Consider the following 137,663-nt stretch of genomic DNA (forward strand, 5'->3'; position numbering starts at 1 on the left):
GAGTAGGAGAAAGAGGAGAAAGGAAAGCTGCCTCAAGGGAAAAATAAAACCACCAAGATTTCCACGCACCTCAGGATTTGCTAGGTTATAATCGACAGACTGCAGAGCTACTGGGCTACAAAGGGATTTTCTGCACATGCCCCAGGACAGTCCCCAACCATACAGGACCCCCAGCATGACTGCTCTCAAGTTTGACCTCCTGCACTCCTCCACGGTGCGGGGCGAGCAGCCCGGGCGGAGGGCTGGGCTCTGCACTGCAGCGCGCCCGCGGCCTCGGCCTCCCCAGCACGTCTGATCCCGGTGTTCCCCCCAACACATTTGATCCCAGTTTTATAAAATCCTTATAAAAGCATTTCGGTGTTTGTAGGTGCTCTGCTTCGCTCGTCTCTGTACCACCACTCCCCTCCTCGTGAAGACCTCCAGGATCTCCACGTGCTGCCTGGCAGCCGCAGCCCGGCTCTCCACGCCCGACGTGGTTACAGGTGATGCTCCACGATCATTTCCCTTAAAAAACAACAACAAAAAAAACCTCCACTTTTTTTTTAAACCCTAAACAGATAAAGGATTTATGCACCACTCAGACAGGTGAGTTCAACTTGGATTTGTTCATTGATCACTGCCTGCCTCAGGACGGTGTTTCTTGCAGCTTGTCTCCTTCCAGTTCCAGTTTGTACATCCGCTGTGGTTCCAAATAGCCTGTAGGTGACACGAGCTTGGCTTACTTAACACACACTTTCCAAAAGCTGGACGTATTCACAGTTTGGTGCTTCTGATGTATTCAGAGGAAAATAGCCCCCAACTTCAGTTAGTCTGATAACTCAATATCAGAGTCTTCTGATTTGACTTTGGCAAGTTCTTCGTGTACCTCCCTCACCATAAGAATGCGAGTTAACATGATGTCCAAAGTTGCTGGGTCTATGGGCAATGTGGAGTACCACATGGGGCTGTTGGGGACACAGGAACGCTCGGGCTGAAGGTAAAACACATCACTCCTCTGCTTCACGCTCTCAGAACTGGCAATGTAAAAGGAAAAGATCACATCACAGAAGGCAGCTCTCAACTCAGACAAAGCAGCCATGGAGAGACAAGAAAGGGAAGGTACACTGAGGTACCAACACTGTCATTTAAACAGCGTAATTAAAATCTTTTTATTTTAGTGAATCTAGTCCCCTTCTTCAGCTTAGTGAATGTTTCATTGCAGGTCACTCAGGTTGCTCACAAAGAAACAAAATCTGTGGCTTCTTTTTTACAGCTACAGCCCTTCATCTGTAGCATCATCCATCCCATCTCCATTACTGCAGGCTTTGTATGACTGACAGATGCATCTGACATTCAGTCTCTGAACTGCACACTGCACAATCCACAACTGCTGTGAGCTCTGGGCCAATGAATGTTCAAGGACCAACGAAACTAAACCCCAGCTTGCTTCTCCTGCTGCAGGTCCCTCTGCTTGTCAGACTGACCATCACTCTGTGAAGATTTCTACTCTGGAAGGAAGGGACAAAATCCTCCAGAGCAAAAATCCCTCCTGCTCAGCCTTGGTATATTCCCATTAAAACAGCAAAATGAATTCTTACTGCAGCTTGTACTGCTGCAGGGGCTCTGCAGGAGCTAGTATACCTTGAGGAGCATTTCTCAGCCCAAGGACAGCTAACATCTCCTGGTGATATGCATGTGAATACAAGGAAGATAAGGAGACAAAAGAATGAGGGCAGCTGCAAGGCACGCCTTTGCTTAAGTACTGGGACTGTTTGTGGGAAGATCACTAGGTGCATTTCTGAGGGTGATTTATTTGAGTTTTAGCCGACACTAATGAGATCCTGCTTCATTCTGTTGTGTATTTTCTCTGAAGAACATCATGCCCCACCTGCTCACAGACCTACCCAAAGTTGACATCAAACAAAGGGAAAGACAAAGTGATTTGTATCTGTGTCCTTGCTATACAGTCTCTAACTCCTAAATAAAAATTAATCTCACATCTCAGCAAGCAAAATCCATCATCGCTTTTGCCTAAAAATCACACTTTTCTTCCCCTCTTTCACAAAGAACACGATGTCTGAGGAGAGCCCCTGCCTGAAATCCTGTTCTAATTTTTAATCTATCACTTACCATTTTGACAAGTAAAATTCATAGAGTCGGACTGGACACCTCAGGGGATTATCTGCATTCTCAGCCATTTCCACTGCTGTTGAAATCTCATCTTCACCACGTTTCCTTTTGCCTACAGACAGTTTATCTGGATACACAAAAAAGGTATCACTCGACTTCAGCAAAGAGCAGCACATGAAGAGTCACACTGAGTCCTGCAGCCTAGCACCAGCCTGGCTGGGCTCTGCAACCCCTCGAAACATGCTACTTGTAGTGATAATCTTTTTCTTCAAATCATCCCAGAGTGAAAGAACTTGAAAACATGCAGGATGACAGCAGAAACCACGCTACCCATTGCTCTGCTTACTCTATTTTTCTCCCCTGCCCTTTTCAAATAAGGAGTAGATAATAGAAGACACGATGGCAGAAATTCAAGTGATCCTAAAGCACTCACTTACCTGATTCTACCTCTTGTTTTTGAAAGGGTGGGAAAAAACGTAAATATGTGGTCTTAGTATTGTACTTCAGAGTTCGGGTCCTCCTCATAACGTGGGCAAAGGACAGTTTCAGGTGCTCACTGACATTCTTTAGTTGAAAGTATTTGGTGTTGAAGAATAGCAGTGTGTTCAATAAAACTATGGGGGAATATGCACCCAGCTGTTTACATTCCCACAAGTGCTCCTCTTCTATTCTTGAGAACATATAACCTAGAAACAAGGCGCAGAGAAAGACAAAGCATTACCTATGCAATTTTAGGATACTTCCTCATACTCAGTTACAAAGGAATCTAACAGCTTTTACAGGCTGCTGGCAATCTAGGAGACTTCCCCCATCTTCCCAGAGCAATGAAACCCTCATACATGAGCAGAGTGGGACCCAGGCATGAGTAAAATTATGTTGGCAGAGTCTGTCAGAGATGCACGTAAGTCCTCTTTCAGCTAACCTTGTATGTGATATGAGAACAATGCATATGAGAACAAAGTCAGACCTATGGAGGCAACTGAAGTATAAAACCAAGAGCACTGCATGCAAGAACACAGAGGGAGTGTGGAAAACCAAGCTGTGGAACAGCACCATCTTCCAACACCTGAAGAATGGACAAGAGTATTTAAAGGAAGATTACAGACATCAGCAGAATCTCACTAAGTTTCAACTGCACTGCATTAAACCAGAGTCAGGCAACTGCAAAAACATCCAGCTCCTGAGACATGGAGTGTGAGCTTAGAATACCCCATCTCCACAAACAAATAGCCCATTTTTACCATCCTAAGTTAGGAAGGAGAAACTGAGGCTGATGAGAGATTTGTTCTGAAAGAAAACTTCCCTGTACACTTATTACTGTTATTACACTGTTATTTCTGTGCTAACAGAAGGTTCAGTTTCTAAAGAAAAGGACTGTTTCAGGTCCATGTATGGAATTGTCAACATACATCACTCAAGTTTTGGTGGTAATCTGAAAAAGGATCTTACATATTAACATTGCTGGTGAGCACCATTATAAACTTAGCAAGAACACCACCTAAGAACTATTAAAAATATCTGCAGAACTTGGGAACTCTCAATGTGGAAGTGACTGAGGTGAAAAGAACTGGGAGTCGAGTTGAGACAAGACTCCAGTGATTTCCTTATATGACCCCCTGATAAATCAGAAGTATTTCCAGTACTGACACAGGATACTTTTCCAACTCTACACTGAGTAACTCAAATTCTACACACAGTTCTGGCTGCTTGTATTCAAAAAGATCAGCTACAGCTCGAGGGAAGAGAACTAGCACACTGACTATGGGAATGGGAAGCCCCTCTTTAAAGGAGCTGAGAAACTGATCATATGAGGGAAAGGTATCTCTAAGTGTAACATAACTGGTAGAGATAGACACACAATCCATGATTCTAGTCTACCACAAACAACTGCATGGTGGAGAGAGAGGAGACTCATGTGAATGGCTCAGATCACATCCCTCTTCGTGACACTGAGAAAAAAATATTCATAATAAGGCTTTGTCATGCAGCTACACAAAATAAAATAATTGTCCTACCATTTGGAAGAATTGTAGGTTCCCAGATTTTCAAAAGTTTTGTAAGTTCAATCATAAACCTGGAATAGGGCTCGGTAAAAATGTTATCTATTCTACCATTCTCAAACAGGTACTACGAGAGAAAAAAAGGAAGACATAATTTATGAATACATAACATTGCAGAGATACAGGACATCAGATTCTTTACTCTTCCTATGTCTGAGTGCTTTATGGTCCAAAATGCTTTGTTGAAATCTTCAGTAAGATATCAAATCAGATTTTCTGCATGGATTGGGACTTCCTTGGCACGAAATGAGAGATCTAGGCCAGAATTATTTTTATTATTCCGAGCTCTAGAGCTCTTATCTGAAAAAAAAAATCACTGTCCTCTAGGCATGAAAATATTCTTGAAAAAACAGCCTAACAGATTAGGCTGCTGAAATAGAGCTACTGAATGAGCATAGCCTTCACCAGGTAATCTCTTCCATGTGAACTCGTGTACTGGAAGAGTACTGTGCAGCTATTTTAGACCTACAACATTCAATCGTAAATCAAATTCTTCTGAGGAGCTTCAGGTTTCTACAATTCTTTCCCATATGTGAAAAGGGTAAATACAGTACCAAACCTAAAGAACTGTGTCTAGATAGAAACACCAAGCCCTCCACAAGACATTCCTCCCAAGTACAGAAGAGGTTTGTTTACTCTGATCAAAAAACAAATCAGCAGAATAAGAGATGAAGACACACTAAGAACGAAGCACAACAAGATAGTCTCACCTCTGCAAAAAACAAGCAGCTACTTGAGACTATGGATGTAAAGCCTAAAAGGCTGCTAGAAGTTTGTGTGGTCTCAGCAATATCCTACTTCTGGCTTACCTGCTGAATTCCAAGGCACAAGTATAAGATGCTGTCAGGATCATATTTTTCTCCATTGGGTCTCCGCACCTCTTGGATAAACTGGCACAAGCCAAAACTCAGCTCAGCAAAAGTGCACGAGAGAATGTCCTCCTTGAGTTTCACAGGACGAACTGTGGTGAAGGGCAATATTAAAGAAATGACTTTATTCAACAGGTTAAGTCTTTACATTCAAATATTAGGGAGTTTGCTGAATCCGAGGTGTGGTGGGGCAGTGGTAACATGTACTTGGGCTGGCAAATCCTGCATGGCTGGACTCAGGGGAACCTGAGTGAGAAGAAGATCCTGAATATTTCCTGGTAATTTTGGGCATGAGCTGAGCACAGAGTACTCAACTCCTTAAAGGGAAAAGGAATGAGGAGTTTATAGGGCTGTGAGATTCAGAAAGGAAAGCAGGGCAGAGAATCGATCAAAGAATCTGCAGTGAAATTACTGCTCAGCTACACCACACTGCTGAGCAACTGCCAGGGACAGAACAGGGAATCTTTCTGTGGGGATTGATTTTGTTTCCTGGAGCTGACAGTAACCTTTGTTTCCTTAGCTACGAGAAAAGACCACTCATGTGATTACTCTTCTGCTAGGAACAAAAAACAGCTGTTCTTGTGTAATGACAGAGGAAAAAGCAGAGCTCATTCTAAGCAGTATTTTCCCTTTTGGGATCTTTCTTATATGAGCCCTGCCACATCTACATCTTTACAATGCAGAAGCATTTAATACTGTTTGTTCTCTTCTCCACCATCCCCAAAAAGCTCAGTTACAAAACTGAATCGAATTCTCTGCTGCACTCTGAAAACTTGCCCACAAAACACTCAGTGTGAGCATGTAAGACAGACATGATACCAGGGAAACAGGGAGTTAGACACTGCCAAGCTCGAGGAGTGCTGTGCTTTTGTACAAAACTAAAACTCCCCAAAACATCCATAATTAGAAAAACAAACAAAAGTGACATTTATATTGTCATTATTATCTATCTCCCTACTAAGACCGAGGAACGATTCATGCCTTATAAAGGTAGTCTGAGGCAGAGTGCAGCACAGAACGGGTACACTTCTGCAAGGTTTGTTTCCAGCAGTGACACTAAGGAAGAACACTGTGGCACACAGCTTTTTACAGCCAACATTGATGCTGATAAACACTTTGTGAATGCATTAGTTAGGGATGAAAAGACAGGGCCAAGTCCATGTAGTCAGCTTGTAACTACAGTTCACTAATAGCCTAGTAAGGACTCTGAAGCTGCATAAAACATCTACTCTAGAAGTGAAGAATTACTGCGTGCCAAGAAACGCACAGGTGAGGTTAAAGGGCTTGCATTTAGTACTGATAAGCAATCTGGTATTTTAGAGCCTGCTTTAAAAGATAATGGATCAATTAAGAATGCAATGGTTGAGATTTTTAAATGCAAGATGCTCTAAAATCTTTTCTCTACTCCTGGATATTTTAAAACCTAATTTTGTCTCAAAAAACATACTGACAGCATTTAATTCAACAAATTATTTCTGCTTACCTGAAAACTTTAGGTCCCCTTGTTCCTCCTGTGCATTTTTCCATTGGACCCAGTTCTTCCAGGCATTTACCCCATACATATATTTTAGGGTCATCCCAGAAACAGAGCATCCTGGGTAGGAGCCCTGCATCAGATTGCGGGGCTCTACAGCAACTACAGACTTCTTTCGTCCCTAGAGGAAAACAAAGCAAAGCTTAATAAGTGCTTCATCTACAGATGCTTCATTTCACCTCGTATAAAGAGAGCAGGAAACTGACAAAATGCTACTGCCACAACAGGAGCTGAAGGTATACATGTGTAGTTTTTAGTGTGCAGAGGAGAGAAGAGAACATTTATTATGAAGATGATCAGGAAAAAAAAATGCAGTGTAGATAAATCAAATTCTCATTTTCCACCCTGGATCAATACATATTTTTTCCCACTGCCAAGGATGCACCTAACATTATTACTTCAAGTGAAAGGAAATAACACTCCAGAGGACTTCCTTACCCGTCTCTTTGGCTGTGGGAAGCCATCTCTGTGCCTCCGTCTTGCTCGTGAACGCGAATGCAAACCCAGTCCCTTACTGAGAGGGTCAAATGAGTCTGAAGTCAAACCAACATCATTAAGAATTTAAATTAGATGACTTAACAAGCCCAAGAAGTATAACTTAAAAATCCTAAGTACCCTAAAGATGCCAATTACGTCCGTATATTTAAATAATGCTTTACGTCTGAACAATTGGGCAATAAATGTGTTCAGAAGAGGAAAAAACCCCACCCCCAAACAGTGAATGCATTCATTCAGACAAACTGATATTTCTTTTGCACCACTAACATGGATTATACCTAAGAAGACAAAAATGATACGTTCAAATGAGTCAGGCAAGACTACCTGCTACTCTTGACAGTGGCTCTTTAAAACACTGTCTGTAAGGACACCAGTAATATTTAAAAACACAGTAATTTTTAGTAGAACTGATATAGTGCTGCTGGCTTCAATATCTGGTTTAACTAAATGAGAACATATAACCCTCTTAAGCATGCTGTGGCTACAACATTGACTCCAAGTTGTGTGTATTTTTATACAACAATGCATTTTTCTTAGCACTATACAGACCTGATGGAAAATCTGCCTCCAGGTCCTGCTCCACTTCACCTTTGGAGATCTGCTTTGGTTCTGGATCTGGTTCTGGCAGGGCATTTGATCGTAAGGCATAGTGATTTAACTCTTCTTCCCAGCTGTGTGGAGTGGACACTGCTTCTGATTCTAGATCTCCACTGTAAGTACTACCTTGGTCTGTAATGAGAGCAATCAGATATACCAAGTGCCATGAAAGGACAGACAAAAAGATCAGTTTGAAGAAGAGACAGATCAGGAGCAAAGTCCATTTGCTAAAGAAGTCAAACTGACCTTTCTCAAACATCTTCGGGTCCAGGAAGAGCTCGTGCTCAGATGTTTGAGACCCTTCAGAAAAAGAAGGAAACTTTATCTACAAATGATTTACAGCTCACACAACTAAAAAAATTGTGAATGCAAAAAAAAAAAAAACATACATGAGGTCATTGTGCTTTCACATGATACATCTTATTCTCCACTACAGTTTTACTCACAGCTCTCTATCTAGCTCACACTGTTATGGGAGAAACAGAAACACAGAATTAACCCACATTTCCTTTTCTAACTATTTTCATCCCTCTATGTTTGTCACTGGGAGTAATCTGTATGCAAATGCAGTACCTTGTTCATTTCTTTTCAGCTTGCTCCACTTTTATTACTTAGTATGATCACTATCCAGCACATTCTAACCTGCATTACCCCCCAGGAATCCACTATAAAAAGCTTGGCAGGAAAATATTCTTGCAAAACAGCTGCTCTGGCTTCTTGATCTTTGTCTCCTTCTACTACTGCATGATATACTGGTCTGGAGATTACTACCACTAGCAACTTGTTACTGCCAACGTAAGTTAAATCAGCACCAAGAATCAGGGAAAAGGAATGCAAAGACATTCAAAGCACTGCAGACAACACAGACTATATATCCACTTCTCTACCTATGAAGAGAAGACCTCTGTCTCACTGCATTAGTTTCCTTTTAAAAGCACCACATACCACCATGAGAGTGTGTTTTATCTTTTTCCTCATCTTCTGCAATCATTTCTGCCATCTGAAGGAGATCTGCTTCAAATGGACTTATGGGAATCTTTTCTTTGATATCCTGAATAGTTTCAAGGATCTTATCAGCATTATCCAAAGTAGTTGGGAAAAGCATGGGAACAGGTACCTACAAAGACATGAAGAAATTATAAGAGATGGTGTGTTTTGCTGCTTCCCTTCACCTCCAAACAATTCCACTTATTTAATAACTAACTTACATTTTAGGACTACACATAATTGTAAATAACTCCAGGACAGACAGCCCTTCTCATTTCTGCGATAACCCTACAAATTGGCATTTTTAGGTAATGAAACTTAACTTGCATCATGTGATAAGGAAAGAAATGGCTTCACAGACTCCAAATACCACTCACATGACTGATCAGAAAACCCAGTGACGTGGCTTTTGATCAGAACCAAGACTGCAAACCAGTTCTTCAGTGAACCGGAGTATAACTTACAGGTACTGGCATCCCAAGTGGAACTGGTGTGTACTGAGTGTAGAGGTGAAGGGGTACTGGCACAAACACTGGTACAGGAACAGGTACCACAATGATTTTGGGTTGAACTTCCTCTTCTTCTTCTGTTACATTAAAAACAAAACAAAAATGGTTTGACTGCATGATCATCATACACTTCAGAGCGTCCATCACAATTGTTTGCTGTTTCACTACTAGAGACTTCTGCCTATAATTCAATGGGTACTGTACATCTTCGCTCACAGTCATCCTGCACTTCAGCACCACTGGAACATGCAGTAATAGTACAGTTTGGAAATAGACAGCACTGTGACCAAATACATGAATGGTGGAGGGGAAGGCAGAGGAAATAAATGCTAAGGTCTGCATCCAAGTAAATGCTATTGCAGTCACCTCACAGCTAACTAGAAGACCATGAGAAGGGACTATTAAAAAGTAACAGTCAGTTGCATAAATCATGCACTCTCAACTGCACTACAAGCTTCTATAGAACAGGTTGGAGATAAATACATACCTGTCTGGCATTCTTTATTTTGAGTATGAGGTTTGCATGAGGTGGCCTTAGTCTGTGTGATCGGCTTGCACAACAATGCTTTGTTTTTTAGAAGCCTAGGTGGCTGTGAAGATGGTAGTTTTAGTGCATCTGTCTGAGTACTAGCCTGTTTGGAAAAATATAAGTGAGGGCACAGTCAGCATTGGTTGCAGTATGATACCTTAAAATTCATATTTGTCCTCTATTATGAAATGTTGAATTATTTTCAACTGTCTTTGTTAATTAAACAATCATTTAGCTATCATAAAACAGCTTGCTATCCAGTGTTTTTCGGTGTAATCCATTTGGTAGACTTCAACTTATTTTACTACAAAACAAAAAATGAGATATGTGAGAATATTTGGTTTCTGTGGTCAAATAAGCTCCAGAAACTTCTGATCTCAGAATTCTACTGCTGATAAAGAAGGACTTGTAATGCCTCTGACGACAGAAATACTGGCTGATAATATACACTCAAAAAAAAAACCCTTGAAAAAAATCAATGTGAAATCACTGAAAAGGAGTAGGAAAAAAAACAAATGCCAGCAGTATCAATTTAACTTCTTAGTTATACACAGAGTGACTTACTTTCTATGCTTGCACTGATTTCAGGTTCTGCTAACTGCAATCTTCAGTCATGCATTCATATAACAAAATCAGTTTCATTAAGAAAAAAAAATCATACTCCAACCCATGTTACCCTTTAGATAAATGGGTGACAATTCCCAGAACCAACAAGCTACATAGTAAAATCTTCCTATTTTTAGGAGTTCCAAGATGTATACTACATACCTCAAGGAGCCCAAAAACAGGAACTCTAAGAGTCGTTCCCCATAGCTTCACTACCACATTACAAAGGAGTGGGGAAGAACAGCTTCTTCCCACAGCAGCCCTTTTGACATCACATCCCACCTCTGGCCACAAAAACTAGCCTCCAGTATCAAAGCCATACACATTATTTGGGAGCTACTGCCATCCCAAGAGCCACAACTTGATGAACCTTGGCACACCATCAAATTGATCCATTAACAGACATGAGATGATTTTGATATCATACATTTAAAAATTGGATTAGGTGTGTAAACGCAAGCTGGATGAATTTTAAATGTCATTCACAACCAGGAAAAATAGGTACAAAATTAAGGTGCTAAATATTGGATACTTTACTTGTTATTGATACAATCTGGACGAAAGTGAGAAAAATAGTCTCTTGTAAAACTTACATCTCCTATTATTTTTGCTGTCACGGTAGGGACTGCACCTATGGTAGAAAAAAAAAAGCAACATACAAGATCAGTCTGTGTACTTATCATCAAAGATCACAACCCATGCTCTGCCAAGGTCAGGAAAAAATTCCCTTTAAACCTTATTCCCCACTACAAGTAAACTGATGCAAGTCATTATTTATACTTAGGTAAAGGAAAGACAAGACAGCAACCCTCAGCAATGATGTGAAACATAATGAAGAAGCAGCTGTTGTCCTCAGTGGAAAAGACTCCTGAACAAACACAAGTGTCCAGGAATAGATATTTAAAAACAGAGAAATCATCTTCAACAGTCCTACCCTGTAAAACATTGTTGGAGTTAACCGTAGGCTGGGCAGCAGGGGTGCTTGCAAGGGACACCACATTTGCTATGACAGGGGTTGAGTCTTTCCTCAAAGAAGGTGGCCCTGATGAGGAAGCTGGTGCTGTAGAAGGGTTTGCTGGATGGAATGGACAGAAGAAAACTGAAGTAAGCAATGAGATAATAGACAACGGTATTTCTGAAACAACATCCACCCTCCAGATTTATCACCAGGTGAAAAAGTCTGCTTGTATGAGGAGAGAGTGTCAAACTGGAGGTTTTCAGTTTAAATAGAAGTTGGATCCATCAGCAAACTTCAGCTGTTTTCAATTCACTGAAACCTTTCAGGACTTTATCACAGTATGAAAGCAGTTTTCTGTCACTAACAGTACGTGTGTTAGAGGAGCCCTCAGGAGACAACAGAAGGGGACGTCCCACTGTGCTCAGTACCACCTATCTGCAGTACAGGTGACAATCCAGATGCTAACAAGTCATGAATGAGGTGAACTTTATGACTCTTGCAGATGAATTCTTAGGTTCTTACTACTTGAAAACATCACGATTGCATTTTGTTAGAAATAGTGTTCTGAGGCACCACTAACAGACAAACAGTGACAAAAGTCAGGAATGCCACAGTGTAATTATGTTCTGAAGGCATGAAGTTACTCATATATTACTTTTAATCAAAGAAAACAACCCCCACCAAGGTAAGCAGGAGATGTGCACAGAGTTCAATATAGTATGGCCTGGTGCATACTATAAACTACCAGTTAATATTCTTTATTGCTTGATGGGTACCTTACTGTTGCAGTCACCATCACTCTCTGGGAGAACATGCCCCTCTTTAGGATCAGGGCTATTTCTGCCCTTTGATTCGCTTCCTCTTCCTGTCTTTGTGCGCCTTTCTTCCTTTCTTCCCTTTGCATTTCATTCCCTACAGAAACTCACAGTTCCTATTCCTGTGGGCTTCACTCCCACCCTCCTTCCCATCCCACCTGCTAAGATAATGAGCAATGTAACAGCTCCAGCATACATTAAGTTCATATGAACTTATGAACTTATGAACTTAAGGTTGGAAAGGACCTATAAGATCATCTAGTCCAACCATCCTCCTATCACTATCTCTACCCAACTACTAAATTTAAAAAAATTTAAATAAATTAATCTTAAATTTAAATTAATTAATCTTAAATTTAAATAAATTAATCTTAGAATTGATACTCAAACAATCAACAATGACACAGAAAATGTACATCTTCAAAAGCCTATCAACAACACAGAACCAGCAACTTAAAGTGCAAACATGGAAGTCTGTATTTAGAATCACTAGATCTACATGTTTCTCTACTTGATAAGACAAAGGAGGATGTCAAGCACAGGAAGCTCAGTATTTATCATATCTTCAATAGACATCAGTACATTTTAGCCTGTTAAAATGAGCTTTCTTTTTTAGATGAAAAGTAAGGGCTTACGTTCAATATTTAAAATCAGAATATAGGTTTGCTTTATAAACAACATCATTTCATACCCACAGAAGTTTGAAACTGCCTGAAATAAAAGAGATCTTATACTAAGCCCATTTAATTACAATGGGCAAGCACCCCAATACAGGGTCTTAAACATTTCCCTAAGTTGAGTTTCCAAATAAACACTCCTACCATTATCACACACATTAAGAGATAACACTAGTCACATCTTGTTTTACCTGTGTTGTTTGAGGCTGGGGGGTCAGAAGTACGTTGCTGCTTACAGAACATCAGAATACAAAGCAGGTTGCAAAAATGCTTCACCTCTCCTTGCCATTTTAGGGACTCGCTGAGTTTACCTTGCCTCTTACAACCATCACACTTTGCCATCTGGGAAAACAGTGAGGGAGAAATTAAACACGTGTTAAAAGCAACATAGAGAATATTCATACAAACCTCTTTACAACATGCTCAGCAAACACAGCATAAACTAGAGTGTATCATTCTACAGTGTGACACAAAGCAGCAGAACACTCCATTTTTTCCCCCTCCCTCCAGAGCCATTACTTTATACAAGAAATTGCTACTCTGAAGTTAGGAATTTACTCACCTCCCATACGTACACATAAAAGCCTCCACAGACACAGAGTCAAAGACAGGCAGTTAAAATAGCTCCTAATTTTCAAAGGTTCTGCTAACACATCTGTATTTCAGAGAATGCGAGGATATTATTTACCTGGTAAAACAAAACTGTGAATTTAGACATGCACTCTTCTGAGCAGAACTCCTCCGTTCTCCCCCCAAAAAGACTCTGGACCAGTTTGGGGGAAGTCTGCAAACAGTAACTGCACATTTTACAGTGGCTTCCCCAGCGCTTAGCCAAGTCGTGTTTATAGAGCAGTTTACAACCTAAAAGAAGAAAAAACAGTAAAGTAACAAAAGCATCCTTCAATATCAAACGACACGTGTTTGGCATTTCTGCTTCTGGAATAATTTATTGGAATACAGCATTAAAATGAGAAGTGTGAATGAAGTTCCAGGTTCCTAAACCTAAAATCCGTTTTTCTCACCTCGTTGATTAGGTTTCCCTTAGTATCACAAATAATTTTAAGGCAAGACCCTTCTGACTTCATTTCTCTGAGGGAAAGCCTTGCTCTTTCTTACCTTCACTACAGAATGGCTTATCTATGCCTGTGATTCGCACTGTCTCCTTGATAATTTTCTCAGTTCTGCAATATTCACACAATGCTGTTACACTCCTCCTCTTCTTATATTCATCACAGCAGGTCTTCCCACAAAAGTGGAACATTTTACCCTGCGACACAGAATGTTTTGGTTTCAATATTTCACATTCAGTTACTACATTTAAATAGTAAAAACTCAAAAGCATATTTATGCCCTTGAAAAATCAACAACAGATAGTGCTAGCAAGTAAGTCCAAAAAGATTTTCAGCAAAGGCAGCAGAATTTTCTACAGCAAGCTCTCACCCATGTGCTTTGTCCAGGAACTAAAAAGATCATCTCTAGGATGAAAAATCAGGAATGTGCTTATCTCAACAAGTAATAGTTTGGGTGTTTTTTTTTTTGTTTTGTTCTGTAAGATGCCTCTTTGTTTTCTGTTTTTCAGATGAAGTATCAGCATTAATTTTGGTAATCAATAAATTATAACAAAAAACAGTTCCAAATTCCTCTATAGCAGATCACAGCATACAGGTTATGATTTCTGAGCTTTCTGATTGGGAAAGATAAGCTGGGGAAGTCCTAGTCTTTATTACCTTGAAGTCAAGCAGCTCTGGTTTGGTTGTAAATAATCTGTTACAGTGCTGACACCAGAGTTTTACAACATTCCGGGCAAAAGTGACTTGCTGGGACTGGGCAGCCAGCCTCTGTAGACCAGCTGCAGCAGAACTGCTCCCGGAGCTGGGAGATGCAGTGGAGGTGGTGCCACCTGCTGACACCGTTGTCCCCGAGGGAATGCTTACAATGACTTGACCTTGCGACAGGGGTACAACCGAGGAGTTCACTCCTGCAGGCTTGTTGAACAAATTCTGCAGAAAAGCAAAGAGAGGAAGAGGCTTTATTTTACAGTTGTGTGCTATACCCGATGCCCCAGTTGTATATACCACCGACTATAACTGAGCTAAGAACAAATCCTAGATATCACACCTGAAAAGCTACGACACAATTGTAGCTGCAGAAATTGCGTACGCTCCCATCTGACATAGCCAAGTGATACTGAGGGTTTGCTGATGTTTTACAGCTGTTGCACTGAACTTGAACACCTGAGAGTAAAACAGAGAAGAAAAAGTGATTTATGCAACACTGAGTCCCAGTGCAGATAATTCTGCACTGCGCATACAAAACCAGAGATTCTGAATGACAAGACAAAATGCACACTAAAGCACAAGACAAAGTTGCTTCAGATTCAGAAGCAGACACTACAGCTGCAGTGCCCATGGCTTGCCAGATCCTTTAATTAATCTCCCAGTATCCCTAGGACGCTAGAACCTCCCCTGCCCCCACTCCTTGGTCTTCACTTATACCAGCAGAAAATACATTATGGTTTGTTATCTTTAGGATCTCAACAAACAAAGCTGAAATGCACTGTCACTTGTTAGGTTGATTTATGCTACAAAATCCTTAGTTCCCCTACTAGCACCTTCCCTTAAAATAAACACCACTTTCTACATCCCACTCCACAGAAAAGAATATCAGCCTTAACTTTCAAGACTAATTAAGTTTGGATACAAGCTATGTGAAATTATGCTTTTAATAGAGTAAAGGAATAAAGTTACCTGAAGAAGTAACCACTTTTACTCTATATGCTGACAAGCAGTTAACAGAGCAAAACAGTTCAGTTTTTCCCGAGTTACTTGTGCTCTCTATCATCTCAGCTGAAGATCTCAAGGATTTACACAGTGCACAAGGTGTAATTTTAGCTGACTTCTGTGGAAACAGTAAAATTGGTCATGCATCTGGAGCTTAGTAAATTACTCAGCACCAATACAAAAGAACAGAAATTTCAGAAATAATCTCTTTTTCAGTGTCAGGAAGGATGTGCCATAGTGTGAGACACCCTACAGTTAAACTGCTCTTGATTTTTAAGGATTCTCAGACAGCTCGTGGGAGACTGCACTGCTGTTGCCACAGCTCAGAGTGCAAGCCCAAGGGCTGACAGAAGGGCTTTGCTCATGAGGTTTGTGTGCTTTGTCAGATGATGGTTATTCCTCAAACAATGGCCCAAATGTGTCACAGAGGACTGCTGCCCAGTGGTCCCACTGTGTCTTCTCTCACACTGGAATACTCTGCTTGCCTTTCCAGTGGTGAGGGAAACAGTGCAACATTTCTAACAAAAAGTAAGCAGCAAATGGCAAAGGAAGCATTTCAGAGCACAAAAGCAACAGAAACAATCAGCTAATAAACCAAAATCTACCAAATCTACTGTTCTTTTAATGTTGTGTCAAACTATACCTGCTTGTACAGTGTCACGCACGTTGAACTGCAGAACTTTTTTGACTGCCCCTCTATCTGCAGCATGCGACACTGCCCAGATCCACTGTAGCAGTAACCACCACAATTCTCACAGCAGTTCATGGTCAAGTTATTGGCAGAGCGGAACTTGGAGAAGCAAGCATCACTGCAGAGCTTGTGTACAACATTCTGGTAATTCACTTCATGTCTGATCTGGAAGAGAAGAAAGGATACTAACAAGAACAGAAAGAAAATGCAAGCTTATTCCTAAGATAGCAAGTTTCCTGATGTAAAGGAAACTGAAATGGAAAAGAAGTTTGCCATTACCACTGCATTCTTCTGGCACATGCTGCACTTGGTTGAAATGCTGTTAGTGTGAATAGTAATAATAGGTTTCCTTTTCATTTCATATGTAGAGAGACATGACTGGCTGCAGAAATCCTTACTGGCGTTTGTGTTGTCAAACTGGGCAGTGATTACATCCTTTGGATTTAGAATTTCTCTACAGGAGGAAAGAAAAACAAGCAAAGATAAACACTGGTTTCATGGCAACTTGCTCTCTTTTGTTTTTGCAAACTAAACATTCCCTGGAAGATGTTGGATTTATTTAATTCAAAGATTTTCTTTTTGCTGATTTAAGTACCTGTCTCCATTCCTCTTCTCCTATTAGTAAAACAGTTGGGTGCAATTCTCAAGTAGATATACTGTGAAACATTTTGTACCCTGTCTTAGGAGTGACCTACAAAGACATCAGGTTGTATAATTAATCTTTTCAAATGGAAAAGAGAAAAGGTTTTGCACAGTACTGACTAAAAAACTGTAAAAAGCAGAATATGTGGGTTAATTCCTTTTAACAATGAAAATATTAATGATAATGGGATAAGGAGAAAAAGAGGGAAAAACAAAAAGGTGAGGACTTCTAATTCCCACTTAGTTACACCCTAAATGGTCTGACTAGTATTGTATTTTCCTCCTTTAATCTCCAGTCTACTGTTCTCTTTGCTGCTGGATTTATTAAACTGAACTTCCTACTTAATCTCTTTTGTAACTGTCATTCATAGAACATTCAAAGACTGCACATCCATAAATTGGAAGAAAATCTTTATATTCCTTCCTCGGATGAAGGGATACCTCCTCCTTCTTGTCTTTTTAGATGTAAACCAATTTCCAACTTTAATAAATACAAATTACAGCCAAAGACTGCTACACTTTGTTACAAGGTCTATTCACACCAAGACAGCAAGAAAGAGGAATAATTAACTGAAGTCTCAAGTTGAAGTTCAGTTGACCTTGTAAAACAGGAAGCAATAAATCTATTGTTGAAGAAATGATGCATGAACAAAGCAGCACTCACTTTACAAAGTAACTTTCATAACTGAAAATAATTCGTATGAATCACTGTCCTCTGTACAGAGACCCCAGAGTGAGCAGTCTGTGAGGTTGTTTACTTGCCTCAAGCTCCTGAATAGAAATATGACAGCTCAGAGAGCTGGCCACAGACATGTCTTTATACTAATTTGGAGATAATACAAATTAAAATAGAATATGAAGAATTGAAATGTTTCTTAGAGCTGAAGATTCATGCTGGTGTTTCCAACAGGACAGTGGAAAATGCAGATCTTCTATTCTAAAGACTTTTTTTTGAAGTAGTCTCTAGGCCTAGACAGAAAGCAAATGACTGAATACTGAAGCCCCAACCATTTGAAACACTCAATTCTTGACATACATAAACCTTCCTAAGATGTACATAGATTAACCATGATCAGGTAATAGCTGCAGTAACAAATTCTGAAGAACTGAAACGTACGTAAATCTAAGCTCACAGAATGGAGCCAGACTGGAAAGCTTTCTCTTTTTTTTTTTTTAAACAGAATCTAAGGATCTATCTTGCCTAGAATATATTAATTTACCCATGTTTTACTTCATTAGAGGGCATCAGTAAATCTTTTTTCACCAAGAAGAAACAATGCAAAGTGTTTTTTTGAAAATGTCTGGCTGTTTTAAGAGTGCAGTGACATTTTAGAACAGAGGAAAGTGGAGAACCTTTTCAAATACAGATAGCACGTGGCTCTTTTAAACTGGAAAAATACAAAAGGTACACTTCACAATAGATGCTTTAAAAAGCATCTGTATGCAAAATACAATTAACTAAATAGAACTGCAAGTAGACAGACCAATTAACAAATAACACCATCAGGCATGATTTATGGAAGGGCAGCGTACAGCGGGCAATACAGAACAGCACGTTGTACAAGAGAACTGAAACCTTCTCATTATCTGCTTGAGTAACAATTATTCTCAAACAATTTAAAACGCTGTCCTACTTCGAGCAGCTTGAGCAGGTTTTCTTGGTAGAAGCTGGTGGGCGACAAGCTGGAACAGTGTATCCAGTGAGGCACAGTGTGGAGCAGAAGAGCTGGGTAGAGCCTTTCCTCTGGTATGCTGTCTGCCCCTTCTGGAGGAATTTTTTACAGCCAGAACAGGAAACCCGAACAGCTGTGCCTGGAACTGAAGGAAGCATTTTACTCATGCCAGAGGATGCCACAGCAGGCTGGAAACCTGATGACAGCTGTGGAGCTGAAATAAAAAACAGAGAAAACAGAGTAGCTGTTAAGATATGTATTACACACAATTTACTTTTGCATAGGGAGCAAGCTTATGGCTTCATTGGGACTGTCAGGGTCTAAGTGAGAACTAACAGCAGATGAACTCTCTGTTATATGTGTCCTGTGCTGGTTTTCTGCAGAGTACACTGTTTCAACTGCTCTTGAGAATGAGAATGCACTTTTAACATGGCTTTCACATTCAGTTCTCCTTTGCCTCAAAAATACAAATATTTCTCAGTCTGTGATTTTCATAATCTCTAAAACAAAACAAGTTTTGTTTGCTCTTTTTTCTACTGGGGTTAGACATAGTAAATAAATTTTATTTTCACAGAATACACTGCAAGACTATTTGCAGAGGTAATGCGTTTTGTAGATTTAAATGAAGTCAAGTCTTGCCTGTTCCTTACCAAGAGGACTGCCACTGACTGAAAACACAGCACTGATTTTCAGCTCCCCTTCCTGAGTTTTTGGCTGTTGGCCGTACTCCTAAAACAAAAGAAAAGGAAAAGGAGAACAAATACACACATGTAATAACAGGTTGTATGATTTCCATTCTCTTATAATGTTGCATTGAATCTTAAGATCCAGGAAGGCAAGAAAGAACCTCTTCAGCCTGTCCCAAAGGCCAGGCTCACAGCTGCTGCCATCCAAGTACCACACAAAGAACCCACCCAGAGCTTCACAGTGAAGTGTACAACTGAGAGCATCACGCAGAACTCAGAAGTGTGATGCCTGCTGCCTTTCCTTTTCCACCTACATCCCCAAGACATTCAGCATCAATGTGTTAAGACAAATATTCACATTCCAGCCTCACAAACTTCCCAACTAGAAACATTCTGCAGTCCTTACATCTTTACTCTTGGAAACAAGCTCTATTTTCAAATTCATAGATGACAGTAACAGAGCAGAAACTGAGATCTAGCTGGTGAGAAGTGTTCTGTGCTTAACTCAGGTTAAGGACCTGGGAGGAGCCCACGGTAAAGCTTTACAGCAGGTTAAGAAACTTTAAGCTGGGACAACAACGTTCTGCCCCATTCTGAACTAGGATCTGATTGAGGGATGCTGAATAAAAAACCCTCCCTTCATTTTAATCTTTTTACCATTCTTGGTCAGCTTAGCTCCACAAAGCAGTGGTGTGAAGCTGGCAGCAGGCAGACCATTGCAATCCCTACCCAGACCTACTTCAGTGGAAGGGGAACAACCGTGCTCTTCCTACAGGATGAGAAAATCCCTGCAGACAGCTGCTTGTGGAATAGCTGGCATCCTACAAATTACTAGCTCACCTCACAGCAGCTATTCAGACTTTGACACCATGCCTCCTGCCCATGCTTTTCCTAGAAACTCGAACCGTAAAGCAGCTTGTAACACTCGACATGTGAATCTTAATAGGCTGAAAAGAATAATCTCTTGGAGCCACACGGATGATAAGATTTAACCTACTTACAGTCATTTGAGAACAGAGAGGCCATGATGTCATATTATGACTGAGCTAAATTAACAGTTGCTATCTGACTGCAAGGTAAGCCAATCTGCAATCACTGGGCAAAAATAAGCTCTCACTTTTCAGCAGCAGCAAACTGCTCCCTCAGCTTAATCCACCTCCAAAAAATCACACCCTGACATCCACACAACGTAAGTCAACGCTCCCATAGCAAAATCACAAGTTTCTGCACAAAGACAACCAAACTATTTCTCAGCAGGTTTCCCAGGAGAACACCCAGCAGCATTAGCTCCTCACATGAACAAGCAGACAAGCATACAAGTGCAAGGAAGGGAGGTTTTGGGCTGTGTACAAGCATGCCATGATGATGGGTTTCAAAGTACCGTGGTTGCTTTTATTTTCATATCACAATTTAAAAACCAGTTATTTCCAGGAATGCATATTTTTAAGCATTTTAAATCAATACTAGTAATAGGAATTGAAGTAAACCCCAACATCAGCTCTGCAAGGTGAAGCACAGTTTCACAGCAGTGTAACTGTTGGAAGCAGAGAACTTTCAGCTCCGACTACTGATTACAGCAAGGAACACTTTCGTCTTTCAGAGTGCACAGGGAAAAAAGGCTGTAAAACATTTTTGATTCAAAGCAAACCAAAATGAACCATCATCAATTCTCATGCTTTTCCAGTATCAAAGTAGATCATTATAGAATTTTACTCCAGGAAATCAGTATTTTTTTTTTTTTTACCAATAAGATACTTCAGATTGTTCACATCTTCAAACTTCCTCATTAATATAATCCTTGATAAGCACCTTGCACTACATTCCATACAGATTCATTCAGCAGGTATATAATATATTGCACATTATATATATATATATATAAAATATATAATACAGCATTTGGGGATGACAAATGAAGAAACATTTAACTAATCTACACATGGTTAGATATTAACCTCAAAGAACAGAACAAATCAGAAGGGCAGTGGAATCTAAAGAGTTTCAAATACTCAGTTAACTTCTTTATTTTATCTACCCATCAGTATCATGGGAAGAGAAGAAAAAACGTTGGAAAGATGGGCCCAGAAATAAGATGAAGTATAGCAAAAGTATACAGAATGAGACTAGAAAAACTAATGCCTGAATAAGAACAACAAAACTACTGCCAGCGCAAGTGGGAGTCACCTTGGGAAGTTTTGAGCACCTTTAATGTGTGCAAAGTTTGGCACACAACCAAAATATCAGCACTGAACAGACAAGAATTGCAATGTGGATCATCTCCTTGGTGCAACACTGCAAACCAGTGGCAAAGAGTGAGAGCTCAGCAATGCTTGCCCTGGCACCGTGCAATCCAATAGCTCTGACTTTCTCCATTTTGCAATTACTGAACTCTTATCCTATACCACCATAAAAGATGTCAGCCTCAAATGACAAAGTCACTTGACTTCACTGACCTGTATGCATTCAAATACTTTTTGTAAGGGAAGACCTCTCAGTATAAATGTTTATAAAAATAAAGCAAAGTACCACTGTGCTCAAAACACCAACCTTAAACAGGGAAGCAGCAGGAACTGCTTAAGCTACACAGCACTAATTGTGACAATTCACAAAATATTCAGTAAGACATGACTAATTTTCTAGTGGGATCTAGTAGAGATGAAGTGCCTATATTGCCACAGATTTAATAATGCAAGTTTTATAGCAGTTTGCTTTGTCGCTAGCTGAAATGCATAAAAACTCAGTGACACGGTAACATGACATCAAAAAGTTGGGGGTTTGGGTTTCATGGTAGAATAAGAGGGAGAAATCCTTCTACTAAACTACATTCTTCAAGTTAAATTTCGGTCAACAAACCAAATAAAATGCTGAACTTATGTCCAGCCTATGCGGTCAGTTGTCAGACCAAAATGAGAAATGCAATGGGAAACTTACCTCAGAATTATCAGGATCATCTTTAATTTTGTCTAATAGTCCCTGCTGTGGGGCCATAGCTTTATCATATTCGTCATCCAAAGGCTCCTCCTTAATTCTAATATTTGGTGCAAAGGAATTCCCCAGCTCTTGTCCAATAGATTCCTTACTAGAAAATAGGTAGCTAGACTCCTGAAACAATAATATGAAAAAGAATTCACCCTCCTGCATCTGCCATGAGGAGTTGGGCTGATGCCAAGGGGAGTTTCTGTTGCAGACCAAGAGAAATGGGTCCTACCACTGGAAGGTGGGAGAAACGAAGGGCAGCAGCCGCTGCCTCTACCTCCCTGCAGCACCCTCTGTCATCCCACCCCCAATCCTTTTCACTCCTCTGGACAAAGCAGAAGCCACCCAGCTCTCTAAGTTGGTTGTCAGTAAGGGCACTCAGTTGGTTGGGCAGTGTCTCCTGATGATAGAGCTGTTCCCTGCTTCATTTGGAAAAAAGGCAACAGGTCAAATGGATGCATCCAGGTCTAGAATCAACTCACCCGTCACAGTCTGACCATGCTGGACATGAAAGTGGCTATCAAGAGAATCTTCAATTCAAAGAGAGGGTCAGCAAAATTTTACAAAGTTATATGCAGATTGTTTAAGTAGTAAAGACATCTATAAGTCAGAAGACCAGTTTTCTTGATACTCAAATTTACACTCAAATATAACATAAGTATTTTGAATTATTCCAGTATATTGCTGCACTTGCAAAAGTGTTTGAAAGATCTATAGCTTACCCTGAAGTTAGTTTCTGGAGTTTGTGGCGCTAACTGCGTCCGTAATGTTTCTTCTACTTGACTATGAACTGAGGAAAACATATACATTAAATATAAATGAATACAGATTCCAATGCATTTCCTTAAAAACTATCTAGTCTCATACTGATACCCAGCCCCACAGCCTGACAGCACCTCAGAAGCATTAAAACACTCCCTTGTTCTTCCCTGGTAACCCTTAATACCTTCCCTGGTATATAAGATGGTAACCCTTAAAGAGAAGTGATATTTTAATGTCTACTGAGCCACTATTTTCTTAGACCAGCAAAATAATGATGTAATCCTGAGGCAGAATTGTTCATTCAGGATTTTCTATACCCCGTTGAGTTCAGAATTCTGCCATGTTTCAACTTTTAAATCAGAAAACAATTTTCAGAGCACCAACTTCCATCTTTCTTTTGTTTGCTTTTTGTCTTTTCCCCATTTCTCAGGAAACAGCATTTTTTTTTAACAAATATCTTTTTAAAAATACTGGGTTTAGATACCAGAAATATAAGCTGTGAGTCTCAACAAGCAGTCAGAGGCTCTCACTTGTTGGCCAGCCCTCACTCTGTACAGTCTTCTGAATGAAATTAAATTGCACATTCCATCCTGGTTATTCTTAACTCCCTCATTCACTGTTCTACTGCAATTTTCAGAGCGTGGGAAATCAAAACCAGGTGTGTGGGTGGCAAGACTACTGGTGAATTTCAGGCTCCCTCACACAAGAAATGCATTACAGGCATCCTTGGTTCTCTCCGTGTTGCTGGACAAAGTCCAAGACACAAGTATCAGAAGAAAAAGGAGAGCAGCCTCCCAGGAAAAGCAGATCTCAAGTTACTCCCTGGCTGACTTCCTGCAGGCACTAATATTTCTAGCAAGCCTTCCTGCAATGTTACTATGAAAAGCATGCCGCTTTAAGCATGTGCAGTAATGAAGAATTGGCACTTTGCTCAAAAAAGGCTTTTCTGGACAAAAGTTTAACCTAAATGTCATCAACTATTCCTTAAAGGAGCTCCAGGGGCTAGATGACAGAAAACCAAAAGGAAGCTCAAGATGTCACCCAGTTTGGTTTAGTAAACCACAACAACAAAGGATATGAGGCAGCTTCAAAACAAGCTGTGTTTGATGAGACACCCCCTAACACTGCCAGGCCCTTCTGACATCCCAGTTAGCTGTATTTTATGGTTCTGTATCAAGTCTTTCCCTCCATATAGCAACACATCTTCATCGAGACGATGTCTTTAACTATTGCTATTGCTAATTTCCATCTAGCTCTTCTTCCTTCCTCCTTGCTGGGTAGCCAGGTCTACGATGTCAAGTTACCTGCTTTGTCAAGAAAACTGCTTTTCAATCTAGAATCCGTATCTTTAGGGATTTTTTCCAACCGCTTTTCATGTTCTTGAAGATTTCCTTCTCTACTCTTGTCCTTTGTTGAAAAAGTCTCTTTGCCATTATCTCTTGCTATGCTAAAATCTTTTCGAATTGATTTAAATACAGGACCCTGCTCAAAAGGTGAAGTCAGATCCTTCTGGATTGCATTTTCCATCTGACTATCTTTTTCACTGTCCAGCTCATGTTCTGTAACCCTCTTGCTCTCTTCCAGATGGTCTTCAGAAGGGAGAGTGTCTTTCGGAGTGAAATTCTGATCATCTTCGTTGTCACTCCCAACAACAGGTATGCTTGCCAAATCCCCAGAGTTCAGAAAGTAATCATCATCATCGTCATCATCCAGCAGTGAGTTTTCAGATCCTGCTCGATTCTGTATTTCATAAGAGACGCTGTCGAGGGCAGTTGGTAAGGTGTGGACAGCATCCTCAGACATTTCTGCATCCAGGATTTCACTACCTAGGGAAGAGAAAATGATAGAACAGTCAGAACATTTCCCAGCTCTGTGTGTAACAAAGGTGAATAAAAGGGTCCTTTGGTAATCTGGGCAATGCTGCAATTCCTCGAACCCTTTAACCTTCTTGGACCAGCACTATGGGACAAACACCGCTGACAAAGAGACCTCTCTGTCCCACTCAACACACAGTGAAACAGAGGCTGATCTGAGAAAAAACAATCAAAGAAAGAAAAAACATTAATTCCTATCACTAGTAGCATTTGTGCAGAAGGTATCGTGGGGACAGAGCAAGCAGCAGGGGTTAGGAGAAGGGCAAGACAATTTTTTTTTGTCAGCAGTGGTACTTCTAAGAATGTTTTGTGGAACTATGTCTTATGTAAATAAATAAAAATACTTACATTTCTCTGTAATATCAAATACTGCATCAGATTTATCTTCAAACTGTAAAAAGGAAAGCACTACATCATTATCTCGGTCAACCTGGAAGTATTTTTCTAAAACGAAACCAATCAAAAGCCAAACCAAAATGAAGAACCACAGCTCCTCCTCCATCCTTTCTTCCCCCAGGCAGAGTTCTATTTAAAACTGCTACATTGCTGAGAAGTCACAATTAGCACAAGTTCAGAAGCACATAGAAAAGAATTACACAACAAACTCAGAATTAGCTGCTAGCTTGAGAAGGTGGAGAAGGAATGTCAACATTCCTAACAACTCACTTCCTAACAATGAGATAATGAGAGTCAGAAGGAGCACAATCAACAAAGAACCAGACAACCATTCTGAGCGCTGCACAGAACATCTGTTCTCACTGAATGCTTTCTGACAGATGTTGAAGTTGACAGTATGTCTGAAGAAATGTGTGCACTCCAGATAGTTTCCTTTCCAATGTCCAGCTCTCAGCAGCACTCCTCATTTCTGTCTAAAAGATAGCAGTGATTCATTTAAGTCATCGCTCCTTCCTCAGCATCTCCATTGCTACACATTCATTTCTGGTAGGCCGTACTCACACTTTGGTCCTTAAGCCATCTTAAGGAAAGTAATGGGATTTGATAGCAAAGGGATGATCTCTAACTTTGCTGAACTCCAGTCATTCAGTTGAGATGAAGCACCTGAAGCAGATTTCAACCCAAGTAGCTTCTGGACTCTTTTGAGATCCTCTGCACATGTGGGAAAGTATCACAGGTTCCAGACACCTCTAATTCACTCTTCCACTCAAAGAAATGACAAGGCACAACTTAGCACGAGGGGGACATCTACAAGTGCACGTTAGGCACTACCAGGAGTATTTCTGACAAGCTCAAAAACATACATATCTACATATGAATACATAAATATTTACACACATGTTATGTATATACATATGTATTCCATATGAAGCTATGCCCTGAAATGGGCTCATACACTTCCTTGAACTAGTGCAGGGTGTTCTCCCAGCTTCTGTTTGCTGTAATACCTTTTATTTCTTCTGCTAACACATTTGAAGATTCAGTGGTTGAAAGGCAACAGGAGAACTCCAAAGGCAAACATGCAACTCATTACCAGAAGGCATTTCTTGGGGTCATTCCAGACAGACCCCACGAAGAGGAATCTCAATATCCCAGCATCAGTCCCAGGTGAGTGCAGAACGGGAAGGATCCACAATGGAAACACAAAACGTTCAGCTCCAAGCTCCCAGCAGAGCCCTCAAAACTTACTTCCAGTTTTAAAGCACAGCTCAGGACTATCATTTGAAACACCTTCATTTAAGCACTTCAACGAGTGTTTTGCCAGGGAGTAACTTAATGATACTCACAGTGCTTTTAAGGTAGTGAGTGTTCCCTAAGAGCCTGTGACAGAAGTGTTCAGGCATGATGGAAGTAAAATTAAATGTTTTAAAATATACCCTCCTTAGTGACTCTGCCTCATTAGCTAGCATTGTACACAAAGCAATGCTCTGCCCAGTGAGGCTGCAATAAATAATACAAGAAATAATGACAAAACAATTAGGTATTCCTGGAAGCAGTATGTTTTAACTGTTCTTTACACCCAGATAAAGTACTGCTGTTATAAATATATAAAAAACACAACTCACTACTTATGTCACTGCACCTTTTTAATGGCATACTGTTCTGAGGATTAGCTCCTTTGCTTTGAGCAGGTGGCAGGACACTGCTTACCATTCCATACAAGCTGCTCATTTGAAATAACTAAAAACCCATCCCATACTTTAAGAGCATCTCAGGTTGGCACAGCATCCACAGATGAAAGAATCAGCGGATTTGGTTGTGTGAGATAAAAAAAGAGAGAAGCAGCCTATGGATGCACCCTTGTTTTGCATGCAAAATTATGTCTTTAAACAGAACAACCCCAAACCCCAGAACAACTTAACATACGCAGGCACGCATCCTTCCAGCGAGCCTTCCCAAGTCTGATCCGAGGTTTTACTGCATCGCTAAGCAGCAAACTGCGAGAAGGAAGCAGATGTTGAGAAAACACCAACTAAAAATAGGCAGAGATCCCTGAATGCACCTACACACCACAGCACACCCTCCTGCTTCAGCATTCTGCTAAGGAAGATGGGAGGTTTTTTTTTTTTTCCCCAAGCAACTCCAGTCCTCGCCGCCATTCAGGAACCAGGTGCGGGCAGCCCAGGCAGCATCCCCCGACCTTTCCCAGGGAACAGCAGCAGGGATGCCGAGCTGCCAGCAAACCGCACCGCGTGTGCCCAACTCAGCGGCAGGAGTCCCGCGGAGCAGCCGGAGCCCAGCCACCCTACCTTCGAGCACCTGAGCAGGGAAGAGCAGAGGGTAACAAAGAGCCAGCCTGCTGCGGGTACCTGCTACAGGAACAGATCGGCGGCGGCAGGAAGAGAACCCGGCGGGGTCAGGCGAGCCGTGGAGCCGGGAGCTGCAGAGCCCCCTAGCCGCCCCCGGGCAGCAGCCCAAGGGGGGAGCGATCAGCCCCGGCAGAGCCCTGGGGGGGAGGGAGATGCGGGGTGGGGGGGGTGAGCTAGGTGGGCTTCGCGAGGCTTGTCCTTGCACACGCTCAGGTTGTTTTTAATTGCTTCTGCTGGTTTTAGTCTTAAAGTAATGAGACGCACGCTAGGATGCATTAAAAGCCATCCGAACCTACACGTATGAAAGGACAAAGGGAGACACTGTTACGGTTCTTGCGGACCCCATCTTCCCGTTCCAGAAATACAGTTTCACTTTGTATCCCCCTTAAGCACCTCAAACGAGGATGCTCCCTACAAGCGGAGCAAGGCACGCTCTGCTGGCATTTCATCTCTCCCTTCTCAGGACGGAACGGTCCAGCAGGACGCGCTGCGAGCAGCGCAGCTCAGACGCGGATCGCCCCCTTCTGCCCCCAGACTGCTCTGAGATTTCTGAATATTCATGGCCCGCTTCCAGACAAAGCCTCCGCCGACCTACGGCTCCCATACCCCCACGCCGGTGGGGCCGAACTTCAGGGAGTCACGGAGTGTTTTCCCTGAAGGATCACTGCTCTGAATCCGTGCAGAGCATCGGGAGACGTGAACCCCCCCGGCAGTGCCCACCCACAGGCACCAGGTACCGTGCACTGCCCCGAACACACGAAAAGCAAACAAATCGAGGCATCCACAACAAAGGCTTTGCTTTTAAAAGCAAAGAAATACTCCCCTTGAACCCTCGCTGAACTTTCCCACTGTAGTTAGTGTCACTCGTTGGTTGTAGTGACTTGATTTTGGCTAAACTCCATCTCCACCGGAGATGTGAAGAACTCTCATTTCTTGTAGCACATGGCAAAGAAAACTGAAGCTCGTAAGTTACACAGATATGAAAAGCTCCCAAACAAGACCTGTCCACACGACAACAACGCCCATTTCTGTGCTGTGTGCATCAAGCAGTTGTCCCAAACCAAATGTCATGCTCCAGATAGATACTTCAGCGTTTCCCAGATTACAAGTGTATACCTGAACATTTTGGCCACATCTTTCAGAAGTGTGACTCATGTGGATGAGGACATTCTGCAGTGCACACGATTCCTGCAACTCTGTTGAACTTGGAAGAAATCTCATTAACTGAGTGCAACCACCATGTCTTCAAGGGAAAGCCAGTCCTTATGGCACAGCTGGGAAACAAGGAGGAAAACGATCCTGGCTGGGCTGATCCATCCAGGGATGATCCCTCTGCTCAGGTTTCCTTCAAGAGCATCACTAACCATGTCACAAATTCCTTATACTGTTTGTATTATTAATAATAATAAAAAAGCCCCTAAGGAAAGCAACACGCCTTTAAAACCTAAGTTACCTGCTTTTCACTGCTTTTACAAAGCCTGCAGGATAGCACTGCATGCACATCAGAAGGCACGCATGTGGCACCTCCTGCTTGTTGATAAACACAGCAGGGATTATCAGCCCTCCTTCACAGGATGGTTTATATGTTCATTAACATATAAATCATCTCAACTACCACGAGGTACTGTGAGTCTTTTCCTTCTCCTAACAGTTCAGTGCCAACAACAATGGGGATGAGAGTCAGAGAGCTTGCACGTGTATGCAATGCTCTCTACTGCCTTATCTTAGTCCTTAAGATGAGCAGTCATGCAATCTGCTTTACTCCTCAAAGTTTCTTCCTAACTCACTCTGTTCTGCTTCTCTTCCACGTTCCTCTACAGTACTCTCCTCCCCTGCTCTTATAAAAATCACTGATTCTTTACTCCCATCTCATTTGCCACTGTCATTCTGGCTGCCTTCTGATTTTCTCCTTTCCTATGAAGAAGTGGTTGTTAAAATACATAGCTTATCAGGGTGCTCCACCTTCTTGGCAGGTATTATTTATAGATATTCAAGCTCTTCAGAATGACATGCCTGAAAACAGGTCAAAACAGGCAGAAAGAACAGCAACACCATGTGAGCAGAGCTCTCAGCAAAGCTACAGGACTGCCCTGCTCCATGGCTCCATACAACTGTCTGCACACAACTCCTACAAAAACCAACTATTGGTACTAAAAACCAGAGCTATATCTACTTGACTCTTCTGCCTCCCAGCGAGAAGACAAAGTCTGCCTATTTAATCCCACACATGTACCACAAGATTTTCCTTAAGCATCTCTATCCAATCCACCTGGTATGTCTCTGGGCAGATATTTTGCCAAACAAGTACCAAAGTGTCATTTTGTTCATGGAAAACAACGTCAACTGCAACACCTCCAATCAGGCAGCACTCAACTTACTGAGCACACGTGATGTTCTACACTAACTACACTGCATTTCATAAAAGCCCTCTTGAGCACGTAACACCGTTTGGAATAAAGCTGAAATAATTCCTCTGACTTTTAAGATGGATTGAATAAATAGCAAGATACAAAAAAGAAAACAGCAGGAAGGAGTCAGTAAAAAGAAAGAGGAAGAAGGAAGAACTCCAAAACGACTCCTGTAGGAACAGTTATGTTCAGATGCACTAATTCTGCCTCAGGTTCTTCTCACTTAAACACAGACAACCAGACATTAGTTTATCAGGTGAGTGACTCCACTTTTCTCTTTTGTCAATGGAGATGCTTCTCCAGAACTCTATCACATCCTCCCATCCTGTGCTTAGTATGTTACCATACAGGCTACAAAGACACAGGCTGCACAGCATGCTGCTACACCTTTGCATTTTTTGTGCCCAGAATGCCTGCATCTTGCTCCAGCTCTCCAGTGTGACCTTCTGGGCAGTGCTGGAGCTTTCTGACCACAGGCAGCAGAAGCCCAAGACCTAAGAACCAGGCTGTAAGCAATTGCTAGCTTAAACCTGAGATTCTAAAGACGTTGTTCAATGGAAGCATTACTGTTAACGATGATTTGTATGTTAACCCTTTTAAAATTGCACACTACTCTCAAAAGTCAACACAGATATCCGAGGGAGATACCAATCTACATTACCATTGTGCTTCTTTACAGAAAGGACAGAATACAGCATGCCACTGGTGGATCAGAAACACATTTTTCTACTGAAGAGTGAAAGGCGAAGATGACAGATGCCAAGAGCACACACAGCTCTCCTAACATGCCTTGGATGAGGTGTGCTCTGCTGGAGAAGCCCAATTTTGAGAAGTTTAGATGATCACAGAGAATGTTATGAGCAAAAGCAGGAGTCAGGCACAGGAGCACTGCTTTTATGCAGTTAGCAGACTTACAAAATGGAAGATGGAAACCATCTGAGCAGAGGTAGCCACCGATGGAAAACACTGAAGAAAATTCACTATGTTAAACTTGCAACAAGAGTTGTTTATGGAAAAGACAACATGAATGGGAATGCCTGGAAGGAATGGTGGGATACAATGGTCAGTAAATGAGAGGACAGTTGAGATCACTACTTCAACAACATTGGGAGACATTTTGGAAGGAATTTCCAGTATCCCAACCACACAAGCAGCATTGAAGCAAGTGTAAACAGCTGACTTTCCTTTTGCTTATGATATGCTATGTGAAAAGCCTTACTGTAAAAGACTAAGCTTGATTATGCTTATTTTTTATTAAAAGGTTAATTCAAGGATTATGACAGCAAAGCATCCTTTGAGCGGTGCTCAAGCTGTTGCAGAGAAATATATTTTCATCACCTTTATATCACTTAGAGTACCTAGAAAGAAAACTTTCCAAATAAGATGTATTTAATTTTTAAATAAATCCACAAAATTAAAAGTCTTGTGCAAACAGCTGTTTCTTGATGTTGACACCCAGGTGTTCACCCGTTCACACCAAACCAATTCCCAAGAGCCCAAGCATCAAATTTCAGCACTAGCATTGTACACCACAAGCCATTCTGTCTAGCTCAATGGGTTGGTTGAGTATTGTAAATAAAAAATCATTCTATTCATAATCTAAACTGTTCAACAGCAACCTAAAAAAATAAAGCTGAAGTGCCACAAATAGTTTAATGAAATTAAAAAATAATAACAATGAGCAACTGTTATGTTAATCCTGATATTATTTAGGAAGTATGAGAAGTTGAATGTGTTGACATATTTTCATTAGAAAATACATCAGTTTTTATTTCAGGTAGATCAAGTACTTAGCCATAAGAACTTCCACAATTTGCCAAAAAACACACCAAAGTTTTCCATTACTGAGGAGGGACACGTGGAGCAATAACTGATGGAAACTTCTGGACTCAATACCAAGTGGGTGACTACCCAACCAACACAAAAACAGTTTTTCCTGAGACCAATGAAAATGAACTAACTTTATGATAGTTTTTTCTTCTATTTAAGCTAGCAGGTGGCAATCTTGAGAAGAAAAAAAGGCAAACTTTTTTTTCCCCACTAGGCAACACTGAGTAACTTGTCAGATAAATTGATTATAAATTAAACCAAAGCAATGGCCATGGCAAGACTAATAGGTGCTCGGATAGAGATCTCAACCTCTCAGAGCGAGCTGCTCCACAGCTTGAGAGTCACCATGGTTTGAAGGTTCTTCTTTATGCCCACTATCTTTTCAGATATCAGAAATGAAGTTTTATTAAGAGTTCTGAAGTCACTGTCCTACATCCAGCCACTTCCCTTTGATCTTCTTGCAGACAGCCAAAATCTTGATCATCCAGAGATGTGTAAGAGCTGTGAGCAATCCTGCAACACTCTCTGACTCTGCTTGTGAGCAAGGAGAACACGGTGAAAGCCATGGCTTTAAGACAAATCAGTGATTAAGTTCATTCCCATAGCTGTAGGGAAGCCAAACATCTGTGCAACTGCTCCAGTTATACTCTAGAAGGTCAACTGCTCTGTTTGGCAACAATGAGTTTCAATGCAAGTTTTGCATTCTCTGCAATAAATTCAGAAAACACAACTCGTCTCACATACTGGAATGGAAAGCTACTTGGTGTTCTTCTGTTTTCCAAGGTCACAGAATGGGAAAACTCCTTCATCTTTGGAAAGACGGAACTGGACAGCTCAGACATTAAGCAGCCTACAGACTGCTCCATACATATTCAAATGCAAATTAGCAGCAACAACCTCATTCTATCACAAAGCTTTCAATAAGAAGTTACACGCACTCCACAGAGAGGACTTCACTTGTTGAAAGAATATCTTGAACACAGCTTACAAAGTTATTTGTCCTCAGTTCCTTCACAGGCTGCAAGACGTGGGCAAGAACCTTCTGCTGTTCTTCAAGTAGATCCACGTGTACTTATAGACTGCAACAACATAGTGCCAAGCCTCGGGGTTAACACTACTGTTGGCTTTGGGAACCACCAACACCACGGAGCTGCCACCCTGATGCCTCACTACACTTTGACACAGACAACTGAAATAAACTGAAGAAGAGCAACGAGAACATTGCATTTGGAACAAGAAGAGGTTGGACAGTTGGATGGCATCAACAGCCCCTCATTCCTTCCAAGTTTATTCATTCAGCGATGCCAACATGCTAGCAAAACCACACCGAGATGCCCTCAACACGGAGAGAGGGACGAATACACCACAGAGTGAGTGGGACCCGAGGCCTGAGGGCAGCACCTCCGCACAGGACAGCCCCAGCCATGGGGCCCAGCCGCCATGCCGCCGCCCCGGGGGCGTTGGACAGCGGCGGTGCCCGGTGGGCGCATCCCACCCCGCCCCGCCCCCTGACCCCTCCCCTCTGACCTCCCCTCGCGCCCCCCACTCACCCTGGCGCAGGGGCCGGGCCCCTCCTCCTTGGCCTCCGCCATGTTGCGCCCCCCCCTCAGCTGTCCCAGCCTGGGGCGCGGGGCCGGGGGTCACTCCCTTTCAGCCTCCCTCTCTTTTTTCGAGGGTAGATCGTGGGAGGCTCGAGGGGTGCCGGGGCCGGCCCCGCGCCGCGCTGCGGCGGGAGGGGTGGCGGGGGGGCCCGGCAGCTCCTCAGAGCGGCGGGGGAGGGTCGTACCCGCCAGGCCGCGAGCCCTCTTAAAGCTGCAACGACAAGCCCAGCGCGGGGTCGTAGCGCGCCTGCGCCGCGCGCCTGCGCACCACCTCCCGTCTCCGCCTCCCATCTCCTCCTGCGCATGCGCGTTGCGGTCTCCTCAGGACCTGTCTCGCTGGCTCCCCTAGAGTTGCAGGGACTGAGGGGACGGCGGGGGCTGAGGGCTGGGACCCTTCTTGGCCACCTCCAGAGAGGTGTAGGGATAGAGTACGTGAGGCTTGGCTTGGGTTATGTCAATTGATGACTGGCTTTGACTGGCCCCATGGCGGCCACAAGGCCCACGATGGCGTAGCATGGCTGCCAGGCTGTGCGTCGCAGCGATGGATGCTGCAGGCCTCGCCTCACTCTATGCTTCATGCCTCACCTCATCTCAAGCTTTACCTCATGCTTTGGCTCACACCTCTCCTCAAACATCACATCAGACCTCCCGTAGTGTCATGCCTCACCCTGGGCTTTGTGTCGTGGCTCCACTCACAGCCCTGGCTGTGCCCCAGAGCCCACTGCACATCCCCAGCACTGTGTCCAGCACCATGAGGATGCCATGGGGATGGATCCTGGGCTGGAAAATGAGCCAAGGTTGTCATGGTTTTGTTCAGCAGCACTCCAGACGTTGACATGTTGGACTCGCAGCCTTCTTGTTGGACAAGGGTATGTATTTGTTGATTTGGCAGGATGCTCAGCACACTACAAAACATCATTTAACAACGTTATCGCATCCCAAACCCATAGCAATAAGGGCTGTGTCATGCACCTTTGAACCTAAGTCTGTTTGCTTATTTTGTGCCACTGTGAAGCACTTCCTTCCTGTGCTGAATCTACTGTGGAGTGGTTTTGAAGAACACATGGAGTATTTCCAGAACATTCTTTTTTTTTTCACTTTATTGGAAACAGACTAAAAACATCCTTGGTTTTTTTGTTTTTTTTTTTTTTTTGGTTGTTGTGTCAAAGCTCATGAATGAGCCATTATGATTTTTTTAGTTATTCTAACATTTGTTGGTATGACTGTAAACAGCCATGCTTTTAATGTCAGAATGGACGTTTTATATTTGACCACATTTTTCCTCATCAAATGTTGGTGTGAGGGCTGTTTCCACAAACTCCAAGGACTTAATCCCATGAAGATTTCCATATCTGTTTACCTTGAAATACCTGAGAGGTCACACTTGGTTTGCAAAAACCGGTGTAATTCTTCAAGATGAAAGCCTAAATATTTTAAGCTTTGTAATGTTGCCTGCAATCTTCATGCTTTCCAAAACTTAAGACACTCAAAATGTTAGCAAAGCATACACCTATTAAAAAAAAAATAAGATGCTGTGAGATACCATTCATTTTTATGGTGAAAAATGTCAAACCTTACACATATCTGTAAGTGACTGGTAAGAACAGCTTGTTCCTTTCTCCTTGCAATTTAAATAATCTAAAAGCTTGCTAAAACTTGGTCCTGCAAAGAAATCTCCACTGCCTGGGTTTATCAGATTTGCACAATTAAGGGGTGGTATTGAGTAGCAGCTGCATTTCAGCAGTAATTGAGATGAACCTTTAGCAAACACTGGTCTTCATCTGGCCTGAAATGTTTAATGCATGATGTTGGGATTCATTTCGGGAACACTGTCAGATGTCTCCTTAGAAGCTGCTGCATTCCAATGACAGCATTAATGAATGCAGTATTTTAGTAATGTTTAACAGTAATAATTAGTAATTAAATAATAATAATGCTTTTCACATCCTCCAATATGAAGTAATTCTAGTTAATGTGTCGTTTTGTTATATTTCTTAATTTGGGATTCTTTATGACAAAGGATATTATAGGTAGAGCATAAGCTTACGGTGAAATTAACTGTTCAAAAGTTACTTTCATCTTTAGAAAGCTGCAGGTGAAAAGGATGAGTATTTTAACTCATTTAATGGGCACAAAATGCAGTTGCAAGAAAATATTTTAATTGGAGTTAATATTTATGTTGGTTTTGACTTGTGAATGGCTAGAAAATTTAAATGTAGGGCTGCCACTTATCAAGTTTGCACCAGGCATGTCCACTGAAGCCCTGCCCAGACAGCAGGATGCGTGGATGTGGTCCATAAATGGCCTTTGAACATGCACAGATTTCTCAAAAGCATTTGTCTGGTAGCACAGATGTGTTGTACGTGTGCTGAAAATGCATGTATTTTTAAGAGATATTTTCTAGAACAGAAAACACAAAGAAAAAAGAGCCCTTTTACAAGATAAATATTTTTAGTGATCTAAATTATAGTAACAGCATTTGAGTATTCAGAAGTCAGAAAAAAAAAAGAAAATTGTATTTGTTTATGAATTAAAAATTTCACAGTAACAAAAGTATTTATTTGTTCTTGTTGACTTCTGGCTTCTGAGTCATCGTGTGCTTCCTTCAAGTTTTCAGACTCCAGCTTTGACAGTGCATGTCTGGGGGGAGTTGTCTGGTTGGTTGACTTAATTAAACCTTTATTTTCATGTAATCACAGCTCCAAAAGCTCAAGGCATTCAGACTGACCTCGAATACCAATAACATCAGAAGACCTCACAAAGCTGTTGTGAGAACCTCTTTGGGCCACACTGCAAATTCCTGTTGTATTTTATAAGATGAAAATCTTGTATAACTTGCTCAGTGCATGCTAGCAGAAAGAGACATCTTCATTTCATTCAGTGTCTCTCATAAGTAAATTACAGAGCTGATGGAAACATTTGAGCTTTTCCTATGCAACTGAAAATGCTTTCAGACCACTAAACAAAAAATGTTGTTAAAAATAGATCCTGTCATTAAAATGGAGCATAATAAAAGCAGATGCTATTGAAATCTATGCTTGATGGAAGGCTTGCTTAAGCTGATACTGTGGATGAGAGTGTGGCAATAAGCATGGACCATTTAAAGCTATATTACCACTGGTATGTATGCTGCTTAGATGCATCTCTGCCCTTTCTGTGAATAAGGCAGTTGAAGTAGTCAAACATGTTTTCCAGCTTGTTCAGACCTGACATGATTTTGACTCTAAATGAACTGTATACGTAAGACTCTGTAAAATATGTAGATTATGTGGTGATGACTAGTGTAGAACAGACCTAGATAAATGCCTTGATAAGGCAGGGAAAAGATAAGATTTTTCCACAGAGTATTGTGTTTGAATTGCTCTTTAATTTACCCCTGCAGTGCCTATATTATAATCTGCTGTTCAGTTCTTCATGAGACTATTTGTCTTTAAAATAGTGACATTTAAAAAAGAAACCACGAAGCTCCTTTCACATGCAGGCTGCAGTTCAATGAACTGGATGAATGATCTTTGCACATACCCACGGGCATATACAGCTGAATAGAGATCTCCCAGAAAACCAGCCAGCCCTACATATTGAGATCCAGACACTCCTTCCTCCATTCGAGCACAGGTTCTATTCAGAGATTGTAGGTTCTGCTGCATGGTTTTGGCTGAACACAAATCAACTGAATAATCCAGATTCCTTTTCAGTGAGGTCATTGAGCATCCGAATAGGACAGGCTTTGTAAGGGGTTGTTGCATCTGTCGTGCCCACATTTGGGCCAATGGATAGACTGAAAAGACCAATGTAGAAGTACAATTAAGAGTATGGGAGTCTGATGTTGGCAGAGTTGTGTCGTCCTGACTTCCAAAATAGCACCTGATTGCTTGAGCACAGCACTGAGGCTGTGGGACAGGAAGACGTGAGAGCAAGGACGGCTGTGTCTAGAAGACTGAGACATGAAGGGAAGGAGTTCTTGGAATTGAACTGTGGTACCTTGGGTCTTTCTTTGTCCTTGACACTGTGGGGGACTGAAACTGGACTGATGAGAGTCTAACTCAACTTCACACGTGAAGAGATGCACTAGGCAGTGCAAATGGGAGCGGAAGCAACAACCTTCCTAAACTCTTAATTCTCAACCTGAGAAGACTGTAGCTCAGAAGAGGTAATACTGGCGACCAAGAGGCTGCTGTGAGCACAAGAGCCAGGACCTGGCAGCTGTGTGCTGTGTTCTGCCCACTGGTTCTCTGAACCTAGAGGCACCCACCGGCAGAGTAGCAATGACAGCTCTGGAGGAGATGAGCTGCCAGCAACTTTTTCTATCCAATAGATGGGCAGAACAGCCAAAAGCTCTCAGCTTCAGATGGCTCCACTGCAGATACCAGCAGCTTCCAAGGCAGGGCTGTAATGACCTAAGCAAAAACAGAACATTTCAGAGGGAATGCAATGGTTAGCAGAGGCTGCACTCGGTGTCTGAGCAGAGTGAGGGGACAGGGCTCTGGGTTTGTCCCGCAGCACTGGGGCACATGGTGATGTCAGGGGCCTGCACAGGTCCCCGAGGCATGAGGACAAAGGCCACAAGGAGGCTTGGCAACAACAAAGATTGAGGAAAGAGAGAAGCCAAGTTTTAAAAAGCAACACATTCAGCTTGTTTAGTCACAGATACACAAACGCAGGAGGGGTGGCAGAGGCCTATTTTCATCCTGAAACTCCCCCTCACGTCCCAGACTTGCTTTGCTTGGCTGTGTTTGCTGTGGAGATAACATCCCCTTCCCCCACCACCCACAGATTACTGGAGGAACAGCCGCTGCAGAAGGAAAAAAAAAAAGCAGTTGCCTTACTCTGCCTGCAGGAGAAATGTCAGGAAGTGTCTGGTGGTGGGTGGGATAAAGGAGGAAGCTGAACTCTAGAGAGAATATTCTAGCTCTGCTCGTGCAAACAAATGCCCCTCTGTATCTTGCTTGATAAGAACATACAGTGGTGGTCTTCCTGTGTGCAGGAGGAGAATGGTGTACACATCTCGGAGGGATTTGATTCGTCCGTGCTGCGTCATCCAAAGCACTCAGTGAACTGGAGGGTGAAAAAGTGTAAACAGCTCGTCGGAAATACAAGCATCATCAATAATTAATAGCGACTTTTTGTAATGGGAGTGATGCAGTATTAATTATGAAGCTGACTTCTATTTGGATGGATTTGTGTGTGTGTATGAAATTTGGACCAGAATTTAAGTTCAGTGCAATCATGCTTTTATTCTAATTACAATAATTATAGATCCATTCTGCATCTTTTTAAGTCTGTATAATGCAGACTTTTGTTTTTGCAGACCAAATGTGGCAGTTCTCAAGTTCATCAAGTGGATCTGGTTGTAAACACAAAGGAAATTGTTTTCAGACATTGTCACAGTGCAACCCTGTGGAAATGTGGAAGTGCACCAGGAGCACAGGTAGTGCTAAATACACTAGATTTCTAAAGTCACACTCAAAAGTGATGAAGGAGCTTAATTGCATATGTCATGAAATATTTAAATAGATAGTGACCAGTATGTGCAAATCTGGTATCTAGACTTTTACAGCTATTTATGTATTATAAACAGCTGATGCTACTCTGTGCCAGTGACTCAATCTTTTTTATTCCGTAGCCATAAAAACTGTGATTACACCATCCAAAAATCAGTATTTCGTGCAGTGCATTTTGAAGCTTATTTTTTGTACAGGGTGATCTGTTGTGAAAAGATCTATGGCAGAAGTACAGAGCTCAGAGAAGAGGACTGGGTCCTTACATCCTCCTAGGCATTGCTGCCCTTACTCCATAGCAGATCACAGGAGGTTAGTGTAGAGAACAAGCAAAAACTTCCTATTTGTCGCAGTAAGTATTCTTATATGATCATTAACTGCTTTCCAAGCTGGAATTTATACCACATTCATAACAGATCCTTGTGACAAGGCAGAAGAGGGGAAATACCTTTTTCTTTCCCTTGTGTGTCCTTAGTTTTGTTTGTCCATCTGCTTTTCTCTCCTAACAGTCAAAACTCCCACCCCATTTCAGCTTTCTTCCTGTAGCATAGCCCTGTGCTGCTTTGATCAGCAGTGAGAGAGTTAGTGTTGGCAACTGACTTGTCATCTCTGAGCATGCAGAGTAATGAAGGGTGAGATTAGAAAGAACTCAATGAGACATTATTTCAGGCTGCTGGCAGGCTCAGGTAGGCACTGGTACAGTGCGACTGAGAGGGTATTATCTGCCTTATTAAGATGCCAAAGCTAATATTTTTTAAAATAGTGAAGTATTGGACTTTTACAAAATCTCAGTGTGCTCAAGGTCAGAACTTTTTCCTGGGATAGGCATCAGGTTGTCTGATAATCAGTTCATCAGTCTACTCTACTGTTCTGATGTCATGACAATGTTAATTTTATCTTTGTCTTCTGAGAGTTCCTGAAAATTGACATGAATAATCCATGAATTTCATGCCAAGTCCACATCAGCCTCCCCAAATGCAGAGTAAAACTGTTGATTGTAATACTTCTACCATTCCTGCTGGAACTTTTGCAGAGCTATTGCACGTATTTTCTGTTGAGCTTGTTTCTTTGTCCGTGGGTATGAGGAACAGGATTACCTTTAACATCTATCTTCTGCTCACATATTTATTGCCAGTGACAAAATCTTCAGTTGTCTTAATAGAAGAAATGAAGGCTGTTAGCTGTATGGTGACAGGATAAATTTTAGTTATGCATATCTTTTGTCTCTCCAAAACTCAAAGAAACATATAGATTGATTGCTTTGTCATACAGCTCTGCTGATTGCTTCCTGCAAGCCAGTAAGCATCCTTAACTCCAATTGACTTCATTGGAAATGGAGGGCTCTTGGAGCCTCTTGGAAGACTTAATTGGCACGCTCCTCTGTGCCTTCAGCAGGCATGCACAGTGTGTACAAGCATCACTCCATCCACTGGCAGAACACATCTACTGCTGAGTAAGGAGAAAACAGGCAGCCAAGGGGTGGGAGAGCCTGGTTGTGTGAGTGCTTAAGACACCAGATTCCCCTTCTCATCTTGCTGTGGATTTGGACGATTTTGAACTTTTGGTGTTTGTTTTGTTCAGATAGATGATTTCCCTGCAGATACTATATTACTTTTCCTGTAGACTCTTGAACCTGATTCAGCTTTCATTTATTTGACGATAAATCAAGATTGTGTCCAATGAAATCACAGTGTTACTGTGCAAAGGCAATCAGCTCCTCCCTCCCTGCAGCCATTCTCTGCATTTGCTTTACTATCACTGTATCTCTTATCTGGCCCTGCATTACTTACAGTCATCTGGCTTTAAAAATGGCCTACAGGCGTATTTGTCATAGTGTACAGGAAAAACCTCTTGGAAAGGAGATTTAATCAGTACTCAAGCAGGGAGTGAAAGCAACAGAGGATTGAGAGAGGAGAACTCTCATCATCAAGTGCCACAGGAAGGCTGCTGAGAGTTCTGCTGTGCAGCTGAGGAGCCGTTGCAGCTATTCACCACTCCTTTCATCGTGTCCTTATGTACCAGATGTTGCTGTAGGCATTTTACTTTCTCTTTTATTCTTTAAAGGTGACGCTGCCATTCATGAAACTGTTGAGTGATGGAATAATGAAACCATTCTGCAGAAATCCCCACTGTTCCAGGCAGGTTTATCAGAAAGCACCACAGTCCTGACTAGCAGAGCCTGCAGCAGGGGAAGGACTCCAACCTGCACTCGTGCGTGCCTCACTGCTATGAGCACCCTGTCCACTTCCTGCCCTTGACACCCTGATTATTTATCTTAATTGATGAGCATCTCTGGTTCTGTGACACTACTTGAATTTGTCCAGACAGTCTTTCTTATCTGAAAATTACACTTAGCTTGATGGCTACAGAGACATTCATGACTTCAGACCTCGACGTCTGCCTGCTTTCTGCAAATCTGTCTTCCAAAGCCTGCTGCAGGTGTTTTTCTCTCTTCAGCTGCAGACTGCTTGAGTTGTCCCGGGTTTCCAGTCTCAGACACAGTGTTTATTTAGAGTGGAACATACTGTGGGGGACACACCAAACCTTCCTCCTTGGTGTTTGTTTTTGGATTAGAACTGCAAGCCGTCTAGTGTGAATATTTACAAAATCAGGTGATTGCTAGTGGAGGTCATTTTTGTTTCAAGTCCTCATAGCTACATTCATGTGTCTTTGATTTCCAGCTTTGATTTTGAGCCCAGGATAAATACTCCTATTGCAGTTACAGCGTTACAAAAATACATACTCATATCCTGGCCTCTTCTAGGTGCATGGAAGTTCAAAGTCTGTGTATTTCCAACAAGCTGTCCATACTCATGCAGGTCTGGGACTACGGTTTCTTTCAAAGGATGATAGGTTAATAGCTCCCTAAATACAGCTCACTCGTACTTGCAACAACGCTGAAAACAACTCTTTTATATTCAAGAATTCTTAAATAAGCTTTCAGAAATAATGAAGTATCGCAAGGGGGCCATGGCAGTTGTTTGTAAGAGCCAGTCCCCAATTCTTTCTTCCAGTGCTTTAACCTCTGAGACACCTCGTGGTGGGAGCGCTCACTGCGGGGTCGGGATCTCGGGGAGGATCCATTTCAGGGCCTTCATTCTGCCGCCGTCGGAGTGGCTGGAGCCATACAGATGGTGGAATGCTGCCGTGGGGAAAAAGGACGGGTCTGTGGGCAACTTCTTTAAAAATTTCAAAGCCAAAGGGAAATCCATTTTGTTAGATGATGAAGTCTGCCTTGGTGCGATGCCTCACAAATATTGACAGAGATTGATATTTGATCACTGCAATTTAACAGTTACAGTTTCTGCCCAAATAAAGTGAACACATGGCTTTCCCCGGGGCTTCACTTAAAGTTTGTTTCAGTTGACCTGAAACCGAATGTAGGATCAGTGTGAGCCTCGATGGGTGCAGCTCCAGTGCATCACCACTGAGACCAGCACCACCGAATGGATCGGAGCTGCTCTGCGATGTTTTGTAGGACGTTGAATACTCAAACCATAACAGTTTTACAGACCATTACAGCTTCTTTGTTTATCTACCTGAAGGTAGGTAACGGCGTGTTATGCTTTGCAGAACTGCCATCTGCTTTCTTACCAGCAGAGAGCTGCGCCCGGCCTTTACAAGGCGTTTGCAGATCATTTGTCTCAGTTGGAAGGAAATAACCATGCCAGACTTTTCAAAGCACATCGGGTCAAAGCGCTGGTAGCCGAGACCTCCCACGTTGGCATTGCGTTAATACTGACGTGCTTCAACGAACGCATAGGAAACTTTCTACCAAAGCTGCTTTCAAAGCAGAAGTGAAACCACACCAGGAAGGCCCAAAGGGGCCGGGCCGGGCCGGGCCGCCGCACTCCTCTGCACACCGGGCTCCTGCAGCCGCCCCGCGGGACCGCCGGGTTCCCGCCCGACTGACTTCCCCCGCAGCCAATCGGAAGCCGAACTTCCGTCGCACCTGACCTCCCGCGGGTCAAACTGCCCAATCAGCGCACAGGAGGTTAACGGATCGTCCTGTCCCGATGTCGGCGGTCAAATGAGCCAATCGGCAGAGGGCAGGCTCCTTACCAATGGGATCAAAGAGTTTAAGGAATGCGGACGCGCCATTGGGCGCTCCGCCGATCGGTTTTCGCCGCCGCGGCAGCTGGTTGGTCAGCCGGGAAGAGGGGGCGGCTTCCGGGGGCGGGGAGGATATATTAGGGGTGGACAAAGGCGGCGGCGAGGCCCTTTAGCTCGCCGCCATTTTGAGCAGCGGGCTCTGAGGAGCAGCAGCGGCAGCCGGCGCACCTCTCCTTCTCCGCCTTCCCCTCCACCACCATGTCGCGGGATCGGTTCCGTAGCCGTGGCGGCGGCGGCGGGGGTTTCCATCGGCGCGGCGGCGGCGGCGGCCGTGGCGGCCCCAACCACGATTTCCGCTCTCCGCCGCCCGGCATGGGCATGGGCCAGAACCGCGGGCCTATGGGGGGCGGCCCGCAGGGCCCCGGCGGCCCGCCGGGCGGAGGCCCGAAGTCCGAACCGCCGAAACCTCCAGCGTCGACCTCCGCTCCGCCGTCCTCGTCATCTTCGTCCTCCGCCACCACGGCGGGCCCCGCCGGCAGCCAGTCCGGCCCCGGGGCGCCTCCTCCGTCCGCCCTGCCCGCGGGGCAGCCGCCCCAGCAGCAGGCCCAGGGCTCCGCGCCCTCCTCCGCTCCCTCCGGCCCCGGGGGACAGCAACAGCCGCAGCCCAAGCCGAGCCCCAGCCCCACCCCGGCCGGCGGCCCTAAAAAAGGACAAGGACAGTCGCCCGGCGGCGGGCCCAAGGGGCCCGGCGGGCCGCAGCAGGGGCCGGGCGGGCCTCACAAGGGCGGGCCGGGCCACCGCGGCGGGCCGGGCGGGGAGCCGCGGGGCCGCGGGCAGCAACACCAGGGACAGCAGAGCCTCTCTTCGCAGCAGGGCCCGGCCGGCGGCGACAAGCTCTCCGACGAGGTGAGTCACGGCCCCCTCCCCCTTTCCCAGCCACAAGATGGCCGCGGCCGGGCACGGCGCTCCGCGCGCTCCTGACGCCATCTTAAGGGGAGGAGCGCGGGTTGGGGGTCCGGGCTGCGCGAGTTGGGGTGCGGAGGCAGAGCTCCTGTCCGCCCGCAGCACGCGGCGATGCCTCCTTCTGCTCTGCTTCGTCGTAGGGCTTTAAGGCAAACCTCTCGCTGCTGAGGAGGCCCGGGGAGAAGACTTACACGCAGCGGTGCCGTTTGTTTGTCGGGAATTTGCCTGCCGATATAACGGATGAAGACTTTAAAAGGTTGTTTGCCAAATACGGGGAGCCGGGAGAGGTTTTTATCAACAAAGGAAAAGGCTTTGGATTCATTAAGTTGGTAGGCATTCGTACCGCCCACCCACCTCCTAAAAATTCTCGCCGTTACTAGTTTTATAACCTGATTTCCTAAAACTGGGTCTCAAACTTCCCCCAGGAATCCAGAGCTCTGGCAGAAATCGCTAAGGCGGAACTGGACGACACCCCCATGCGGGGCAGGCAGCTCCGCGTCCGCTTTGCCACGCACGCTGCCGCGCTGTCGGTGCGTAACCTTTCGCCTTACGTGTCCAACGAGTTACTGGAGGAGGCTTTCTCCCAGTTCGGCCCGGTGGAGAGAGCCGTTGTGATTGTAGATGATCGAGGTAGATCGACAGGAAAAGGCATTGTTGAGTTTGCATCAAAGCCAGCTGCCAGGAAAGCGTTTGAACGGTGTACTGAGGGGGTGTTCTTGTTGACAACGTAAGTATTTTGCTTCTTGGGATTTTGAGTTGTAAGCAGAGGAAAACTGTCAGTCCCTTCTGCTTTTTCAGAACGGGATTGGTATAGAAATGTAAAGCATGTGTGTATTTTGTATTCAGCACTCCTAGGCCAGTTATTGTGGAACCACTGGAGCAACTGGATGATGAAGATGGTCTTCCAGAAAAGCTTGCTCAGAAGAACCCGATGTACCAAAAGTAGGCACTCTCTTTTTGGTATAACGAGTATGCAGATAACATGGTATGATCACTGGCTCTGTGACAGGGTGATTTTTCAGAACCTGGTTTTGAATATCACAGATGGTGCATGAGTATCATCCTGATAACAGATTTTGGGGGTAAAGGCAGAAGTGTAGTGTACAGCTCTTAACTCAGGTGCCAGCTGCTTGCTTATGTGGTTGTTGCAGATTGTCTCTGTGAGACTTTTGTTGGTGATTCCATAGGGAAATAAATGTTAGAATTACTACTTTGAGAAACGAAGTAAAATCTCAGGTTGTTTCATGGCTGCCAAATCTGTCCATAGACTTTCCTTCCAAGGTGACTGCTGTGTGTGGGAGATGCAGTGGTGGATGAGTCTTCCTTTACCTGTTAACTTCAGGACCTGTGCCTGTAAGCCTGTTTGTTGTAGAGCTGTCCTTTTCAGATTGGAGGTCTTGTGGATCTTACACGAGGAAGTGTGTGAATTTACTTGTTTTGATCAAAGGCATCAAGCAGCGTAGTGACTGTGCTCTTGTAAACAGTGCAAATCAGTAGTGTTTTTCCCAGGATTTTTAAAGTGTTTGTAATATATGAAAAGTTCTTAAGTTTCTGTTTTTTTCCATTAATTGCTGATTCTCTAACTTCAGTTACTTTGTCGGTATAAGCTGTCAGCTCTCAGATGTTTTGAAGACAAGGTTAAAGTAAATGTTGCTCTGCTTTAACACTATACTCTAAAACTCTGTGCTCAGGCAATTTGAGCAGCTGTCTGTGTTAAGGCAAAGGGCTCATCTTAGTTTTGGATTTTGCATCTGACATTTGCCTGCAGTGGAGTGTTTTAATGAGGAAGTTGCAGGATAGACATGCAGTAGAACTGGAAGCAGAAGGCTCTGCTTGGATGTGTAGTTTTTGAATTAACTTAAATGGTGCTGGTTAAGTCCATAAAATGCTGTAATGTTTTCATTCTCTCAAAGCAAGCTTTAATCACTGTTGAGGGAGGGAGTATTTCCTAGTTTCCTCTGTTACCTAGTAGTTGGCTGTTGTGCCACTGATCTTTTATCGACCTTCATTTCTGAGCCTTATGCAGCCTGGCTGAGCATCTTCCTTTCTGCAGGGAAAGAGAGACTCCTCCCCGTTTTGCTCAGCCTGGCAGCTTTGAGTTTGAGTATTCTCAGAGATGGAAATCTTTAGATGAAATGGAAAAACAACAGAGAGAACAAGTGGCAAAAAACATGAAAGATGCCAAGGACAAACTTGAAAGTGAGATGGAAGATGCTTATCATGAGCATCAAGCAAACCTCTTGCGTCAAGGTAATCAGCTCTGGATTCTTTGTCTCCAAATGCTTGTTTTTGCTCTGAATGCTGGCTTAAGTGCATAACTTAATGGCCTGAATAAGCATGCTTTCTAAGTTTTATCTTAAAGTGTGGTTAAGAACAGTGACACGTGGTGTCTGCTGCGGTATAGACGAGATTAATCTAATTCAGATCTGAATTTAAATTGGAGTTTGTGAAGCTCCTGCTGACAGGCTTGGTTTCTGCAGACCTTATGAGGCGTCAGGAGGAGCTGAGACGTATGGAAGAACTCCATAATCAAGAGATGCAGAAACGCAAGGAAATTCAGCTCAGGTTGGTCTGGCTTTTACAGGATTTTTCAGCTGTATGTTTTTTTTTTTAATGGCTTATAGAGAACTTCTTTCAAGAAACCATTGCTGTTTCAGTTTGTGTATGAGAAACTGAACTGTTTTTTTCCTTGATTTTTTTTCTGAAGTGTAACCATTAACTGTGAAGTTGGCCATGCGTAGGGAGGATGTCTGGAACACATTACTGCCATGGTTTAATCATCTGCTTTGGGTCGATCAGGCAGGAGGAGGAGCGTCGCAGACGGGAAGAGGAAATGATGATCCGTCAGCGAGAGATGGAAGAACAGATGAGGAGACAGAGGGAAGAGAATTACAGTAGAATGGGTTACATGGATCCTGTAAGTGAAACCACTCTCGTTTTCTGGATAGATTACCATGTTTAGAGACTGGCAGAAGTCTTGCATGTTTTTGAGGTTGTTTTGCTTCCTTTAGGTTAGAGGTGATGTCTTTGTGTAATTGAAATGGTGGTAGTTGGCTGTGCACATGCTTTGTCTCCTGAAAGGTATGGGTCTCAGTGATAGCTTCTGTGCTAAAAGTTGTTTCTTCTATGCAGAGGGAGAGAGACATGAGAATGGGTGGTGCCACCACAATGAACATGGGAGGTAAAGAATTTTTAAATAACTACTTCACGTGGCTACCTTAGAAATTGTCAGAATATGATTATATATTTCTCTTCCTTAGATCCTTATGCTTCTGCAGCCCAGAAATTTCCACCTCTCGGAGGTGGTGGCGGCATAGGTTATGAAGCTAATCCAGGAGTTGGCCAAGCAGCCATGAGTGGTTCTATGATGGGAAGTGACATGGTAATGTATCCTGTGATGGCTCTAGTTTAGCACAAGGGAAATGTTGCAGTTGGAAATGAAGTTCTGTGTTCGGTTGTGTAAATTTCACTGTTAACTGCTGACTTTCTTGTCAGGTGTTTAACATGGAAGAGTAGTTTGGCGTTATGTAGTGCTAGTTTAGTTAACCATTATGGTAGTTTATGCAGTTGGAAGTTGTTTGTAATTGAATTCAAATGTGCTGTTGAGCATATTTGCAATTAACTCTGACTTTTTTGGACTTCAGAAGTTCTGCATCATAGTTAGGCTTGGAAGGATTTTTATAAATTCTAGAGAATACAATTTTCAGAATCAAAATAGTTGTTGCTGAGTAACGTGACATTCTGTATGGGCAAGTGAGATCTTTGTTCTCCTTTCCATAGTTGCACATTGCATTTGTTTTGGCCCTTCCAAGCCTTGTTAGAATTGATGCATGCTGTTACGGATATGCTGTTAATTCAGAGATCTGCGAACGTGTCTTTCAGCAGCAGATTAACTTAAATAATGGGGAACAGCATATCACCTATTCTATATGCTGATGTTTGCTATAGAAAAGCAGGAATGCTGTTTTTTGTGTTTTTCAAGTCTTAGGCATGTTCCAGTGGTCCTTGACTGTAGCCATTTTGTGGTTCCTGACCCACAAGGGAATGATAGCCTGTTCTTGTTGCTTCCTCTTTGTTGGGAATGGCTGTAGGTAGTGTTTATTAAAGCTGCTGCATATCTCGTGTTCCGAGGTATGTTTCCAAGCTGTACTATTTTTGCCACACTATATGTGTGAATGGGCTTTGAGCCTGCTTGGTGTTATCACACTGAAGCAATGCTGATACAGACGAAAGAAATGCTTACTGGGTATAATGGAAAGCTGTTGGTTTAGGTGGTGATACTAGTGTGCTTTCACCCTCCTGGTAAAGGGTGTCCTGTGTTGCACAAGCTGAACTAAATGATTTTTGGGTGGGTTTAGGCCTCTGGCTTAACTTTGTGAGCTATCCTAATAGCTGGGCAAATATCTTCTGTTTTTATGGGAACTGTATCTTTGAAAACCGTAACTTCGCAGAGCTGCAACAGTTCAGTAGACAGTGCTGGTGGCCTTAATGTATCTATAGTCTACTGATGTATTTAGGCAGTTCTTAAGCTTCCAGCAAATAGTTAGGCAGTCTGTGGTAAATGCTGTGAACATTTTTCTCCTCTTGAAATTCGTGGTACAGGTGCATGCTGAATGAGTGTAATACTTGAAAATGTGCGTGGCAGTAAAGGTGGCCTTGAGTTTCTTAGAATGGGGGATCTCTGCCACACAGTGCTGTCACAGTTATTGGCTGACATCTTTTTGAAGAGCAGAGGAGGTAAACCTAAGCTGCCATGAACTAGGCAGGGAAGAAAAATGGTAGCATTTGACATACTTTACTTGGGAGGATTGAAACTGACTTTCAGAAGTGGAGCCTGAGTTTTCAGTTGCAGGTACCTTCTGTAACAAACAGCCTACCCTTGTTCTGTTATTTGGTAGCAGAAAACGTGCTTGAAATGAAAGTTGGGAGCTTTTTGTTAAAATTTTGGCAGTTCTGTAATGCTGATGCAACTACTGTTACAGTAACTGGATGAAGTACGTGCCATGAGAGGTATTAGCAAAAATATCTGAAGTCTCTGCTTCATTGCAGGGTAAATTGAGCTTTTCCATCTTGGTGTGAAGCCTTTCAACACTGAAGTTGTGAATTTCCCATGAGTTTGTGATGAAGGTGGGGTGGGAAGGGATATATTGGCTGGATGCACACAGCCCTTTGTGCATAGTTCTAACCTGAAGTGGAAGAAGTTGTGGTTCTCTGAACACACTTGGCACACACAGCAGCAGTTCTGGAGTATGTGGGGTTGGATAAAAGCAAGTCTTCTGACCGAGCAGTTGCGTTGGTTAGGTAAATCACTGGTCATGAGCTTTTTCACATTTTTTTTTCTTCTTGTAATCCAGTAGTGCTCACTGTCAGTTTTGATTACTGCCTAAGGCCTCTCCAGTTTAGTCAGCAGACCGTAGTCTTAACCCCATCTTGAAAAGCACATGGTCTCTATTGCAGCACATGCCATTAACTGGTGAGTAGGCATTCTGTTTACAGTGACATTTTATGAATGTCAGCTCGTACTTCAGTGAACTGAAGATGCTCTCTCTGGCTAGGCTTGTTTGGAAATGACAGTGATGTAATCTAAGCTTTTATCGCACTAAAGGTGAGAAGTTTGCCAGCTATTTGCATTAACTTGGTTGAAAATTGCTAGAGCTCATTGTGAAAAGTTGTTAATTCACATCTGCACTAATGCTTACATTTCTAGCACTGCAGGGAGGATCTGTTCTTTGTAACAGATGTATGAGAATGCATCAAGTGGGAACATACCTCAAGGCATGTATTACAATAAACTAATTTTTAAATTACCCTTTTTTCCTTTCTATGTTCCCGGTACCTGTGGATCGGCTCAATGGTGATTGTATCGACGAACCTTGACTACGGAACCTTCTAAAAATATATACTTAACACACATGGACATCAACTACATATAATGAACTGTTAATTCTGTTCCAATAGCGTCCTGAACGCTTTGGGCAGGGAGGTGCGGGGCCTGTGGGTGGCCAGGGTCCTAGAGGAATGGGGCCTGGAACACCAACAGGATATGGTAGAGGGAGAGAAGAATACGAAGGCCCAAACAAAAAGCCCCGATTTTAGATGTGACCTGTAGTTTCATTCCAGTTTGTTTTGTCTGTCTTGTTTAGACACCAACTTTTTAATTCTTGCATTTTAGTAAGAAAGCTACGTTTTTATGGATGTTAGAAACTTACTGACCTAATATTTGTAAGTGGTCTGTTTGGGCAAGTACAACTTAATTATGTAATGCAGTGTTTCAAAACAAGTTTAGCTGTTTTTTTGATGTATAACGTCCCTAACTTGATGGCAGTGTACGTTGTGCCACTGAATTCCCAAAGTGTACCAACTTTTTTTTACTGTGCTTCAAATAAATAGAAAACTAAATGTAGTAACTTTTCTTGCCATTCATGGTTAAATTAAGAGGCTAAATACCACACCTTCAGCAATAAACTGAGAGTCTTGCCGTAGAGATCCGACTAGACCAGGGTGTGGAACTGTAGTGAAGAGCTGAGATCTCTTCCCATAATGCCTCTAGCTTAAGACTGGGACAAGTAGCTGCACTGCCCAGTAGGAGCAGATTTTTGGACATTGTGCTGCAATAAGAAAGTAAATGAAAACCTTGCAGATGCTGTCAGATAACGGTAATGAAAGCTACGCTGCAAGTAATGCAGTCTGTAAAGAATTTCATATCTTAGCTATGGATGATGGGTGGTGGGATGGTTGCACTTACCACCTTGGTAGTTACTGCTTGATACCTTCTAAAGACTTTGAGCAGAAGACTAGCAATGGTTATTTTAAAATAAATCCATAGAAAGACTTGTATTGACTGACTTCCTAACTTACAGGTTATTAATGAGATATTTATGTGCTCTTAAGCTGTTTGAGACTGCAGGATCTGGCCTTGCTTCGTATTGTATACCTGCCTGAAATTGCTTGGCAAAAAAAAAAAAAGCAAACAACCCAGAAGTGCTGCTCAGGTGATTAGGGGAGAACCTGCTAACTCACACTTGTAACTTGCTTATGTCCTCGTGCTAATTGAGTGGACTAATTTGCATAGTTCAGAATTCAATTGTATTATGGGGGCTGCAGGAACTAGTCCTAAATCTTTAGCTGCTGGATAAATCATAAAAGCCTGTATGTAAAATACAGAGAAATGAGCATTCTTGCACGATGGTTATTGTTATTATTGATGTGTAGAGGTAATGCATCAAAAGCAGTATCTAAATCTGGAGTTCATACTGCACCGTACAAATAAATTCCCTTCAAGGCTGCTTTGTAGATCTGATGAATTCGTTAGCTTGCTGTTAATTTCATTAACTTACCCCCCCCTCCCCCCCCAGGAGAATTTCAAAGCATTCTGGACTCCAGGTAGTTGCTCTGCTTATTATTACATTGTACCAGATAAGCTGGGAACGTGACTTCCCAGCATGAAGTGCCTTGGTGTTAATGCAGGACGTGTTAACCTGCTTGGCACGAAGTAGGTAGACTCAGTTGGCTGTACCTTCATGCAATTCCCCAACTCCTGAGTGTTCTGTAAGTAGTTTCAATCTTTTAACAGTGATCTTTCCACTCCTTGTGCTAAGCATTGGCTAATTCTAAATTCTATGCTAAATTTTCTGTGGTTAAAACTTCAGTGTCAGATTGCAGTGTCTTAGAGAGTGCAGATGATCGCTTGTGAAGTACTCACTGTAAGTGCTGGTACTCCTTAAATGAAAAAAGTAGCATGTTGTGAAATACTGATAACAGGTAACACTGACTGGAACATCCAGTGCACTAAATAGTGACTCAGCTGGTTTGGTGAATGCTTTTTATCTTCCCAGAAAAGTTTGGAGATTGATAACGTGCTAAGACAATGAATTGGTACTCAGGAAACTCTGAATGGGCAGTTCCTGCACTGCAGACCAGGTATTTGGGAGTACTTGCGTTGGATATTGAGCTTAAAAACAGCAGTCCCACTGCAATTTGCTTTAAGTAGTACTAAAATAATGCCTGTGTTTTCTGCAGGGTGTTCGTGGGACACCCACAAAAACAGAAGGTGTCTGAGATGGGGAATTCTGAACGCAAACATTAATTTTTTCAGTTTATTTTTCAGATTACATGTCATTCTTTATTAAAGAGATGCTGGTGCATATCCTAAAGTATGTTCTTTTGTAGTTCTATAACTGAAGAGTGAAGGATGCTGATGTCCTTGTACCTTACAGAGGTTGTCTTTGGGTACCCTGTTTCATACGTAAGCTACTGTTGCTAGCATAGATGAGTTGCAAAACAATGACTAGTAAATATGTAGAGAGGATTTGGCAGTTTTCAAAACATCTGAAAGCTTGGCTAAATCCAGCTTGGTTGTAGCTGCAGAAGCAGAATTTCTAAAACGAGTTCTGCTTTGAGTTGCACGTATTCAACAGGCATTACAATTAAATGGCCAACTTCATTTCAAGACCTTTTTAAAGATAGTGTCTTAAAAGCTGGCAAACATGTCAACGTTAAAATGTGATAAAGTTATTAAACGTGGGAGGTGAGAAGGTCATGTTCCTTTGATCTGTTCCTATGAGGTTTTGGACTTTTTTCAGAAAATCAGATTGATATAACTGAATCTTCAAAACACTTAAAAGTGCTTGGTTGGTCAGACCTGTTCCTGGATGGTCTGGCTTGCATAACCTATTTTTGTACTGGACGTGGAGGACATTGGCTGTTGCAATTTAGCTTGTTTTAACAAATTTGAGCCCTTTTTGACACTTGATATCTACAAACTGCAGCATGTAGAAACTGGTATCTTCATATCTTCCCACTTTCTCAAATGAATATAGAATAATCCTGTCTTCTGGTGTAGAGACATTACACTAATCACGTATACAGCTGATGAGAAACTGAAACTGCTTTTGAGATTTTGTGGTATTTTTGTGGTAGAAAAATTCTTGGCTTCTCCTTGGCAACCATTTATTGTGGCAGCAAGCTTTTGCTGGAGTTTTTGAGACTGCAATTTACACTTAAAACTAGTGGCCTGCTACATAACTGCACTTAGCCAGCATTTCTGCAGTTCATAACTGTGAGGAACGTAGTACCACAAATGGCAATGGACATTAGGACCCGGATGTAGTATTCCTGCTTGCTCCAAGATTCTCATTGCCGACTGCATACAGGTAGGTAACAAGCAATATAATCTAACTTGGTGACTTTCTATGTAATCTTATACTGTGGGTATTCTGACATCACACTTCTGACTGTGGAATTACAGTGCAGCACTCTTCATACCTGTACGTTAAACTTGCATCCAAGCTGCGTGGTTTTCGGTTTTAAGCTTTTGTCTTGTTGAAAGGCAGTAAGCAACTTACTGTGATTCTTAGGGGAGCGTTTTCAGACCCGATTCCTTCGTACGTGTGACTCGGCCTGTGTGAATTTTTCTCAGTTACGGTGTAACGAAGATGATGTTCTCGGAGGAGCTCTGTGGGGAAGAGGGAATGTGATCTTTAGCTCAGTTAACTAGTCAACCGAGTGCTCTCAGTGCCTAGAAAGGGACTGCTCAGACTTTCCATAGTGACCAGGTGGCCCACTTGCAGTGCATCCCTTGATGTAGGGTCTTGGCTCGGTAGGAAATGCATTTAGTAATCACTGCTGTAGCTCTGTGTGAACTGATAGCCAAAGCTCACTAATGTGGTCAGCTCTAGGATGGATTTGGGGATACCTCTCAGGACATACGTATGACTGCTCAAATGAATATCCCTGTAAAAAGTTCAGTAGAGCCTCTTGGACATCTCAGTTGTCTTTAATTTGTCTTTAATTAATCCTTGATTGGCAGGCAAAGTGCATCTCTCTGCCTTGGACAGCGGTGAGATTCTCTATTTCTGCCTTTGTCATCTTGGTAGCGTCATGCTCGACTTCATTTTTCATCTGTCTTGAGGATGTAATTCTAAACTCTTCATTAACGGGAATGTGGAATGTAGTGTTTCAGGATTAACGTGCTTAGGTTTCCAGACATCCAGACGTGCTGATCTCCAGCTCTTTTGCATTAGTTCTTGAACCTGAATTTCAAGGTCCCTTTCTTCAGCGTGCGACCTGGCTCGCCTGATCAGCTTTTTCACAGATGCTGTAATGTGTTTTCCCACTTGATCTGCAGAGTTCTGCTTTGCACACTCGTTCCTGGTATTTCACACCAATCTGTGTTATGTTCTGGAAAGGACTCTTGCTGTTCTACAGGCGACCTGCTGAGCAGCCTTGCCCTGCTGCAGTTAGGTTTCAGTGTCCAGTGCTAGCAGCTAGCTGCACCTCAAAGCTCGGGACTGCAACAGTAGGTCTTCACTGACAGCACAGTGAGTGTAGCTCAACTCTGGAAGCAGCCAGGGCCACCATTTGTCACAAAGTCAGTCTGACTGTTCGGTGATGGCTCATTCTGAACCTGTGAGTAGAACTCAGCAGCAGAACTGCTGACAGTGCATACTGTCACGTAGTAAAACTGAACTACTAATCTTTAAAGCAGTGCTCAGATCTGAGGAGCGTTTCCAGTGTGCTCTGGACACTTGACCTGCAGAAATGTCGTGGAGGGGTTATTGGCACATCTGCTTTATTCTGCATACTTAAACTTAGTAGGATTTTGGCACTCTTGGAGCAAGCGATCTGTGACTGAACCGTAGGTCTCATACGAGCTCTGCCTGCAGTAATGAAACTTGGTGTGGTAGATAACTTCCAGCTCTGCCTGCAGTAATGAAACCTGTTGTGATAGATAACTGAAAAGCCAGTCTGTAACAAGCGCGTGCCAAGGAACGGCGTTAAAGTGCTCGCATTGTGTTTCATCTTGGTTTTATATCCTGGTGTGGAATACACTTTTTCTCAAAAAGCTTATCTGAAGCTCAGAAGTGTGGTGTCAGAATACATATGCGTACCTGTTAGGCCCTCAGATCCAGATTCTGGTGCTGTCAGGAGAGCACAGCATAGCGTGGATGGGGGCTTTACTGTAACATTAAGCATACAAAGTGTTGATTTGCTTGCAGTTTTCCCCATAGCTAAACACTGAGGCCTGTGAGTAGTTTTAGGACTTGAGCAGTAATGGGGTTGCATGTCTCTGTTAATCATTGCCAGCTGCAGTGACATGATCAGGAAGGCCAGTGTTCTGTTCCATCACGTTCAATAAGGCTAAGCATGTTAGAAAGGATGCATAAAAAGTATGCTGCTCTGGGGAATTACTTGGCTTCTTCCACTACTAGCAAGTTTGGAATCAGCTAATTAGCTTCAGATTTTTCTCTCCATGCCAGCTAGTGGGGCTCTCAAGTAGCTACTTACCAGAAAAGGAAAAAAAGCAAAAAGGGAGGATTGGCCTTCTCCCACTTCTGTCATTGCTGCTAGATAATGATTGACATGTTAGGACTTGGCTGTGCAATCCCGCAGTGGTCTGTGAATACCCCATCTCTATAAATGTTGCTTCTGAACACCAGTACTGAAGAGCTAACGGGGGGGGCTGGGAGGAGCGTGGCTATAAGTGAATCTGGAGTGTTAAAAGGATGCACAAAGATATAGTATCCCTTATGCATGGTGTTTGTTGCTACGGCATAGAAAACAAAATGTGCATACTCTATTTCTGCTCCCGAGGGCCATGATAAAACCCAGGTGGTGGGTTTGAGACTAAACTTGAACTTTTCCCTACCTGGTCAAATCCCATTGTGACCATTGTGATTTGCCTCCCAACTAGAGGTGTGCACCGAACTCTGTACTGCTACTACATCCCTAGTTGCTAACCACTGAAGTTTGCCCTCAGTTTAGCTGTAAGTGAGAGGGTGGGTTGTCAGAAGGGAAGAAGCTGTTGCTTAGAATAAAAGCAGTAGTCTGACAGTGCAATCTCTAGTGTCTTCCTTTGGCTTACGAAGCACTTCTAGTCTAGGACTATTGAACTGCTAGGAGTAAGGGGCACTGCACTCCTTCACGAAGCAGAAGGAAGAGGGCATTGTACAGGAGACAAACTAGGGTCAAATAGATGAAGTAGCTTAATTGAAATTGTTAATGCCTTCACATAAGGGATAGTATACCTCTGGCTGCAATCAAACTTCATTGTGCTCAGACTGGTGATTTACGGTTTGTGCTCTGACAAGGTGCAGTTCTTCAGTCAACTACATGCATTTTCCTTCACCTCTTTACAAGTGTTTAGGCTAGCCTATTTCTGCCCCTTATTCTTCCACTTAATATTTTGGAATAATTTGTAAATTCCCCTTCGTAACTAATCAGTCCACGTATCTTAAATCTTTGCTTTTTAAGTTAGTTTTGAGCTGGTTGGAAGTTTCTGTATATAATTATAACGACTTCACTTGTTATCCTTTAGGTGAAGATGGGAGCTGAGTGAAACTGGCGTGCTCATCAACGGGAAGTAAGCATAACCTTGTCTTGTTCCGAGTGGGTGAAATGATAGAAGCGTGTGGCCAGTCAGTGCTGAGTGATAGAGCAACGAGCAGTGGATGTGAGACACGTGCCTTAGCATCCTGCTCTCACACTGTGGGCTTAAGCACTCAGACCCCACCTGGGTTTGACACCTTGGGAGCAGTGGTTCAGAACACCTTTCTAGATGAGGGTTTGTACAGCAGATTTGAAAAGGGCTGTCAGTGAACTTGTGATTGTTTCTCTAGTTCAGGAGCTGAGCATGAGCACACCCAGCGTGATGTCAGTGACTTGTGAATGGACCAAGACCCCCAGGTGGACAGGTAAGTAGATGGTGTCCTTGGGCTGCTGGTCTGTTGAAGCTGCATGTCAGCTCGTGGTGCGTTGGGTGGTTCCTGCCTGAAGGATCTCATTTTTTTTCATATAAAAACAGTATTTCTTTTGTAGAGCCAAGATGTAACTATTGTTTAAGGCTTTTCAGCCAGGCACCATCAAATAAACCACCTTCTGAGCACTGAGTGGTCAGACAAGAGATGAGCATGTCTGAGATGAGGACTGTGAATGGCACAGTGATTGTCAGCAGAGAAGGGGAGCAATGAAGCAGATAATGCAATGTTTAAGTTCTGGTTTTGAAATAGTTAATGAACCCTGAGCTTAATGTACAAGAGCACGAGCAGGAAGTGGTGTAAGGGGGATAAAGCAACTTGCAGAGCTGGAATTAATGACGTTTTCCCTCTAATTTGCTACTTAAACTACAAGGGGGAGCTGCAGATTTGTTTAAATCTTGAGTGAGGAGCAACGTGCAAAGTGCTGTAACGCAGAGGAGGGTAAGTAATGACTTAGATGTGCTGCAGCCAGCCCTGTGAGTTGTGGAGGGGATGAGATTCAATGGGGGACTCCTGTTGAATCCAGGGTGACCTGTCACTGCTGCTCTTGTTTCCTGGGTAGTAAAGCACTGAGCCCCTTCAGGTCTTTGAAGTTTGAAGTAGAGGACAATGCAGATAACTGCTGATGTCATCTCAGACCTAACAGGAGATTGTAGGGAGTGTCTCTCAGGTGTGTGGGTTTCCTTTTGTGACACACTGGCTCCTTTTCCATGCCTCTGCTGGTGATGTCTGGTGGCATTTTCAGCGTTGTTCCTAACAGCACACTTTGTACTTGCAGGAGGAGATGAAGTCCAGATGCAGTGAAGAGGAGCCAGGAACGTTCTAGGAATCATTTTGATAAATAAAAGATGTGAATTTTCTTAATGATGACTTCTGTTTTCAGTGTGCTTGGTAGGTGAGCTGGTAAATGCATCCTTACTGTGCCATGCAGTGAGGCTGTGGGAGGGGAAGAAGCTCTCTGTGCACATGCATCATTCCCACTCCAGCTTCCACGTTCACCCATCTCTTGAGGTTTGCCAGGAGCTGCATTGCACCAGGGCTACCCCTACAGTGCATGGAGGCACAGTGGGGCTGGGAGCTGTGAGATCAGAATTAAGTGGGTCTAATAGAGCAGAGCTCACCTGTGCTTCAGTGCTGCTCAGGAATATGTCCTGGTTGGATATATTCCTAAGTGCTGTTTTCTTGCTTCCTATGAGGCGTTACTTAGCAATATTGGGTACCTGTGGTGTTGGGGTTCTGCCCTGGATGTGGGGCTCTCCTTTGCAGGGGGGCAGTGATGGCTGCGTGTGGTTCTGGGAGGAGGATGGGGTGCGATGGGGCCTGGGTGGGGGTGGGAAGGGTGACCTCCTCTGCTCGGGGCAGTTTGAGACTCAGTGAATGATGAGTGACTCACAGAAGGAGCTCGGGGTCGTATGGCTGAAGATAGCAGGGTGTCCCGGGGGCTGCTGTCACCGCGGTGCTGATGCACGGCCGAGGGCTCCGGGGCAGTGATGCTCGGGGTGGGGGCTGTGCTGGGGCTGCTGGGCCCGCGCAGATCCGGGGAGGGGGGGCAGCCGGCTCCGGCTGAGCTCGCAATTCCTCTCTGTGCTGCAGTCTGCTCCCCTGGTGCCCGTGTGGAAGGGATGGATCCTTCCCATCCTAACCAGGCACTGCTGCGGGGCCTCGAGCTGCACCCTGCCATCCAGCCTGGGGCGGCTCTTCTTTCTTTTTTCCCTTTCCTTTACCCTCTCCCTGCTGTTATCCGTCGGTGCTGCACCCCCAGCTCAGGGCTGGAGCAGAGATAGCAGGCGGGATCCCGGGCTCCATCAGGAGAGGGGCGGCCAGCAGGGACAGGGTGGGGGTTGTCCCTCTCTGCTCTGCTCTTTCGAGGCCCCATCTGGAGTACTGCATCCAGGTCTGGAGCCCCAGGTCCAAGAAAGACAGGGAGCTGTTGGAGCAGGGCCAGAGGAGGGGCACAGAGATGCTCAGAGGGCTCAGGGAGGATTTAGTTCGGATGTCAGGGGGACGTCCTTCGCCATGAGAGCAGCGAGGTGCTGCAGAGGCTGCGGGTGCCCCGTCCGTGGAGGGGTTCACGGCCGGATCGCGTGGGGCAGCCTGGTGTGCCACGGGAGCTCGGTGTCCCTGCGCGTGGCAGGGGGTGGGACTCCTGATCCTCTGGGTCCCTTCCAACCCACACCGCTCTGTGATAGGGACAGGGATCGAAGCGGGCGATGGGGACGCGCGGCTCCCGACCTCTTGGGGTTCCTGGGGGGGCGGCAGCGGACGGAGGGGCCGCCCCCCCCGCCCCGCCCCCGTCCCCGCCCCTCTCCCGGCCATGGCGGCGGCGTTCCGGGCGCTGCGCATTCTCTTGGGGCTCTTCTTCGTCCTCGCGGGCGCCGCGAAGCTCTCGGAGCGGCTCTCGGCCGACGCGCACCGGCACATGGTGAGGGGGGCTCGGGGATGGGGGGCTCGGGGGGGGGGGCGGTGCTGCCGTGCCGAGCCGTGCCGAGCCGTGCCCTCCCTGCGCTGTGCTCCGCAGCGGGAGCAGTTCGTGCGTTTCGCGGAGGTGTTCCCCCTGAAGGACTTCGGTTTCTCCCCCGCTCCCGGCCCGTACCTGGCGGCCGTCGGTGCGGTGGAGGCGGCGGCCGGGCTGCTCCTGGCCTTCGGACCGCAGCTGCTGCAGGAGATCAGCAACTTCGTGCTCAGCGTCGTCATGATCGGTGCGTGAGAGCGGGCGGAGGGAGGTGGGGGGCGGGGGACGCCCCTCACCCCGCCGTGCCCCCCCCCCCCCCCCTCCCCAGGTGCCATCTACACGCTGCTGGTACTGCGGGAGCCGCCGGCCATGTGTGCCCCCGCCACGCTGTGCCTCGGGCTGCTGCTGCTGCTCAACGTGCGGGGACACGCGGCCCCCGCTAAGGACAAGGCCGAGTGAGCCCCGACGGAGGGGGGGGGACGGGACGGCTGTGCCGGCGGGAGGACCGCGGCCGTCGGCGGTCAGGATGGTTTTAGGAGCGACGTTGCTGCTGCGGAGCGATGCGATGCTGCTGTGCCGTGTCCCGGCTGCGGGTGCTGAGCTGGCCCTGGCCCTGGGATGGCTGCTGTTGGGGGGGGGGTTGGAATAAAGCCTTTGTCTTTTTCATGCTTTGCCTCCTCTGTTTCTGCAGAGCTGCGGGGACCTGTGCTCTCTGGGGTTTGGCAGGGGGTGGTGGGCTGCTGGAGCAGTGCCTGGGGACGATGGCAGTGTGGGTGTCACACAGAGGCAGAGGGGGATGGGAGCCCCGTGGCCGCACTGCACCTCTCACTGCACGTCCAGGTGGGGTGGCAGCCGTGTCCCCACCCTGGCTCTATTTGGCAGTGCTTCCTGGGGCCAATATCTGCAGGGTCACATCTGCTCTCCAGGATGAGTTCAGTCCTCTGTGGTGACAGCTGAGCAGAACCCCGAGGTCACGTTGGAACCCCAAAGGCTCTGGGACACGTTTGGGGCAGACCGATCACAACCCCCCCAGTGCCCCCATGGGGACAGCACCCTGTCCCAAAGCAGCCCTCAGGCATCGCCATGTGAGGCAGCAGGGAGGGGGCTGCTTCCCCTTCTCAGTGTTGGGGGGGCCCAGGTCACTACTCCCACTGAATCCCTCTTTGAATCGAACAAAGGCAGAAGGAGGAGGATTCCAGCTTTGATCCCATTTGGGCTGCCCCCCACCCCCCCAACCCTCTTTCCCCCAGCTGCTGAGTGCAGAAACTTGACCTCCACTCCTTTCATGTGGGGCCTGGGAAATGGGCCTGGATGGTTCCCCCCCCATCCCCCCGTGCCCCCATCCTCTCCAGCCCACGCTGGCGCGGGGGTCTTAGCATGGCTCCAGCGTGGCCTCCCCCATTACAAACACACGCAGGTGCCTCCATTCTCTGGCTGCACTCAGCCTTATAGAGTCCGGGGGCTGGAAATTAAGCACCCTCAGCCCACCAGGAGCATTTAAAGCTTCCTGCAGCCCAGCTCTGCCAGACAGCTCGGAGCAGCCGGAGGGGCCGCGTGGTAAGCAATGAGCTCAGAGAGGCTGCAGCATCCTGCTGAGCCAGGGTCGGGATGGAGCTTGGGATGCTGCCCTGGGAATGGGGTGCAGCGTGTGCAGGGCTGGGGGGGTGGGGGTATCCCCTGTTACCAGGAAAAGGGAACGGGCAGTGTTAAGGCAGCTGGGGGTCTTCAAGGCAGCTCAGACCCCCTGGGTGAGCCCTGCATCGGTACGGTGCTGGATGTTGCACTGAGTCCAGCCCTGCTGTGCTGGGAGCCGCCTGCTGGGTGACTCAGAGCCACCGCCGATGTGTGGGCAGCTGTGACGAGAGGTGAAACTGCTGCAGCCCTGTGCGACGGGGATTACAGCGCAGAGCTGGAGAGCAGCGGTGCGAGGAGTCCGTGGGCTGGGGCTGCAAACCTGTGACCCCTCCCATGGCGTGCTCCCATGCATTCTTCTGGGTGGGATGTGGGGCAATGGGGGCACGACAGAGCACAGGGGGGTCTGCGTGCCCCCAGTGATGGCAGTGCTACCCCCTGCAGCACTGAGCTGGAGCCAGCACAGCACCCCCATGGCCACGGTGCAGCTGTGCCTGCCGCTCCCAGAGTGTGCCATGCTGGCCACGTGGATGGGGGCCCGGGGGGGTTAGGGGGGAAGAGCGTCTCTACGGAGCCGGGCCAAGCCCTGTGCTGCATTCCATCCCTGCAGGACCCCGGGATGAACGTCTCAGCACCAGCTGTGTGTGCACCCAGCGACCCGGTGCAGTTCGTGCTGCTGCCCGCCGTGTACTGCCTGGTGCTGTGCGTGGGGCTGCCGGGCAACGTGGCGGCCCTGCTGGTCTTCGCGCAGCACGGCAAGGTGCACAAAGCCATCCGCATCTACCTCATCAACCTGACGCTGGCCGACATCCTCTTCAACCTCACGCTGCCCCTCTGGATCCCCTATTACCTGGCAGGGGGGGACTGGCTGCTGCCGGAGGCCGCGTGCCGCGTGGCCGGGGCCGCCTACTACCTGGCGACCTACAGTGCCATCACCTTCATGGCCCTGATCAGCGTGAACCGGCTGTGTGCGGTGCAGGCGCTGCGGTGGGCGCTGCCGGGGCACCGTGGGGCGGCGGTGATGTGCGGTGCAGCGTGGCTGCTGGGGCTGGGCTGTGCCACGCCTGCCCTCACCGCCCGGCAAACCTCTCCTACCCGTGCCGGGGCCACCGCCTGCTTCGAGCGGCACGCGCGGCAAAGGGGCTACGCCTACGCCATGGTGGCTTTCTTCGCCGTCGCCTTCTTGGTGGTGTTGGGTGCTTACACCTCCATCGCCCGCGCGCTGTCCACCGCCGCCTCCCCGGGCTCGCACCGGCAGCAGGCCCGCGCCATGGTGCTGGGGATGCTGCTGGTGTTCGCGGTGTGCATGGCCCCGTACCACCTGACGCTGGCCCCGTGGGTGGGCAGCTGGCCCCCCACGCCGCCCTGCGGGCCCCCCGCCGCCCTGGATGTGCTGCACGTGCTGAGCGTGGCCCTGCTCAGCCTCAACAGCTGCCTCGACCCCCTCGTCTACTGCTTCTGCATCCGACGCTTCCGCGCTGACCTGGCTCGGACGCTGCGTGCGGCCGCACACTGCCGCCCACCGTCCCCATCGGCCCCCAGTGGACACACCACCTCCTTTGGCTCTGCATAGGGCTGGAGGGGGGGGGCTCCATTCCCGGGGAGCAGCGGGGGGGGGGTTCTCACCTGGCCCCCCCTGCTCTGTCTGCCCCCGTTGTGCTCTCGGCACATCCCCACGCAGCGTGGGTGCGCGGTTCCCTTCTCACATATGCGTGGCACGGAGGTGCCGTCCCCCAGGAGCCGCGGTGGGATGGGATGGGGAGCGACGTCGGGGGGTCCCATCCCCCTCCTGGGGGTCCGTGGGGATGTGCACAGCCGAACTGCGCCGCTTTGAGCGGGGCCGCCCCGTTCCTGTCCGTACCCCAGCTCCAACGCCTCTGCCGGGATTAAAAACCGAAGAGCCGACAGCCGCCCGCCTCTCTCTGCCGGGACACGGCCGGGCAGGGGCAGCCCCGGCCCCCCCCAGTTGCCATCGCGCCCCACATCCCCCGCCCCACCCGCGCCGTCTCTCCCCGGGGAGCCCTCGCTGTCGGCGGGGGCGGCAGAGGCGGTGCGGGGCCGTGTGCGGCTGCGGGGGCAGCAGATGGTGTTTTCCAGCCCCGTCTCGTTCCGCCGCTGCCTCAGCCCCGCGTCCCCGGCACCGTGACAACGTGAGCGGTGGGCGATGCTGTGCGGCCGGGTGGGCTCCGGGGGGTGGGGGAGGAGGGGTGGTCGGAGGGATGGGGGGAGACGGGGGCACGGGCTGCCCCACACCTGGGGGGTCTCGGCCCCCTTGCAGGGCTCTCGGCCACGGTCGGTGCTTTGGGAGGACGGGGAGAGGGGCTGCGCGGGGTCCTGCTGCTATCACATGGCCTCGGTCCCCACCCGTGCTGCCAGCAACCCCAAAAACCCGTGTCTTGCTCCCCGTGTCTCTCACATCCCTCTGGGGATGCTGCCGTGGGCGGAAGGGCTGCGCCGCGGGTGCGTGGGCACTGCGGTGGGGGCTCTCCACGTGCGGTGGGGGCTCGTGGGAGGAGTGTCCGCGCGGGGCCGGGGCGCGGCTGTGTGCCGTGCTCTGCCCACCGTCACGGAGCAGCGCTGCACGCCGCGGTGCCGCATCTCGGCGCAGCCCACCCGTGCCCGTGCCCCACGCCGTGCTGTGACACAGCCGCGTCGGCCGCCCCTTTATTCGCCTTTGGGAGCACGCGTGAATTTTTAATCCTTTTATGTAACTTCGTGGGGAGGTGGGCAGAGCGCTGCCGGTCCCCACGCGTGCCAGGTGCTGGGGGCTCGTGCCGGGGGGCTGGGGGCGACCTTATTTGGTGCGTTGGGATGTGATGGGACCACTGCTGAGCAGAGTCCCGGGCTGCTGTGACAACCCACACGGTGACAGCGTCCTGCCCAAGGACCGCAGCGCTGGGATGGAGCTGCTTAAAAACCCAATGTAAGGAACAAAACGCCCTCAGAAAGATCTCCCGCGGGCCGTTCCCCACGCGCAGTCCGGTGGGTGGCTTTGGGGTCGGGGCCGGGCACGTGCCGCCGTGCCACCCCGCACAGCGAGGCGTTCCCCGCCTCATTGTTCCGCTGCACTTGTCCCCCGCGCGTGCTGTAATTATTATTATTAGCAAATTACAGCGCCTGGCACGAGGGCCTCTGCGAGAGGGCGGCTGCTGCCGGCATTGTGAGGAGGGGGGGGGAGGGCTGAGCCCCTCGGGGCTTCCCGGGAAGGGGGGGATACGGAGGGTGGGGAACCCACGGGTGGGAGGGACCCCCCGCGGCACGCAGCTCCCCGTCCCCGCGCGCGTCCCCGCGGGTTCCCCCTCCCGGCCCGACCGAACCGCACCGGAGCGGGGGGTCTCGGGGCACCGGGAGGCGGCGGCAGAGCCGCACCGGAGCCATCTTTGCGCCGCCGCCGCCGCCTCCCGCTCTGATTCCCGGGGAAAATCCACCGCCGCGTCTTTGGCTGCGCCTCGGCGGCCGCGCTCCGCTCCGCGCTGCACTGCGGGGCCGCCGCCACTCGCATGCTGCCTCCCGCCGCGCTCCCACGCGCGGGGCGCCGGCCCGGGCCGAGCCGAGCCCTGCCGAGCCGTGCCGAACCGAAGCGGGCCGAGCCGAGCCCAGCCCCGCAGCGCCGGACCGTCGGGGGGCGGCCCCGCCGCGGCCGCGGGATGTAGGCGGCGGAGGAGGGTAAGGGCGGCGGGCGCGGGGCTCCGGGGGTACCGGGTGGGGGGCACCGGGTGCTTGCGGAGGAGTATGGGGGTGGGCAGCGGGGGACCGCCCGGGGTTGGTGCCCGGGACACGGGCGGGGGATGCTCGCGGTCCCGCAGCCTTTCCCTCCCGTTCTCTTCCCGCAGCCGCTCCCTGCGCGGTATCCCGCGGGGGACGGTGTCGGCGCAGCTGCGGTCTCGGGAAACGCGTCGGGGATGCGCTGGAGCCGGAGCGGAGCTGGGGGCTGCCGGGTGGGTCGTGGTGGTCGCAGGCACCGCAGTGGGGTGCGCGGTGCCCACCCGAGGGCCGCTCGGTGCTGCTGCGCGGGGGTTGCGATGGGGAGGGCAGGGATGGAGCATCCAGCATCACCCACCCCCTGGGCACGGGAGGCTGTGCCATGGCTGCAGCCATCCCTTGGACGTGGTCCCGGTGCTCACCTGGTTCCGAGGGCTCTGAGAGGGTTTGGGCAGGCCCAGCCCACCCCCCCCCCTCCCCCAGCCTGGGGGTCTCACTTCACGGCAGTCCTGGAGCTGACAGCAGGAGGGCTGTGGGGCTGTGTGACAGCCGTGTCCCACCAGGTGGGTGCAGGCTGGGGGCTGCTGTGGGGCCGTGGCTCTCAGTGCATGTCCTGGCTTTGTGGTCCAACCCAGCCCCGCAGTTGGGGTTTATAGGGGATGGGGTCTGGGTGCCTCTCCCCTCTCATTGCCTTCTTTTCCCCGGATGATCAGATTTTGTCCCTCCACCCTGTGCCAAACCTGCAGAGCGAGTTGGTGCTGGGATTGTCCACATTTCCCATCCCGTGACACTCAGCCCTGCATGTCACCCCCTCCTGGGGCCGAGCACGAAGCCCCAAGCATGCAGGAGAGGCTGGAGCCGTGCATGGGCAGCAGCAGTCCCCAGCAGAGCCCGGACCAAGAGCTGAAGGCCTCCCCCACTGTAAATGGGGGCAGGATTCGGCCGGCAGCGCAGATTCCCCTTTAGGAAATGGATGTCATTTCCTGTCTATCTCGGTCCCTCGCCTCTCAGCTCTGAGCATCCTCAGCACACGGCCTTCGAGGACACGCGGCCGCGGGCAGCGCTGCCAGGAGGTGGGCACGAGGCATGCCACCCCTTATCTGAAGTGTGCTGTCAAGAGCTGGCAGGGCTGGAGGGAAAAAATCGCCATCAAAGTGCAGAGCTTCCCAGCTCGGGGATGGCATTATTCCGGGCTGCGTTACCCCACTGGTGACAGAAGGGGCAGTGGGGGGGGGGATGCGGTGCACGGGGGCTGCTCCTCTGCCTCCACATCGGCAGCTCAGGAAGGAGCTGACACATGGAGTTCCCGTGGCTGTGCCCACTCGTGTGGGCAGGATCTGGCCCCGTGGGTTCGGTGCCCATGTGCTGCGCTGCGGTGGGGCTCCATCTCCAGGTTTTGCAGACGTTCGTCTCTCTTTGATCTGCTGAGCTGAAACCCTGGATCCCACCGAGGCAGAAATTGGGATCTGGAGCCAAAGGTGACTCTTGGCCCTTGTTTCTGTTTCCATCATGGGTGAAGCTAAAATCTGGAGGAGAGCGATGCAAAGGGCCTGGATTCGGCTTGGGAGCAGAATGCATGGCGTGTGCTCCTTCTGACCATAAAATTGGATTTCCTGACACAGTGTATAGAGGCCCAAACCCCGGCAGGGACCGTATGACAGGTCAGCAGGGGTGTGGGAGCCCCACCACGGTCCTGGCTGCCTGCTCCGAGCCGTTGGCAGAGAGTAATAATAGTAATATACGGTGCCATCGCCTGGGAGAGCGCAGGGCTGGGAGCTAAGAATAGCAGCAGACGTGCTGCAGGCGGGGGGCGGCGGGGGGGCCGCGAGGCACAGGTGGATGTGTCCCAGCTATGGGTGGATGGAGGTGGACGGTGCATCCTTTGCACAGCCCTCCGTGGGGACGGTGATGGGATGGGGACGTGTGGACCCACACTGTGCCCATCGGAGCGGCCCTGGGGCTCTGCAGTCCCAGTGCTGACTATGGGGGCACGGCGCAGGGGGGCCGGGCTGCTCACTGCCAGCTGTGGCAGCAGGGCCGGTGCCCATCAGATTAAAGAGAATTAATTCGTGCTTTCCACGTTTCTGTGGGACCGGGGGTGCTCCGGAGTCCCCCGCCCCGCCAGCAGATGTGCTCCTGTGCCAAAAGCCTTCCCTAAATCCCAATTAGATCTTGCACGTTTCCCCCCACCCCCCACCAGCTCACTCCTCCCCAAATGCTGGAGTTGGAACGAGCCATGACATGGTTTCTAATCAGCTTCTGAATTCATATTTCTCTTGGCTCTCTTTGGAGGAGGCTTTTCAAAGCCTTTGTCTGATGCCGCCCGAGCTCTGCAGTTCTCGATGCCTGAGCAGCTCAGTGCTGCTCATGGGAGCATCCGGGAGACCCTACACAAACAAAATGCTGTTTGCAGCAGGGAACTCGTAGGGATGCACACCAGCACCCAGCGATGCTGCCAAGAGTGGGAGCAGGGGCACTGCCTCCCCACCACCACCCGCAGCCCCAGGAGTGGTGCTGGGCTCGTGGCACTGCTGATGGCAGTGCTGCACCGCTCCTGTGCCCAGTGCTGCGTGCCCGGTGCATTGCTGCTCTTGGCTCCATCCCTGTCACCCACCGCCTGTCAGCAGCGAGTTGTGGCTCTGAGCAGAGCCAGGGGATGCAAACACATCCCAGCACTGCCAAACCCCAATTAATAACCGGTGAATCATGGGGCCGCTGGAAGAGCAGATGTTGGCGGCGTGGCTGCCAGCGCTCGGTGCTCACCGAGGGGCTGCTCGGCCTCAGCCCCACAGCTCGGCAAGCAGGAGCCACTGGGGCTGGAAGCAGATGAAGTTTGAGGTGGGCAGAGAGGAGCTGGAGAACAGCCGGGCCGTGGGAGTGCGGGGGTGCCGCGTCGGGAAGCTGGGGGTACCGAATCCCGGGGGGGGTACCCATCCCCGGTGCTGTGCTGGGGATCCTCTGCCGGGGGATGCTGAGCCGACCCTTGGGGGGAAGTGGTGTGTGTCAGGGTGAGATGGAGAGCAGTGCCCGTGTGTCACAGCGCAGAGCTCCCTGGGGGTGGGGGGAGTGGGCTGGGGAGGTGTGGGCATGCGGGGGGGTGAGAGCTGCGCGTGGGAAACGCGGGGGTGCTGGGGGGTGCGGGGTAAAGCTGGGGGTTGCAGTAAGGCTGAGGTGTGCGGGGGTGCTGGGGGGGGGCGGGCGCAGCACCGTGGGAGCAGTGGGATGCGGGGGGTGCTGGGGGGGGGAGTGCGTGCTGCTGCGTGCCCACCCGCCTGCACGGCGATGCGGCGCTGCACGCGTGGCCGTGGCTCCGTCCATCCCTCCGTCTGTCGCTGCACAGTGATGCTCAGCGCGGGGGGAGGGGTGCGGGGGAGGGCAGCCCCCGCCGGGAGCGCGGCCGTGTGTGGGGGTGGTGGGGGTGTGTCCCCAGCGCGGAGCTGCGCTCGGAGGTGCCGGTCCCGGCTGGGAGCGTGGCCACCGCGCTGCTCTGGGTGGCTGTGACCCTGGGGACACCTCCGGCCTCACCGTGGCATGGGCGGCCCGAAGAGGTTCTGCGGGAGGAGGGAGAGCCGGGCCGCCGCGGTGCTCCCATCTGCTGCTTCCCACCGACAGAGGATGGGCAACTTTGCGGCTTAGCAGCTGGGATTGGTGAGTGGGGTGCGGGGTCTGGGTCCTGCAGCCCTGCAGAGCTGCTCCTAACCCTTTCCTGGCCGAGTCCCCTTTGCTGGCAGCCGGCTCCCCTCGGTGTGCAGCGCGTGGCTCCCGGCCATCCCTCACCCAGACGAGCTGGGTTCTCCTCCCTCCCTTCCCCTGCAGCCTTGAGCTGTGCTGGGGCTGTGCGTGCTCACCCGTGGGCTCGTGGTGCTCTCCCCCTGCAGACACGGGGCTTTCCGTGGGGATATTTGTTCAGATCAGCCCCCTCTGTGCCACGTTGGGCTGAGTGTCCTCGTGCTGTTGCTGGTGCAGGGCAGGAGGGCTCGGGCTGCATGTGAGAGGCTGTGCTGCACTTTTGGAGGTGCCGTGGGAGCGGGCGGCCCAGTGTGTGTTGGGAAGGGCTGTGTTTGCCCACCCGTTGCATCCTGGAGGGGTTTTCCTGCTCCAGCAGCGGATTCCTGTGTCTGGGTGATAGGGCTGCACTCTGCCATGTGCTCTGGTCCCATGCATGGAGCTGGGAGCCCTGCACCTGCCCGCCTGCCAGGCGGCCCCGCTGCCGTGAGCAGCACAGCCGGTGCTGACAGCTGCACCCCGAGCCCTGCCTGCCTCTGCTTCACTCCTCTCGATGGCAGCCGGGTCCCTCTGTGCCGCTTTCCCCTGCCACCGTGCCTCCACCTCCAGTGTGTGCTCCGGGAAGGGAAACTGAGGCAGGGGGAAGGGATGAAGCAGAGCTCTCTCAATCCCCGCCATCCTCAGGCTCGGCCTCACCCCTCACCCTTCGCCCCCGGGTTGTTTTCTCTTGCTGAGCATGCACCCTGTGATGTCGAGACGAGGGCGTACCAGGACATGGCCCGTGGCAGTGCCCACACCGGTCCTACCCGAGAGCCGTGGGGCCGCCCGGTTCCACCCACAGCTGCACGGAGCCTGCGTGGCCCTGGGGTGCGAGGGGGGCCGCAGGGCGGTGTGCTGGCCGTGGTGGTGGCAGCCGTGGCGACGTCTCAGTGGTTGGATGTGTCCCGGTGGTGACATCTCGGTGGTTTGGTGCTGCCCCGGTGGTGGCCGGAGCTGTCCGCAGTGCTGCGCCCGGTGTGGCTGTGATGCATGGCCGTGTGGTCCAACGCTGCTCGGCCAAACGGGACAAGCCGTGGCGTGGCCGTGTGTCCCTCGTGAGGGTGCGCTGGGGCTCAGGAGCCCCCTCCCCCCACCTCCACGGGGATGTCAGGACCCCGTCTGCCGCTGCCCTTTGATGTGCAGCAGCTCCAGCCGGGCTGGCAGGATGGGCAGCCAGCACTGATGTGCCGACACACACACCCTGTGCACCCACTGCTAATTACCTGCCGGGCAGGTTGGATGGGGACGGGGTGCGGGTCGGGCTGGAAAGGGTGGCAGAGCCACCTGGGGACACGGGACACTCAAAGCTCCGTCTGTTTTGGGGGCCTGGAGAGGTGCTTTGGTCCCCAGGTGGGTGTCCTGACCGACGTGGTGTCTGTAGGGCCGGGGGATGCAGTGCCAGCTCTGACCCTGCACCGGGTCCCCTATCACTGTGACAGTGTCAGTGCTCCGGGCACAAAATGTCACACCATGCAAATGAGGCTGCGGGAGCGGCTGATTGAAGGGCCCTGCCCCGCCTCGGAGTTGCAATCAAATATGCAAATGGCTCCCAGGGAGGCTAGCGAGGGCTAATAATAGCGGGGGGGGGGGGGGGGAAGAGGGAGGGAGGCAGCGTGGTGTTCCTTGGGTGGGTCCTTGTGTTCCCAACCAGACGGGGATGTCACCCTTCTGCCAGCTCCGGAGCGAGCACTGGAGCATGGGGACAGCTTCAGGAGCTGTCCCTGCACCTGCTGACCCCAGGAAGCCTGGGGGGCTCAGTGTGCCCCCACCGCAGCCCCCTGCCCCTGTTGGCACTTCGGGAGCTGGCAACCGCCTGACCTTTGTGAAGAATCATGGAATTAAGACTGGAGACAACAGTAACTAATTATTCAAAACCTGAACCTGGAATAATTAGCCCAATTAACAGTCTCAGGTGATGTCGTATCCCATCTGATAACAGCCTGAAGAAGAAGGAAATTAATTAACCCATCAGGCTGACATGTGTGGGGCGCGGTGCCCTCCGGATGGCAGTGGGGGCATTTTGGATGCCCATCCCAATGGGCGGGAGGGGGTCCCACTGCACTCTGGGGGCTGCGTGCAGGGGTCGTGGGGCTGGGGGGTGGGTGGGTGGGGGCAGCTGGGTGCAGAGAGGGGGTGCCCCAGCCCGAGGCCGTGGTGATGGGCAATGGGCCGGGGCTCAGCATCCCCTGGGAACGCTACCGGCGCAGGTTCGTTAGTGAGACGGCAGCTGTAGGCCTTTAAGGTTGCTGTGGAAACGGTGGTGCTCGTTATGGAGCAGAGCCTGCTGCTTGCCAGGCAGCCCCCCCCGCTCTGCAGGAGGGGGGGACCCCTGCCTGGACACGCAGAGTGCTGTGCTTGCGGGTCCCCCTTTGGGGATGGGCGGGGGGGGGCAGGGCAGTGTGCAGCTCCTGCAGACCACAGCCCCTCCCCTGATGCTCTGGCACAGACCCCGGTGAGCCCCGACCGTGAGCAGCAGTGCCAGGACTGCATGCACCCAATTGCACACACATGCACCTGCATGCACACAGTCACACCTGCATGCACACAGTCACACCTGCATGCACACAGTCACACCTGCATGCACACGCGTGCTTGCACAGCACAGGATGCTCACCTCCCGGGCACCACAACTGTGCCCTCCACCTCTGCACGCTCCTTCCTTGGCCTAAATGGGGTCCATGGGGACAGCTGTCCCCTCCCCTCCTCCCCATCCTCGCACCTCCACTGACACGTGGCACGCGGCCTCAGTGCCTCTCTGAGCTTTTGGAGTTTTAATGAGGTAAATGGTAGAAAAGCATCGTTTGCCCTAAATGCCCATCCCTGCGTGAACTGCTGCGCACGGCCCAGCAGTGCCTGTGAGCTGAGGGCGGTGTGGGGCTGTGGGTCCGGGTACAGCACCTGGGGGGAGGAGGAGGAGGAGGAGGAGGGCATTAGAGAGCATTTGCAATCATTTTCCTCCTCCCCTCCAAGTGTACAGCTTACCTCAGCGCCTTATCAGCCTCCAATCTCATTAAATCGGGCAAATTGTAGCATCTGATATTTTATGGAGATTAAGGTGTGCACCCAGACTCTATAATTATCGGCAAAGATGCATTTGCAGTACCTTGTTGCTAGTAAACAAAAAATAACTTCGGATCAAAGCGCTTTTAGAGGGAAATAAATCTGCCCATGGAGCCCCAGTGCGATCTGTGGGGAGAGGTGGACGGGAGCAGTGCTGCCCTGCGTGGGCCATGGGGACACACAGAGCACGGAGGACACGCAGGGTGATGGGGACACACATGGCCATGGGAATGTCCCCAGTCCCACGTGGCCACCACGGATCCCACGTGCCAAGAGCTCAGTGCTCGCAGGGATGGCCGTGCCCTGTGCCACCTGTGCCATGTATCACCCGTGGGTGCCCTCTGCTCAGGGCGCAGGATTTATGCTCACCCCAGCGCTGCTGCCGTGGGGTTGGGATTTATTCATGCCAACACTGGAGCCTCCTGCCAGAGTTGTGGCCCTCTATTTGTCACCACGCTGCGGATTACCGAGGAGGTGACACTGTTTTATCGCTGCCCAATGTGGATTTATCCGCGCAGCAGGACCCTAGCTCACCACCCGTGTAAATCACTGCAGCAGCTCTGCACGTGGTAACTGAGGGATGTTTGGTCCCCGCTGCCCTATGGGACAGTTCTGGGGTGCCCTTCCCCAGAGTCCCTGGGGCACTGGGCACATTCCTTCTCTCCATCTCATCTGCTGCCCGCTGAAACGCTAATAAAATGGTGATAATGCCGCAGATGTCCTCTGGAAAGGGCTTTGAGACAGATGAAAAGCCCTACTTAAGAGGGAGGCCATTATTATTAATAACTTGGAGCAAGGCTGTAAATTCAGCCGACGCAGCTATTATGGGAAACGGACCTGCTCCCACGCCGGCCCCACAGATCAAAGGTGCCCGGGTGTGGGATGGGGATGGGTGAGTGGGGGGCACATCCCTGTGCCCAGTGGCAAGACTTGTGGCAGCTCCCAGCTGCACTGGGCCAGTCCCTTGCTTTTATGGGAAGGAGGGAGCTGGGGCTGTGTGCAGTGCTTGTGGCATCTCCTCCTGCACAAAGGGATGTGGCCAGGGTTGGGCACCAGGCTGAGACCTGGCTGCAGCTTGGGACAGGGGTGGCACAGCCTGGGGGGACCTGGTGGTTGCCTGTCAGGGAGCACTGGGGAGCTGCTAGACATGAAAAATAAACCTATGCAACTCCAGCAGCCATCAGCCAGCTCAGCAAAAGGAGTGGATCCCACTTGGGATCATTTTACATCCCTAATTTCCACCCTGCACTGCACCACAGCCTGCAGGATCCCATCCAGGGCCCCCATGGGTGCCAACCCCATGGGCCCAGGGCTGGGGCAGGGGATGCTGTGGGGTGCACAGGGCTGTGGGCTCGTGGTGCTGCCTGCGCCCAGCTCGGAGCTTCTGCGGGGGAACGAGCTTTGATATAAATATCTTTTTGCTCAGCACACGACCTACTTTCCAGACAATGCCATTAGCCTCTCGACTCCCTCATTCATCTTCCGCTGTCCTTCCCTCTCTCGTGTCCCTGCGCTGCTCTGCGCACCCACTGAGTGGGGAGGAGGGATGTGTGCATCGGGTGGCACCATGGGGACCCTGTGCTGGGGCCACCAACGGTTCCCCGGGCTTCAGGGGCTGTGTGCCTGGCCCCTGATCTTCATCCCAATCTGCAGAGGGGTCTTGGTCCTCTTTAGGGCTTTTCTATCCCACCCAGAGGGCGCTCAGCTCTGGTTGTCCCTTGCTCCTGTCCCCAGCTCTGGTCACTGTGCCCTGGATGGCAAACAGCCTCCTCCAGAGACAGCTTCATCAGGGATGAAAGGGAGCATGGCAAAGCAGGCAGCAGCCAGGTGTCACCTCCGAGCTGGCACACAGGCATTGTGCTGGGGGTCAGGAGGGACCCAGGAGCACCCCCAGCATCACGGCCGTGTGTGGATGTCATCAGGGCCATCCCTGGGGAGCCGCCTCGTGGCAGTCCATGCTGTGCCCTGCAGCACCCGCTCACCTCCATGTGCTGCTAGCGCTCATTCCCCCGCAGCTAAAATTAAATATGCAATTTGTATTGCTGGTAAATCCTGTAAATCTCTTTTATCTCTAAGCTCTTGTCGCAGGACTCTCAGGGGTGTAATCTCCGCGGGCCCCTCGTGCTGCCCTTTGCAGCTCACTCTCTCACGCTGCTCTCCCCTTCTCTCAGTGGCAGTGGGATGCTCAGGGGCTGCAGCAGAGCAGGACATAGGGTGAGCTGAGCACCCCATGCACAGCCCAGCCCAACCCTGTGCCATCCCCATGCTGAGAGTAATGGGGACACCAGTCCCAACGGAGTGACCTCATCTGTGCCGTGCCCCTCTTGGCACAGGGCTGTGCTGTGCCCAGCACTCATGTCCCCCCCACCCGCGTGCTCTGCCCCACGCTAAGAGCATTGTGCAGAATTATGTATTTAAATATTTAGGTTTTCATCAGCTTTGCAAATTAAGCCCATCGATGAAGGTGGCGGTTCAGGTCCTCGCTGGTGAGCGGTGCTGTGCGCTGCCCAGGGCTCACTGCAGCCCCTGTCCCCACCGTGGGGCTGCAGCTGGCAGTGGGGTGCAGTGGCACAGGGTGTCCTCTGCTGGGGACAGCAGGATTGTCACTGCAGGTTTGCAGGGCCTGTTTGCTGGAAACGGCGTCGTGAGCTTCAGAACAGAGCCGGTGCTGTGAAGTTAATAGGTTTTTTGGGGTGGCATTTGAGGTCGGGGCACGGGATGGCATGTGCAAGCAGACCAGAGAGCAGCCCCTTGGCACGGCTGCGTGCCCTGAGCTCACGAAAGCAGCTTTGAAGCGATCCCCAGCTTAAGTCATTACACCGTGTGGCCGGGGAGATAAGTGGCTTTGAAGCAGGCGCAGCACTTCCCTGTGTTGGGAATGGGCTGAGTTGCAGTGCAGGTGGAACAGAGCTGCTGGAGTTCAACTGGTTCTGCTGCAGCCCAGGACACAGCCTTCCCTCTGTGCTGGGGCAGGACAGTTTGGGGCACGTGCAGTGTGTCCTTCCCTTTGCTGCGGGTGAGCACTGGCTCTCCATCCTGCTGGGCTGTGGGAGCAAAGCTCTCTGTGGGCACTAGCAGCGATGGGCACGTGTTGGTGTGCACGGGAGCCCTGTGCTGTTGGTTTGTTGGTGGCACCGAAGGGCGGTGCTGGTGGAACATCCTCGTGCTGAATGCTGAAAGGAGGGCTGAGCTGTGGGAACACCACCACGCACCGCTTCGCTGCTCAGGTGCATTTCCTCCCCGGCTGCCCCTGTCCTAATTACTCACTCATCCCTAATTACTCACTCCTCCCGACACTCTGCGGCCGCTGTGCTGGTACCGTTGGTTGATCTGTGGCCTCGAGATGTCCTCACTGGGGAGTGGGGTTGTCCCCTGGCCCTCTCTGTCCCCTCCTGTGTGCACGGTGGCTCTTGGCGTCCCTGTGGGGTGCTCACATCTGTTTTCCTCCTGCCAGCCCCATCTGCTCCCATTTTTAGGGCTTTTGCTGCCTGTGAAGCAGCTCACTCGCAAACTGGGGATCTGCTGGGCTCCCTCCTCCTCCACACCGCAGTGCTCTGGCCCCAGTATGAGCCTGCCAGCTGCCCCAGGGCTCCAGTGATGGCACATGATGCTGGTGGGGTCCTGGTGGCCTGCCCTACCCCCAGCACCAGTGGCATCAGCCGGCAGCAGTGGTGGGGATCCCGGTGCCGACGGCTGCGTGGGATCCCCGGCAGCTGGGGCATGGCACGGCAGTATTTCCTCGCTCTGCTCAAGGAGTAATTGCTCAGATGGGGACTTGGGGCAACTCCCATCCCTCTCCCGGCATGGTAATGAGTCAAGAAGCCTCAAAGACAAATGGCTCATTAAGAAGCAGTGCTGCATTGCAGGATTTTTCATCCCACCAACCGCTGCATCAGCAGAGGCAGTACCTCGCGCGCTCACTCTCCCCAGCGCTGGGAGAAGGAGCTGTCAGGCAACCGGTGCCAAAACTAATCATGTGCTTAATCAACGGCTCCCATCAAACGGCCCGTCCTCAGCACTGGGAGTGGGACGGATGGGAAGCACAGCGCTTGGGGTCTGGGGTCACCCCAGGGATGCTGAGCAGCTCCTGAGCTTTGTGGCACCGGATGGATGTGGGCAGCTCCAGCTGTGCTGCCCTGGGCCGGGCTGAGCGTGTCCGGCCCCAATGGCTATCGCTGGCACTGCTCACATTTGCAATTCTTCAGCTGATATTTGTCCTTCATGACTTGTTAAGAAACATCCTCATCCCTTATTTATTGCCACATGCTCCCTGCCCCTCGCCATCCCTTCCCAGGCAGCCTCTGCTCTCCTCTTTTTGTTTCATTACCGGTAATTTGGTTTCTTGATTGCATCACATTGGCTGTGATCTTTGCATCCTGCTCGCTCTCTGTCCCAGGTTGGCTCCTCTGGATGTCCATCCGAGCACTCAGCAGGGCCTGCACAGCCCCAAACCCTGCTCTCCTGGCTGTGCTCAGTGCTGTCCCTCTGCTCCGAGCTCCAGACCGACCTTTGTCCACCTGCACGCCGCTGCATCACGGACATTGCACTGCCTTCAGGAGCCAGCTCTGCTCCTGCCCCACTCAGCACTCCTCTACCAGCGGGGCCGGGGTGGGCTCTGGGGATAGGATGGGTCTGCAGCTCCATGCAGCCAAGCAGGGCTGCTCTCCACCTTTGTAGGGAAGTAATTACTTCCAGGAACGACAAACTTCTGACTAATTACACTCTTTCCGTCCGGCCTGACACAACTAATGAAATATCTGTGAGCTGCTTTCAGCTAATTCCACTGTAAAGAAAATAATTACTCGATGCAGAATTACGTACTAAATTAGGTGATTCCTTTCCTAAGCCCCATCCCAGGCTGAGTAAACTTTACTAATACGGCCTAATAAAATAACGGACTAATTAGTAATCAACTAAAATATTTGCTTTTCTGCAATCCTTGCTTACAACTGGTCGGGGGAAAGGTAAATAGATGAAAGGTGTGGGTGGGAGCGACCTGGCAGTATTCCGTATTTATTTTCATCCAACGACCGTAGATCAAATTTGCTCAGCTCCAAAGTGGGAAGAGCGTTATTTTTTTTCCAGGCTCCATCTCGCACGCGGTGCCGGGAGCTCAAGCTGCGTGTTTGTTCTCTCTTACTTTCATCACAAGCCATAAAAATCCCCAGCAGGAGCCGCGCTGGCAAACTTGTCGCTAATTTGCAAAGCAGAATGGACCGGGCTCGCTGCGCATCTCCGCCGCGTGAGCGGCCGCACAAAACCACTCTGCTCGCGCTGGTGGCAGGAGGAGCCTTTGTGGAGCATATGGACGGCTCCAGTGCAAATCAAAGTCAGTGCTGAGGCGGCTGCTGGGCAGCTCCGGCGCCCGCTGGCAGGGGATTGCATAAGAGGATGTGGCTGGGGATGGGGTTGGGGCGTTGCTGCGCCGAACATGTGCAGGGCTGTGCTGGCCGCGGTGCTCCCCGGCTGCAGGAGGGAAGGATGCGGCGCTAAAAACCCACGGGGATTTGGGTCAGGCTCTTTTTGGGGACAACCACCCTCGCTCTTCCTCTCTGTGCTTCATCTTCCTGCAGAACTTTTGCCCTGGGACACGCTGCTGGAGGGGACGTTGGGGTGTAAGGACATGAGGACGTGAGGACAGCATCCCCCTGAGCGCCGGGCGGTGAGTGCGGGGGTCCTGGCTTCTGGGGTTGGACCTGAGAATGTGGAAAAAGCCTTATTTTGTGGCACTGGGGGACGTGGCTCAGTGGGCATAATGGGGATGGGTTTAGTGGGCGTAGTGGGGATGGACTCGGTGATCTCAGAGGTCTTTTCCAACCTCAATAATTCTACGATTCTAACATAGTGTCAGAGCTGGGTGTTGCAGCAGTGTTTGCAATCCTGTCCCCTTCCCACTGCGGGTATTGGGGGTCTGGGCTCTGCTGGGGGTCGCACACTGTCCCTGCAGCCCTCAGCATCGATGTGGCACTGCTGGGGCTGAGATCTCGCCATGCTGTGCTGGGAAGCAGAACTGCCTCTGCCAAGGGCCCCTGTGGGAAATTAAGCAGGGGGGCAGAATTTGAGCGAGCCCCACAGTGCCCGGGGTGATGGGTCCCGGTCCACCCGCTGCTGACCCTGGGGTGGGGAGAAATGCTGCAAAAGCAAAAGTCAGAAGGAGGTTGGCAGCAGGGGAATTGCTGATGGGAGTTTCTCGAGGCTTTGGATGCAATAAAGGCAAGAAGTGAGTTATTTGTAATGGTAATTACACTCTTCCAGTTTATCCTAGCACATAATTGTGTGGGCGGTAGGTTCCCAATGGTGGTAATTACCCTGGTGTTAAATGGCACAAAATTCAGACGGGTGCTGGGTTTTGTCCCTTTTCTGAATCTGCAATGGGACGTGGGGATGGGAGCACCCTGCACAGCAGTGGTCCGGGTACGTGGTCCATGCTGAGACCCAAGGGAGTGCTCCATCTGCATCCCCATCCCCATTTCCATCCCTATCCCTGTCCCCATCCCACTGCTGGTGGCTGCAGGAGAGCTGCGGCACTGCTTCACCAGCACGCTGCTTTGTTTAATTCCTCCCATTCCTGAGCACAAAAGCTCACCTGGCTCCTAATAATGGGCTGCTCGGCTGTTTTGACTCCTTCTTCCCAACACCATGGCAATATTTACTTCAGCTGAGCACTTCCCTCGATGAAATTGAGATGATAGCTCAGCCCGAGGCATAGGTGGGGCTGGGAGGGAGCCTGCAGCCGCTACCCATCCATCCACCCATCCATCCATCCATCCATCCATCCATCCATCCATCCATCCATCCATCCATCCATCCATCCATCCACCCATCCCGCCCCCCACCCACCCCTCTGTCCTGCTGCTAACTGCCCTCCTGTTCCTGCATCCCTCCAGCCTCTTGCCTGTGCCTCATTCCAGCTCTCCCAGGAGGGCAGAGGCATTTCTTCTTCTAGCAGGCTGCTGCTTCCTTCGTTTAAGATGCAGCAATTAGGGAGCTTCGTTAGAGCAGGAGTGAGATTGTGAGGGCGGGAGGGAGATGAGTGAGGCCAAGCGATGCAGCCTTGATGTTGGGAAGGAAGGCAAAGGGAGAGGCTGGGGGTGGCTGGGGGATGCTCCCTGTTGCACCTGCAGCCACCAGACTGTACTCAGAGGTGTCGAGTCCCCGTTCCCTACTGGTGCTCCTTGGGCACAGCCTCTGTGTCCCAGCACACCCCAGAGGTTTCCCATTTTCTCCCTCCTGCTCCCCATCCCATTGCTCCATCCCCATGCTCCATCTGGGCTCAGTGTGGCCCCACAGGGCTGCTCGTCCCCACTGTCCCATCTCCCCCCGAGGGTTGTCCCCAGGCATGTCACCGTGGCCAAAGGCTGCTCCACCTTTCCTGAACCTGATCGCGGAGCTGGGGTGCCCACGGCATCCTCCCGAAATATGAGAACAAGAGCGTTAATTGATGCCAGTTAATTAGCCAAGTTACACTGGAGAGTAAGTAATTTCCTCGTTTACAGTCATACCCAGGGCAGAGCCTTCGAGGGGCTGCAAGGAAGACAAACCCCTGTGGGGCACACATGTCTCTGGGCGTCCCTGTGGTCCTGTACTGCATCTGGGGACATGGTGAGGACAGAGCCAGCCCTGGGCCGCCGTCACAGGGGGCTGATGTGATGCTCAGCATTTTGCTTAAGAAATGGTGAAATGAGAGCTGTGTGCGGGTGGTGGCACTGCACGGGGATGGCTTTCCTTGATCTGCGTCCTCACTGCCAGCGGGCACGTGGTGGAGGATGGCAGCACTGGGAGGATGTGAGGTGTCAGTATGAAGTGGAGTGGTGGGAGGACGGGCGGGATGGAGATGTCAGCGCAGTGCGGCCCCCCCCCTGCCCCCCGCTTCAGCTCATTAGTGGCTCTGTGAATTGTAACGGCTGGAAAATGCAGCCAGAATCGTTTTCCTAATGGAAAAACACGTCATAATATTTAGTGCCAGGGAAGAAAACAAGTTTCTGAGGATGTCGAAACATCCTCCCGCAGATGATGATCTGCTTTGAACGCTTCGAGGCAGGCTGCTGCTTTCCCTTAGAAATCCCTGTGATTTAGCATCCCCTCGGGCAGCCTCATGGGGGATCAGTGCCCATGGGGGTTGGGGAGCTCAGCAGGGCTGGATCCTGCCACGCGTGCTTCCTGACCCCGTGCAGCCGGAACACTTTGCCCGTGTAGGAATGGGGGTTTGGGCATCTGGATGGGAGCGTGACAGTGTGCCCGTGCCTGTCCCCGCAGGTGAGCCCGCAGGGACGGCCCTGCAGGATGCCGTGGCTACGGGGCAGGTGCTGACACCATGAAGGGCTACCATGGGGAGCGTAGCCAGACACAGCACTCCTCCGGCCACCGCTGCCGCTGCGTCCCAGAGGACTGCCAGCATCCCGCCGACTACATCCCCCACGGCTCCGACGGCCGCCCGCCTTACCTCCTCAGCCCCAGCGAGCCGTGTTCCCTGGAGCATCCCTTCTGCCCGGTGCGGAGCCCCGGCGCGGCCGGCGAGTGCGGTCCCCTGAGCGATCCGCCCTCCGGCAGCGCCAGCAGCACCTTCCCGAGGATGCACCACGCTCAGCAGCAGCCCTACGACTCCTGCGACGAATGCATGGCGACCGCCCACCCCGCCAGCAAGATCAACCGCCTGCCCCCGACGCTGCTGGACCAGTTCGAGAAGCAGCTGCCGCTGCACCACGACGGCTTCCACACGCTGCAGTACCCGCGGGCCGGCGGCGCCGAGCCGCGCAGCGAGAGCCCCAGCCGCATCCGCCACCTCGTCCACTCCGTGCAGAAGCTCTTCGCCAAGTCGCACTCCCTGGAGGCGCCCGCCAAGCGGGACTACAACGGCACCAAGATGGACGGCCGCGGGGACGGCTACCACCACCACCACCACCATCACCACCACCACCACCACCACCACCAGTCCCGCCACGGGAAGCGCAGCAAGAGCAAGGATCGCAAAGTGGATTCCCGGCACCGGTCCAAGATGATGGGCTGGTGGAGCTCCGACGACAACCTGGACAGCGACAGCAGCTACATGGTGTCTGGCCGGCACGCCGTGGACCAGGGCACCCAGTACTGCGTGGACGCTCCCGAAAGTGCCTTCAGAGACTTGACCTTGAAGAGTCTAAAGAGCGGCGGGGAAGGGAAATGCCTGGCGTGTGCCGGGATGTCCATGTCTCTGGATGGACAGACGCTCAAGAGGAGCGCCTGGCACACCATGACCGTCAGCCAAGCCCGAGAAGCCTACCCCAGCGCCAGTGGCACGGAGAAAACCTTGATGCTTCAGGAGACAAAGGCCAAAGACAGAGCCTACCAGTACCTGCAGGTGAGGGGGGTGGGCAGGGCAAGTGCTGCTGTCCCACAGGACCACGGTTGGTGTTGCCGTGGGGTAAGCTGGGACTGTGTCCCTGCATCCCAGTGGCTTGGGGCCATGCCAGCTCCACGGGTTGCTGCTGTCTTCAGTCCTTCCAGGGTTCCTTGCGGGTGGCACCAAGTTCCTCTGCCATCTTCAGGTCCATGGGCTGGGGCTGAGGCAGCTCTAACTGTGCAGGCTCCTTGCAGCTCTCTGCCCTCTCCCTCTTTTAGGCTTTTATCCCCCCTGCGCCTGGCCCAGTGCCACTGCCAGTCCCATCACGTCACCAGGCTCCCTTCTAGGTCACCTCCCTTTCAATTAAAAGCCAATTAACTCTTTGCTCCCTTTCCCGGGGGAAGGAGACAGGGAGAAGCAATGCTGGGGTGGGTGGCAGTGGGGATATCAGGGCAGAGTGCCGGCCCCACCGCCCTCCTGCATGTCCTGGGGTCACCATTGTGCCACCACAGCCTGGTAAGAGCCTGGTGCAGTGGCACAGCCACACTGGCATGGGTGGGATTTGGCCTGGTCGTGACTGCCGGGGGGGCAAAGAGGTGGGGAATGGCAAGCAGGAGGTGCAGCTGGGACTGCCGGGAGGGATCTACCCTCCTGAGTTTGGGGCGGGGAAGGTAGAGGAGCAGTGCTGGGCTCAAGCTGTTGTGTCCCACTGCACACACCCACACTCACCCCCAACCCCAGGTGCCGCAGGACGAGTGGAGCGGGTACCCGGCGGTGGGCAAGGACGGGGAGATCCCCTGCAGGAGGATGCGCAGTGGCAGCTACATCAAGGCCATGGGTGACGAGGACAGCGCCGATTCGGATGCCAGCGCCAAAGTGTCGCCCCGGGCGGCCACGCGGAGAGACAGCTACCGCCGCTCCTCCAGCGCCGACCAGGCCAGGAGCAAGTAAGGGTCGTGCTGGGCTGCGGGAGGGAGCTGGGCTGCAGCCACCTATGGAGAAGGGGCACACTTGTAGGGAGATGATTGCAGCATCCCCAAATACAGGGAGCGTCCCTGACCCCACTGCACATCGCATGGAATTTCCCCTCTCCTGGTGGCTCTGCACCGGTGGCACTCAGGATGGGTTTTTGGGGTTGGTGGTGACCGTGTGCTGGGCACCTGCTGTCTCTGCAATGTGCTGGCTGCCAGGAGCTCTTGCTGCAGCTGCACTCTGCCTGCATGGGTGCAGAACCCCAACGGGGACCTTGCATGCGCCTCGCTGCCACTGCTTGTGCACGGAGCCCTGCACGGCAGCACCATGCCAGGGGCTGCTCCGCCTCGGGGCTGGCACAGGGAGCCCGCTCCGAGCACCTCCGTGCCAAACCCGAGCAGAGGGCAAGCTGCCAGGCAGGCACATGGAGCACGACTATTTTGGAGGGCTGTGTTCAGCCCCACCTGCTGGGAGCCATGGGGAGCCCCCAGCCCTGCCAGGAGGGTAGGGGCAGTGGGGAGGGCTCTCTGCAAGAGCTGCAGTGGGCAAGCGGGGCTTGTGGGACCATTGCTGCGGCTGCGTTTCCAAATGCTCGGCTTGACTGTGTTGCTTTTGGTGCCATCCCTTCTATTCCCACTGTCTCTCATTAGGTTTGCAAGTAGGCACTATTCTGATTCATATATCTGTAACTGTCCCAGCTGCGGCGTGCCACCTCGAATGCTCCCTCGGGGGCAGGGCTACGGGCGCTCCTTCACCACTGGCCAGGTAGGGTCCCCATGCCAGGCTGGCACCTGGCACTGTGCTGGGGCCACGGGTCTGTCCCCACACTGGGACAGAGGGTGGCTGCTGTGGATGCCACCCCAAGCATCACCCACTGCTCTCCGCAGATCAATGACGAGCTCAACCACCAGTTTGAGGCTGTGTGCGAGTCCGTTTTTGGTGAGGTGGAGTCGCAAGCTGTGGAGGCTCTGGACCTGCCCGGCTGCTTCCGTATGCGGAGCCACAGCTACCTGCGGGCCATCCAGGCAGGCTGCTCCCAGGACGACGACTGCCTCTCGCTCTTCTCCATGTCAGCCCCCTCCGGGCCGCCCATCACCAGCAGCATCCTGAAGCCCGGCACCTGTGAGTCCTGGGGGTGGCGAGGGATCGGTGCCATGAGGGTCCCCGCGTCGCCCCACCTTGCTCATGGCTCAGCCACCCCATGGGATGCCCCTCACTGTGCCCCCCAGCATCCTTCTGCTGTCCTTCCCACACTTTTTTCCCTGTTCGCTTCCCTTTGCTGCCCCTTGCTGCATGCCTGGGTCTGGGCTGCTTTCCTATCCCATTCTGGGGTTAAAATGGCCAAAAGACCGCTCGGGGTCCTGCAGGGCTGCCCCAAATTGGTGTCTGGGCCCCTTGCTGCGGGAGGGGGTGGGCACTGCTCCCCAGGGCCCCCGTTCGCGGTCGGAAATGAGCGAATTTTCTCTTTTTTTTCACGCATCTTTTCATCCTGCGCCTCTCCCACAACAGCCTTCAGTTACAGAAAAGCTCCACCTCCCATCCCTCCAGGAACCAAAGCCAAGCCCCTCATCTCCGTCACCGCGCAGAGCAGCACAGAGTCTGCTCACGAGAGCTACCTGCCCAGCGAGGTCACCCGTGGCCCCGCCTGGTCCAAAGATGCCACGGCCCGCTGCAACTCGGCAGAGAGCCTGGAGAGCTCCAAGGTGACGGCCGTGTCACTTGAACTGCCACCGGTGCAGCCCCGCACCGCCCCCAAACCCTCCACGCTCATCATCAAGGCCATCCCCGGGCGGGAGGAGCTGCGGAGCTTGGCTCGGCAGAGGAAGTGGCGACCATCCATCGGCGTCCAGGTGGGCTTTGCTCCTCCAGATGGGCTGAGATCTGGGTACCTGTGTGCCCAGTCCGTGCTGAGAGTCCATTGCTTGTCCCTTTGCCTCTGTGGTGGCCCTAATGCCACCTGCATGGCCTTGATGCCACTCCTGTGCCCACTGTGGTAGCCCAACTGCCACCCCTGTGTCCATCACAGTGGCCCTAATGCTGCCCCTGTGCCCACCCACTCTCCCAGCGGTGCAGTGCTCTCTGGGCACTGGATGCCCGTGGTGTGGGGCCACCCTCCAGCACGCTGTCCCTCTGCCCCTGGCAGGTTGAGGCTGTCTCCGATTCGGACACAGAGAGCCGGAGCCAGAGGGAGTTCCACTCCATCGGGGTGCAGGTGGAGGAAGACAAAAGGTACGGCCCAAGCTGAGCCCTGCCAAGCTCCTTGGCTTTCCTCCTTGTGTCCCCCAGGGCCCCCCAGTCTGACCCAATTCCTGCCTGCAGCACCTTCTCCCACCTGGCCTTGGTGCTCACACCTCATTGCTGCTAAGGGACAGCCTGGGGAAGGGGATCCCCTGCTCCCATGCTGTGTCGGGGTCTCGTTTGCTGAAGCTCAGCCCCCAGCTCGGAAGCTGCCCAGCTGTGGGTGAAACCTCTGGGCTTTTCTGCAGCTGAACATGAATTTTTGCATGGGGTTGGGCGTGCTGTGAGCTGGGACCTGCACAGTGCATGGGGAGATGAGCGCAGGGAGCGTGCCCACCCATCCTGGTGCACGTTGCTCTGCATCTTCCAGCGTCGTCCAGCACCGGTAGCCATGGAAACGGGCTAAGAGAGCAGGAAATGAGGGACAGGAAAGATGCAGCTGCTCAGGGCTGTCCCTGCAGCCCCACACACTGGGTGTCCCCAGCCCCACGATGGCACCCACAGGGGGACAGGGATAACAAGGATGTCCTCACTGGCCCCATAGCCCCCGGCATCCTCACCACCACGATCCCACACGCTCTCTCTGTCCCAGGCGAGCCCGCTTCAAGCGCTCCAACAGCGTGACGGCGGGTGTGCAGGCGGACCTGGAGCTGGAAGGCTTCGCCGGGCTGGCCGTGGCCACGGAGGACAAAGCTCTGCAGTTCGGCCGCCCTTTCCAGCGGCACTCCTCGGAGCCCGAGTCCGGCCGGCAGTACGCCGTGTACAAGACGGTGCACACGCAGGGCCAGTGGGCGTACCGGGAGGACTACCAGATGCAGTACGATGCGGTGGAGCTGCCGCGCCGTGATGCCTGGGTGGAGCGGGGCTCCCGCAGCCTTCCCGACTCCGGCCGTGCCTCCCCCTGCCACCGTGATGGGGAGTGGTTCATCAAGCTGCTGCAGGCTGAGGTGGAGAAGATGGAGGGCTGGTGCCAGCAGATGGAGCGGGAGGCTGAGGACTATGATCTGCCGGAGGAGAGTGAGTGGGGCTGGGTACCCAGGGCTGCACCGCACTGCTCTCAGCCTTGGAGCATCCCGGTGGTGCCACCTGGCTCAGGGAGGGTCAAGAGGTTGGGATCAGTGTAGACGTCTCTGGGGGCCCCGAATGGTGGAGCAGGGCTCTCGGTGAGTGTTGGGGAGGGGACGGCTGTGTTGCTGTTGGAGACCTGACTGTCTTCTTTCTCCCTGGCACCACCAGTCCTGGAGAAGATCCGGAGCGCTGTGGGCAGTGCTCAGCTCCTCATGTCCCAGAAGGTGCAGCAGTTTTACCGACTCTGCCAGCAGAACATGGTGAGTGCCTGAGCACCACCACAGGGTGAGCTGCGCCTGTGGCTGGTGGGGTAGAGCCAGCACAGCCAGTGTCTGTCCTGTGCACGAATGTGACCAACATGGTCCCTCACCATCCCCACAGGATCCCAACGCGTTCCCGGTGCCCACCTTCCAAGACCTGGCCGGCTTCTGGGACTTGCTGCAGCTCTCCATTGAGGATGTCAGCATGAAGTTTGCAGAGCTCCAGCAGCTCAAGGCCAACGGGTGGAAGATCATCGAGCCCAAGGTAAGGGCAGGGCTCAGCAGGGGCACGCAGGGCTGGTGCTGTGCACATCCCTCCCTTTCTCCTCATCCCTGAGCACATCTGTGGTCAAACCACTGCTGTACAGTTACCGCCAGCGGAGCCAGCGGGTGCTTTTTGCAAACACTTGAAAAACAAAGAACAGGAAAAAAATGAGGCCATTCCTCTGCTGTGATATTGCAGCTGGATTCTGGGCAGCGCCGTGTGCCAAGGGCCAGGCACGATCCTGCACACGTGCAGCTGCACGGAGGGATGCACAGCCTCATCTCAATTGCTCTGACATCGGCGGGGTGTGGGGGGGAGGAAAGGGGACTCAGGGCCGGCCCCACGCTCACCCCGAGGCTCTCCCATTGTCTGTGCAGGAGGAGAAGAAGGTGCCTCCCCCCATACCAAAGAAGCCGCCGCGCTCCAAGGTGCACCCGGTGAAGGAGCGCTCCCTGGACTCGGTGGACCGGCAGCGGCAGGAGGCTCGCAAGCGGCTCCAGGCAGCCAAGCGTGCCGCCTCCTTCCGCCAGAACTCGGCCACTGAGAGTGCAGACAGCATTGAGATCTACATCCCCGAGGCGCAGACCCGGCTGTGACCGTGGCCTCGGCTTTTCTACCCGGACTGGACGGCGCGTCCATCGCTCACTGTGATCAGGGGCCGTGGGGACACCCTGGGGGCAGCGCTTGGCCCACTCACAGCTTCTCTCTTTTCTATCGTAGACGTTTCATGGATCCGACGGTGAATGAGCACCAACCCGGTTCTGCCCCATCCCGTTGCCCCCTGCTCGCATGCCCCTGCCCGTCTCTCCCGGGGTCCAGGGCTCTTCCTTCCCCCTGCCCTCTTTGGGGCCGTGTCACAGCTCTACTATCCCTTGACCCCCACCTTGGTACCCGTCCCATCCAAAGGAGAGGTAACCCCAGCCCCCGGCCCTGCCAGGTGGGATGATATGGGGCCGCAGGCAGGCCCCCCCACCTCTCTGTAACTCAGTGCAATCCCATGGCTGCGGGGATGGACCCCCGAGCCCCCAGCCCCATGCCTAGCTGGAGCCCCGCTCCGCTCCCTGCCTCCTGCCCCAGCGCTGTGGGGAACCCAGGAGTCCTCGACTTATATCCATATATAAATATTACCTAAGGAATAAAACAGAAACTACACATGACCAGAGCTGTGTTCTGGAGGGCGGGATGGACCAGAGCAGCAGGTCTCCTGGCCCCAGTGAGCTGAACCTGCATCCCTTGCACTGAGCAGCAGCACCGTGCTCTCCGAGCCCTTCCTGCCCCTTTTCCCAATCAGTTGCATGGGAACACCATGGGGACAGGGCAGTTGGTTCCTTTGCACCTTGCAGACTGGGCATAGTAGTGCGAGCAAGGCAGCAGCACTGGGGAGACCTTCCTATGCTCATGCAGGACCTTGGTGCAGGGATAGAGCAGGCATGGTGCTGCTGGCCGGGGCTGGCCTCGGTGTCCCCTGCATATGGGGACAGGGCTGCAGGTGTGGGGCAGGAGCTTCCTCCTGAGTGTGAGGCTGCTGAAAATCCCACACAGGGTTGCCCCCTTCTCCCTGAGCTCCTGTGCCCTGCAAGGTTGGGACACCACGGATGGGGTTGTTGTGCCCTTAGTACCCCATGGTGACAGGGGACAGCTTGGGATGCAGTATTTATGCTGCAGGAATTCATTGAAGCCACAAATTCCTCGATGGCAGCTTCCACGGGGGATCTGGAGATGTGACTGCATCCATCTCATTCCTATCCTGAGCACAGCCCATACAGAGCAGGTGCACAGCACATCCATGCTGCTGGCCCCTCAGAGAGGGGCTGCCACGGGGAGCAGCCCCAGCTGCCTGCTCCCACTGCCCCCATGCCCAGGGAACATCTGCCTGCACTGTGACCCCTCAAGGGCTGCCCTCCCCAGGTCCCCTTCTCCCCATGGGTGGGTGGCAGGAGGAGTGGATGCTGGTGCTTCGAGTTCCTATAGGCACCAGGCATCTTCCTAAACCCACAGCCAGCTCTGCAGGATCTGGGGGCGTGGGAGGGGGCTCAGCTTGTGTCCCCTCACAGCGGGGGCTTGGGAGGGTCTCAAGAGCAGGGCAATGATTATGGGGGGGGGGGGGGCTTCGTGCCCCGCCGAGAAGCGGTGCTAAAGGTCCAGGTGTCACTTATTGGGGGGGCAGCAGGAATCAGGATGCTACGTGTGAAGGATGATGGAGGGAGGGGATGGAGCTCCCAGCCCCAGCCACCCCCACAGCGCGGTCCTGCCTCCACCACACCGTAGCTTTAGAGCTGTGCCTGCACAGGGACGCCCCAAGCCCCCCCTTTCCTCTCCCCCCTCGAGACCTCCGGCCCTGCCAGCACTGTACAGTGACCGTGACACGTGGCTCCGTTTTTATTGTAACAAACCTCCGGAATTAATAAAAAGACCACTTTGATTACTCCGGGGCAGCGGCCACCTCCCCGCGGGGACACGGCTGGCGCCCGGCTCGCCTTTCCCCGCTCTGTGTGTACCCTTGGTGTGCGTGGGGCGGGCACTGGGGGGGGGGAGGGGGAGGGTCCGTGGGGTGGGGGGTTCGAATCACGGAACTGTAGGGGTTGGAAGGGACCTCTAAAACCGTGAGGGCTCTGCGTGGGGCAGCGGAGGGGTAACCCCATTGTGGGGGCTGTCCGTATCTCTCTGCACGGGTCCTCCCTCGCGGTCTCCGGTCCCGGTTTCACTCCACGGTTCGCCCACCCGCGGGCAGCTCGGTGCGTCTCCCCGTGGGCCTCTCCCAGCTGTTACCTCCGCGAGTCTCCCCGCGTCTCTCTGCACGACCCTCCCCACTACATCCCTCCCTCCCCGCGGGTCTCCTAGCACAGCTTTCTCTCCTCACCCTCCCGCCCGCGTCTCTCTCCACGCGGATCACCCGTGGGCCCCTCCCCCCCGTGCCGCTCCCCGCTCCGCCCGCTAGGTGGCAGCACACCCCGCCGCGCCGCGCTCCGGCACCGGAAGTGGCGGCGGGGTCTGCGGCGGCCTCCGGGCCCAGGTGAGCGCGGCCCGCGTGGAGCTCCGTGTCCGGTGCCGGTCCCGGTCCGCCCTCCCTCCGGCCCCCGGTTCCCGTAGTGCGGCCCGTGGGGGTGCGGGCAGCGCGGCGTGGGCCCGCGGGGCGCCGTGGCGGGGCTGTGCCCTCCCGGTGACCGCCGCCCCGTGCCGCCATGTGGTCCGTGCTATGGAGCGCCGTGCGCACCCACGCGCCCTATGTCACCTTCCCGGTGGCCTTCGTGGTGGGCGCCGTGGGATACCACCTGGAGTGGTTCATCCGCGGCCCCAGCCCTCCGCCGGCCGAGGAGGAGGAGAAGAGCATCTCAGAGCGGAGGGAGGACCGAAAGCTGCAGGAGATTGCGGGCAAGGACCTGACCAAGGTGGTGAGCCTCAAGGAGAAGCTGGAGTTTGCCCCTCGGGCCGTGCTCAACAGGAACCGGCCCGAGAAGAGTTAATGGGGCCGTTGGTTCTGCCAGCTGAGGACCCCCATGTGGCCCTGGGCCGTGTGCCGCAGCACTGTGCTCCTCACCTGCACACCTCCACCCAGACCCCGTCCTGCACCTGGCTGTGCTCGGGCTGTTTGCTGCCTCCACTGCTGCTCGCCACCCTCCCTGGGCTCTGCAGAGCTCTCAGGGTTCGCCCACTCCACGGATGTCTTCAGGACCGCAGCGAGACGCTGTCCTCCACAGCTGATGGGGGATGGGGTGATGGTTTGGAGATGGGATGTGTGAAACTCACCAGCTCTCAGCCTGGCCTGGCCCCAGCAGCACAGAGCCCTCATGGCTTTATCCGCCACACGTGTCTCTTTAGGTCTCTTTTCTTTGTGGGCATGGAAACAGAAGAGAGTTGCTCTCTAGTGTACTTGGACCTGAGCAATATGGGGTCGGGTGCAGGCAAAGGAGGGCCTGCCATCCTACTTCCACCTCTTCTTGCTCTTTGTGAACCCAGACTGGTTTGCTAGAGACCTCAGCACCTCACCATTGTTATCAACATGAAAACCTGAGTGCGGTGGGGATCTGGAAGCTCTCTCTGCGCCATCCTGGGGCTCTGCAGCAGGGAAGTGCACCAAGGGAGGCAGACATCCTGGCCCTGCATCCACTGTGGAGCTCAGACGTGTAGAGAATGAGAAGTCTTGCTTTGTACAGGCACAGCCACATTAAAACTTCTGTGAGTCCTGGGCCTCAGTGTCTTCTTCTGCACTGTCACATGTCCAAAACCCTGACTCAGAGCGTGTTTCTGCTCCTGATGTTTCCAAGAACCCCACTTACAGAACAGAAGCATCCAAGCTGTGCCTGGGCCAGCTGGTCTGTGCCTGGCATGGCTGGGGGGGGGTGATGGGCAGGAGGGTGGAGGAGGCACTGAAATGCCAGCCTGCAGTGCTGTGTGCTTCCGTCCCAGCCCCCCCATGCCACGTCACCGCTTCCCCTCAGCGTCCTTATCTAAACCAGAAGGGTGGTGACAGCGCTGGGTGGGGGCCCGAGGGACAGGGAGTAATGTTCTGTTCCAGGGGGTGAGCACTGGGGGACCTGAAACCAGGCCAGGCCCGGTGCTGTCCCCTCGAGCCGCAGGAGCGTTACCAGCACAGTGGGACAGAGCTCCGAGCAGGGTCAGTCCCACTCTGTGCTGTTGCCCTCTGCCTGCAGCGTGCGGTTATCGCTGTCTCCCGGGTTGTTTTTCCCTGGTCACGGAGCGAGCCTTCGTACCCTGCCCCAGCCTGGCCTTCCCCTCCCCGGGGCCGATAAATCTGTTGTGTCTCATGCAAAGCCCTGATGTCAGCAGCCAGTTCAGCGTTTTGCATTGCTCTGCCCTGCTTCCTCCTGCCCTGCTGACAGCTTTACTGCCCGGCCGTGTTTACCTCCCGACCTGCTCTCAGGGCTGGCTTGCTGCCTGCTGCCTGAGCTCTCTGCCAGGAACTTGCTGGCCGGAGCTGTTTGCGAGGGAACAGAGGCAGTCAGGACCAGGAGGAGCTGTGTGTGCTGTGTGCTGGTTGTGCCTGGACCAGAAGATGCAGGAGGACTCTTGGGGCAGTGCCCCAAGCCCAGTCCTGCTGTCACCCCATGTTCTGGGGTTCAAATGCATCTCCGTCCCATCACCCAGAGGCCTTTGTACTCAACCTCTGCCTTTCCCAGCCTAGCTGGGAGTGATGCTGGGCTCACTGTTTTGCTCTGGGGTGGGAATGATCCCTTCACTTCCCCCACCTGGGATCAGCCGGACCCAGCTCGGAAACCTCTTCCGAAATCCCTTTGTTCACCCCGCGACGGAGCGTCTCCCGTGGCTGTTTATAGCCCATTGATCTGCCTGTTCTCAGGCCCCCCAGGGCACAATCGTGCTTTGTCGGGGCCTCGCTGGCCCATTTCCTGCCCCCAAGCCTATACAGCCTCTCTGCTTGCTGAAACAATACGTGGGGAAGGACCGGCCCCCAGCAGCATCTGTGTGGGTACCACGAGCCCCACAGCGCATCCCCAACCTCTGCAGCCATCTGTGCCTGCTACCTAGCCAGTGATTCCATGTTTCCCCCTGCTTTCTGCACCAGCAGAGCACTGGGGGTGAGCCGTGGGCTCCCCTGGGCAATGGGGCTTTCTGGAGACGGGCCACAAACGGAGGAAAGTGCCACAGTTCTCCTAAACTCTTGGTGCTGCAAATCCACCCTTCCTCCCATTGAATCCCAACAATGTGCTGCCTGGGAAGCACTCTCTGGACAAGAATAGGAGCCGGTGAGCACTCAGGGCCGGGGCAAACAGCCATGGTGTCTCACTAGGAGTGAGAGGAAGCGTTGCTGAATGCACCATTATGGTAAAAGTTGGCTTCCAGCTCTTGTGCACCACCCCTCATGGGCAAGGTGTTGCTGTGGTCCAGCACAGGGGCTGCTGCTTTGTGGGAGGATTGTTCTCTTTCATCCCATGGGTGAAATCCCTCTGAGCAGGGATTGAATCCTGTGCGATATCTTTGTCTGCTGGTGGCCCACAGGTTTCTCATCCCTTCTTCCAGAGCAAAGGTCCCCCAGACTGAGTGCTCAGGGTCTGCAGCAGCCACCATCCAGTGGGACAGAACTCCGTGCTGGTGCCCAGCTCAGAGGACAGGATGGTACTGGAGCCACTGGCTGTGCTGGTTCTCCATCCCTGCTTGACCCACAGTTTCCTCCCCACCAGCCCTGGCTGTGTCTGTGTGTGCTCCTGGGGGTCCTTTGCCAGCAGCGTGCGAGGAACAGATTTTGGTTTCCGGAGGCAGGATGCAGGGATGGAGCCAGGCTGCTCTGCTGCCCTCCCCACGCTGCTTCCCAGCTCACACTGCTGGGGGGGGGGGAACGGAGACCCCAGAGCCCCCCCCCCCCCCAGCTGCTCAGCACAGCTCAGCACACCTGGGCAGCTGCAGCGGACGTCCGGTGAGCTCAGTGTGGGGACACGCCAGCTGTGGGTCTGGGACACTGTGGCCGTTGTGGTGGCACCAGGGCTGCTCTGAGCAGCAGGGCCATGGAGTGACGTGGCTCTGCAGAGCAGTGCAGGGACCCATGGGGACTTTCACTCCTGTTTCCTGTCCTGGGGCAGCACTGTCACCCCAGGGCACCCTGGACGTGCCGGCAGCCCTGAGACGCAGAGGTGTGCTCACCCCAGAGGCACTGGCTAGCAAATGGTTTGTGTCCCCAAACGTGTCCCCGCATTCCTTGGGGACCACTGCTCCCTGCCCTGGTGAACCCAGGCTGTTTTCCCAGGCTCCCATCTCGTCCTTTCCCAGTGTCTCAGTCCCTCTGCAGGAGCCACAATCCCACAGCATAGCTCCAGCAAAAGCCCTGCAGCGCCTTTGGAGAAGAGCAGCTCCGTTCTAAAGCAGAGCCAAGGCGTGGGACAGCAACAGGGGACACGTCCCGCTTCGGTGTCACCTCTCCTTGTGGCCACAGCTCCCGGACCCCATCCTGGGGTGGGCATGGGGTGCGGGTGCTGCTGCAGCCCCACTGCCTGAGCGCGAGGAAGCGGCCGGAGGGGAGCGACAATGTCAGGATGCGGGAAGTCATCGGGGCTATTGAACGCGTTTCCTCCTGCCCGTGGTTCTCACGCGGGCCTCGGGGGCCACATTGTCTGCCGTGCCCGCGCGTGGACACCTAAATATAACCCTGTGGGGAGCTGCGTGGGGCAGCAGGGCTGATAGGGGCAGGGCTGTGCCACGTTTTGGTGTCACCACCGTGGTAGTGCTGGGGCGCAGAGGTGCATCCTTGCTGTGGTCCCAGCTGGCATCGCCCTGCCCAGCCTCTGCCCTTCCTCCCTTCTCAGCCTCTGTTTCGCTCCCGCCGCCGCCACTGCTCTTCCTGTGAGCAAGTCAGATTTAGCAGCTTGCTCTTTTTCTCTGCTCTGGGAAAGCTTAAAAATAAACTCCTTGGTGCTCGGCCAGCTCCTTGGGCAGAGCCTTGCGGTGGGACGAGCTGTGGCAGTCCCTGTGCTGCTCCTCTCCCCAGCCTGGGCTGCGCTGTGCAGAGGAACCCCATGCAGGTTGGTGCTAATTGGTGGCCCTGGGACAGTTGGTTGGTGTTTGGGCAACGGCACCAGCAGAAACAGTGGTCCTGGGCAATCTGTAGCCCCCGTAGGACCCCCAAAGCCTTTCTGAATCAGGGAATGCTCAGAGTGGACACCCAAAAACTGAGCCCAAGGGATGTCCTTGCCTGGGGATCCCCGAGCTGCACAGTGTTTGGGTGCACATCCCTCTGCCATTGCTCCTCCCCCTCCCATTTCTTTCACACCTTGAAGACATCACACCTCTCTCTCGGCGCTCACTTTCTTCCAGGAGCTCCGGGTTAGGAACAGCAGCAAGTTGCTGCTTGCACTCCATCAAAGAAAGCATGCACATCGGGCACAGCACAGGCAGGCTCACGATGAGATTGTTTTAAGGGCTGCACCCTTGGAAAAACCTCCAGCCTTGGACGGAGAGAAACCCCACAGGCTCTGAGGTGGGGGTCCCCCACCCCTGGGGAGGCGATGGAGGGCAGCACCCCAGAAAAGTGCCCATCCTGGGGGTGCCCACAGAGAGCTGCAGGGCTCAGCGCCGTGGCACAGGGCCGGGCTTTGGGACAGCAAACACCATTCCCAGAAGGGGACGGGAGGGGGCTGTTTATTCAGGAGGCAACATGGAGGTGTGAGAAAGGCCGTGCGTGTCTGTCCCGCCGCTATCTGTCCCGGAGCTGTGCAAAAGGGCTCCTCGGGGCCAGCCAGCACGCTTATCAGCTGCAAACTTTTATTTGCCTTAGGGCCGCCCGCCCGCCTTCGGGGGGTCCCACGCCTGCCCCGTCCCCGCTGTCGCGGTGCAGGTGAGCTCTGGCTGTTGTTGTTGGCGTGTGCTGGTGGCAGGTCCCGGCGGCGTGGGGTCGCGACGGCCACCATTGTCACAACACGGGAACAATAGCGGTGTGCGGGGCCGTGTTGTTGGGGCCGGGCACGCGTGGCCCCTCCGGCTGCCGGGTGTATCGTGGGGGCTCGCGGCCGTCTTGTTTTTCACCTTGAAGGGGAAAAGCGTGATGCTCTCCTGGTGCCAACAAAAATATCAGCCTGGGACAGCGAGGAGAGCAAACAGCGGCTGCCCGGTGGTAAACACGGTGGGGCTGCGCCGTCCCCCTTCCCACTGGCATTTCCTCCCCACAGAGCATGGTGCTTCTGGGCTCTGCTGGTGCCAGCCCAAGGGCACCCCCTGGGAACGTCCCTGCAGAGGGTCTGTCTTGGTGCCCCACACACCCCCCCAGCATGGGGGGTTTTGGGGATGCTCCAGGGATGTGCTCCCATCCCCGTGGAGGGAGGAAAGCCAGGGAGCGGTCTGGGCACGGCTGTGGGTCTGTGCAGTGCCTCCCTCCCCGCTTCCTCTGGCAGCGATAGGGCCCCATATCACCCATATTTCATTGCCTCCGGGGTATTTTTAGCCCGTCCCACCCTCACTGAAGGGGCCCTCAGCACAGAGCAGCAGGCTCTGCCCTGGGCTCAGGGCCGCCAGGGAAACCAAATAGGGCCCTGAGGCACATTGTGCGCCTTTATCTGTGGCTCACTTCCACCTATTATGCAGCAGCTCTGCGGCTTCCACCAGGTTTATCTGCAGCAGAGCTGGGGCAGGCGGATGAGGGGCCCCGGTGATGGGGGCACCAAAAATTCTGTTTTGTACTGCAGTGGCCCCATAACGGGCCCTACAGAAGCAGCAGGTGGGTTTGTGCTTGCAGTGACAAGCAGCCCCAGCAGCATCACCAGAACTCACACTGTCCACGCACACCCCCGCCCCACCACTCATAGGACAGCAGCAACCCCCCCCTGAATCCAACCCCCCCCCCCAGGGCTCTTCCGGCAGCCAATGGCACAAACATGGTCTCACCACACTGCACCTTTAATTCATCCAACTTTATTCAAGGCAATACAGTGCTCAGTCTGGCAGGGAGGAAAAGGAAACAGAACAGAGGAGCAAAGCCCACACCCTGCGCTCACGCTCTGTGGCTGCACGTGGTCCATGAGCAGCAGATGGAGCAAAGCCCCACAGCCCCTTCCACCTCACAGCTTTGGTGGGCAGTGGTCCGTTCCTCTGCCCCATCACCAGCACTGCAGCCCACAGCAGGAGATGACTAGTGCAAAGTATTAAAAACAACGACCCCTCAAACTGGTTACTGCTAGGCTAATTCCTCCCCCACACCACTGGGCTGGAGGGCTGGTGGCCTGGGATGGACACAGCTTCCTGGTCCCCTGCACAATGGCACCTTTAAGGCAGAAAGCTCCGTGCTTGGGTCGGCACGTTAAAAATAACTTAGAGACATCACATGGGAAAGGGTCCAGGGACAGAACACGGGGCAGGGAGGGGGGGTCCTGGGGCACTCAGGGCAATGGGGACATGCGGTGTGACAAGTGTCCCAGTACAGGGTTAACCCCACTGTGGGCCACAGGGACTGGGGCAGCTCCCGCAGCAAAGCCCCCACACAGAGCAGTGCCAGCTGCCCGCAGGGTCACAGGGAGGGGACACAGCCCTCGGCCAGGACAAGCAGCTTCCCATGGCTCCCCAATGCTCCCACACTGGCTGAGGGTCTTCCTCATGTCCCAGGGGCCAGCTGCACACACAGGACCCCTCATCACAGTCCTGGGACAGCCCGTTCCCAGCCCCAGGGCATTACTCCCTTTCCCACAGTGATGCTGAGCCCCTCTGCCCTGCACACACTGTCCCAGCACAGTTTCCATGTGGTTTCCTTCCTTGCAGAGCCCATAGGGAGAACAGAAGAGAGCAGAGGCTGCGCTCAGGGGCCAGTGAGATTGTAAGCATCAGGTCCCAATGGCAGGCACCGCATCCTCGGGGCACAAGGGACAGTCCCCAGCCCATGAAAAGGGACCAGGGATGGCCTCAGCCCAGCCCTAGACATACTGCTTTTTGGATGCTGAGCTGCTGGGCCGGCTGCACAGCTTCTCCTCGGGGACTGGGACTTCTGGAGCCCTGGGGGCATAGGGGTCCGAGAGGGGCCTGGTGCCGCTGCCCAAGGCCAGGTTCTCCTCGTTGCGGAAGTTGGCCCAGTTCTGCTCGCTGGAGAGCTTGTTGTAGGCCTGGTAGGGTGGAGTGTGGCTCTCAGCCATGGGCAGGAAGGGGTAGTGCTTGGCTGGGTAGGGACCCGAGCCCATGTCATCGGGAAAGGCACCCTGACTCGGGCCAACCGGCACCGGCACCTTCTTGATGTTGGTAAGCAGGCTCTTGCAGCAGAGGTGGAAGAGCTCCAGGAGGTTGAGGATTAAGGAGATGAGGCCCATCACCAGCATGAAGATGATGAAGATGGTCTTCTCGGTGGGGCGGGAGATGAAGCAGTCCACCTGGTGCGGGCAGGGGTCCCTCCTGCACACGTAGCGGGGCACCATGGAGAAGCCATACAGGTACCACTGCCCGACGAGGAAGCCTGCCTCGAAGATGCTCTTGCAGATCACACTGATGATGTACGTCCACATCAGTGCCCCTCGGATCTTGAGCCGCCCGTCCTCCGTCGTGTAGATCTTGGACATCTTCTTCTCCACAGCTGCCAACGCTTGCTCGATCTTTGGGTCTTTGCTGTGGATAGCCCGGAGCTCGTTCTCCTGCTGCTTCAGCTTCTCCTCCTTCCGTGAGAGATAGACAACGTGGCCCAGGTAAATGAGGGTCGGAGTGCTGACAAAGAGGAACTGCAGCACCCAGTATCGGATGTGGGAGATGGGGAAGGCTTTGTCGTAGCAGACGTTGGTGCAGCCTGGCTGCTTGGTGTTGCACACGAAGTCCGACTGCTCGTCCCCCCACACGGACTCACCAGCCAGACCGAGGATGAGGATGCGGAAGATGAAGAGCACCGTGAGCCAGATCTTCCCGATTACGGTCGAGTGCTCCTGGACTTGGTCCAGCAGTTTCTCCAGGAATCCCCAGTCGCCCATCTTCTAGGAGCCAAGTGCCTCTGGAGGCAGAGGGAGGGGAGGGGGATGGAGTCAATCCCCCATTTTCACACCCAGGCGTTCCCAGGACACAGCCACCCCGCAGGAGGTCCCAGCAAACCCACCGTGGGGGCATGGCTGGCAGCATACAGGGGCAGCCTAAACTCAGCCCTCTTACAGCCCAGCCCCACTAAAAAGCAGCAAGCAGCATGAACACAGTGACAGCCACATAAAGCCCGGGTACAGCTGCCACCCCGACACCCAGGCACTGCTGTCCCCAAACCGAGCACACAATCAGAGAATCGTTGAAGTTGGAAAAGACCACTGAGCTCAGCAATCTGCAGCCAGCTCCCTTGCTGTGGGACAACACCACCCCAGCCCCAAATTGTTCCCCCATGCCCGTGTAGTCTCAAGCCCGGGGATCCCAAAGCCACTCACCGCACACAGCCCCGGCACTGCTCGGGGGGTCCCCGATTGTCCCACTGTCACCCCTGCCGGCCGGCCAGCCTGCCCCACATCCCCCCTCATAGCACAGCCCTGCAGCCCAGCTGGGAAAGAGGAAGCAGCCACAGCCCTGACTCCTAATTAACCTCTGCCAATTAAGCACAGCTGGACCGTTAAAGGGATAGGTCTCTCGGTGGGATGGAGAAGTGCCCCGAAGCAGAAAAGTGGGTACATGCAGAGAGCAGCGATCCCATCGCGAAGCAGAGAGCGATGCGGTGCCGGGGGGTCCCGGGGGGGGGGTCTCACTCACTCACCGCCCGCCTGGCAGCGCCGGGCACGTCCCTTCTGCCTCGGACCGCGCGGAGTGTGAGCGGCCGGGCCGGGCAGCAGGGACCGTGCGGGGCCCGGGGGAGCCGGAGGAGGAGCGCGGACAGGAAGCCGGGGATGGGGCTTAGCGAGGCACCGCAGGTGCGGGGAGCCGGGTCGGGGCGGGACGGGGGCGGTGGGGCCGTCAGCACCGCCCGGGAGGGCTCCCGGTGACGGTAGGAGGCGGGGAGAGAGGAATTGAGCGCGACCCAAACGCGAATCGTGGCGTCGGGGCCGTCCGTCGGAGACAAAGTAGTACGGGACGGGCGGAGAAGGGAGAGGAGCCGAGATGGGGGGGGGGGGGTCCCGCAGCTGCATGGGGGGAGACGGGGACAGAGGGCGGTGGGAATGGCCGTGCCCCGTTGTTCCCTTCAGTTCTGCGGGGGGAGCCCGGCGGCGGAGCGTCCCGCACACGGCCAAAGCCCCTCTGCTGCCGGCGGCACCGCGAGCACCGCGAGGCGGTGGGGACGGCCGCGGGGACACCCGACGGGAGATGCTCCGACCCCGTGCGGCCGTGCGCGGGGGATGCTGCCCACGGGGAGGGCCCGTTCCTGCGGGATTTGGGATATCTCGCTCCTCCAGGAGCGCGTGGAGCGGGGCCGTGCGCGACGTGGGCGCTGGGTGGTGCTGGAGCCACATCGCAGGCTGAGCTCGGGCAAAGGCGCGGGGCTGCAGCCGCCGTCGGGTTTGAACACGGCCCGGCTGAGACGGGGAGGGTCTGGGGACAGCGGGCGGCTGTGGGGTGGCACTGAGAGCCCGCGGTGCCGATGCCCTGAGTAGCTTTGCTCTGAGCGAGGGGACCTGAGTTGGGGCCGATACGGGAAAGCAGTGTAAGGGGTTATGTCCTGCTGCTCTGGGGGGCAAAACCCCCGTTTGTGTCCCCCCAGCAGCAGCTGCAGTGGGATGGCACACAGCATAGGCTGCATGGGAGCGGCAGGGCTTGGGCAATCCGAGCAGAAACTGGGCCAGGGAGCTGCTGCCTCTCCCCACCGAGACGTGGCATTTCCTCCTCACAGACAGGTCTGAGCAGAGGTGGAGCCGGAATAGCCTTGTTACGCTTAATATAAATTAATTGCATTGGGTTAACACCCACGTGCTGTGACCAGGTGTCCAGCACCCATCTCCCAGCTCACCAGGGTCACCCCGCCAGCCTGAAGTTGTGGCTGCTGCTGTGACGTGTCCCCTCTTGTCACCTGTCCCCTGTGATGCTCTGTGCTCTGCCAGTCCCTGAAGGGAGGAAATGATCACTTCTGGGGAGCAGCCCCAAAGCCACAAAGGAAATGGTGCTGTCCCCACTTGTGGATGCTCCCACGTTGTTTCACCCACACCAGCCACAGGTCTCCAGTGAGCAATGCACCTCAGTGCGGACCCTGCACTGGTTCCAGAGGCACAACCCAATCACATACCCGTGATATCTGTCCTCTGGTGCAGGATGCTCAAGGCTGGCAGCACAGATGACACTGGTGACAAGATGCTGAGCAGCAGAAATGTGTCACCATGCCACACGGGCATCACTGTCACCACCTCTCAGAGCAGCACAAGGCACACACTGTGTGTGTGTTGGAAAAGCATGGGCTGAGCAGACCCACCGCACAGAGCTGCTTAGGGAGAGATTAAGTGGAAATCATTTCTATTTATTGTAATATTTATCGAGGTTTAGTGAATGATTGATGCTGATCTCGCCTTGATTTCCTTGGGGGCCGGCCTGCAGTTCTGGTGAATTAAAGTTTAACCGTGTATGACAAGTGGGAGGGGAGGGGGCAGGTGGCTGCCAGGGGGCTCGACCCACTGGGGATGCCTGGGGAACCAACAGAAATCCATTTTTTCAGCCCTCACCTCCCTCCCCCTGCAATTTCCAGCAAGCAGAGCAGATCCCAGTGTCTGCAATGAAACGTTTATTGACCCCTTGGATTCGTAGCTAATGCCATGAATGACACATCCGTCTGAGGCAAGGGGTGGGTACAGAGGGAAGCAGCAGAGCCAGAAAAGCCACTTGGGCAGGATGTCAGTGAGGTGCTTGCATGAGAAGAGAGAAGGAAGCTGCTCCTACCCTCGTCCTGGGCCAATGCAGCAGCACCATACAATGGGCACCAGCAGCCAGGGCTGGGCACTGCTCCTTGCATTTGTACCCAGCACAGGAGCAGCAGCACAGGAAACCCAAGAGAAGCTGTTGGAGCCTCCAGCTGCTCCCTCCTGCTGGTCCCAGTCCCGTGTGCCCTCCCAGCACAGTGGCTTTGACCCCACTGGGGGCAGCTTGGTGATTGCTTAGCAGAGCTTGTGACCGGTGTCCATGTGTCAGTGTGATGTCCAAGCACCACTGGGTGCAGCCAGCAGAGCTCAGGGGCTGCCCTTCCCTTACCTGTGTCTTCTCAGGCACCCCAAGGTGCTCTCTCAGGGGACTTCACTGGTTTTCTTCATTTTTCATAGGGGTCAAATCTCCAGAGTTTGGGAACCTTGTTGGCTTGAAAATCTCGTGGTCCGAGGGGATGCTGAGCTGGCTGGGACAGGGGAGGTCACAGCTCCTCTCCTCTGTGGAAAGAACAGACACTCTTAGGCTCAGCATGCCTGCAGGCAGCTGGCACCGGGCCACTGCCAAGCGTGCCCTCACTGCTGGGATGCCCTGGGGATGTGCCTGTGGTCATCAGTCCTGGCAGTGTTAGTCCACTGAATCCCCACACCTCATGTTGTGGGTCCCTCAGGAGGTCTTGTCTGGTTGTTGGATGGGGTCCCTATGTGTCCCAGCTTGGTTTGTGCCCTCCTTGTACCCGCCCTGTGCTGCCCATCACAAGCTGCAGAGGTTACAACCACCCCAGCCTGTCAGCATCACGTCACTCATGTTCCCATGACATAAAATTGCCCCTGAGGGCACCAAGGAGGACGGTTCCCATGGGTGTTTTTCCCTCCCCAACAGAGCCAGCAAAGTCCCAGCTGAAGGCTCTGGTGGTGGCATTGCTGGTGGCCGCCTCCAGGGCAGCCATCCCTGGCACATCCCAGGACCCTTCTCCCTCCCTCTTCCCCTTCCATGACCCCATCATACGGAGGTCAGGCTGGGGGACAGGTCCTGCTAGGCTGCCACACACCTATTGAGGGCCTTGTTCTCCCTCTCCTCCGCCTTGAGGTGGCACTGGCAGGTGGAGGCTTTGCTGTAGCTCACAGAGCGCTTGATGGACTTCTTCCACTTGCGCGTGCTCCGGACAACCCGCTTGAAGATGAGGTAGAAGATCTCACAGACAGTGAGGACGATGCAGATGGAGGAGGCCCCGACCATGAAATAGGTGAACACTCTCTTCTCGGTTGGCCGAGCGATGTAGCAGTCTACAGTGTTGGGGCAGGGATCCACGTTGGTGCACTTGACCAACCGTGGCAAGTCGAAGCTGTCCCACATCTTGTGCAGGAGGTAGAGGAACAGGATCTCTATGATGAGCTTGAAGAAGAGGCTGAGCAGGTAGGTCCACCACAGCCCGCCGTGCTTCTTGCCCGTGTTGCTGTACAGCTTGGGGCAGTTCTCCCCGTTCTTCTCCCGGTTCTTTTTCTCGCGGTCCTCCCGGTAAGCCACGTGCATGATGACCAGCAGGGAGGGACAAGTGACAAAGATGAGCTGCAGGGCCCACAGGCGGATGTGGGAGATGGGGAAGAAGTGGTCGTAGCAGACGTTGGTGCAGCCCGGCTGCCGTGTGTTGCAGTCAAAGTCCTTCTGCTCGTCCCCCCAGACGCGCTCGGCCGCCACCACGTAGACCAGGACACGGAAGACGAAGACCACGGAGAGCCAGATGCGGCCGAAGGCTGTGGAGTATTTGTTGACCCCACTGAGCAGCCCCTGCAGTGTTTTCCAATCCATGGTGAGCGGTGATGGCTGCGGCCAGAATCAGACACCTGGAGGAACATCCATGGCCGGGAGCTTCAGTTGGACATAGCAAAGGGGCAGTTCATCTCCTGAAGCACTGTCTGGACCCTCTGAACCCAGCTGACCTCCCAGACTCCTCCCATCCATCACACTCAGCTGTGGACAGGGCATGACCACATACAGCAGAGCCTGGGCTGATGGAGACAACGGCCAACCCTGCGTGCTCACAGTGATCTCAAGTGGTGATTCAGCCCCTTTGGGCTTCCCTGTTAACGGCTTTGCCGTAAGAGAAGAGCTGCCTGGAGTATTTCTGCCAACCACAGTCCCCAGCTGTGCACATTGGTATAAACTGGGAACAAAATCTCCTGGAACGGACCTGGATCAACAGAGGCTGTGCCCTGGGAGTATGGTGAGGCTGCATGGGGTGCTGGGTATTGCAGCAAAAGCAAACCCTTCAGTGAAAAGCAGCCCTGTGACCTGGCAGCAGCCCCGGGATGGGGGTGAGAGGAGACGCTGCTGCACATTTCCATCCCCCCCCTTCAGTGCCCAAAGGGACATGTGCTGCTGGTCACCTGCACCAACCCCACAGCACATTGCCAGGCCCTGTGTGGGCTGCTGGGTGCCCACACGTCAGCCCTCTTGGGTGACTACTCATGGCACGTCACTGAGACGCATCAGAGCAGTGGTATGATGGAAGGGAGGCTTTGGGGAGCCCGTAGCCACTGCTCATCACCTAGTGCCTGAAGATCCCCAGCAGGGCCAGCATCCCCATGGGGCACAGCACCAGGTGCGCGTGGTCCCCCCTCCTCTGGCCCCAGGTTTTCTCTCTTGTAGGTGACACAAGGGATCCTGGGCCCACGTGGGGGCAGTACCCCTGAAAATGACAGCCCGTGTATGTCACCCTGGCTGTCACTCCTCTCCCAGGTTCCAGTGCAGACACTTCCCAGTATCACCATCCCCAGCATTCATTCCCACACCCCACATTCCCATGCTGAACAAGCTCTGCCTGTACCGGCCCAGCACCTCCGAGACATACCTGCAAGAGGCTCCGGTTCCCTCCCTGCTCACCGAGGGCTGTGGGGTGGGAAGATCCTGGTTTGGGGCATGGCTGGCAGCACGGTCACAGCAGAGTGCCCGGGGTCCTCTCACCACTTGGTTCTACGTGGTGTGGCACTGTGTCCTGGGGCTATGCAGAAGGAAGAGATCCTCGAGTGCTGCTTGGAGCCTACTGGGGTGGGAGCAAGCCCAGTGCTTCCTCCCGGTCCTTCCTACACACCGGCAGTGAGATCAGGAGCTGCCACGTGCCCCTCCTCACCCAAGAGCCCGGATCCCATAACCGCCGCATGCCCCATGAAGACCACTGACCTTTCACCATCCCTCCTGCCGGCCACCTGCAAATCCCCCGTGTCCCCACCCCTGGGGCTCCACGGGCAATGCTGCACAGCCCCCAGCGCTCACCTCAGCCCGGTGCTGCTCCTGTCCATGTGTCTGCAGTGGGGCAGGAAGGGAGCTGAGCAGGGAGCTGAGCACCACGCCCTGCGTTGTGCAAGCCCCGCGGCCCGGCACTGCTGGCTGATGGCCAGGGGCAGCTCCAGGTGTGCTGGGCTCTGCCTCCTGCAAAGCACCCAGCATCGCTGCGTGCCAGCCTGCTGCGTCAGCCCCACGTCCTGCCCCGCGTGGGTGCAGGGTGGGGGCACCGAAAGCGCCCGGATCCCACTAGGGGTGCAAATGTAAGAGAGCTACGAGCAGAGATGGGGTGGCCTCACCCCCTGTACTGCCCCGTGCTGTGGGTGCACGTGCCGTGCACGGCCCTGTGGATCAGGTCCGTGGGGTCCAGGATCCCACCTTGTCCCCCAGCAGCCCTGCAGCGTCCCACCTCGGCCCCAGGAGAGTACCTGCCCTGCAGCGGGGGGGGGGGCAGGGCGGGTCTGGGCAGCTCCGGCAGCAGGGAAACCCATTCCTGTGTGTCCCGCAGCCTTCCTGCATGCTTGGGTCCCAGCTACAGTGTGTCATGAAGGGAAGGTTTGTTCTGTTCCAAGTAACTGGGTGAGTCTGGCAAACAGCTCCGTGTGGTTATTGTCTGTGCACATGCACATACACGCTCGGGTTGAACAATAAAGGCAGGTCAAATCCTGCAGCAGGAGCAACAGAGCCAGATTCCTCCACCAGCGACGACGACGGCGGTTCCCTTGGGTGATGCTTTGAGCCCCGGGGGCTCTAAGCACTGAACCCAGCAGCAAACCCTGCCCAGAGCTGATGTGGCTCTCACCATCGGCCCCATCCGCACCCAGGGTGAGCCAGGCAACAGCCACGGTTGGTAAGAATCACAGGTTATACAATGATGACCCATTTTTAATACAATTTGCCTTACTAACACTTTGGCAACAGAACATAAGTGTCTCCAACTTACAGCACCCCACAGCCACCGCCCCACTCTGGGTGCTGCAGGGTGAGACCTTTCCCAACACACAGCAGCAGCCCAGCAGCGTGAGCGTGCCCTGCTGACCGCGTCCTGCCCCATCCCTGTGGGACCCAGAATGCATCCCTATGTGGGGAACACCCACGGGGCGCTGGGTCAGACCCTCCCTGTGTGGGCAGCCAAGTGTCACCGAGTGTCCCTGCTCCACCTCGGCCCCATTTCATGCTCCTGCCGACATGGTAGGAATGCATTTCCTCTCGCCTGCGGTTTGCAGTCCCCGTGGATCCTGCTGGCACTGCTCTGACACAACGCAGCCTTGGGGCCCCCAGGGCACGATGCTGGGACCCCTCCCAATGCTCTCCGTGTCCTGCTGTGGGCACTCGTGGTACACAAGGAGCCGCTCCCTGAGGCGACAGAGCCTCGCTGCATTTTTTTCACTCTGTGTCAAGAAGAGTTGGTGCTGTGCCAGGCTGGGGGCACAGCAGGGAGCAGGAGAGCCCAAACAAAACCTTGCATGGTTCCCAGGCATCTTTCCTGTTCTGCTCAGAGCAAACACAGCAGTTCCCTGTGCCAGATCCAGGCCCTTCCTGTTTTTTTCCCCCCTCTTCTCCCAAAAGGGAGTGGAGGAAGTGGGACCTGGGGTGATGCTATGCCAGGCACCCACCTCCCTTCTGCGAGCAAACCCTGGAGCCCTCCCCCAGCCCTGGGCACCTATCAGCAGGGTCAGGAATTTGAACTATTTTGCAGCAATCCTGAGCTGGGGCAGGAATCTGGGGGCTGCGGCCTAAGAGATGGAAAAAGCGAAGGGAGGAGATGCTGAAAGCTGCCCAGCAGGTCTGGTTCCCTCCCCAGGCAGCAGCAAAACCCGTGGTCCCAGCAGCCCCCTGGGGCATTTCAGCAGAGGCCGTGTGCCCTGCGGGCTCTGACGCTGTCACGGGGAGAAAGTTCAGCTCTTTTTGGCATGGGCAGAAGTTTTCGCCCTCGGCACTTGGGTGGGGAAGGAACTCAGCCCCGTGTTGTGCTCTGCTCCGTTGGGTATTTGGGCAGCCACGCCAAGAGCATACCTCCCATCTGCGGCTGTGCTTGGCCTTCAGATTGCTCTGACTCCTTAGCAGGAAGCAGCCCTGACCTGTGAATTCATGCCCAGGTGGGAGTGGGACGCTTGGAGTCCCCCCAAATCCATCGGCAACCCCTGGGAATGCCCCCCCCACCCTGCAGCCAGCACCACGTGAACACAAAAAGCACCCAGTGACTTCCAGTGCTCTGACCCCGGGGCTCCCATAAGGAAGCAATCGAGCTGTGGAGCACGCAGCTTCCAAACAGCACCGGAAAAAAACAAATCTCAGAGTCTCCTTAAAAGGGTCTTTAATGGGGTTTGCAAGGCAGAGGTCACAAAACAGGGTCAGGTCCTGGCACTGCCTTTGATCCATCCCAGCCCCGACCTCACTGCAGTGCAGGAGTCACTGGGAGCGTGAGAGCTGGCCGTAAATCAGAGGTTTTTCTCCTCGATTCCCAGCAGCAAAGAGGGCTTCTGACAGTGACCCTGCTGGGAAGAATGGGCTGCCCTGAGCAGCACCCGAGCCCCACTGCATCCCCAGCTAGGTTGGCAATGCTTTCATTTTAAATGCTGCCTTCAAGCAGAGGGGCTTCCGGGCATCCCTCACAACAGAGCGGTCCCTGATGGTGATACAAAGTCTACAAAATCCAGAAAATACTCAGCCCTTACGATAACATCCCCTGACACCAAATGCTCTGCACCCCACGGAGGCACTGCTATCCTCCCTTCCCAATTCCTGCAGCACCAGTGGTGCCATCTCAGCTCCCTTTGGTGCAGAGCACAGACACACACCTGTAGGAGTGAGATAACCGTGCTGAGGTCCCGCCAGCCACGCCAAACCCCAGCCTGGATGGTGCAAGGTTTTGCAGAGCTGCTGCAATGATTGCTCCAGGCGAGATAACGCAGCACAACAACAGCAGCACCTGGACAGTCAGGTCCTGCACTGGGTGACTGCTGCTTTGATGCATGGAAGTGGGGCAGGGATGTTTGGATCTGAGCTGGATGTGTCCCATCCCTGCAGAGATTATGGCTTTCAGCTGGGGAACACCTCTGGCTTTTGCTATTAGAGAGCAGCCTTGATCAGCAAGCAGCCGAGCGTGCTGCAAAACAAACAGCCCAGCCCTGTGCTCCAAAGGAGAGGTGAGGGCTTAGCACAAGGAGCAGCATGAATCCTCTGATGCTGAAGATCTCAGTAAGGAACATTATCCAGCAAAGAGAGGACAGAGATCAAACCAGCTTCACTTAAAAGAGATGGAAGGAATCCACGCGTATGCACCATCTGCCACCATCAGCCCAAGGGTGTCTGAACTCACCACTGTTTGTGCCATGTGCCAACAGGGTCCCAGGGGGGCAGAGACACCCCCCTCCCCTTTGCTCCACCACCACCTCCATCCTTGTGGGGTGGCCCCCCACACGGGAAAACCCAGCATCTCCTTCCCCAGGCTGAGCCCTGCTGTGGGCTCAGGTTAATGGGCTCAGGGTTAATGAACTCAGACCTGCTGCAAAGTGGAAGTAGCTGCACTGAGAGGGCTGAGCAGTGCAGGGCCGGGCAGCAGGGGCCCCGTGTGCCTTTCCCTGCAGCAAACACAGCAAGCACTGGGGCTACGGAAAAAATAATAATTGCACCCTCTAAATACAGCAAAACCAGTAACAGATCGAGCTGCTTGTTCAATGTTAATGTTACTTATGAGTGCATTCGCCATGAAATTATTGTTAATTATTCATTCCAGCTAATGTTCAGTTACTGTTGATGGCCTTAGAAATTGCAGAGCAGCCTGAGTCACGGCAGAACGCGACATATTACAGCAATAAACGAGATCATACTCTGCCATTTAATGTTATTGTTTAATCAATGGCTGGGGTGCTTTTCCTCTCCTTTATTTGGCTGCTTTGCTCGGGTGTTTTCCTGAGCCTGCAGCGAGCTACTCGCCCCTGCACTTTGTGCCCGTTGAACCAAGAGCAGCAGCACTCACAACCGACTCCAGGGCTGCTCGGTGCCTTTCCAGGGGCAGCACAGCCCCCGTGCCCCCCTTGGTATGAGATCTCCCACTCGGTTTTGTGCCCAAGGAGCAGCAGAACAACCAATTGGGCTGTCACTTACAGACAGAAATATTTATTTGCTGCAAAGATACACTCAGGACCCACTGAGGCACTGAGCTGAGACAGGCTCAGTGCGTGGTGCAGAGCTGCTTGCCCCCCAGAGCTCCTTGCCCCCTGCCCTGTGGTACTTGCTGGCTCATCCTACAGCACTGCTCTTACCCTAAATCCACCAGAGCGATGTGAGCCTGGTCCTGAGGAGGGGAGAGGTCAAGCCCTGTCTCTGGGGTTGAGCCACCCCAGTGCTCCCAAGATGGGGACTTGGGTCTGTCCTATTTGAGCAGGATTTGGGCAGGCATAGAGCTCTGGCAGCCCTAGGAAGGAGTCTTCTCCTGCTCGGGCAGCGTGGTTGGGATGGAAGTTGTAGGGATGGAGTCCGTGGGGATGGAGGTTGTAGGGATGGAGGCACTGGGGATGGAGGCACTGGGGATGGAGGCACTGGGGATGGAGGCACTGGAGATGGAGGCTGCGGGGGCTTTGTATCCCACCCCATGGAACACCTGTCCCCCCATTGCAGGCTCGGCACAGTCATGGCTGTGCTGGTGGCTTTCCCCATTGCCAGCCCGGCAACGCTCCCGGCACCGCTTGCCGATCAGGTAGGCAGCCTCCACCAGGCTGAGCACGATGCAGATGCAGGTGGTGACCACCATGAAGACGGTGAAGATAGTCTTCTCAGTGGGCCGGGAGATGAAACAGTCCACGATATTGGGGCAGGGGGGCAGCTGGCACTTCACCAAGCGGGGCAGGGTGTAGTTCCTGTAGAAGCGGTAGAAGATGTAGAGGAAAACCACATCCACTCCAGCCTTGACGACGAGGCTGAACAGGTAGGTCCACCACAGCCCTCCTCGCTTCTTGCCGGGGTAGGGGAAGCGGGAGCGGTAGCTTTCCCCCCGCGCGGCGCGGTGCTGCTGCGCCTTGGCCTCGCGGTAAGCCACGTGCATGATGACCAGCAGCGAGGGACAGGTGACCAGGATGAGCTGCAGGGCCCACAGGCGGATGTGGGAGACGGGGAAGAAGTGGTCGTAGCAGACGTTGGTGCAGCCCGGCTGCCGTGTGTTGCAGTCAAAGTCTTTGTGGTCATCGCTCCAGACGCGCTCGGCCGCCACCACGTACACCAGAAGGCGGAAGATGAAGACGAGGGAGAGCCAGATGCGGCCGAAGGCTGTGGAGTACTTGTTGACCCCACTGAGCAGCCCCTCGAACACCGACCAGTTCATGGTCTCCCGGTCCTGTTAGCTGCTCTGGGAAGAGAGAGGAGGGAGACACAGTGATGGGTACGTCTCTGGCAGCACTGGAGGTCCCCACCTGTGTGCTCCGTGGCACTGAGCCGTGCTCCCACCTGGGTTCCCTCAGAGACAGCCACCGCTCGCACCGAAGTGTCCTCTGCCAAACACCATCCCCACCTTTGGGGTCTGGAGACCCAGCAAAGTCGCAGGAGCAGCATCCTCCAGCCACCGCTCGCTGCGATCTGTGCCCGGCTCAGCCCATCCCCATCCCTCCCTCCCGCCCTCCCCATTTCTTGCCTCGTCACCCAGGTATTTGTTATTATATTTTTCTTATGCTACCAGGCTTGGCACGACAAATAGGAGCAGGCCGGGCTGTGACTCATCCGGCATCTCCGTGGCTCCACCACTGTGTCCCCTCCCATCGCTGGAATCCAACATCTCCTCCGCTCCCCCCCCTCGGCCCCAAAGCACAGGAGGAGCCCAACATCGACTCAGCTGTGCTGCCCACACACCAGGGCAGGCAGCTCCTGCAAGCTGGCATGGCACGGCATGGGATGGCATAGGATGGCATGGGATGGCATGGGACAGAACGCTGCGGGCACAGCATGGTATGGCACATTCTACCCCGGCTGGAGGACACCATACAGTGGGCACAGAGGGGCTGCTCAGTCCCAGGCAATGCAGAGGCACTGCTCTAGGGCAGGGTGCCCACCATCACCAGTTGCCATCAGTTCCAGCCCCAGGACTCAGAGCAGTTGTTTGACCCCAGCTTGCATCGAGCCCGATAAACACGTCCCACGTGGAAGAGCACAATTCCCAGTGCTGCTCTGGGGACCGACTCTCTCTTAAACACTTCATTTATCAACAAAAGAACAACATTCCCCTTTGCTGCCAAAGCGACACAGGCTCCGCTGCTCCGTGCAGTCTGTGCTGCCCTACAAGCACCCCCTGTGCCCATACCTCCCATAGGAACCAGAGCTCCCTGCACCCCACTGTGGGGTCGGCTCAAGGCACAGATACAGGACTGTGGACACAAAACAACACCCGGTTTTTGCCATTCCCATGCAAGCTGACAGCAGCAGCCCAGGGTGTGCAGTCACGCTGCAGTGTGGGGCTCGGCTGCATGCACCCACAGTGGGAGAATTCCCCCTCCCACACCGCCGGAGCCCCCATCCCCCGGGGCTGCCCCTTACCTGGGGACGTCCCGCAGAGGTCGGGTCGGTGCTCATGGGCAGGAGCGCATCGCACGGTGTGTGGGGCGTGAGTCACCCCACGGCTCCTGGGAGCGAGGAGGAGATTCCCGGGGGCAGGGGTTGGCTTCGAGACGGATCCCAGCGTGCTGCGTCGGGTCACACTCTGCCTGCACTGCAGGAAGGGCAGTACCACCGCAGGGATGTGCTCGGGGTGCCTGGCTGCCCTGGGGACATTGGGGTGCCCCAGCGCTGTGGGTGCTGCTGTCCCAGCTGCCGTCCCCCCCTTTTTCTTGCTCAGACCCCCAGGGGCTGCCCCAGAGCCCTCCCCAGATGGGGACCGTGTCCCAGGCAGTGCAGGTGGGGCCGACACCACTTGAAGAGCAGATCCGTGTTTCATTTGCAATTCCGCTGGGTGTAAAAAAAAAAATAAAAAAATAGAAATGTAGAGAAACAAATCTAAACAGCTGTAAAGTAAATTACCACTGTTTGCCGATGGCTCCAGGGAAGAGTTCTGCAGTTTGAAATCAAACAAGCCCTTATTTTTTTTTTTTTACAGCACGAGAGTGACAGCTGCGATGGGAAGGGGGTTTCCAGGATCCCCTTTAGTGATGGAAGCCCTCACTGCCAGCCACGTTTTGGGCCCAAACCATCCTTTTCTTTGGGTAAATTGGGGTGATGCATGCTCCCTGCTGCCTCTCCCACTTCCATTTGCCATAGGGTTCAGACTTGCAGAGGCACAGAGGTGCTGGAGGCCGTGCCCCCACCCATGGGGGAGCAGCTCGTGTGTTAGTGTGCTAATGGCAGCACTCCGTCTTGCAGGAAAAAGCCCCATTAGTACACTTTCACTACAACGTGAAATATTAATAACGCTTTGCATTTATATAGCGTCATTCATCTCGGAGTCACTTGCCGAGCTCCTGACATGAATCACAGCACCGAGTGAGCTCTGCAGGGAGATGGGGGAGCGGGGCTGTGCCCATTTCCCTGCTGCACACACCGAGGACAGTGCTTCCCCAGCCCCGTGCAGTGCTCCAGCTTTGCGGGGCTCCTCAGTGCCATCCTTTTGCTTGCCTGGGTTTTCCATCTGAGAAGCTTGATTTTATTTTATTTTTTTTCTTTTTATTTATTGAAGTCAAGCTGGGGTGGTGAGGAGGGGGTGCTGTGTTGGGGCTGCTGGGGAACCTTCAGCTAAAGATCATCCCCAACATGACCAGAGTGCTCCTGCAGCACAAACCGTGGCAGAATGCTGGGAAGGAGAGGCTCTTTTCATCTTATTAAAGAGCCTTATATTTAAAACCCTTCTTCAGGTCCATGGCACAAGATGATTGCAAAGGCTTTTACACACTAACGCAGCAGGAATCACTTCTTTCAGTGATGTTGCATGCAGATGCTGTTTAGTAGGGCAGAATCCCATTATTGATGCTGGATAAATACAGCAAAAGAGCTCTGGGAGCAGTGATGGAGCTGCTGTGTGCAGCACCAGGCTCGGGGCTCGTGGTGTCCTCTGCTCCCCAGCCACCAGCAGGAGGGGAATGCGTTGGGGAACGGGGGGCTGTGTCCTGCTATGGAAGCCCAGGCCCTGGGAGCGGGGAGTGGGCACGACCCCATGCAGCAGTGTGCACAGCTGCTGCCCCTGCCCAACGCGTTTGCTGTGCAAAGAAGAAGGCGCCTTGTTTGCAGACGATTAAAAAAACAAACAGATCAGTGCAAACCAAACACGCTGAGCAGGACCGTGTTAGCTGAACCCCTGGGAAAGTCATGTGAGCATCCAGAGCTGTTGTGGGTAATGCGAGCAGGAGCATGCCCTGTGTCCACCCCACTGCTGCTGGGATGCTCCCACCCCTCCCAGTGCATGGGAAGGGCCGGGGCAGCCCCAGCTCTGCAGGAGGGGATGGGGCACCCGGGCTTCCCGCCCATGTAATGGGTTCTGTTCTGCTCAGCGCTGGGGAAGGAGGGAGCCCGCAATTAAAGGAAGGATGGTGAGAAGGGGGCACTGCTAATGAGGCCAACAACAATTAAAGCACCTCTTGGAGCAGCAGTGGGGTGAGGGCACTGTGCTAATGAGGAGAGGCTGTGGTACGAAGGTGCGGGGGTTCAATGAGCAGCGGTTTGCAGCTGTGCTGTGGCACTGTTTCTGCAATGGCAAACGCCAGGGCACAGCCTGGTAGGGGCCGTCCAGCATGGCCAGTTCCCATTAATCTGAGAATATTTATAAGCGTGGCTGGAGGGAGCAGCCTCATTTCTAGTGAGAGCTTAATTAATCATGGAATCAAACCGATTGGATGAGACGTTGTGCTACTGAGGTGATAAACTCATGTTGTTGCTGGTGGCCAAGGATGCAGGAAAGGTCAGTGCTGACCTGAATCATAGCAGTTGATGGCAGTGAGCAGAAAGGAGAGCACAGTGATGGCGAGGGAAGAAAGGGACCGTGGATGACTATTGGATCGCAAAACCCAAGTGGAAAGAAGGACCTGGGATGCTCTGCAGATGGGAGCAACACGCTGTAGCACTGAGGGACACGGCACAGTGGGCATGGTGGGGATGTGTCAGCAGTTGGACATGATGATCTTAGTGGTCTTCTCCAACTTGAATGATTCTGTGATTCTAACTCAGCCTTCAGTCCCTGCTGGTTGCCACAAAGGGGCTGGGTTATTTCTGTGTTGGGTTCTTTGGCAAAATAATTGTCATGCCAGTAACATCTCTGCCCTTGCTGCTGACCTTGGCAGTGTTCAGATGGATGACCTGCAGGTCAAAGACTTTATATCCTATTACCAGCCTCCTGAGTCATGCCTGTCCCCTGGCAAGTCATATTATTTTGAAATGGCAGCTAAATGGGAAAGAGGTCGTGCTCCCAATACAGTGACAATAGGACATGACAGCAGTTTTCTGAGTGATTAAGCCTCAGGTGATGTTGGGGCTCCCAGACAAGTGGCTGAAAGCTGAAGGATTTTAATCACCCTGGACATGTCATTGCATCCTCACAATCCATCCTGCCGGGGTGGGCTTCTATTGCAAAATGGAAGTGATAGAAAAAAATAATCAAGCCTAACCCATGCACCGACCAGTTAGTTACCCAGGCTGCAGGTACTGCTGTTAATAACCAGCCAGAGCAGCCTGTTGGCCCTCGGAGAGCATTCTGCAATAAATCAGAGCTGGTGCCATAGTGCAGAGTGCAGGGACTGCCGGTGCAGACACTAGATGGCATTGGAAGAACGCTCCGTGCGGTGTGGACAGCTTCCCTGGAACAATCTGGCAAAGGGGAGCAGAAAACTCAGGATGACAGAGCAGAAAATGTCTGAGCCTGGGCAGGGATGGCAGCTCACCTCCAGCCCTTGCACCAACCTTGTGATGGCGCAGCTGTCCGGGGAGCTGTGCTGCATGTTTTGATGCTGAGCTAACGCAGGATCTGTTCCTGGCATTATTTATTTTCCAAGGAGCTGCAGGCTGGAGCAGCTCCACTGCTGATCTCACCTGTGGGCTCGATGCCTGCTTGCAGCCCTGCTCCCATCTCAGGGTCTGGGGGTGGCTGGGGGCACCGTCCTGCGGTGCTGCCTGCTCAAACCTCTGTGTGTAGGGCAAGGGCAGCAGGCACACAGCCCCGTGCACGAGTCCTGTGTGCCGGCATCCCCTCTTGCAACGGCTGGGAGCAGTCAGGCTCTTTCCTCTTCCAACTGCTTCCCATCACCTGTCAGCCTCCTCCCGCACTGAGCAATCAAAGGGACAACGTCTCCTCTCCTACGCTCCCCCAAATCAACTCCCGAATCCCCGCTGAGCCGAGCTGACTTTTGCATTTTGTCTCCTAAATTATGCATCACACAGGAAGTCGAACAGCCACAATATGCCTCTTGATTGCAGCTCGCTCTCTTCCAGCCGACCCAGTGCTCACAGCCCATCTCCCCAGCACAGTGGCAGCAGGCAGATGGCCCAGCCCACTCACAGCCCAGCAGCTGCCTCCACGTCCCCTCCCAGAGGTGCTCCAAAGGCCCTCAGCCTTCTGGAAATGGGCTGCTTCAAAGCAGCGTGGCCAGGTTCCAGGTGAGAGCTGTTGGGGCGACATCATAGCATTCTTCCAAAGGCTGAAAGCTTGCTCACCCTCTAAAGAAAATACCAGAATCCCCTTCACCTCCACTTGGCTTGCTCATGCCACTCCCAAGCCCCCTGGGCAGCAAAATGCATGAACTGAACTCTGAAAATGGCCCAGACTTGGCTCGAAGCAAGAGATTGTGCACCACCGTGTCTTAAAATGTCAGCACTTTAATTAGCCGCCATCTGAAGCTGGCATGGGTTTGCCTGGAAAACAGCTAGCAAACTGTTTTGCCCCTTTCTGGTTTCAGCCTGGGCTGAGAAATTTGTTCGAGCTGACCTTTTGCCTGCTGGACCTCCCAGATTCCCATTTCATACTGGCATTTCCTAAAATTAGGAGAAAACATCCCCCCCCTCCCCCCCAAATATCACTAGCCAAAGGGTTCTTTCTTTTTTTTTCCTTTCAGCTCTTTTGGATGCTGCTACCAGGTCACCTTCACATGAAAGGAAAAGCCACAGTTAAAGTGACACCAGATGGAGGTGATACCTGCTCACAGGCTTTTAGTGCTCCAGATAAATCTCCAGCCTTACCCACCCTTTATATTTTGGGTTGATTTTTTCTTTTTTTTTGGTACCTGTAAGGCTGCCAGAGTCATTACTTCCACTCCAGGATAATTTCTTGCTCTGAAGGATACTGAATTCCTTCACAATTTGCTGACCAGCAGCGCATGCTCTCCAGGTGGGTTCTGTATTGGATTTCCACTGCTGGAGGTTTGTGCATGTGGCAAGTCAATGAAGTCAAAGCCAGAAGAAGCACCTGAAAAACCACGTGGAAGTCAGAGCCCCATGGTGGCTGTTGGCTTTGGAGCTCCTGGTGCTGAGGCAGTACAAAGCCTCCAGGGGCTCTGGTGGCCCAGTGATCCAGGACTCACACCACCAAAAGCACTGCCTGTGGCTCTGAGCCATCCTTAATTACCAAGGTAATTACCATCTGGACATGGAGTAGTTCAACATGGCTCTTGTGGTGACTGCCCCCATTGAAGAGCCACCACAGCCATGCTGAGTGCTGCCGACAGCTCAGGGGTGTTGGGTTTGGGTCCGGATTTGGCCTGGAGCCCAGTGAGCATCTTCCATATCGTGCTGGATATAAGAAAAGGCTCTTCACCAGAGGGCAGTGGGCATGGAACGGGCTCCCCAGGGCGGTGGTCACGGCACCAAGCTGCCAGAATTCAAGAAGCGTCTGGACAATGCTCTCAAACATACGTTCTGATTTTTTGGGTGCTCCTGTGTGGAGCCAATGATCCTTACAGGTCCTGTCCAACTCGGGACATCGTATGGCTCTCTGATTCAATGGTGCATCGCCAGCACCACGTGCTGCACTGCCCCGGGCCCTCTCAGGATGGCAGAGCCTCAGTTGGTCCTGCGCAGAGCGAGCAGAAACTGGAGCCAAAGCAACGCTAGCAGCAGCCTGGCAGTAATTCTCCAGCGCGGCAGAGGAAGAAGAGCAGGATCAAAGCATCCTCCTGCCTCCCCGCTCATTGACAGAGAGCCCCGAGTCCTGGCCTCGCCGTGCTCCGGGCTTTGGTGGAGTGTGACAGTCATCTGCAGCGTGGCAGGCAATTATGGCAGGAAGAAAGCAGGGGCAGATCGCCCCGGGCGTGGGAAGAATTGAGCCGGCCGCCTTTCATCCGCACCCCACCGGCCACCGCCTGCCGCTCGTTATTCTTCTCCCTCCTGATCAAGGAGGAGCGATTCCTCCGCCTGCCATTGAAGGTGGGCACATGGGGCACCGCGGGCCGGGCCGTGACCCTACGGCGGTGGCTCTGAAGTTTGGGGGCACCGCGTGGAGATGGGGCTGCGTGTGTGGAGTGCTCAGTTGCAGAGGAAAGTCAGCGCCGGTGCACGCTCAGTGTGGGAAGTGCCAGAGCTCAGATGGTCATGGGGGCAGTGGGGCTGGGCTGTGGCTGTTTGTTCCAGAGTTGTACCAGTAGGAAACTGTGGTCATTGGGGTTTAAAAATCCCCTCCTCGTGGGAGAGGCTGGTCCTGGTTTGCTGTTGGGCGCCTTCATCCCTGACCCCACCATAGAAGTGTGACCCCGTGAGTTGTGATGCTGGATGTCCCCAGGGCTGTGGGTTCGTGTCCTGCAAAGAGGTGCACGCTGCTCGTCCCCACAGCCCTGGGTGCTGGCACCTTCCATGAGCAGAAAGCAGGGCTGCCATGGTGGAAAGAAGAAAAGGAGTCCCCAGGAGGCCAGGTCCTGCTCAGCCCATCGGAGGAGGCTGGTGCCCAGGGCAGGCAGCGAGCTGTGAGCTCAACAAGGGAAGAAGATGGCTGGATCTGTCCGTGCTGATGGAGTCTCATGAACAGAGCTGTCCTGGGGCCTGAGAAAGCTTGAGGAGTGAGCGAGGAGGCAGCAAACTCACCTGGAGATGCTCCCAGCTCCCATCTGCTGCAGGAAGAGCACATCCGGGCCTGGATGACTTCAGTTCTGACAAACTCCTCCTGGCATGAGCCAAACCTGCATTTCTAGGGGCAGAGGCACAGGACCTGGTGCTGATGTCCTGCAGGGCACATGGCCCAGCCCACGTTGGTGACATCGGCCAGGTGAGCAGGAGACCACGTGTTATTAATTGGATGGGAGGAGTATTCCAGGCTCTTTCCTACCACATTCTTTGTGTTGACTCAATACAGCTGCAAGAAATCAGCCTAATTGTTTTGAAGGATCCAGGTCGAACTCAGAATGCAGCCCCAAAGGCTCCTGGGCAGAGAAACACAGATACAGTGCAAGTTTGATCTTGCATTCATCCCAGTGCTCCCAGTGCTCCCAGTGAGGTGCAGGATGGCGCCGGCACCGCTCTCAGCTGTGCAGCACAGCTCTGGACCAGCTCCATTCCTTCCCCATGGCATTTATCTTCCTCCTCCCAGTGACAGATTGAGGGCTTCAAAACCAGCCCCGTGAACTCCCTCCTGCTTCCCGGCACAGCGGTTCAAAATGCGAGAGCAATTTGCAAAACAAATAAGTCTCAGATTAGTTAACAAGCGGCAGGCTGACCTTACAGGGACCCTTTCATTAGGAGACACTTATTCCCTGATACTTCTCTATAGAGCACCGATTAACTGCATTGGGATGGAGGGAGCTACTTCACACAGTTTTAATGAATTAAATATATGCCCCTGTTTGGCTCTTAACGTTAAAAAATATTAAGTGCGGTAATTGTCACAATCCCAAAGCCAGCCATCTCTCTGCTTCGCAGTTCATCTTCGCTTCCCCCCTTCCCACCACAAAGTTTAATCTCTTAATGTGCTCCTCGTGCTGCAGTGTTCTCCCACATCGGTGCCAGCACACAGCACTGTCCAGGTGGGGGGAAGAGGAGAGCAGCGGAGCAGAGGCTCTGAACAAAGAGCCCAAATGATGTGGGAGCTCCGGGTCTCCTCCAGGACATGGAGATGCTCCAGGCTCTGTCCCAACTCCTACTGAGGCTTTTTCTCCTCCTCCCCTGCTTCGTGGGTGTGGGGAGGGAGGGCTGTGCCAACGCTGTGCGCTGTGCAGGAGCCCCTCTGCTGCCTGGAGCGATGCTGCAGCAGTGGGATGCAGAATCATCCAGATCAGAGGGCTGGGAAAGGGAAAGGGGGAAATAACAGCAAAGAAGTGGTGGCTGAGGCCTCGGGAAGGATGCACGTGGACAGCCTGGACACGGGGCTCTGTCCGGAGCTCTCCCTGCTGCCCGTGGGGCCGCACACCTCACACACTGCATCGGCGTGGCTCTGACTGCCGTGTAATTTAATTACCGCGTGCTTAACAGATTAAATCCACGATTAAAAGAATTTATATGGATTAGCACAAGATGACTTTAAATCACTGCCAGCTCACGGCAAAGCACACCAGCAGTCTGCAGCACGAGCAGCCGTGATGCAGCGTGTTGGCAGCAGCTTCGGTGCAAGGGAGGAGTGGGAACACCACAACCGAGGCCGGATCCCACCTGAACCACAACTGTGCAACAAGGGGATGAGGTTTTGCTGCTGGGCAGTCCTCCTTGAGCCTCCACTCATGAATTTCAGCCCTTTGTTGGAGCCCATCTGTTATTTTTCTTCAGTCACTCAGTAGCTGAAGGCTTACAGGGTAAAGGAAGGAGCTGGATGGGAGGAAAAGTAAAGCATGCAAACGTGGAATATCTACAAAATCAACCAAATTCCCAGGCTTTAAGCTAAAGCTGTGTTCCAGCAAGCACTGTTGTTTCCCTCTCTAGGGTGAGAAGGAGAATGTGGAACTCATTTTCCTGTGCTGGGAGGGGAAGTGAAGATCAAGACTATAGAAACACGGGACTGCTGAGGTTAGAGAAGACCTCTCAGATCTCCAGGTCCAAGCCCAACCCCCCCCCCATGCCCACTGACCATGTCCCCATGTGCCACATCACACGTTGGGTGCCTCTGCTTGCAGAGCCGCCGCGTGGCCCCCGTGCAATCTGTTTGATTTGCAATATTAGCGAAGAGATGAGAAACAGTGCTCATGATTTTGTGATGCATATGGTAATTAAAGTGTTACATTGCAATTATGATGTAATTAAACTGTGGGACGCTCTTCAAGATGCAATTGCCACTCGTTTGCATAACTGACGGATTTGCTTATTATCACCCTTTTAATACATGTATTACAAAGAGCACCAGGAGTGCTGGCTGAGCTCCCCCCAGCTCCTGGGCTGTGCTCACCCACTGGGGGTGATGGCTGGGGATCCTCATCCCCACCAGATTGGGCTTTTGATCCAAATGCCTTCCTTCCCCGTTCCTTCCCCCATCCTCATCCACCATGTGGATGTGGACACAGAGTGTGGAGTAAAGAAAGGATCACGAAGAGAGATCTTCCCTGAGAGCCAAAGCCTCTGTCTGGACTTGGCTTTTATCAGAGAAGGCCGTGCCTTAAAACATCTCTGACAGCTGCTAATGCCTCAATCTGACTCACTGAAGAGAGCACCAGGGAAGAAGAAAGGACTTTTCAAACAGTTCCTTTTATCTGCTGTTTTAATCTGTGTGGAGAAACAGGAGATTCCTGCAAACATGATGTCTGGTGTTCTGCAGAAGCAGATCTATCAGGAAATAGCAGTGCTGCTTTAGAGGAGCAGGGGGCTCAGCTCTGCCCAGCTCCGCATGCAGTGTGTGCCAGGTGCAGCACAGGGCAGGACATGCAGAGGGAAGATGCAGTGCTGCAGGCAGGTGAGCTGCAAGGTTTGCTGCTCAGGACATTCTGCATGGTCTTAAAAATACATTTGCCCTTACGTTACAGCCTTGCTGTCATGGCAGATTCTGTGAGCCTGTGTAGAAAGAAGTGAACAGTGGTTTAGGAATCAACTCTGCTTCAGCTCTGAGTGTGAACATGTGGCTGCGGCTGGCACCAGCACCAGGAGCAGCATCAGGAGCATTCAGTTATATAAAGACGTGTCAGTGTTAGGAGTGCAAGTCAGAAGTGAGAAGATTTAGATATGTGGCTCCATGCATGATATTTTTCTTCCCTTTCCCTTAGCAAGCAGGCAGATCCACAGCCATGGTCCCCATGGGACAGGCCCTCAGGTGCAGGATCAGAGCCAGGACAGCCCTTCCCTCTGAGCTCTCTGCAGTCAGCCCTGGCTGTCCCCCTCCCCTCTGCGCTCTGCTTTAGCTGGAAGCCACTAATTAAAATTGATGCCATCTTCACTAGAGTCCAATTCTGCGATGAACTCCTGTTGTTCCTTCTCCAGGAGAGCAGGTCTGCCATATTTAGCCAACTTTTAAACTCATTAGCAAAAGCAGATGCTTAGATCCACAGTCCCTAATGACTGTAAATGGGAGAATTAGTTTATTGATTGATGGCCTAATTGTTGTCACCGGGATGACAAGTGATAGCTGCCAGCCCCAATGGGGGGAAGAGAAAAGCCATAGGGGTGAGGGCTGGGTGGGATGGGCCATGCAGGACACCACCAGCAGGTTTCCAAATGATTCCAGCATTTGAACTGTCAAGCAAAAGTTAATTAACTTACACTTCATCCAACAGAGGTCAAAGCCTTTGAACGCGTATTGATGCGTAACCTTTAGTGGGGTGCACTGACTAGCCCCCAATCTTTGCACGGTAATGGAGAGACTGCTGGGGCCTGTAAACAACAGCAAATGTGGTCACTGCTTCCCTCTGTCTTCCTCCTTCGTTTGTCCATGAAATAAATGCAAGGAGGGGAAGGCTGATCACTTGTAACAGCGCTGGAGTGACCTTCAGCACTGCTCGTGCATGGAGGATGCTGCTGACACCTCCTGCTAATGCTTTGCAAAGCCACGGAGCAGTGCCCTACTGCTCCTGGGTGATGGCACAGCATCACTCCCAGCCAGGAGACCAGGGAGAAAAGCAGCAGGGAAGGAAGCTTTGGGGATGTGCTTGGCGTTTTTGCGACACCTAAAAAAAATGGAGGGGAAAAAAAATAAAACAACACAACAGATTTGCAAGAGGATTTAAGAGGCATCAAGTTGCCTGGATACCAGATTCTCTAAGTACCCAAAAAGTAATTATAAAGCAAGAAATCTGTCTCAGCTAAGCAGGTGGACGGGAAATTGGAAATCCATTTGTGAAAGGCGTTCTGCTTTCTAACAAGACAGGACACAGCCCTTGCTCTGCCAGCAGCCTCATGCTCCTGCCCCCGGCCACGCACTGCAGGTGTGCACCTCCACGCTGTGCTTCCCAAGGACTCATTTGGAGTTCATCACATCCCAAGAGCAAACTTCTCCAGGGTTTTTCTGGAGCAGCCCCAGGCAGATTCCTGCAAGCTAAGCTGCACCAAACGTTTCTGTTCCGTGTCGCAGCTCTGAAGCAATAATTGAGAAGAAGGAAAAAACTGTTTCACCTTGATAGGATTTCAAGGTGCTTTTAAAGGACACGGCCCAAACACTTATTCAAGAGTGCATAAATTCGCACGCAAACACTGAGATCAGTCCCCTACACACAAGGACATCCAGGTTCAGGGCAGCGTCACTTTTAGAGGCCAATTTCCGCACTCTGTCACAAATATTTCCATTTTAATAATCTCCAAAGTAATAATTTCTCAAATCCCATTTTCTTCTTAATGCTTGTTCCTACTTTTTGCAGTTCACTCAATAAAACCTAACTACTCAATTTCCCATTGCTTTCCTGTCTCTTCTCGTCTCTCCCACCCTTTGGCCCTCGATGCTGCAGTCTCGGCTCAAGGACAGGTCGCTCTGCTCGGCGTTTTTGGGACTCAGCCCCAGAAATTTGTGGGCACAACCCCTTGGGGACACGCACAGCATTGCAGGAGGTGCGTGGCATCCCTTCTGCAGGGAGCAGGGCGGATGCTGCATGGCCAGGAGCGTAATTACAGCTCTAGAAGACTTTTGCTGCTGTAATTGTTTCTGCGTGGCCTGGGAGGGGATGGGTTGTGCTGAGAGGAAAGAAGAGATTTTGCTGAAGCGTGAAAAGCAAAGCCATTTAGTTAGGTAATAGCTCCGAAGCTTCAGGGGTCAGCAGACTGAGAACTCCAGGAAAATGCTCTTCAGGGCAGGACAGCCTGAAGACAAAGAAAAAGGAGACAGAAATGGAAACAACGCATTGTTAAGTGGCCTCTTCACCCCCTTCCCGGTTTGCTCCTTTTCAGCATCAAAATAGCGACCGGGGAGGAGAATTAGCGGCCGCCCCGCAGCAGTCACCCATCGGAAAGGAAAAATAAAGGGGAAAGGCAATGAGGACAATGAGCTCCAACAATGAGGGCAACGAGCTGCCTCTCAGCCCCACTGAGGGACTCCTTTCCATGTCGTATTTCTTCCTACAATCAGTCTCGTAATTCTGCACTTCTGCGGGCGACAGTTTGGACAAGACAGAGGGCGGGCTGGGAACGCTCCGCGTTATCAATCAGAGCATCGCTGCGACTCGGGCTGGGCCATCCCTGGTCCCTTTGCAATGAAAGGCAGCGCTGACGTTGGGGCATCCCGAACATGTGGGGTGCTGCAGGACGGTGACACCCACCAGGCAACATTTCTTGGGCTCTGCTCTATTTTTTCACCTTTCCACATCGCGAGGGAACAGTTCTCTTTTGTTCTGTTTTATTTGTTTGCTTGTTTCTTTCTTTCTTTTTCTTTCTTTCTTTTTCTTTTTTTTTTCCAAAGGCAAATTCCAGCTCGAGAGAAAGGAATAGCTGAACATTTAGCACAGCTCGCCTGGAGGAATGTGAAATACTAGAGGAAATCTCTCCCTGCTGCCTCCCACCGCACCCTACCCCGAACGAGAGAAGAAAAGTCATTGGAGTGATCGGAGCAGAATCAGAACAAGCACTTAGTGGTCTTTAAGGACCCATAAAACACTTCAGTAGTTTGCTGTTTTATATCTGACTATCTTCTACATTAGCCATTTAAATTAAAACATTTATAATTAATTGAACAAATCATTTCCTCTCTCCCCCTTTGGGGACTGGCACGCATAAGTCTTCAGTAAATTTTAGTCTCTTAAGCAACGGGGGTATCCATTTCTTTTATAGGGCTTATTTTCCTGCAGGGTGTGAATCAAGGGCAGGCAGAGAGCAGTTTTAACTGGAAAATCAATTGATAAGGAAGACAAATTAACGCATACTTTTTCAAAAGGGGGAATGCAGGAGGCACCCCAGGGGCAGATGTGTCCCTTCTGCCTTCCTGCAGCCGTGCTCACTGGGGCACAGGGAGGGGAAAGTTGTTGGAGAGACACAGGGATGTGTGGGGTGATCCTGCTGGAACTCAGCACAGAAGGGCCCTATCATTTCCAAAGAGCCACTTCCAGATAAGAAGCTTAAACAGAAGGATTATCTGGGCAGCGTGATCCTCATCCTACAAGCACCTCCAAAAGCTGACAGTGCCAGGAAGGGAGCACTGCCTGCACAGAGCGAGGAACAGAACCCAAGACAGCCCATGGTGGGGTCTGCCATGGGAATCTGCCAAGAGCTGGGATGCACCGTGCATGGGATGTTCTGGGTGGGTGACAGTGGGGGCAGCCCCCCGGGGCATTGTGCATTGAGCTGGAGGGGCCCTGGAGGAGCCCTGGCCTCTGCCAATGCTACAGTTTGTTTGGATGCCCTGGAAATGCCTTTGTCAGCAGATCTGTTCTTTTATTGTGAAAGAGCCTATTAGCTTCTCCTTTCTACTTCTATGGGAATTTATCCCTCCATCAGATCTTCAATATAAAAGTGCTTCCCTTACTGAGATTGATACCGTGTATATGAAAAGCTCCGCGTGCCTCTGGGCGAGGCGGCCCTTTCCCTGAGGAAGGATGAAGAATGGCTTTGAAAGCAAAGCACTGAGCAGCTCCTGAAGATGAAATCTCAATTCCAAGGTCTGCTGTGACCTTCCCTGCGGCCTTGGGCTATCACCAGGGTCTCCCATCCCCGCACAGTGCAGAGGTTCTCATCGAGCTCTGCACCAAACGAGCACCGTCCCGCACCCCGCAGCAGGACCGGGGCCAGATTAAAATAATAAATAACAATAATCATCGGCTCGGGGCTCTGCAGCAATGCATCTCCATGGCAACCACGTGCCAGCAGTGATGCTGCCTCGCTGACAGCTCTGGGTCCCTCTGCCACCAACGTGCCCCCAGCCCTGCCCGTTGCATGCCCCCACTCCTGCCCTCTGCTTCCAGAGGGCACCACTTTGGTGACATCCTCCTGTGAGCATCTGTATGGCCGGGGAGGGCTTTCCCCATGCACGACCCAGGCACTGCTGTCAGGGCTTTTGCTGGGGCTGAGCAACAGAACCAGTTCTCTCCAGCAACGATCCACTGCTTTGCTTTTAATTATCAGGAAAGGTCCCGAAGCGTCAACGTCTGTTTCACTTGGGCTGATGGAAACTTGATTGTCACGGCTCCAGTTCTTTTTCAGAGCAAAACATCTGGAAAGCTGAACCTGCGTGGGGAAGGGGATCATGTGGCTGTACCCACCTCAGGTGCTGGAGATGGGGGTCACTCCGCCGCTGTCCCCCCCACCCCTCCTTTATCTGCCCAGAGTCAAATTTAATAAACAGCCAGATGCTCTCGATTTAATCACCAAAATACCTTGCAGAGGATTAACTGCCAGTTTCCTCTCTTAATCACTATTGATATAATGAGATGACAGGCAGCTTTGTGAGGGGGGAATGTATTTAGTGGGAGGGTTTGCTGCACTGTGGCACAGTGTGCTTGGCGGAGGCTCAGGAGCAGCTCTGGGGCAGACACAGAGCAGCACCTCGCAGTCCCGGTCCCTTTCAACTTCCAACATTTAAGAACAGCAACAAGAAAAGGAAATTAAAAATATATTTCACCGAGCAACAAATCCCCTTGATAAAAGAAATGCTAAGGCAGCAGGAGAGAGCCAGACTTAATCCGTCGCCCCTCTTGCTCATGCAGGAGGGATGCTTTGTTGCACGGTGGGATCCTGCCTGGCCGAGGGAGCCCGGAGCATTTCCCCATTCCTCTTGCACTCCTCCCAGTCTGTGCACCCCAAACTGCAACCCAGAGTGGCTTCTGCCCCAACACATTGGATGAGCAAAGCTGGAGACTGCTTGGCATGCACTCATCCCTGGTGGAAGCCAGAACAGCTCTGCCCGTGGATCATATTCCGCCTGGATTTAGAGGAGAAAGGAACTATTATGAGAAATAGATCAGAAGTGACACAGCTCATTATTGAGAGGTGAGCCCGAGTTGGAGACAAGGGCAAAGTTAATAGAAAACGTATCCAATCCACAATGGTAACTTTAATTGTTACCACTAATGAAGCCTATTTAGGATGTATTATGTATCTGGCACTTCAGATGCAGCCCTTCATTCATCTTCCATGTCAGTGTCTCTTTGCATCAGACCTGCACGAGGGGGAGGTTCACTCTTTTTCTGGAACAATCGTGGCTCACACCCCACCCCGCAGCACCCAGTGCCCATAGGATGAGCACAGTGCCCCAAGGAGGCGGGCGCTGCCCCAGCCCTGCCCTCCTCCATCCCCTTCCCATTGGCACTCCTGGCATTAAGGGCAATTTGTAATTGCTTTCTTCAGTAACAAAACCTTTGGAGGAAAGGGCCAGTGATAGATTCCAGGTTTTATCAGGGCTGACAAGGAGCACTGCGCACACAGCACCTTGGCAGACACCAGCTCTGCGCTGACCGTCCCCTGGGGCACCAACAGACACCAATTTTTAATTTATTAATATAGGAATTAAGCATGCTGTCTGGTTGGGTTCCTGAGGTGCTGCTGAGCAGTGAGTGCCATGCCCACGTTGGCACACACTGCCCAGGGAGTGGTGGGGTCACCGTCCCTGGAGGTGCTCTGAACAGCAGGGATGTGGCACTGAGGGACACAGTGGGCGTGGGGAGGATGGATTGGGTTCAGCTTGGGGTTGGGCTTGGTGATCTTAGGAGTCTTCTCCAACCTCAGTGATTCCAGCTTTCATTGATTTACATTACTGTCAGTCAGCAAACTAACTGAGTGTGCGTGTAAGCCTGACCTTAAAGACCATCTCTTCCCCTGAGCCACCTTCAAACCTTTACCTCCACTTTTCCCACCCCGTGTTTGCATTTTCCCATTGCTCAGCTGTAGGTGACCACTCAGGGCAGGGTCTGCAGCTCCCATACCCGTCCTGCGGAGTGGCAGTGGGATGCTGTGGGACATGGACACTATCTGTGCAATGTGGCACAGAAGGGAGAGCAGCCCCCCAACCCCCAGGTGTGTGCTGGGCCATGCTCAGGTGCCAGGAGCTCACTCACTGCTGGGTGGCACCAATTGGGCTGGATGCGGCCATTCATGATCACTCTGTGAATTATGAGCACTGCTGCAGCCTCCCTGGGTGCACAGAGCCATTAGTCACCGTGTCCCACATGGGCTCATTCTCCCTTCTGTCCCCATTTTCCCTTCTCAGCAGCACTGAACAAATGGGCAGCAAATCAGGGCAGAGGCATTAATTGGGAAGATGATTACTGGTCATTCAGGAGGACACCATGACCACAGCCCTTCCAGAGTGTGCCCGTAGGACCCCCCAAAGGGGATGGGGAGGTCAGGACATCATCTCCTGGGCACTGCTCCACTTCCCAGTCCAGAAATGAAGCTCAGCACCACTGGGATTAAAGACCATAGCACTCAGCTATTACTGATATTATGGTAATGGAAGCCATTGAAAAGCTAAGATGGATGGATCCATCTCTTCTTCTGTTGTATCCATCATATAGCTGTGTTTTACTGCAATATCTCTTTAAATAATGCTGCTTGCTTTCCACTGGGGAGGGAGAAATAAAATTTAAAAAAAGACAATTAAAAAGAAAAGGAAGTGATGGGGGGATGGATAATTATATTCCACAAAAATTAAGGAAAAGAAAAATGATGTAAAAAAATTACTTCTCATATAAAAGGGCATTTTATAATGGACCTTTAAAGCATTCCATCAAGTAAAACCAACACATTTATTTGAAGTGTTAAAGAGGAACCTTCAATCAATGTGAGAACTTCATTTTTACACTGTAATGAATTCCATTGACCTTTGTGTTGCAAAGATACAGCAGTGGTGGGGGACTGCTCCGTGCCCACGTTCCCACTGTGTCCCTGAGCTGTGTAGCAGGGCTGGGGCTGTGGCCATGCCCATGGGGCTGCCTGTAAGGGACTTCAGGAAGGTTCCAGCTGCAGGAGTTGCCCAAACTCAACGTGTCCCAGCACCACTCCTGCTCCTGTAGGGCTTCTCCATGGGGCTGTGCAGAATGCACCGTGGAAATCATGTGAGAAGCCCACAGAGGAGGAGGGAAGAGGTGATGGGAAGCAAAGCAGCAGCAGGATCTGCCTGCACCATGTGTGCCTGCTCTGCACTGAAATCCCGAGCTCAGACCTCTGCTCCCAACGCAATTACTATCAGCTAATGGGAGCTGGGAAATTACCTCTCCCTTTTCGCTGATTGAAATCCCATTTTGTCCACACACATTGTCAATGGAAGGGCATTCACTTGTTAACCCTGGAAAATCAGAGACAAAAGCTCCAGGCCCCATCCCTGAGCACTCTGTGCAGTATGAGCCATGAAGAAGCAGAGCCAGAGGGGTCTGGACATGAAGTGGGGATGGAGGAGCCCAGATCTCATCTCTAAGGTCCCAGTGTGGCCCAGGGCAGACCCCAAATCCCGCTGTGACACTGCTAACAATGGCTGAAATACAGGAAAAGCATTTATTACTCAGGAACTAATCCCCCGAATTGCACCAGGGCTGATTAACATTTATAAAAAGCGTACTCATCATAAACATATATTAACCTTTGAAGCATATAGAACAGCAATAGCAAAGTATATAATGAGAGCAGAGAGATGCACCGAGAGCACCAGACTTTCTGGCTGGAAATGTCACTCTGTCTCCTTTGGGCTGAAGTTTCCCCACAGCTAGCAGTGTTTCCAAGCTCCCGTGGTGTGTGCCTGGTGATGTGCCTTCCTGCCCCTGTGATTGTAGGAGTCCCAATGGAAACCATCCCTTCCCTGCTGCCCTGTCCCGTGCTCTCTCTTTCCCATGAGGGAAAGAAAGGAAAATGAGAGAAAAATCCGTGCTGCTTCACTCCATCTGCCCACGTCGTTACCAGCCGAGTGGTCAATGCACATCTCATTTAACAAGAAACTAATGAAGATCTATCGCCGCTCCTCAGCTTCGCTGCCACCCCCATTGCTCAATGGCACCTTTGCATGGCATGTGTATTCAAAGCTGCGACCTCACACTGCAGAAACAACGCTGTCCTGCGGGGAAAGCCACACAGCAGGTCCCCCATATGAATATGGGTATGCACATATGTGGGGGAGCTCTCCCTGCTGAGCACAGCTTGGGGCCGGGGGAGGGCTCGTTTCCACCAAACCCAGGGCTCTTGTTTGCTCAGCAATCAAGAAGCACTTCTGATTTCAGTTGTGTGCATCTCCTCGTAAAGCCTGAGAGTCAACAAAAGCCAAAGCCATTTAACTCGGCGCTAATATAAAAGGGAGCAGGAAGGAGAGCACGCGTGGCTGCGAGCACAAGGCTTTCCAGAGCAACAATGAGCAGCAATTACGCTTATCGGGAGCGCTGGGGTGGAATCCGGCACGTCTGCAGGCTGGTGCCAGTAATCACAGTTAATTTCACAAAGTCTGGATGACATATAGGGAAGATTTAGATGTTCTAATTACTCCGCTGAATACCAGGGGTGCTGCTGATGAGGGAGGCAGGCACATGCACATCCACACATCCACACTCCAAGCCAATTAAGAAAGAAAAACAGCAACAAGGAGCCTGCAGGCTCGCAAGCTCTTCGCGAAAAGCAGCTCTGAGCTGACCTACCCCCCGCTGCACAACCACAAACGAGCCAGGAGACTTCTGATGACAAGTGCCCAGCAGCCAGGACCTGAAAGGATGGGATCCATGCTGCCAGCACCGCTGCAAAGCTGAATTTGTAGCTAATGATGTGGTACCTGGTAGCATGCTGGAGCATGGCAAGGTCTTCCACGCAGGAGGGACCAGGAGTGGGACAGCAGCAGGTCGCATCCCCTCGTAGCCCTTGAGTCTCTGTTGGTAGTGGAACAGGAGCTTCCTGCAGGGCAATGTGGGATAAAGAAAGACAGCTCAGAAAACTGCAGAGGCCCTTTAGCTGGAATTGTGCAGGGCAGCAGAAAGGGAAGACCACTCTGAGCAAGGGAAGACCAGAGCAGGGATGCTGGCTGGACAAAATGTGCTAGCAGAAGTTTTAAAGACCCCCCAGAAAACGAATCCTATTTTCAGTGCTATTTACTGCAGAAAAAAACCAAACCAAACCAAAACATGAATATAACTACAATTATTAACAGATAAAACTGTAGCATTATTACTAAGCCAGCTGCAAAACACTTCATTACTATTAATGCTGACATTAATAATACATTATTAGTGGTTTGTTTTGTTGCTTATACATTCCTGAAATATATCTTATGCTTTAAGTTTCGTTCATGTTTGCTCAGTATTTCTGCAAGTAATTAAGTCTCATCAGTAATTGTGGCTGGTTTTCTTTGATATGGAGCAGAGGGTTTGCACCTCCAGCCCCTCCTCATGCCCTCTCCCCTCTCCTGCATAAAGACCTTAGCACCTACTTAGGGAGAGCTTTGAAGATACGTGATGACCAGCTCCAGCCAATGGGAAACCTAATCCGCAGACTTTAAATATAAATGATCAAAAAAACTCCTAAAAAAGCCCTGAAAAATTAAAGACAAACCTAAAAGTACACAGCTGAGATTTAACCCTGATGCCATAACGATGATGAAGAGAGCTTTGTTGCTATTGATTCAGGAGGAGAACGCTCTGATGCGCTGCGATGGGCAGCAGGATGGAGAGCACGACCCCGCGGCCTTCCACCTCTCATGAACACCCAAGCAAAGGCAAACACCGTGGGAGTTCCTTTGAAATCCATTTTGGCTTCAAACAAGCCCAGGACTGAGAGTGCTCCTTTGATTCCTCACTTTTTTTTTTGCAGAGAAGCGGAGCGGCCGCTGGGACGGCTGAGCCTCCCCTGCTCCTCCCAGCCCAGGGTACCTGGATTTCCAATAAAGCCTCATGTCTTGCTGGGGAGAAAGCACTGACTTTTAAATGCTGCTTGTTTAAAGAGAAAATACCCTTCTGAGCCTCGGAAGAGCCTTACATAGAACACAACCTCATATTTTTAGGGTGTTTTTCGCCTTCGTGATACAAGCAACTGCTATCAGTATTCTTTTAGGATTTTCTTAATGCACACAGATGTTCTCTTCTTCCTGCCCTCTCTGCAGCCATGCTGCTTGCCAAGGCCTTGACCTCTCCAAGCACGACGTGCAGTATTTTTGGCCATCTACAACTGCCCCACACACCACCTCCAGCACCTGCAGTGACCCCATTAACCCAGGGCACCAGTGGTGCTGCAATGACTTGGCGTGGGATGGGATCCAGTTGGCCACCCCTCATCAACCTCAGAGTCATAGAAAAAAGGTAAAACAACGTTTCCATCCAAACAGTCAGTCCATAATCACCAGAAGCAGTGGTTTTCCTGAAGCAAACACCTCTTGCACAGCCCTCCCGTTGCTCCAGGTGGCTCCAAGGCCCCGTGGGTTCCCATCCAGCAGCTCCGTGGGCAACACAACAGCTGTGAACAGAAGGTGCTTAATTTCCTTTGCTTGTCTCAACTTATGGGGATGTTTTATTTATTTCTGGATTCACTTGATAATTGCTCAGTGGCTAGAGAGAGAAGGTGGTTAAGCTTTAGTCTTTCTTCTTTTTCTTTTTTTGATGCATTTTTAGCATTCCTACAGGCTCCAAACCAGCAACACATGACTAGCTTGGCACACACCAAAGTGATTTTTGCCAAGGTATGGAGAGACCAACAATGTCTGACCATAGCTCAGGGCTGGGCTGCACTGGGGCTGAGTGGGGACACAGCCCGGATCTCCCCAGTCCTTCTCCATGCAGCTGTTCCTCTCCAGATGTCAGTTGCTATTTCTGTCCTCTTCTCAATGCACACTCCTACCTGAGCCAGACAGAAAGAAAGAGGAAAGGAAGCTCAATCCGCACTGAGAGCCAAAGGGAGAATAAAGAAAAGCTCCTTTTGCTCCGGGGCAGCTCAGCAGTATCTGGAGATGGTTTTCCTCTTCCAACCTGGAGCAGCAGTGGCCCCAGCTTTGTCATCTCTGCCCTGGCCCTGAGGGCAACAAATTCTGCCCCCATTCACAGGTGATGCAACCCCCTTCAGAGGTCAGCACACAGGGTTTTTCCATATCTTCACACCTTCCCTTGGTGCTGGGCCCTGTGCCCTGCTGTGTCCTTGGTTGCAGCCGAGCTGCTTGGCCATAATCCAGCACTAAGCCCAGGGCTCGTGCAGAGGAAGGAGTGGGGGAGGAAAGAAAGGGGTGAGAGGGTTAAAGGAGGGCATGTGGCTTGTGGCAGGAGGGCAGAGCACTGGCAGCATGTCCAGCAGTCCCTGTGGTGACAGGGACACACGGCCCATCTCACACGCTGCCTGAGCATCCTGCAAGCATTGATGGTGCTGCAGCACTGAGCAGTGACCAGAATGGAGACCCCAGCAGCACTGCTCCCATGGCATCACCCCAGGGCTGAAGGGAGAACCTCCCCCTGAGCCCCCACTGCAGCCCTGAATCAGTCCAGGAGGAGCAGGGTGGGCTGCCTGCATTGCATACATCTGGCACTGGAGCTAAATACACCATGCTATGTATCACACAAGGCTGCAGTGCCAGCATGGCATGTATAAGACCAAGAAAAGGTCTCTCACCTTCCTCTCCTCCTGAGGGGCACAAAGCAGCAGAAAGATGCTGCAGGGCAGAGCTGGATACAAGCTCTGTTGCTCAGCCCCATCCAGGAGCGTGTGCTGCCTGGGAGGAGTGTAGCCCCAGCACAGCTCCCACCCAAAGGGGTCTGGCAGGGGCTGCAGGATGGACTCTGCCACCAGCCCACACCTTCACACTGCCTGGGCTCGTGCCACAGAGCCAAGTGGGGATAAGGAGTGATACTCCTCTACTTGACTAAGTTAAAGGTAATAGCTGAAAATGCCTGAACTCGCATCAAAATTAATGGGAGTTAGGTGCCAGAATGCCTTTGTGTATCTGGCCCTCCAGGTCTTTATCTTGATTCTATATTCCCTGGGAAGTCAGTGTGGAGTGAGGGATAGGTTTTCCTCCAAGATTTTGCTGACTAGAAGGCATGGATGGTAGGTAAATCTCACCTGGTAATATCTCACCCTTCAGAGCCTTTTCAAAACTCTGGGAAGTACAAGCATCCATCAGGGCTGACACATTAATTCAAACAGTGTTATTTTCACATCATTTAAGGCCTCTCTTCCCACTTTTGTTTTGCAATTGAAAATAATGTGGAGGCACAGCACCACTGCTGCTCTCACCCACTGCCTGGAGCCGCTCCATGGGTCTGCGGGGACTGTTTGCATTCCAGTCAGAATTAAGTGTTTGAAGGGGTTTAGATTTAATCCCATTCAAATGTGCATTTTGCTTAGGATAAAAGAAAAAATAGCGCTCTCTTGCTGAAACAAATCAAGCCCAGGTGATGCTGATGGTGGCAGGGGTTGCTTTACACCTCATTGCATATGCAAGGAATAGACGTAAATCACACGAGCTGGGAGCAGAATTAGGCGCTGGTTACAAGGAAAGCAGCCCGGGCTGGAGCTGCCAGAGCAGGATTAATGCATCCATTTAAAAGAGATCACGGCGTGTGTGCTCAGACAGCGGCGTGCCGGGGGGATGGGACCGGGGACAGGCACTGTCTGCTCCTCGCTGGGAGGAGGTTGGCTTTGCAGGCACGTTGCACCTGGGAGGAAAGCAGTGGCTGCGGGGACCGCGAGGACTGGGCTGAAGAGCAGCTCTAACAGCAAAGCAGCATCCTCGCTCCGGTTGTACCAAAGGGGCTGCAGCTCCCGCGGGGAAGACTTCAAAGCCGGGCTCCTTTAGCAATGTAAGCTGCCCTCTGCTTCCATGGCTTCCCCTGTAATTACTTTGGAGAGGGTTTTGTGGGAGCAGCTGGGCACCGAGGGGCCTCCAGCCAGCTGCTGAGCCCCTGCTGACCCCGGCCCTCAGCCCGGCAGGAGCTGCTGTCTGCCCACTGGGTGCTCTGCGGGGCTGGGGCTCCCTGTGTGCCCACCTGGTCCTTCCCAGGCCACCCCTGGCTTAAAAGGTTCACTGCAGAGCTGGCCTTGCCTCCTGTGCTCGTGTCTGAGACGTATCCCTGTCCTCCTTGGAAATGTAATTTGGTTTTCCTCGGTTTCAGCCAGATTTGGAATAGCCCAAAAAACAACATCGAGAGTTTCCTTCCCTTGCCCACATTCAGGAGGGAAAGACAACGAAAGGAAGCACTGATGGAAGTTCAGGGGTGCTCTGTACAAGAAGTGGTCCTTATGGGGAGGAGATGTGGGACTCCCACAGCCATGGGCTGAGGTTTTCCTGTTCACCATCTCCTGGTGGTGGTAGCAGGGAGCTGCTGTGTCCCTGTCAGCACATGGAAAACAGTGGCAGCAGCACGGACAGGCTGACACAGCTTGTTTACTGCAGGCGGAAAAGTGAAGTGACTGAAAATGTAATCTGGATGTTAAAAAATGGGGATGTGTCAAATGAAGAATTAAGCATTTGCTTCTGTAACATTGATTTTTCATCAGTTTAAGAAACGTTCATTTTGAACAATTCCCAACAGGGAAAAAAAAAAAAAGAAACGCACAGTATATGATGTCCTTGTTAAAAAAGTTGATTTTGATGCAGCTCCATATTTCATTCATTCAGTACTAAAATGCTCCATCGTATATTTGGACGAATATTTTAGGAGAAAAGATTTTGCAGAATTTTTTTTTCCTCCTCTTGTGAAGGACCCAGGCTACATCCACTCAGTACATAGGAAGGATGCAGGGTACATTTGCCTCCGTGCAGATTTCCCATTTGGCACAGAGCGTTCTCCAAACAGCCACCAGCAGCTCAGCACCAGCCCTGCCTCATCTGCTCCCTGCTCACTAACTGGGCACAATTTACTGCTGCTGTGATTGCATCCAGCTGCAAATGGCTGTGAAGCCAAAACGCCTCTTCTGTCCACTGATTATAAAATTAACTCAAACAAGCATAAAATAAAGGCTAGCAAGCTGAGCTGTTGGACTCAGCCCTCGAGATGATTGCAGCTCCTTGGCTGAGCTGCTCTTAAGCAAACCCGGGGCATCCTTAGGACACTGTGCATTCCCCTGAGCTGGGAAGCTCCACTCCAGAAGCACTGGAGTGCTGGGTTCAGTGCACATAGCAACAGTTGAGCAGTGTGGAGAAGTTCTTACAGGCTCACAAAGGCTCCTTTCCTGCACAGTGACCTTTGCTTTCCCAGCTACCTGTTCCTGAACAGGCACGTGTTGCTGCTCAATAAATACGTGCCAGCACATAGGCACTTTATTAAGGACTTTTTGCTTATACATTGTAATTGAATACAAAGCATTTTTTTGTCCCAGGAACCAGAAGGTAGCTCGCAGACCCACTCACTTTCTCATCCCTTTATGTGATAAATCATGGCAGCATTATTCTGTCCTCAAACGATTCCAATGAGAGGGGATATCAAAGTCGGTTTGGTTTCCTGCATTAGCTTTTAAATGCCTTGTGGTTTCTCAGCACATTTTCCTCTCTTTGTGTGGTGCCTTTACCTCCCTCCCCTTCTTTTTTTCGCTCCAGGAAGGCTGAGATTTCTTTTTAAGCAAAGAAAAAAGATTTCTTTCTTCTTTGTTCTGCTGCTACATCTTAAATGATTCCTCCTTCCTCTCCTGGGGCTGTGCCACCCTCTCCCCAAGGCAGGACAAGGGTGGAGCACTGCAGGGCCCTGGGAGCTGAGCATCTCAGTTCTATGCAGGCAGGAGCTGGGGAGTGGGCTGGGATGGATCGGTAGGAGCTGCCATGCTCATGGCGGAAGGGATGAAGCTCTCTGGTCCCTCTTGGGACAGCTGCTTCTCTGCCCATGTCACCCAGCACCGGAAGGTGATGACCTTGATCAGCTCCAATAAAGCAATTAAGAATAATTTGCAAGAGTGCAGTGCCATTAGCATCTGCACTTGAGCAACCCCAGCAGCAAAGACAGCCTTAGCATGTTGTCTCAAGTTCGAGCTGATTTGCTCTGACAGTGATCAAATGATCTTAATGATTTGTCAGGCAGCCGTCATATCCAAATCTGTTTATGATGAGGAGCAGGGAGCAAAAGCAATTTATTTTGTTTGTTTACCATCAGGATGGGTCTGGACACCCCAGAGTCATTAAAAGAAGTAGAGGCATCTCAGAAAAGCCAGAGCTATTTGATTACAACAGGCACCTTGGCTTTTTCCAACACAGCGAAAGACTTTCAAAGTGCATAAATCAAAATGTACAGCAGCGTGAAATTTGACCAAAGCAAGCCAAATTAAGTGTCCAAAGCTCAGAGCCTTAGGGTTTTCCTTTAATAGCTTTGGTGACCTTTAGGGATGGGTAACCTCTTGGCATGAAATGAGAATTTCTCAGACTTGCATGACTTATCTGTGGATAAGCTGTGTGTGTACGTGGGCTGAGAGAGGGAAGGAGGTGGTGCAGCTCTGCTCCTCGTCCTGGGAACTGCTGCACTGCCTCATGCCAAAGCCACAGCACTCTGCTCCTCCCAGGATGGCACTGTCTCGCAGATACATGAGACGTTACATCTGAACTCGTGCAATCATCCCGAGGGATGATCTGGTGCCACGTTCCCATGAACAAGTCCCTTTCTAACAGACTGGCGTTTCCCGAGGAAACTCGCTTTTGTTGGACAGCTCCCAGCCAGCTCTCAATGAGAGCAAAAGCAGTTTGCAAATCCGCACCTCATCGTCTATTCCATTTAAATGATCTACCATCTTTAGCAGGGCTGAGCCTCTCCAGAGCCTGTATCCAAGGTAACAAGAGCTACCAGGGAAAAAATGGATCCAAGAAGTTATTAAACCCACAATATCCTTTCTGAGCAAGGCAGAGATAATGAGCACGCGTTGCGTTGGATCCCTGTGCCATGGGCTGGCTACCAGCCACCTGCTGGGTGAAGTTCACTGGCTGGGTACCAAGCACAGATTTGTAGAGGCATTTAAGGTCCTGCAGACACAGAGCAGTGGCTCAGTACCTTCAAACACCAACCCAAACTCATAAAAACTCTGAAGTTATTCACTGCCTCTGCAGTCAGCCTCCAGCTCTGGGCAGCAGGAAGGGGGCTGTACTTCAAGTTTGCAGGCACTGGGAAAATTTCAATGTGGTGAGAAACAGGTAATTTTGTAAAGAGGAAAATGTGAAACACTGCCCTGGCTTCTGAACAGGACTTGTGGTGCCATAGGACCCATGTGCCAAGGTTAGGTTGGGATGTGGGGCTTATCCTGGGTGTGCTGTTCTGCTTTCCATATGGTAGGGGAGTGATGGACTCAACCTGGAGGTACCAATGTCCCCAAATACTCTCTGGCTCTGTGTACAACTGGCTGCTGCAGGTTTGGGGTCTGGGGCATCACTGCTGTGTGTGCCACTAAGTGCTTTATACATCCCAGGATTAGGAGAATGTGTCAGAGTGCTCACACTGCATGTGGCTGGCACAGGGTGAAGGTGACCAGAGCCAGGATGAGGGAAGGATTGCAGTGTTTGGGTGTCCCCGGGCTCCAGTTCCATCACAGGACAAACTCACACTGATGTTACAGTGCAGGATGGTTTTGTCTTGCAAGCCCAAAGTCAAAATGTGGGCTTATATCTCCTTTGTGCCTCTTCAGAGCAATGCACGACGTACAGATTTGATTTGCAAAGAGACTGTGCAAACATTTCTCTTTATCCATCCCTGTTTGAGCTGCTCAAAGATTTTAAAGCAAAGTGCTGATCTCTCCTGGGATTTATGCTGAAACCAAAGGAATCAGCTGAGAATCAGTTCCATAAGCTGCACCCGTATTTGCTCAGAGCCAGAGCAGATTCAGTTTGCAATAAGCCCATGGGCAGCAGGCCCAGCAAGCTGAGCAGGTCGGTGGTCAGAAATCCCATCACAGGGCCCTGCAAACAAACTGCTTATACCAAAGCCAGGAATCACCAGACTTCTTGTGGATGCTGAATGTTGTCGCCAGCATTCACAGAGCTGCCGGGAGTGGGCTCCAACCTGATCCAGGTCATTAACACGTGGTGAGAGTGAGGGCTGACATGTAAGCCAAGTCCCCAGGCAATGCTACCACTGCTCTACCAACAGCACAACTGTCACCACGACTACGGCACTGTGGCAGTCCATTAATGTCCATTAGAACATGTAATGGCATTCCTCAGCTAGCAGAATTACACTGGTAGAGCCCTTAAAGTGGTGATTAACCAAAATTCACAGCCGTGATCACTGGAGCATTTATTCAGTATTTTTCAAATGAAATGTTCAGCAAAGAATATTCATTCACTCTTCGTCGCTTTCTGGCTGTAAAAATTATCAAATTAAACTTCACTCTCGAATTCAAACAAGACTTCAGAGGCAGAGGCAGTCAAAACAAGCACAGGAGAGTGGCAAAAAATGTTCATGGGAGTTGCCTACTCGCTCTGGATCCGACTCAAGCTTTTCCTCATTGTTTTAGTTTGGTAAATCCTGATTAAGAGGAGTTAAAACCCCACATTAGAAATGTTTGGCCACTTGTCTCGATTCTCCCTCCCTCCAAAAAAAAAAAAATCGATGGAAATATCTGTCAGAAAATGAACTGAGGGGGTTTAGACTGGTGGGCACTTTGCAGAGAGAGATCTCTGCGAGGAGCAGGAGGCGGATTTTCGTTTCCCTTTTCCCTTTCTAAAAGGATGTAAATAAGGGAAGCAGCAGCAATCAGGCTGCTGTCCCTAGGACAGCAAGTCAGCAGCTTATTCTCTTCACCATGGGGGTTTGATGAAGGCAAACTTTCCTGACTCACTGCAGCACATGCAGAAAGAACCAGTTTCCAAGGAAACAGGGATCTTTTGCATGTCCGGCATGCGGTCAGAGATGGGGAAAGGTTGGGAAGGCACAGCCAGCCCGTCCGTGGGGCTGCTGCCTCCTCCCCACTCCGTGCAGGTGGGCATGGAGCACCCCCAGCACACAGCATCCCGCTGTGCTTGGTTCCATCTGGAGAAGCAGAGGGGCAGTTTTCATCTCTGCATCACCTGCCATTTGTGGGGAGCACAGTGTTCACCGAAGGAGGAACAAACGTATGGATGACCATCCATACAGGAATTGATCACACGTTTTCTGCCTTGCTCAGAGCAAACTGTCCAAACCCAGGAGCTAACCCCAGAGCTGAGCACCACTCCAGGAGCAGGAGGCACAGCTGAGGCTGTCAGCTCAAAGTGTAACATGGCCCTAAAGCAAAGCCGTGGCATCTGCAGCGATGCACCCGCAGACACTGTCTGTAATTAATGTTTGTACAGTGCTTTGAAGATAAAGCAGTGTATAAGTACCAGGTGTTAGTATTAGATCCATTCTTACTTAAACCCACTGAAAGTCCCCGAATTGGGGGTTTAGGAGTCGGGCAGCCTGGTCACCCACTGCTGCTAAAGCTCATGTCTTTCCACTCCGCATTTTGCTCAGAAGAGTCAGCCAAGTCACAAGTGTCAGCAGCGGATTTGCAGACTTAGCCCACAATTTGCTGGTTTTTGTATCTTGCAGGGAGAAATCTCTCATGAAGGGACTCAGAAAAGCCACAAATCCTCTTAATGCATCGATTTTAGGGACCTTTGTGGCCCCCT

At 51.8% G+C, this 137,663-nt stretch overlaps 9 protein-coding genes and 1 long non-coding RNA gene across 20 annotated transcripts; 6 read left to right on the top strand and 4 right to left on the bottom strand.

Annotated features, from left to right (window-relative positions):
* Positions 1–269: 269 nt before the first annotated feature.
* On the bottom strand, positions 270–33,631 carry ZMYM4 (zinc finger MYM-type containing 4). 5 transcript variants are annotated; one of them, XM_065744740.1, is made up of 29 exons: positions 33,386–33,631; positions 25,181–25,223; positions 24,263–24,784; positions 22,919–22,986; positions 22,152–22,322; positions 19,185–19,263; positions 18,496–18,748; positions 16,499–16,673; positions 16,172–16,384; positions 15,496–15,646; positions 14,867–14,982; positions 14,476–14,748; positions 13,865–14,015; positions 13,437–13,609; positions 12,940–13,090; positions 11,233–11,373; positions 10,892–10,929; positions 9,651–9,795; positions 9,119–9,240; positions 8,613–8,784; positions 7,914–7,967; positions 7,620–7,799; positions 7,011–7,105; positions 6,522–6,693; positions 4,979–5,130; positions 4,125–4,236; positions 2,547–2,795; positions 2,110–2,236; positions 270–1,013 (listed from the first exon to the last, which is right to left on the bottom strand). In XM_065744740.1, the coding sequence occupies exons 1-29, from the start codon at positions 33,425–33,427 to the stop codon at positions 806–808; spliced, it is 4,548 nt and encodes a 1,515-aa protein (XP_065600812.1). In that variant the 5' UTR covers positions 33,428–33,631; the 3' UTR covers positions 270–805. The 5 variants fall into 5 exon arrangements, with proteins under 5 accessions (XP_065600812.1, XP_065600813.1, XP_065600815.1 ...); XM_065744741.1 differs by having other exon boundaries at positions 15,496–15,643; positions 33,386–33,630; XM_065744743.1 differs by lacking the exon at positions 22,152–22,322 and having other exon boundaries at positions 33,386–33,630.
* Positions 33,632–43,187: 9,556 nt separating this feature from the next.
* SFPQ (splicing factor proline and glutamine rich) lies at positions 43,188–56,646 on the top strand. Of its 2 annotated transcripts, XM_065744618.1 has the most exons (11): positions 43,188–43,893; positions 44,091–44,279; positions 44,376–44,677; positions 44,797–44,892; positions 46,004–46,200; positions 46,431–46,515; positions 46,750–46,867; positions 47,083–47,131; positions 47,211–47,332; positions 56,267–56,311; positions 56,568–56,646. In XM_065744618.1, the coding sequence occupies exons 1-10, from the start codon at positions 43,246–43,248 to the stop codon at positions 56,285–56,287; spliced, it is 1,827 nt and encodes a 608-aa protein (XP_065600690.1). In that variant the 5' UTR covers positions 43,188–43,245; the 3' UTR covers positions 56,288–56,311; positions 56,568–56,646. The 2 variants fall into 2 exon arrangements, with proteins under 2 accessions (XP_065600690.1, XP_065600689.1); XM_065744617.1 differs by lacking the exons at positions 56,267–56,311; positions 56,568–56,646 and adding an exon at positions 49,909–51,250 and having other exon boundaries at positions 43,189–43,893.
* A 634-nt stretch (positions 56,647–57,280) lies between these two features.
* LOC136053737 (uncharacterized) lies at positions 57,281–57,569 on the top strand. The gene is made up of 2 exons (XR_010622669.1): positions 57,281–57,375; positions 57,484–57,569. It is a non-coding gene; the product is annotated as an uncharacterized LOC136053737 (long non-coding RNA).
* A 1,448-nt stretch (positions 57,570–59,017) lies between these two features.
* TMEM35B (transmembrane protein 35B) lies at positions 59,018–59,625 on the top strand. Its single transcript, XM_065744614.1, has 3 exons — positions 59,018–59,127; positions 59,224–59,404; positions 59,486–59,625. The coding sequence occupies exons 1-3, from the start codon at positions 59,020–59,022 to the stop codon at positions 59,614–59,616; spliced, it is 420 nt and encodes a 139-aa protein (XP_065600686.1). The 5' UTR covers positions 59,018–59,019; the 3' UTR covers positions 59,617–59,625.
* Positions 59,626–61,408: 1,783 nt separating this feature from the next.
* On the top strand, positions 61,409–62,362 carry LOC136053837 (platelet-activating factor receptor-like). Its single transcript, XM_065744793.1, has one exon. The coding sequence runs from the start codon at positions 61,409–61,411 to the stop codon at positions 62,360–62,362; it is 954 nt and encodes a 317-aa protein (XP_065600865.1).
* A 1,822-nt stretch (positions 62,363–64,184) lies between these two features.
* DLGAP3 (DLG associated protein 3) lies at positions 64,185–86,590 on the top strand. 4 transcript variants are annotated; one of them, XM_065744373.1, is made up of 12 exons: positions 64,185–64,455; positions 76,890–76,978; positions 79,573–80,653; positions 81,377–81,582; positions 82,258–82,372; positions 82,495–82,729; positions 83,117–83,457; positions 83,751–83,836; positions 84,438–84,862; positions 85,082–85,173; positions 85,295–85,438; positions 85,816–86,590. In XM_065744373.1, exons 3-12 carry the CDS (start codon positions 79,631–79,633, stop codon positions 86,032–86,034), a joined length of 2,886 nt encoding a protein of 961 aa, XP_065600445.1. In that variant the 5' UTR covers positions 64,185–64,455; positions 76,890–76,978; positions 79,573–79,630; the 3' UTR covers positions 86,035–86,590. The 4 variants fall into 4 exon arrangements, with proteins under 4 accessions (XP_065600445.1, XP_065600448.1, XP_065600447.1 ...); XM_065744376.1 differs by having other exon boundaries at positions 82,306–82,372; XM_065744375.1 differs by lacking the exon at positions 64,185–64,455 and adding an exon at positions 68,092–68,139.
* Positions 86,591–88,585: 1,995 nt separating this feature from the next.
* On the top strand, positions 88,586–89,626 carry SMIM12 (small integral membrane protein 12). The gene has a single exon (XM_065744795.1). It carries the CDS (start codon positions 88,621–88,623, stop codon positions 88,900–88,902), a length of 282 nt encoding a protein of 93 aa, XP_065600867.1. The 5' UTR covers positions 88,586–88,620; the 3' UTR covers positions 88,903–89,626.
* A 5,685-nt stretch (positions 89,627–95,311) lies between these two features.
* On the bottom strand, positions 95,312–97,659 carry GJA4 (gap junction protein alpha 4). 2 transcript variants are annotated; one of them, XM_065744571.1, is made up of 2 exons: positions 97,590–97,659; positions 95,312–96,854 (listed from the first exon to the last, which is right to left on the bottom strand). In XM_065744571.1, the coding sequence occupies exon 2, from the start codon at positions 96,832–96,834 to the stop codon at positions 95,803–95,805; it is 1,032 nt and encodes a 343-aa protein (XP_065600643.1). In that variant the 5' UTR covers positions 96,835–96,854; positions 97,590–97,659; the 3' UTR covers positions 95,312–95,802. The 2 variants fall into 2 exon arrangements, with proteins under 2 accessions (XP_065600643.1, XP_065600644.1); XM_065744572.1 differs by lacking the exon at positions 97,590–97,659 and adding an exon at positions 97,270–97,348.
* Positions 97,660–99,525: 1,866 nt separating this feature from the next.
* GJB3 (gap junction protein beta 3) lies at positions 99,526–102,645 on the bottom strand. Its single transcript, XM_065744589.1, has 3 exons — positions 102,522–102,645; positions 100,722–101,514; positions 99,526–100,170 (listed from the first exon to the last, which is right to left on the bottom strand). Exons 2-3 carry the CDS (start codon positions 101,477–101,479, stop codon positions 100,155–100,157), a joined length of 774 nt encoding a protein of 257 aa, XP_065600661.1. The 5' UTR covers positions 101,480–101,514; positions 102,522–102,645; the 3' UTR covers positions 99,526–100,154.
* Positions 102,646–107,165: 4,520 nt separating this feature from the next.
* On the bottom strand, positions 107,166–109,589 carry LOC136053568 (gap junction beta-5 protein-like). Of its 2 annotated transcripts, none has more exons than XM_065744340.1 (2): positions 109,478–109,589; positions 107,166–108,299 (listed from the first exon to the last, which is right to left on the bottom strand). In XM_065744340.1, the coding sequence occupies exon 2, from the start codon at positions 108,273–108,275 to the stop codon at positions 107,373–107,375; it is 903 nt and encodes a 300-aa protein (XP_065600412.1). In that variant the 5' UTR covers positions 108,276–108,299; positions 109,478–109,589; the 3' UTR covers positions 107,166–107,372. The 2 variants fall into 2 exon arrangements, with proteins under 2 accessions (XP_065600412.1, XP_065600413.1); XM_065744341.1 differs by lacking the exon at positions 109,478–109,589 and adding an exon at positions 108,398–108,507.
* Positions 109,590–137,663: the final 28,074 nt, after the last annotated feature.

This window comes from Cyrtonyx montezumae, unplaced genomic scaffold (genome assembly GCF_038088225.1).
Source record: "Cyrtonyx montezumae isolate F1298 unplaced genomic scaffold, pur_monq_1.0 scaffold_31, whole genome shotgun sequence".
Taxonomy (NCBI): Eukaryota; Metazoa; Chordata; class Aves; order Galliformes; family Odontophoridae; genus Cyrtonyx; species Cyrtonyx montezumae.

Excerpts from the sequence above, each read along its gene's own strand:
- ZMYM4 (XM_065744740.1), bottom strand. The coding sequence starts at position 33,427 with ATGGCGGAGGCCAAGGAGGAGGGGCCCGGCCCCTGCGCCAGG. Across the intron at positions 6,694-7,010 it reads TCCCACAGCCAAAGAGACGG|GGACGAAAGAAGTCTGTAGT; the intron begins GTAAGGAAGTCC and ends GTTTTCCTCTAG. Across the intron at positions 4,237-4,978 it reads TGTGCCTTGGAATTCAGCAG|TACCTGTTTGAGAATGGTAG; the intron begins GTAAGCCAGAAG and ends TTTCTCTCGTAG.
- SFPQ (XM_065744617.1), top strand. The coding sequence starts at position 43,246 with ATGTCGCGGGATCGGTTCCGTAGCCGTGGCGGCGGCGGCGGGGGTTTC. Across the intron at positions 44,678-44,796 it reads GGGGTGTTCTTGTTGACAAC|CACTCCTAGGCCAGTTATTG; the intron begins GTAAGTATTTTG and ends TTTTGTATTCAG. Across the intron at positions 47,132-47,210 it reads CACCACAATGAACATGGGAG|ATCCTTATGCTTCTGCAGCC; the intron begins GTAAAGAATTTT and ends TCTCTTCCTTAG.
- TMEM35B (XM_065744614.1), top strand. The coding sequence starts at position 59,020 with ATGGCGGCGGCGTTCCGGGCGCTGCGCATTCTCTTGGGGCTCTTCTTC. Across the intron at positions 59,128-59,223 it reads CCGACGCGCACCGGCACATG|CGGGAGCAGTTCGTGCGTTT; the intron begins GTGAGGGGGGCT and ends TGTGCTCCGCAG. Across the intron at positions 59,405-59,485 it reads GCTCAGCGTCGTCATGATCG|GTGCCATCTACACGCTGCTG; the intron begins GTGCGTGAGAGC and ends CCCCCTCCCCAG.
- LOC136053837 (XM_065744793.1), top strand. The coding sequence starts at position 61,409 with ATGAACGTCTCAGCACCAGCTGTGTGTGCACCCAGCGACCCGGTGCAG.
- DLGAP3 (XM_065744373.1), top strand. The coding sequence starts at position 79,631 with ATGAAGGGCTACCATGGGGAGCGTAGCCAGACACAGCACTCCTCCGGC. Across the intron at positions 84,863-85,081 it reads CTATGATCTGCCGGAGGAGA|TCCTGGAGAAGATCCGGAGC; the intron begins GTGAGTGGGGCT and ends TGGCACCACCAG. Across the intron at positions 85,174-85,294 it reads GACTCTGCCAGCAGAACATG|GATCCCAACGCGTTCCCGGT; the intron begins GTGAGTGCCTGA and ends CCATCCCCACAG.
- SMIM12 (XM_065744795.1), top strand. The coding sequence starts at position 88,621 with ATGTGGTCCGTGCTATGGAGCGCCGTGCGCACCCACGCGCCCTATGTC.
- GJA4 (XM_065744571.1), bottom strand. The coding sequence starts at position 96,834 with ATGGGCGACTGGGGATTCCTGGAGAAACTGCTGGACCAAGTCCAGGAG.
- GJB3 (XM_065744589.1), bottom strand. The coding sequence starts at position 101,479 with ATGGATTGGAAAACACTGCAGGGGCTGCTCAGTGGGGTCAACAAATAC.
- LOC136053568 (XM_065744340.1), bottom strand. The coding sequence starts at position 108,275 with ATGAACTGGTCGGTGTTCGAGGGGCTGCTCAGTGGGGTCAACAAGTAC.